This window comes from Squalius cephalus, assembly GCF_949319135.1.
Source record: "Squalius cephalus genome assembly, chromosome: 1".
NCBI classification, from domain to species: Eukaryota; Metazoa; Chordata; class Actinopteri; order Cypriniformes; family Leuciscidae; genus Squalius; species Squalius cephalus.
In genome coordinates, this window is record NC_137122.1 from 40,569,143 (window position 1) to 40,713,321 (window position 144,179).

The 144,179-nt window shown below is 37.7% G+C and overlaps 8 protein-coding genes across 13 annotated transcripts in view; 6 read left to right on the plus strand and 2 right to left on the minus strand.

Moving 5' to 3' along the window:
- Positions 1-25,562: 25,562 nt before the first annotated feature.
- On the minus strand, positions 25,563-61,136 carry mybpc2a (myosin binding protein Ca). Of its 4 annotated transcripts, XM_079868822.1 has the most exons (31): positions 61,043-61,136; positions 48,810-48,842; positions 48,689-48,703; positions 46,862-46,879; positions 44,574-44,588; positions 43,933-44,016; positions 42,165-42,313; positions 41,969-42,086; positions 41,558-41,606; positions 41,000-41,056; positions 38,689-38,861; positions 37,478-37,610; positions 37,160-37,284; positions 36,618-36,723; positions 35,567-35,727; positions 35,285-35,450; positions 34,968-35,074; positions 34,858-34,887; positions 34,620-34,762; positions 34,089-34,248; positions 33,869-33,973; positions 33,078-33,266; positions 32,834-32,968; positions 32,514-32,681; positions 31,979-32,067; positions 31,666-31,861; positions 28,871-29,010; positions 27,815-27,974; positions 27,545-27,681; positions 27,240-27,426; positions 25,563-26,935 (listed from the first exon to the last, which is right to left on the minus strand). In XM_079868822.1, exons 1-31 carry the CDS (start codon positions 61,062-61,064, stop codon positions 26,904-26,906), a joined length of 3,402 nt encoding a protein of 1,133 aa, XP_079724948.1. In that variant the 5' UTR covers positions 61,065-61,136; the 3' UTR covers positions 25,563-26,903. The 4 variants fall into 4 exon arrangements, with proteins under 4 accessions (XP_079724948.1, XP_079724949.1, XP_079724950.1 ...); XM_079868823.1 differs by lacking the exon at positions 46,862-46,879; XM_079868824.1 differs by lacking the exons at positions 44,574-44,588; positions 46,862-46,879.
- A 5,507-nt stretch (positions 61,137-66,643) lies between these two features.
- Positions 66,644-72,735, plus strand: emc10 (ER membrane protein complex subunit 10). 2 transcript variants are annotated; one of them, XM_079868852.1, is made up of 8 exons: positions 66,644-66,791; positions 66,952-67,018; positions 67,104-67,216; positions 67,335-67,448; positions 68,003-68,187; positions 68,571-68,664; positions 70,694-70,796; positions 71,345-71,667. In XM_079868852.1, exons 1-7 carry the CDS (start codon positions 66,696-66,698, stop codon positions 70,778-70,780), a joined length of 756 nt encoding a protein of 251 aa, XP_079724978.1. In that variant the 5' UTR covers positions 66,644-66,695; the 3' UTR covers positions 70,781-70,796; positions 71,345-71,667. The 2 variants fall into 2 exon arrangements, with proteins under 2 accessions (XP_079724978.1, XP_079724977.1); XM_079868851.1 differs by lacking the exon at positions 70,694-70,796 and having other exon boundaries at positions 71,345-72,735.
- Positions 72,736-78,256: 5,521 nt separating this feature from the next.
- LOC307170218 (tripartite motif-containing protein 16) lies at positions 78,257-92,241 on the plus strand. Its single transcript, XM_079891285.1, has 5 exons — positions 78,257-78,377; positions 89,044-89,079; positions 89,670-89,732; positions 89,821-89,960; positions 91,464-92,241. The coding sequence occupies exons 1-5, from the start codon at positions 78,323-78,325 to the stop codon at positions 91,872-91,874; spliced, it is 705 nt and encodes a 234-aa protein (XP_079747411.1). The 5' UTR covers positions 78,257-78,322; the 3' UTR covers positions 91,875-92,241.
- Positions 92,242-93,214: 973 nt separating this feature from the next.
- akt1s1 (AKT1 substrate 1 (proline-rich)) lies at positions 93,215-100,805 on the minus strand. Of its 2 annotated transcripts, none has more exons than XM_079864105.1 (7): positions 100,730-100,805; positions 99,072-99,714; positions 98,319-98,957; positions 97,937-98,225; positions 97,767-97,850; positions 96,653-96,822; positions 93,215-94,325 (listed from the first exon to the last, which is right to left on the minus strand). In XM_079864105.1, exons 3-7 carry the CDS (start codon positions 98,703-98,705, stop codon positions 94,188-94,190), a joined length of 1,068 nt encoding a protein of 355 aa, XP_079720231.1. In that variant the 5' UTR covers positions 98,706-98,957; positions 99,072-99,714; positions 100,730-100,805; the 3' UTR covers positions 93,215-94,187. The 2 variants fall into 2 exon arrangements, with proteins under 2 accessions (XP_079720231.1, XP_079720230.1); XM_079864104.1 differs by having other exon boundaries at positions 99,511-99,714; positions 100,730-100,803.
- Positions 100,806-106,157: 5,352 nt separating this feature from the next.
- On the plus strand, positions 106,158-118,134 carry tbc1d17 (TBC1 domain family, member 17). Its single transcript, XM_079885708.1, has 17 exons — positions 106,158-106,255; positions 106,909-107,004; positions 107,188-107,265; positions 112,173-112,290; positions 112,379-112,565; positions 112,660-112,771; positions 112,858-113,028; positions 113,117-113,242; positions 113,338-113,441; positions 114,215-114,309; positions 114,396-114,512; positions 114,610-114,710; positions 114,781-114,880; positions 114,977-115,074; positions 116,876-116,992; positions 117,099-117,185; positions 117,281-118,134. The coding sequence occupies exons 1-17, from the start codon at positions 106,229-106,231 to the stop codon at positions 117,464-117,466; spliced, it is 1,920 nt and encodes a 639-aa protein (XP_079741834.1). The 5' UTR covers positions 106,158-106,228; the 3' UTR covers positions 117,467-118,134.
- Positions 118,135-121,368: 3,234 nt separating this feature from the next.
- ccndx (cyclin Dx) lies at positions 121,369-124,605 on the plus strand. The gene is made up of 4 exons (XM_079891931.1): positions 121,369-121,883; positions 122,802-123,017; positions 123,638-123,958; positions 124,037-124,605. The coding sequence occupies exons 1-4, from the start codon at positions 121,674-121,676 to the stop codon at positions 124,178-124,180; spliced, it is 891 nt and encodes a 296-aa protein (XP_079748057.1). The 5' UTR covers positions 121,369-121,673; the 3' UTR covers positions 124,181-124,605.
- A 449-nt stretch (positions 124,606-125,054) lies between these two features.
- nucb1 (nucleobindin 1) lies at positions 125,055-131,065 on the plus strand. The gene is made up of 13 exons (XM_079871504.1): positions 125,055-125,161; positions 125,476-125,599; positions 125,697-125,804; positions 126,468-126,600; positions 126,709-126,812; positions 128,448-128,633; positions 128,762-128,852; positions 128,932-128,990; positions 129,253-129,345; positions 129,924-130,013; positions 130,121-130,294; positions 130,551-130,677; positions 130,820-131,065. Exons 2-13 carry the CDS (start codon positions 125,486-125,488, stop codon positions 130,906-130,908), a joined length of 1,368 nt encoding a protein of 455 aa, XP_079727630.1. The 5' UTR covers positions 125,055-125,161; positions 125,476-125,485; the 3' UTR covers positions 130,909-131,065.
- A 10,912-nt stretch (positions 131,066-141,977) lies between these two features.
- The window catches only part of ppfia3 (PTPRF interacting protein alpha 3), a 38,900-nt gene continuing 36,698 nt past the window's right edge, over positions 141,978-144,179 (plus strand). Inside the window, exon 1 of the mRNA XM_079863420.1 lies at positions 141,978-142,169. The gene's annotated coding sequence lies outside the window, so the exon portion shown is untranslated. The remainder of the gene's footprint in view (positions 142,170-144,179) is intronic.

Genomic DNA, 144,179 nt, shown 5'->3' on the forward strand with positions numbered 1-144,179 from the left:
GATTATCGTCCTGTTTTGTGTGTGTTTCCTGGAAACATCAGAAAGACAAGTTTTGAGATATTGACTCCTTTAAAACAAATAGCTAGGTTTCGCAAAGGCTATGAAGATAAAGTTAAAGTTGAGTGTGTTTGCTAATGGGAATGAATTACATTGCTAAATTCAGTTCACATAGATTATTTCATAGGACAAATCCCTTACAATATTGCTTTTTCAATCCTGTGTTTACTCCCACAATGCTCTGTGGTTTAGAGACACTGTGATGTGTTCTGATCCTCTGGTTTAGAAATCTTGCAACTTTTGACTGCAAAATATCACTTTCTTTATCAGTATTTTTTTGTTGTTTTCACTTTAGAAGCAAGGTTGCTTAAAACATGGGGTTTTGATGGCAAGGATCATCAAATACAGCCACTTTCCGAAAAGAAAAAATAAATAAAGGCATTTTCTGTCTGAGAAAAATATTAAGTGTGATATTATAAAGACATCAAAATTAAATAATTAGCTTTTATATGAAAAAAAAAATAGTATCTGGAAAACTGCTGTCAATGAATGAAATTAAAAATCTGAATAATCTGTAATCTTGAAAAAATATATATTTCATTATTTCTGACTAGTCTTTAAAAAACAGAATCAAACAGTGTTACGATCGTGAATGTAAAAATAATAACATTGATAGTAATGTTAAACATATTTCATTGTATTTCATATATTCAGTGCATGGACCCCAGTTTAAACCCCCTTGCATAAAATATTAAGATTTGTGTTCAAAGAATATACATGAATAAAGTTTATTTTTTATTTTTTTAGGCATAAATATAACAAATGAGGTTTAGGTTTAAACAAACAAAAAATGCCAACGGGGTAAGAAAAATAAACTTTAATTAATTCAAGGTATATTCTCTTAAAAATCTTGATACCTTAAGCAATTTTGCTGCTGAAGTAGCAAAGTCCCCTTGTTTTTCATTATAAATATCTAAACACCCTTACAACAAGACAAAAATACTAGATTATTTTGCAGTGTAGGGTTGTGTAAATGCGTGACAGCGTCCTGAATGAGTCGGCCCTGTTAAAACCGCTGAAGCAGCATCTTGGTTCCTCTCTGAGGATAAACTCTCAGTTGAGTTTCAGACCGTGGCTTTTGCTGCTCTTCAGCCTCCAACACAGTTACTGTTTATGGTTTTTGGGCATCGTAATGGCTGTGTGATGTTTGTTTGAATGAAGTTGGAAAGTGAGGGTGAATATTAGAGAGGCAGTCCACTGGAAAAACGTTGAAGTGGACAGTGTCCAGCCAGGCTGTGACGGAGCAATGAGCTGTGACCCCATCACCTTATGATGAACCTGCTCATGCTGTGACGCCATGAAGCTAAAGCTGCAAGAGAACCTGGTCTGGGTTCTCGGGGTCAGAGCGCTCGTGCTTTCTGAGACTGAGTGAACTGAGGGATCTGAATGTGACCCAGTTACAGTGTAGCGCGGCGGAACGCAGAACAAGATTTGCAGAAGAGGCGAAACAAAAGTGTGCCATTATCTCAGCACATTAAATCTCACACACACACTGATTTTGGAGCAATAACTTTAAAAGGCACAGAGCGGCATAACAGTAAACATTTATCAATATGAAATAAAGCTTAACTAGAATTATTGATTTCACTTTAAACTTCTCCCCCCTTTTGTTAGCTTTCAAGCTTTTGATTTATGTTCACGGAGCAGTCATTTTTGTTAAACAATTTCCTTTCTAGCCTTCCCCAGTGGGGTTTTCCCAAAACCCAGTACACTGAAGATGATTAGACAACATTCGTGTTCTAGCCCAGAGATTTGTATACTTTGGATGTACTTTGTATATTTGTACTTTGTACTTTGGAACCCTCAAATATGAAGATCACTTTCATACAATATAAAGGCAGCTATTCGTTTTAACCCATTTTTATTGTGTTTCCAAAAATAAATAATTGCTATTTTATTATTCATCACAAAAGCAAGCCATTTCCCGACATTATACGCTATAGAAGTATTTGGGCTACAAACTAGTGTATTTATGATTACGATAATACATTAAAATAACATGTTAACAAACACCACTTTGCAATATCAAGCTGCGTAACGGACTGTTTTTGTACAGATAAAAACCACGAAAAAATGACACCCAATGCTAATTGACTTCTTAAAAGTTTTGAACTTGTGAGCTCTTTCACCGTAGTCAAAAATCATTCCACTGGAACTAAGGCTAAAATCAAGGTTGAAGTTATAAACTCACACTTATTTGCTAATTCTGCTGATAAATCTATGACAAAGAACAAGATCAGGAGAGAAAATAGAGGGAGCGATGAGATGAGGCTGGCTGTCATAGGACGTTCTGACATGTCTTGTCACTAGTCATCATGTCTTATTTGAGCGTTTGTGCGTGTAGGCATGTCTGCGCCAATGACTTTGTGAACTAAGTAAGAAAGGTGTTCGCACATCTACCAAACAATGAGTGTGTGGGCATATAGGAGTCTGCGTTTGTATGACGTGTGTGAATGTGTGTATACTCATACTGTATGTTGTAGGTGTCTGCGTGAACATTCTGTGTGTTTGCTCAATGACAGCCAGCATGTGGACGTTCATCCGTCTGCCAGATTGAGTCATGTGTGTGTCTCGGTGCAAGCGTTTGTCTATGGGACATTGTATGTCAAGTGTTGCTGTGGGCTGTGATGACCTCACTGTTATAACCTGCAGGAATGAGAGGCGCACAGCTGACATCACTACGCTCTCTCCTTTTCTCACCCTCTTCCTCCTTCCCTACATCTATATCTCCTGACATGCGGAGAACACATCAGACCTTTTTGTTCTGAGTCACTGACTTACAGAGAGTAAAAGGAGACGTTCATTCAGCCCTTTAAAGGGATAATTTACCCAGAAATGTAAGTTCTGTCATCAGTTATTTAACCTCAGGTTGTTCCAAACCTGTATGACTTTCTTTCTTCTGCTGAACACAAAAGGTGAATTTTCGAGACATTCTTTTGGATTGAATGAAACTGAGGCTGTAAAGGGGGCTGTAAAGCTTCCAAAAAGATGCAAAAGCACCATAAAAGTGGTCCATTTGACTCGTGCGCTGCAATCCAAGTCTTCTGAAACCATATGATACAGTAGTTGTGTGTGACGAGCAGTTTGAAATTTAAGTTGCTATTCACTGATAATGTTCCTCCAGTGAGCCGTTAACCGTTACGACCGGGTCATCAAGTCAGTGAGCTGAACTAAAGCACCGAAACAGTCTGAACCATTGAGAAAGAAAAGAACTGAATCAGTCTGAATCATTCCGAGTGGTTTTGTGAACTGGAGCAAATAATTCATTGAAAAGATCTTGCACATGAATGATTCAAATTGAATAATGTTTTAAATTTCAGCCAATTTCTAACACAAAGCTTCAGAAGATGAAACATACCACGAGCGTCATAAGGACCACTGTGCTTTTTCACATTTTGGAGCTCGAATCCTGATTCACTTGTGAAAATATGGCCAGAAAATTCTTCAAAAATTCGCCTTTTGGGAATCGATTCATATTGGTTTGGGACGTCAGTGTAATTTATAACATTATTTAACGATCGCTTAATTCCTTTGCCGTTTTACCTTAGTTTCCCAGATTCATCTCGTTTCTTTCTCTCTTTCTCACTCTTTCTCCCATCAGCCTCTCGTTTATCCTTTCTTCCTGTAGGACCAGAAATTCACGACTGTCTGGTGTCTAACACACAAACACATGCGCTGCAACCACAATCCTCTCTTGAGAGATTGGGGAGAAAAAACAGAAACACAACAGAGAAGCAAACTGATGCCTCAGATATTTCCTTCCCTCTGTTCAATTAAACATTCCCCCCATCTGCCACCTTGGGTTGTTTGAGTCCCTCTGAAATATTGAAGGTAGTTGTTAATGTGATTGTTTCTCCTGACTCTGTTTGAACCTGTTAGATAAATCGCTCTGGAATGTGTATTATTAACATCTGAAATGTGTCATGTGTGCGTGCGCGTGTGTGTGCGTGTGTGTGTGTGTGTGCGCGTGCGTGTGTGTGTGTGTGTGTGTGTGTGTGGAGGAGGGCAGATTCGTTCTGCTGTAATGGTTCTGTGCCAAATCTTTTTCAGACCATTCAATCTCTGTTCATGTGCCATACTGATAAATTTATGGAATAAAAGATGTTCTTTTTGCACAAAATGAGTATTGAACTGTGGGTGGTTATTTTGGATGTTTTTCGTGTCAAAAACAGGATCAAACAACCAACGGATGCAAAATGGGAGATGTGAGAACATCGCTGTGTGTTTTCTATGTCTACTTGTATAAATTTAGACATACATTTTCAAGTCGACATGAAACGACATTCGCAGCCAATTTTAATTTAGCAAATGTACATATTTTTCTCAGTGAAATATGATATACAGTGAGAAAAGATAGGGGAGTATTTGATTTTATCCATTGGGATTTGACTGGATTGTGAAAAGGGGAGGGGCTTAGAAATAAGTCAAGTCATTAGCCAAAGTCATCAGCCAAAAAAAAAAAAAGTCTCATAAGTGCTGGAGCAAGTAATTTCATTTTTATAAAAGAATATACATACTTTTCCCCCCTAATGCAACAACATGCACTGATGTAACACACAATAAGACCATTAAGACATGCAGTTAATTGTTCATTTTGATGTCATGTTGACATTTAACATCTGACTCAGTGATTTGTGTGAGTTTATGGGTGTGTCTTAAAATGGATTCGGTGTATGTGCGTTTAGCAGCCATTATGTCAATGTGTTACTGCTGCTTTGACACTAGAGCTGTGACTTGCTTGCTGCAGGGTGTTTAGGTTGACCCCGATGGCTGACCTCCGCCTGCGCTGTGCGGGTGAGCGTGTGTGTGTGTGTGTGGGTCTCTCTGGGCTGATGTTTAGCCTGCAGTCTACACGCCTCCTGTGCATGGCTGAGGGTTAGCTATGGGGTCAGCATCTGAATACAACTGACTCAGGGTTACAATTATTGGCTAACCTAAGGGTGTGCATGCTAGTCTGTATATGAGGGTGACATTGTGATTGTGTTCCTTCATGTCCATTTGCGTTTTGCAAATTAGATACAAAAACAGGAGACAGGCAGAACGTTCAAGAGAAGTGCTCTGCATGCTTCTGCGTAAAAGGTTTCGGCTGACGTTTTATTCCACCCCAGTGAAGGAGTGTTCTCAATGCATGAATAAAAGTATGCATATGTTTATGAGTATCTGTGTCTTTATGAAGGGATAGCGTCACACAGATGAATAAGGTCAACTCAAACTTAATTAAAAAAATATGTATTAATCAGTATTTTTGTCTTACTTTCCAGAAAAAAATATTTAAACTGCCTTAAAACAAGATGTGGTTACATAAAATAAGGGGGCTTAACATCTCAGAGAATAATACCTTTTTTCTTATCACATTTGCAAAAAAATAAAGTATATATATATATATATATATATATATATATATATATATATATATATATATGCTTAAGAATGAAAAAACAATAACTTAATTATATATAATTATACACAATTTATTTATTGCATTTTTTTTTTCATTTATAAATATATGTAATTTTACTTTATTAAATGTATCTTGTTGTAAGCAATTAAATATATATTTTACTGCTAAAACTGAAGAAATAAATACTCGTTTATTGCATTTTTTCACCCCATATGTAGTATTATGGTAATTTCACAAATTTTTTGGACAGGGTTTCTTTAAAGTTTCTTGAATCATGATTTTCCATGAAAATTACACTTGAATATGCTAATAGTATCATGGTACAATGTATTCTTGTACTCCCAAAATAATGTTTGTATTGGTGGTTTCAAATATAAATTTGAATTCGACCATACAAGCTGCAATTTGATCCAAAACAGATGTACGGATCTTAAAATCACAAAGCTCTGACATCCATCCTAAGTTCTTGTTACGGAGTTCGTCGTCGGAGATCAGCTGAAGGCAGCCTATAGTGCGTGAGCGTGCTCTTCACAATGCTGATGTGACACACCTCACCCAGGGTGCCCGATCCACACTCGCACTGAATAAATTATGTAAGCAGCTTAACAATCCTCATTCTCACCTCATGGCACACATACATACGTTCGCTAGTGTTAACACAGCCTCGGCTGGGCTCCATCTTCACACCTCATCTGAACATGCAGAATGCTTCTAATGCGCGCAAATGACACAGCACTGCATCCCTGAACCCTGGATCATTGCTAATATCCCACCAAACTGTGTTTGAAACGGTCAAGGTCTGGTCATATCAACAAAATTCCAGTCAAAACCAAAACATTCAAACAGTCATGGAGTATCAGTTCAGAGATGCTTTCGTTTTTTATTCACTAAATGTTCGTTCCATCTTTGGTGTTGTGAAATTATGTCTCTCTTTGCCAGTCTTTAATTTTCCTTTTGAATTCAATCCTGTCACCTTTTCGAAGGGTTTGTGTTTTGTATTGACCCTGTTTCCACCCTTGAACTACATCCTACATCTGTTGAGCTCTATTATTAATAAATGTTCCAGATGTTCTATGTAGTGTTGAGGTTAAAGGAAGAGTTCAAACAAAAAAAAAAAGTATTTTTTTCACCCTGAGATCATTCAAAAATCCCTTTCTTTCAACCTCTCAGACATAATAAAAGATATCAGGCAACATGTTTGCCCTGCTCTTATACTGTAAAGAAATGATTCATGTGCTATATTCCAAATCTTTTGAAGTCATACAATATATCTTATGCATGGATAAGCAACTTCATTTGTGCAAATTTGGTCACAATCCGTTATGCGACACAAAAAATAATGACTTTTAACGTTCGCATTTAAAAAATATGCATTGCCGTTCAAAAGTTTGGGATCGGTAAGATTTTTTTTTTAAGAAGTCTCTTCTGCTCACCCAGGCTGCATTTATTTTGTCCAAAATAAAAATTGTGAAATATTATTATGATTTTAGACTTTTTAAAAAGTTTTTAAACTTTTGTCATTCCTGTGATGCAAAGCTGAATTTTCAGCATCATTACTCCAGTCTTCAGTGTCACATGATCCTTCAGAAAGCATTCTGATATGATGATTTGCTGCTCAAGTAACATTATTGATTATCAATGTTGAAAACAGTCGTGTACAGTTTTCTTAAGGATTCTAAGATGAATAGTATGTTCAAAAGAACAGCATTGATCTGAAATATTTTGCAGCATTATAAATGTCTTTACTGTAACTTTTGATCACTTTAATGCATCCTTGTTGAATAAAAGTATTGACTTCTTTCAAAGAAAAAAAATATATTGCTGACCCCAACTTTTAAACGGTAGTGTATAATGTTACAAAATGTTTCTTTTTCAGATAAATGCTGTTTGTTTGAACTTTCTATTCATCAAATAATCCTGGGAAAAAAAATGTACACAACTGTTTTTAACATTGATAATAATCAGAATGTTTCTTGAGCAGTAAATTGTCATATCAGAATGATTTCTGAAGGATCATGTGACACTGAAGACAGGAGTAATGATGCTGAAAATTCAGCTTTGCATCACAGGAATAAACTACATTTTAAAATATATTCAAACAGAAAACAATTATCTTAAATTGTAATAATATTTCACAATATAACTGTTTTTTTATTTATTTTTTATTAAATAAATGCAGCCTTGGTGAGAAAAACAGACTTCTTTCAAAAACATTAAAACAAATCTTACCAATCCCAAACTTTTGAACGGCAGTGTTTATATTCTGTACCTTTTCAAAGTTAGGTCACATGTCTTATGAACCACTGTTATGGTACTTTCATGTTGCCTTTTTTTTTTGTCATTTTTGGAGCTTGACAGCCCCTGGTTCACTTTTAGTATGGAAAAGAACAGACTAAAACTCTCCTTTTTTATTCCATGGACAAAAAAAAAGTCATACATTCTTGGAACTAGATATGTTTTTGGGTGAACTATCCCTTTAAGAAGACTCCTAGTCATAAACTCAGTATTACAGTCTTGAGCTGAGTATAATTTTCACTCTGCGAGCCTTAAAACCTGTCTATCTTTCGCAGCCCAAGTTATAAGAAATGAATGCAGCTGTACCGTAGGTCAATACGGGTCTTTGATCTCTGTGCTGACTTAAGCTCCATCCCTTCCATATGCCGTCCCCCCAAACAACCCCTCGTCTCTCCCAATCCGCTTTGCGCTAATACTGTTGTAAAGGGTAACCTTGGAGACGAAGGCAAATCATCCATCCCATAACTACCCTTTCAATCTCCCCCCAGCACCCCCTGGCCCACATTTCCCTTCCTCTTAAATGACAGTACAGTATGTGTGTCTTTCAGTATATTCTGTAATTTTCCAATGATCCTGTCCTCTCTTTCTGGTGTGTCATCATCTCTTTCCCCCTCTCTCCTCTTTGTTTGTCCTGTAGAAGGACGTTTGTTTTCCTGTGGGGAAGAGGAAAATCGACGCTGAAAGATGAGTTATTGATTGCAAAGCAGGGGTGCATGAGTGAGTGAGTGAAGGAAAGAAAGACAGGATGAGTGAGTACAATGACACAACAACAACAACAATCTAACTTCAGATGCACCATATTGCTCAAATCCATGCTTACACTCTAATGAAATATTATTAATAGTGCCTTTCAGCACTAATGTTAACATAAAAAGCATCCTGTGACTAGTGTTGCCAACGGCTTGACTAAAAATACTAGCAGAATATGTGTGAGACAGCTGAATTTACAGGTCTTTTGGTTCACACCTCTGTCAGATAAAAGATCATTTGAGGCGATGAGAAGATACAGCTGATCCTGCTTCAATATCTGATTTTAATAGACTATGTATCTTTTTTTTTTTTTTTTTGAAAAACAATAACAACCCTTTCTTTCTTCCAAATTATCTGGAATTAGGGGCGTCGAGAAACACGGTGAAAAAAGAATTAAAAACACTCCACTGCAGAAAAGACAGAACATCAGGTTACATCACAAATGTCACCACGGTCACTGTTGCTATCGGAGATAAGCTGTTTCCATGGCACTGAGGGGCTTGAGGATCTGTGTGCTCAGAGTTCAAAATCATTTTTCCGGGTATAGGCGTACAGAAATGCAGGGCGCGCATCAAAAACATTCTGTTCTTACCAACTCCATATACAGTACATGTGTTAAACCATCACAGATTGTCGAAATCATGTGCGCGTTTACACATGTTTACACACGTTCTCACGTAGGAGATCAGTTCTGTTCACATTTAAGATAGCGGCGCATTGTGGACATAGCCGACTCCTGTACAGATTGGCTGGGAATTAATTCAAGAAACATGAAAAATAAATGCACCTACAAATGGAGCCTTCATGCTCTGCTTTAATGGACTGCAGTCTTTAAAGAATAATTCAGACAAAAATGACAATTCTGTCATTACTTACTCACCCTTATGTCGTTCTAATACACAATACAAGAAAAATAAAGGTTCCCTTTTGGTGAAAAGTTCTTAACCATTTTTTTATAGTGCAAATTTTTAAAAAATATATTATGTAATATATTTTCTCTCCATGTTTCTTGACATCCATAATCTTAATAATTATTGTACTTATTATTAACAAGCTAAATTTCTAACGACTCCATTTGTGTTCCACGGGAAAAAAAGGATTCCAAAAATCGATGAAGACTTATTTATAGTAGTAATAACAACATATTTTATATTAACTATCACAATATTAATATTCATTTATTATTATTATTAATATTATACATAGGGTTTGATAGGTAATATTCTTTTTACCATGGGACGCATTATCATTTTTAATTCTTTTATTACAAAAATACATGAAATCAGGGTTTAGCCTAACCTTGGTACTTTTTCATAAACAAAAATGATACCAGACTAAAAAAAACTTAGGTGCATGGATGGTGTCCTTGTGTGCGACACAAAAAGAGGTTTTTGAAGAATCTAGTCTCTATTTCAGTGCACTTCTAATGAATAGAGACTGAAGCTTTCAAGCTTTAAAAATATCCCCTGTACTCAATGTGATAGTTTTGATTGATAAAAGAACTGAAATTCCCCGCTCCCCTTCACTCCATGCAAAAGCGTTACCAAACATTCATCAACATATCAGTAAACCATGACCATTTTAATTTCTGGGTAAACTTATCCTCCATTTAAACAGGCCATTTCAACAGGCTTCAGGAGATAAGTTGTGTTCAATTAAATTAGTGATATCAAAGCATATCTATTTATGGATTAAACCAAGAAAAGCCTTTAGGATGAGAGACACGCTGTGGAGCGGAAGAAGACGAATTCTGCATGTAAAAATACAGGTGATACCAGCAGCAGACACTAGTGCTGCCTTCATGTGCTCTGGAAAAGATGATATTTTCCACTTGTGAACTGGTATTTACCAGTGTGTTGTGTTCAAGTGCTTTTGTTGTCGTAATGTAGAACCCGCAAGGTCTGTGTCAGTATCTTTTTTATCTTTACAAAAAAAAACAAGAAACCGGAAATGTGGTGCTATTCTGATTATTAAAACATAATTAATCATTTTTAAAAAAATAAAACGACATAAAATTATTAAATATGAACCAAGGAATTTGCGGCGAAGTTGAAAATTGAGTGTTAACGCATTATATTATAATTGTTAAAGGGTTAGTTCACCCAAAAATGAAAATTCTGTCAGTAATTACTCACCCTCATGTTGTTCCAACCCCGTAAGACCTTCGTTCATCTTCGGAACACAAATTAAGATATTTTTGATTAAATCTGAGAGCTGATCACTCCTCCATGGGCTTCTAAGGGACTGAAACTTGCTGGCCCAGAAAAGTTATTAAAGAGATCGTTAATATAGTCCAAGTGACTCCAGTGGATCAATCTTAAGTTTATCAAGCGACGAGAATACTTTTTGTGCGCAAAAACAAACAAAAATAACGACTTTATTCCACTTTTCATTTCCTTCTCTCTGGGCCTCGTAGTGTTTTTGCGCAGCGCGTCTGTGTTACACGTCACCACGTAGGCTCACTATTGGTCGACGCTGATCATGTGTGTGATGCATGTGACGTACAACACTGACGCACTGCGCAAAAACACTACGTTAACTCACTCGAGGCCCAGAGAGAAGGAAATGAATAGTGGAATAAAGTCGTTATTTTTGTTTGTTTTTGCGCACAAAAAGTATTCTCGTCGCTTGATAAATTTAAGATTGAGCCACTGGAGTCACTTGGACTATATTAACGATCTCTTTAATAACTTTTCTGGGCCAGCAAGTTTCAGTCCCTTAGAAGCCTATGGAGGAGTGAGACAACTCTCAGATTTCATCAAAAATATCTTAATTTGTGTTCCGAAGATGAACGAAGGTCTTACGGGGTTGGAACAACATGAGGGTGAGTAATTACTGACAGAATTTTCATTTTTGGGTGAACTAACCCTTTAATGACACAACATTGTATAGGCTACAAAAACTATCCGCTAACAGTATTCACGACTCTCGCGTTGCTCTCCGCCATTTTGAAAAGGTCAAAGGTTATCTCATCTCGGCAACTCGTGCATCAAAATATTCTACGAGCTGCCCAGTGGAAAATACCACATGAGGGGGTGTTCATGTGCATTTTCCACGTCGGCTTTTGGTATTTACCATAATTACCATAGCACGTGAAGGCACCATAACACACACACACACACACACACCAGGACCTAAAATGAACAGTCGCCAAGTGCCAAATGTGGCCAGTACTGCATCGTCACGAAAGTTTAAGACTTGCCAATTTAAATATTCAAGAAGACGTGAACTCAGTTCGTTACTCATGCGCTGTGTGGGACGTTTTGTGTAGACACACATCCAAAGCACGCGCCCAGTAATCCACATCTCAGATAGCGCGAGAATACTGAATTGAGTCCTCTTCCACGTCCTCTTACGCTTGAACAGACATATTCAAACAAAATCACATCAAAATCCCCATCTTGGCAAGTGTCCTTGTCTTAACTGAACGTAAACACTTGAGAAATAAAACGCATGTAGGCAGTTCTGGATCAAGCCCAATCTCCTGGTCCTGCGAATCTCTTGCACGAGTTCACGCTTTCATTTTACGTGCTCTTTATACGCAGAAATGACCTTTTACATGCATCCGATACGCACTTTTTGCGTGCATATGATACGAAATACACCAACCAATTCTACCCAATGGGTAAATTCTGCGTACCAGATGCACATAAAAGATTACTTTTGCGTAGAGCACGCCAAATATATAAATACGCAGTGCCAGGAGATCGTGTTGATTGGAACCGTGCATTAAAGGGACAGTATCCTGATATTTCTGCTGCTGTCTGTGTTTTTAATGTTAATCAAAGAACAAAAGACAAAGAACAATTACTCACTGCTCTTGACTGAATAACTTTTGTAACTTTAATAAGGATTAATCTATGTTTCATGGATGGTAAAATATATATATATATATATATATATATATATATATATATATATATATATATTAGGCCCTGTACACACCTGTTGATGCCAGATCCAGTACCTGAGTTGGTTTACTGACATGGTTTTATTTACTGAGTGTTACACATCTCTCTCTCTCTCTCTCTCACACACACACACACACACACACACACGCGCGCACACACACACACACACACACACACACACACACACACACAGAGAGAGAGAGAGAGAGAGAGAGAGAGAGAGAGAGGGAGGTTAAGTCAATCAGGTTCAAATGAAGTCTGGTGGACATGCGGCGGGATTCTAATGAAACTGCATTATTTATAGAGTGATCTGACAGGGATGCCTCAGCCATTACACCCATAATGGCTCTTTTAGATATTGATGAATACTTGTCTATATTTGTATTCACGTGGGGAACCAATGTCACATCTCTCCGGTTACCCTGGATACCGGCGTCTCAAAATGGCCCAACAATAACACAGATAACAATGGCAGCACTGTTTAAAGGAAAGCAGACAGGAGGAGGAGGAGGAGGACTGAGGAGAGGAAGATCAACAGTGAGAGAAGAGATCGGAGGAGGAGGTGGAGGAGGAGTAAATACACAATTGGTGATCAGTGAAGTAGCATTAGCATTGTTCACACATCCCCAGCCAGCCTCATCTCTCCTTCTCCCCTCCCCTCCTCCCTCTCGCGGCCTCTCTTCCTTTCTTGCTGCAGCGTTACCATGGCGACCGAGAAATGTGGGAATACCTCTGTCCTTCAGAGAGAGGGAGCAAGAGGGAACGCGAGGCTCGGGAGAAAAGCGCGTGGGGGGTGAGAAACGGTTGAGGGGACCGTGAGCGAGAGAGATGCAAATAGACGCGGTCAGAGAAACGAGACCTGCCAACAGGCCGAAGAAGAACAGACGAAGTTGCGGGTCTCATCGCTCGCGCGCACGCAGATTCGCAGAAAGAGAGTTGGAAGCGATGACATTTTGAGGAGAGTCATCGGCGTGACTCACGTAGGACACATTTTCTGAGCCCCAAAGCGCTGCTGCTATTTGTTTATCTCCCGTCACATTTCTCACACTACCTCCTCATGCTATGGCGAGGCTGTCGTTACTATGACGACTGGCGGCCTAAAATAGTTAGCGCTCACCCCCTGCTTTCTCTGTGGCGCTGTTTTCTTCTCAGACATTCCCACCCCTCCAAACCTTCGCCGTACTGCTCACTTTACTGTGGGACGCAATTCCGGAGGGGCGCGCGCTTTCTCTCCCGTTCAGCCTCACTTTACCTTTCTCCTCCCTTCATCCCGTCTCTCCCTGCAAATATTGCGTTCAGATTCATTTTATTGGCAGCTTGAGTTTCCATGGCAACATCTTGAAACCATGGAAACTATTTGAACCGAGCCAAACGCTCTTTCAAAACTGCTGCATTCACCCCCCCCCCCCCCCATCCTCCCTCTCTCTCTCTCTCTCTCTCTCTCTCTCTCTCTCTCTCTCTCTCTCTCTCTCTCTCTCTGCACGTCTAGTCAGCCAGTGAATGTGTATGCATGATGCGAGTGAGGGTATAAATGAGCATGCGACTTGCATGTGAACGCTTGTTTCATCTACCTTGTACGTGCAAGCACATGCATGCAGAATCCACAGGTGCCACAATCGCGTCCCATGTGAACATACGCATGATAGGCTACAAGTGGAATTAGATTTAATATCATCAGGTGGGAAATGAGCAGTCATCCTTCTCTGAATGTGAACATTATCATCTAACAACATATGGCAGACATCGCACAGGTCAGAGTGGAAATTCAGTAGCTTCCTGCTTTAAAAAAAGAAAAAAGAAAGACATTTCTAGGGTGGTTTATGCTGGTAGAACAAGTTTCCGCTCTGCACTTGGGTGGACATTTATTCCAGGTTTAAATAGTTTCCAGGTTAAAGGCATGTGCATTTATCAGAACGATTAGGACGGTGATTAAGCAATCAATTATTATTATTTTTATTTTAATATAATTTTATTAAAACCGCATCATATTTCCCACAAAAAATAGTACCTACAATAATACAGTAACAAAAGCATTACTGTATTTATAATGATATTAATATTTTTATTTTATTTTTACTACTCTAACACTTTTCTAAAGCCAACAGATGTTCAGTAAACAGCACAGATGTAATTAGGTTCTCAGGCACTTTCCACCATTTTGAGCATCACTGTTATATTTTGTATTTTCCCCCTTTTTTTTGTACTATTAAATACTTTATATTGTTGTTTCAAACAAATATTTTCTTCATTTTTGAAGTCTCCCTGAAGAAGCCACCGTAGGATTTACACGCATGTGTTTACCAGTTCTCATTTTAACAATGTCCCAAAAGCCTGCAGCATGCATGAATGCAACCCTGTTTTTTTTGTGTGTGTGTGTGTGTGTGTGTGTGTGTGGACATCCCGCTCACTCCTGTTGTTAATTACCAATAAGTTCTGCTTGTGTTTCTGTTTCAGCTCAGTCTGGATGTCTAGCGTTCATACATTGTACAGTCTCTGGAAAGATGAGAGATCCAGTAATGACCTTTCCACCTCTCTGCTAATTAACATGTATGAACTCTTGCTCTTCAGCACTAATGATTAAGCATGAATGTGTACTTGCTCACACTGTCCCAGAGCAGCAGGATAATGGATGGGGAACAAGAATGTCCCAAGAGCAATGTGTTTTGTTCTAGGACGATTACACAACCGTGTCTGAACTAACTAAATTTGGATTTTATAACTTCAAATATGTTGGAATGAAATGCACAGTTTGGTAAAGATCTCAGTTTCAGATTCATTTCAGGAATACATGGCCTCTCGGCCCATAGTTACACAGGATCACAATAGCATGGCACATGCTCTTTTCTTCATTCCATGGTATATATACAGTGCCAATCTCCATGCATACTCCAAATCACAAACATGTGACACATCAATATAAACATCACCAACAAGAGCGAGATCACCCAAATATTTCTTACGCAGATCCACATACAAAGAACAATCATACAAGAAATGCTTCTCGTCTTCAATCACAGAGGTATTCTTAGTTAACTTACAAGTTACAGATTCTCTCTGCCACTTGTATATTACTCCATCTGCTTGTTTCTAGCTAAATGATGACCTGCTGAGCATCTGAACAGGAACAACGATCATACCAGCTGTATGTTATACACAGACGCAATGTAGCTCTCTTGTACCATCAAGGACTTGCATTGTGAATATATATTCAACTTATTGTTTTCTAGAACTGATGTGTACCATGCATTATGTGCTTTTTCTCTAAATCGCTGATTCAGAATAGATGTGAACGTTCTTAAATCAATGACACTTTGAGCCTCCTAGACACTTGAAAACCCATACAAATACAACAGAACTGTAATGCAGGAACATTTTCAATACACTTCACTAGCTGGTAAAGATCTCATTGAGTAATGAAGTGAAAAGTTGATTTGTGAATCTTGTCTTTTGTTAATAGGCTCACACCACTAATGGACTGCGCGCTGAGAAGATTCAGTGCAGATAAGCAGCTATATTTATTACTTCTTTTAAGAGAGAAATTGCAAATATAGATTTCTTTTTAACATCCCCGCATAGTATTTACTCGGTGGGATAGTGTTGAATGTTAAATAAATTTGTTTTGCTGTGAAAGACTGCCCAGTCATTCCAGATTAGCTTCAAAAGAGCATTAATAAATATTCTTAAATTATTTCCAAATAAGAAATAATCCAATTGCAGTAACTGATTAAAGGGTCGAGCAAACCATATGGCTGCATCCGAAATCTTAAAGGAAGGCATCGAGGCTCGTCCGAATCCAATGTTAGCTTCACTTCCTGTCTCCTGGTGGGATACTTTCATCTGATCGATTTTTGAAGGCAGCATAGATGTATCCTTCACTGCCTTAGAATGGAAAGCACAGGATTGTGGGATATCAGTTTGCTAAAAAAAATAAAGATGGCGTCTGAAAGTTGCAGTCAGCAGAGAATGTCTAATATGGCGTAGACGGGCTCTGCAGTCAGTTTGTGTGTAAATGTAAATTTTTTACCATCGTTTTCACTTCTGATGTCATTTCTAGTGAGAAATTAATTAAACATTCGCTTAGTGGTCACCAAAGATCATGCTATTTTGCTGTAGATCATTAAACCGTTACGTGGGCTCAGAAGTCTGTTCGAAATCAGTTTCATGAGGTACCTTTGTGCGCAAACAAGTCAGCTGCCTAAGCTTTCGGACGCAGCCCCTGTTAATCTAGAAGTGTAACAAGCAAGTGACAAACTTGTATACATTTGTTAATGTTTTTAATTTGAGAAGATCCAAATAAATCAATCTTTTAAATCAATTTTTTGAAAATAATGAATTCACCCTATTGAAATGTTTTAATGCTTTTTTGAGCTATGTCTATTTTGGATTATGTTGTATTTTATTTTCAGGGCTCAACAGACCCTCTATACTGTCAGCATAAAGAGATGTAATCAATCTATTATAATGTTTAATTCAACTATGATGCCAGGCTGAGGGTCTCCATAGTCCTTTTTAATCTAAAGCAGTGATGGAAGTAGTGCAACAGACACATCTTCATCTGACATGTAATGACACATTTGTTTGTGAGTGAGTGGAATTGCTAAAACCAAAATAGACTCTCACAGCTGTAGTTGGTCTTTTTAAAAGGGGTAACCAATCATAGTCTTCAAAACAGCCATGAGATAATGCATGAGTGGAAAGATGCACATGCTTCTCTTTCTAACACACTGCCAGCATTTACAGCACAGTCCACATTTATAAATGGTCCATGAGAGCTGAAGAAATGTATTGCTCAGTGTAACGTGCTGAGATCAGTGAATGTTTGATCAAGAAAGCCAACCGTGTTTACTGGGACAAAAGTGAGCCAGAGACACTCATAAAGGATGTTAACTTGATGTTCTCTGTTTTCAGAGGTGGGGCCTCGGATTGGTAGCACACTGCAAGTTTGCTGATCATGGCTGCATTCAAAACGGGAAAGCACTGGGAATATCTATTCTAATTGGCTGAATTGACAGACTTTCCAGGAGTCAAGACACACAGGCTATTTCATCGTCTTTATTAAAACGAAATCATGTTTACAGGTACCGGCTTGAGCACTTTTGAAAATCAATTAGTGGATCAGTGGATTTGCCAAAGTGTCTTTTGTTTGTAGCACATTAACTAGATCAGCAGTTCCCAACACTGGTCCTGCGATGTGTTCCACTCCAAATTTGTATGCCCTTCACTCGCAAACTTCCCTCCGTCTCGTTCACTCGGATGTGTGTCATTTCTTACGTTGCATGAGTTCCCACAACTGGCAGTACTCGTGCATAAGGTTTAAATGGAACGCACTAAGCCCTTGATCACTTGGAATTCACTATGGAGCTAAACCCCTTTTTTACTTGTGAATTTGTTTTATGCACCATTCTATATGCATATAAGTTGTTGGAGAAAATATATAAAATCCTATAGGTATATGAGCTGTCAGAGAAAAATAAAATGACACAAATGGGAAAAAAAAATTCAATAGTATAAACTTTGACTGCAACATAACGTAGCTACAAGTATTATGCGATTAAATCTCAACATAATGAATATATTATGCACTATTATGCGATTGATTCTCAAAATAATGAATATATCATACACTTCAGTTAAGCGCGGTCTGCTGTGACGTCACAATCAAGTTGAATTGTGGGATATAGAGCTGCTTGAAGTGTATATCATAGTAGTCAGTTTTGAATTTTGTTAGGTTATATATATACAGTGCCCTCCACAATTATTGAAACCCCTGGTAAATATGATCAAAATTGGCTGTAAAAAATAAATCTGCATCGATTATCCTTGTGATCTTTCATTCAAAAAATGTGCAAAATTCTAACCTTTCATTGAAGTAAAAGAATTGAAAGTGGGGGGAAAATCACATTATGAAATAATGTTTTTCTCCAAAACACGTTGGCCACAATTATTGAAACCCTTTTATTAAATACTTTCTGCAACCTCCATTTGCCAAGATAACAGCTCTGAGTCTTCTCCTATAATGCCTGATGAGTTTGGAGAATAACTGACAAGAGATCAGAGACCATTCCTCCACACAGAATCTCTCCAGATCCTTCAGATTCCCAGATCCATGTTTGTGCTTCTTCTCTTCAGTTCAGCCCACTCATCAGGTCAGGGAACTGGGATGGTCATGGCAGAAGCTTCATTTTGTGCTCCACAACAAATTTTTGTTTTGATTTTGATGTTTGTTTTGGATCGTTGTCCTGATGGAAGATCCAACCACGGCCCATTATAAGATTTCTAGCAGAAGGCGTCAGGTTTTGATTTTTTATCTGTTGATATTTGATAGAATCCACAATGCCATGTATCTGAACAAGAAGTCCAGGACCTCCAGCAGAAAAATATGCCCACAACATTAAAGATCCAATGGTATATTAAATTGTACACATGGGGTACTTTTTATCCTTGTGTTCACCAAACCCATCTACTGTGTTTGCTGCCAAAAAGCTCTGTTTTAGTCTCATCTGACCACAGAACCCTGTGTTGTTTGAAGATCCAGTCGTGTCTGACAATTAAATTTGCTGGAATTTGTTTTTGGATGAGCGAGGAGGTTTTTTTTTAAACCCTCCCAAACAACATGTGGGGATGTAGGGGTTGTTTGATAATTTTTTTTTTAGGCTTTCTGACCCTAAGACTCAACTAATCTCTGCAATTCTCCATCTGTGATCCTTGGAGAGTCTTTGGCCACTCAAACTTTCATCCTCGCCGTGCATTAAGACAGTATAGACACACGTCCTCTTCCTGGCAGATTCATAACATCTTTAGTTGGTTATAACTTCTTAATTATTGCCCTGATGGTCAAAATGGGGATTTTCAATTCTTTAGCGATTGTCTTACAGCCACTTTCTAGTTTGTGATGCTCAACAATCTTTTGCTTCGCATCAGAACTGTATTCTGTGGTTTTACTCATTGTGATGGATGATTAAGGGGATTTGGCCTTTGTGTTTCCTCATATTTAAACTCCTGTGAAACAAGAAGTCATAGCTGGACAGTTTCATGTTCCTAGTCACCCTGGTGTGCTAAAAAAGGTAAATATTAATGGGAATATACTTCAGAGATATTTTACTCGTAAAAAATTCTAGGGGTTTCAATAATTGTGGCCAACGTGTTTTGGAGAAAAACATTTATTTCATAATGTGATTTCCCCCCACTTTCAATTCTTTTACTTCAATGAAAGGTTAGAATTTTGCACATTTTTTGAATGAAAGATCACAAGGATAATCGATGCAGATTTATTTTTTACAGCCAATTTTGATCATATTTACCAGGGGTTTCAATAATTGTGGAGGGCACTGTATTTCTATCATGACAACTCTGACAAGATTTTTAGCATGGTAATGGATATGGCAATGTTAATGTATTTGGTCTTGGCGGAAAGGATCTGCTACTCTGCTGCTGAATTGCTGCTGTTGATTATTTCTGCTGCTGCAGAGCAAGTACAGAAACTTGCTACTGCCAACACATACGCCAGTACGCTGCTGCAAGTAAGACATAGTGCTGCTGCACAAATACCATATTTCAGTAACCCATAGCAGATCTATACAGGTGGAGATGGGGAAGGTGGAGGGTTTTAGAGGAACTCTGAAGCACTGCAACTGCTATAGTGAATGTAACCAGCCATTTAAATGTGTTGATCAAGAAGCTCATTGGCTGCAGATGCAACATGGATCAATCAGCTTGTGCCAAGTAGTTAACGCTGTAATTATCATTAGCTTGCATTAATGACCCATCAGTCTGTGCCATCTACAGTTTCATGACAGAACTATGTATTTCTAGGAAGAGTTGTATTGATTTTTGTTTGTTTACTTCTACCTTTTGGTAGTAAGTTATCCACTAAGTAAGTTATCCAATGCTGACAGAATTAAATATTGTTTAAATATAAGTTTACAAGTTTTCTAAGTTTATTATAAGTAAACTTATATTTATAAGATATAAGATAATAATGTAATATAGAAGCAACATTAAGTTTCTTCTTAAATATGTGTTATTCATTATTCAGAAAGTTCATAATTCCTGGAGGGAAATAAATAAATAAGTAATTATAAACAACTACTGGTTACTTTTTGGCACTTTACTTCTTAGAGCACTAGACTTGCTTGAGGTGACCGTGAGCCACTGACTTGACTTGTCTTGCTGGATTGATTGTGTTCCCTGCAAACCTAAGGACTTGAGACTTGCTTGTGACTTGCATATGTGCGACTCACTCCCACCTCTGTTTTCCCCACTGTGCCTGTGAGTGTGGATCTAAATTGGGTTCTGAGTCCCAGCATGATGCCGGCTGAAAATGAGGATGTGTTTGCCTGTCTCAGAGACATTCAAAGTTTTCTTTTTGTCTCTTAAAGCTGAGATAACAGAAGTTATTTTATGATTGTTCTGTTAAGACCAAGTCAGTGTACAATGCTGCCATCTCAAGAAAACAGAAATATAGATGATCCTCAGTGCATAAACAAACTTTTAGGTTGTAGAATTTGATCTTCCTTATAATCTATGGGGTAAATTAACCGTAAATTGGATGTCAAGTCACTTGAGAGTAAAAATGTGCTTATGTGGTTATCTATTATCTTACAAAATAAAGAGTTATTTCAGTGAGCTCTGGGGTCCAAAGGATGTCAATGGATAACCATCAACAGCATATTTTCCCAACACACCTCTCTGTCTTAAGGCTTCCAGAGTTTGTTGTCTTTGTTCTCTACCATTTTCATCCAGAAATAAAAGGCTTTTTCCATCTTTCCCACAGCCACTAAACTGTAATTAGCGTAATTCTTTTAATTAAAAGACCTCAGAGCCTTTTTAGACAGTCTGTGATAGCAGATGAGCCCACACACCTACAGCAGAAGTGTCACTGACAATTAGCCAAACAGGGCAAAACCATGCAGTCTCCACAATTTGACGGCACTCAGATGGAAATTAAGAGGAATTTCATACAGCGGGTTGGCGAAGCCTTTTCAATGGACCGATAAAAAATGACAGCCTTGCTCTATGTTAAATTTTAGATGTCTATAAGCTTAAAGTAACATTTCATGTATACCCAGTCAGTCTGTATTACTCTGAAATTAAAGGTGCCGTTCTTCGTGATCCCATGTTTCAAACTTTAGTTAGTGTGTAATGTTGCTGTTAGAGCATAAATAATATCTGTAAAATTATAAAGCTCAAAGTTCAATGCCAAGCGAGATATTTTATTTAACAGAAGTCGCCTACAGTGAACGGCTTGTTTGGACTACATCCCTCTACTTCCTTCTTTAATGACGTCAGTAGAACAGTTTTTTGACTAACCTCCGCCCACAGGAATGCTCCCTCAACTCTACCGAAATTCGTGTATGTACTTGCGCACTTCAAGAACTTACTGTGTTTACTCAGCTCTTACGGTGATTTTCTGAAGTAAAACTGACGCTTCATCTTTTGTGTGATGTACAATAAACTTTATTAAACTCATCAGTATATGTTTGATCATCATTCAGACAGCAGACTTGTAGGCTATTAATAAATAATGGATACATACAAGCAAATACGTTATAATAACCGTAATTAAACTACTAAACTATACCTGTTTCATCTCTATACAGCACTCTGACTCTGTAGGCATTATTGTCCGACTCGAAATGAACACTGTTACTGAGAGTTTCTGATATTATCATCCTTCCGTGAGATGAAATTGTCCTGACAGACTGAGCGCGAGCTCATGAAGCTCCGCCCCCTGGGTCGTCCAGCAGCAGCTTATTTGCATTTAAAGGGCACACACTAAAACAGCGTGTTTTTCTGTGACCCAAAAAATGACAATTTAAACATGCTGTAAAAAATGATCTGTTGGGTATTTTGAGCTGAAACTTCACATACACACTCTGGGGACATCAGAGACTTATTTTACATCTTGTGAAAAGGGGCATAATACGGGACCTTTAAATGAAGACTTATTTATGAGTACACTCAATCTGATAAAGTTTGCTCATTACACTGGTCATGAACAGAACAGCAGAGAGGATACAACATCACCACGCAGCAACCATCAAATATGTGGAAATTGTGTATTTACGCGTGTCGTAAATACAATCGTAACTATTTAATACTTTGTTGAATTGGTGGCTAAAGATGCAGTCATATTTACAGTTGCTGTACAAAATTTCACAGGCGAAAGTCATTCGAATAGGAATCTGCACATTTGGAAGCTTTGAGTGAAGGCGAAAAAATTCCCCTCACAGATTTCGCTGAAATTTTTTATGCGAATTCGCCGCCGTGACCACCGGAAAGCTGCTTGGTTTGAAAGTGAATTCTGTATTAGCTGTGCTTCATACATCTCTACACTATTGACAATGGACATTTTTTAATTTCACTCATGTGAATGTAACTTTAATTCGTATGATTTTCGTTTTCGTATGATACTGTATGCTTTATGCCCTACTGATTAGGTTCAGGAAAGGTGTGAAGGGTGAAGCTTTATCCTTACTTTTTTTTCGAAAATATCACACATTTCTGAACAAATCACAGTATGAATTCACAGGAAAACACAGTTTTCTTATAAGATTGAGTTGGTGTGTCCATATTTGACTACAGCTCGCGTGAGACCGTTAAGAACAATTCGGTACATGCAAATGCAACACTCAAAAATTATTGTGATTTTAACTGTAAAATACTGTAAAAATGCTATGGTAAAAAAACAGTTAATTGGTTAAGATTAAGTTTCCTTACATACAGTGAATAACTATAATTGATCTAATATTACATTTAATGTAATTTTACAGAAAAATACTGTTAAATTGAGTTTTTGGATTGTATATTTAGTCATTGTATCATGTACAGTGAAAAAAACGTAAATTGCCATTCCCAGAATTCCCTGCGTGACACTTATTTTGCTTTATTTTCGTTGAAATAACATTCTTATTTTTTTCTTATCAGTTATGTACAACAAGGTTTTATGTTACATATAATGTTGTTAAATTAATATTTATTGCTTTACTTTAGTGTCATGTGTGTTACCATGATGGTGTTTTGTGTTTGTGTGAATGACACTGTGCGTGTTTTATAGCCTATTTACCTTCTCAGTTTGTGGAAAAGCTATGCTTGTGATGATCTTTGATTCATCGGGTAACTTTCTCATCACCACCTGTTTTTGGTGGTTGTCTGTGTATTAAAACATATAGCACTTCAGTAGGTAGGTTTATTAATATTATATCAGTTAAATACGCTTTTTTTACTGTAAATCTAAGATAAATCTGTAAATGTTACTACCATATTTTTTACGGTAAAGTTCTGGCAACCACAGCTGCCGGGTTTTTTTACTGTAAATTTCACTGAATTTTTACAGTGAAGAATATCTGTCTGTGTGCGATTGTTTGCCATAAATGAGGTTATGAGGTGGATAATGTTACAGTTTCACTCCTCTGCCTTCCCAAGTTTCTATACTGTAATTACATGCATGAAAATCTCCCTCTGTTCTCTCTCTCTCTCTCTCTCTCTCTCTCTCTCTCTCTCTCTCTCTCTCTCTCTCTCATGGAATGCATGCATAATTACTTGCATAATTATAGTTCTATCCATTCTGCCATTATGGTTTTGTCTTGCTCACCGTAGCTCTCTCTTTCTCTATTTCGCTCAGACTAAGAAACATATCGTATAGGCTGTTGTATCGCTATGGTTATCGAGCGGCTCACAGTGCCTCTCCTGAGCACTGTCGAAATGGAGTATGTAAGAGGCCCTGCTGAGAAAAAGTGGCACACACTGCCTACTTGTACACACTTGTACACAGTCCTTGTGCTCTGAAGTTAACAGAGCTTGGTAAGATAGACACAACTTTGTCAACTTTCCCCATTTAATTTTTATGGAGAGAATGTGAATGTGACGTCCCAGCAGGTACAATCAGCAAGACTGATTAGAATGTCACTGATGAGGGAGTAACAGAACATGGAAAATATAGTTGGCCAATATAGTGTTGGAGGTTTCACGCTTATGCGCGGCCTGGTGGCCAATCTTCACTGATTTCATATTCCATCAGTAAAAGCGGAGTGTGCAGGTTGAATTAGCAGAGCAATAGCACACGCTGTACATAAAATATTGCAATCCACACAACATAATGGGAGACATATCAGAATTCAGAAGAGGACAAATTGTTGGTGCTCGTCTCGCTGGCTCATCTGTGATTTGTGGTGTATCGAGAGCTATGGTATTCAGGGTAATGTCGGCATACCACCATGTAGGATGAACCCCATCCAACAGGAGTGACTGTCGACACAAGAGGAAGCTGTCTGAAAGGGATGTCCAGGTACTAACTCGGATTGTATAAAAAAAACACAGCTGGGCCACAACTCAATGCAGAATTAAATGCGCACATCAGCTCTCCCGTTTCCACCAAAACTGTAAGTCGGGAGTCAGTATTCATGCTCAGGCTGCTATAGCCAAAACTTTGGTTACTCGTGCCGAGGTCAAATGTCGGTTTCAATGGTGCCAACAGTGCAAGTCTTGGGATGTGGACAATGTGAAACATGTATTGTTCTCTGATGAGTCCACCTTTACTGTCTTTCCCACATCCATGGGAGTTACACAGTGTGGCGAAGCCCCAAAAAGGCTTAACACTCGGACTGCAGAGTGAAGCACGGCGGTGAAAATCGAGTATCAGCATTATTATGCACCAATACACACAACAAGACGTGAAGTTGAACATCTCCCAGCGAGACAGAAAACGTTTTCCTCCACCTGAATCACATAGTTATCTGCACTGTTCTGGAAGAGGAATGGCTCAAAGTCCCACTGGCCACTGTGCAGGACTTGTATCTCTCATTCCCTAGAGACGAATTGCTGCTGTATGTTGGCCACAAAAGGAGGCCCTACACCATACTGACAAATTGTGGTCTAAAACCAGGTGTTTCAGTTTCATTGACCAACAGTGTATGTTTACACTGAAAAATACCCAAAATTATGCACTTTATTGGAGGCTATCAGACTCCAATGGATGACAAAATAATCTTTAAAAAAATCATAAACTAGATGGTTTAGTACATAGTTCATAACTTGTATGTAATTTGGGACACAAGAAGCTAAAAGATCATTTAGATAGAAAAGGGAGCAAAATATCTAAACAAAAAGATTAAAAATGCAACAAAAACAATTTTTTAAAAATTATTTTAGTAGAATAGATGTGTTTATTAGGAGGAACAGTCAACATAAATGGCTTAATAAACACTAAATAATGTCTTCTTGATGGAAACCTAAAAATGCAAAAAATATGTGTGAGAGGGTTAAGTAGCCTAATAGCAATGTAATAGAAAATATTAAAACAGTATCCTCTTAAATTCAATGCGTTTTCATTTCGACTTTCCTCGCTTTATGTGATCACTGACTGTACGTATTTTCACATGTGAAAGATTGCGCATGTCTGTTGATGCTCAGTCTTATCATCACATCACACATTCTCAGCAAAGAGAAAGGCATGTAACACAGCGAGTGAGCCTTTAGTTGTAGAACCCCAAATGCTGTAGACTACTGTCAGCAAATTATTACAGCAAATCATTTGAATGTCCAGAAGCGATAGAGTAAGTTAGGTGCGCTATCTGCTGGTCACTTCGAGAAGATTTAGTTAGTTTCGGTTGTTAGTTCAAAAACTTTCAAACTCAACGGTCTCCGCTTGTGTCCTCCTATAATAACGTGCGTGTTGTTTTCCTTACAAAATTCATTTAATGTCTTTATGTTGCTGTTGAATACTGTTAAATTCTAATAGTTATTTTCTCAATTATTAAGCCTACCTTCTGCCGCACGGGTCATGGATTCAGAAACATTGTCCTGGATCGAGTGAACATCGGCGGACAGCAGATTCTCCCAGCGGAGCTGCGGTGGTGTTTGTTTTACTGGTGTGTAAATTAGCCATAATTCGTTTGCTCAGTAATGACGTGGGAGAGAGCTAATTGGGGCAGTGTTGATGGGTGCGTAAATGAGTCTCTAGTGTGATATGCTAATGAGACCCTGATTCTCCAACTCTTCTGGATCAGCCAGCAGACATAGGGTATGAATGATATAATTGTCACAAACCTATAAACAAACATTAATATGGTGTCTTTTACTTTAAATTTACTATAAAAGCATTAACATTTTTTAAGTTGTTTTCATATGCTTTTATTTCAAGCAATTTAACTTGACATACAGACAAAGCATACTTGGAGAAGGAAAAAAACCCTACTTTATCACACTATATTAGTCTGATTACACTAACACAAAACAGTACAGGGATTACCATAGTTGTTTGGTGTTTTTAAGTGGCATGTAAATACCAAGGTAAATGAGTAAGGGATATCCTTGAGTAGGCCTAACATCACAGTAGTTTTTGTTAGTCATAATGAAAAAGGCAGAGAAAGGACAACATTGTAACAATTTTGTTCTAATTTTAGTTCAAATTTTGATTGCTTTTCGACACTCTCATGGTGTCTATATCCCTCTTTTACAGCCATCTTTAGGGTATCTTCATGCTTGTGCGTTCACTTCTTCACTTCCTCCTTTTCTGTTACAACTAAACAGGAAAAACAGAAAGTATTACATTTGGAAATAATTTTTATCTACTAACTAAATTGAGTTGTTTTAAATAGTGAGAGTGAGTTTAGGCATCTCAACATTATAATCTACAGTATGACAAAATTGGGATTTGTTAAAAATTACATCTATCAGTGTTATTAAATTATAAGTGTTTTAGGACAGGCAAAGGTAATTGAAATGTAAAAATAGGGGAAATAATATCCACCATCAACATCATGCTTTCTAAAACATTGTTATAGTCAGTGTTGCACACTGGATAGGCTGGAGGCTTTTGGCCGTACCTCGAACTTCCAGCTTGCACTCCACTTCATCTGTTCCTAGGTCATTGATAGCTCTGCATGTATACTTCCCTCCATCAAACAAGCTGGGTTTACGGATGTTTAAAGTCAGCACACCCTGATTATTCTGCATGATAAACTTTGGATCCTCTCCAATAATCATCTTATTTTTCATCCATATAATCTTTGGCTGGGAGGAGAACAACAGAGAATGAGAAAGAGAGAACAATGTTGCTTAAAATGGCTCAAAACAACTGCACGGGTAATTGCCATTGGTTTATATAGTCACGCAATACACTAACACATACTTTCGGGAACCCACGGACAGCACAGCTGATGGCAGCGCTGTAACCTGCGACGACGGACCTGTCCACGAGAGGTGTGATGAATTTAGGAGAGCTGGTCATATCTTTTTCCTTGTAGGGTTGTGCTTTATTCTTAAGACCTAAGAGAAAGAGGCAGGAAGAGGATTACACATTACATATATCGCTTCAGCAGAGACACTCGTGCACTAATCGTCATGTAATGCAACATTCAGTGTTTCGAGATTAATTTTTAAACCGCCAGTATGCAGGTACCTGTTTTGCAGATGACAGCTGTGTTTTTGCTGATGCCAGCATCATCGCTCATGCCACAAATGTTCTCGCTGAACACACGGAAGGAGTACTCATTCCCCATCACCAGATCAGACACGGTGCAACTAGGTCTGCGATTGTGTTCAAGAACCGTGAACCACTCCTAAAACAAGTAAGAGACAGATTTGTCGAGAAACAGCCATGCCAATTAAAGAACCTCTGAATTGAGAAACACTGAAGAGACATTTATACACCAAAAGTATTGTTGACAAACGAACAGTACATTTGTACGCTTGCTCTGTGCATTGCTTTCATGCTGTCATTGGCCTTGTGGGTACATACAGACCTCCATTTCTCTATCCACCATCGGCTAGGATATCCCCTAAGTTTCCTGTGCTACTTCTTGTCAAAAGTTCTAAATATACAATTGAATTTTTTAATTTTTAGAATTAGAACACAAATGTTGCTTTATATATTTAATATAAACACTTTTTGCAAGATATTCCCCCGGTTTCACAGACAAGGCCTAGTCTCAGACTAAAATGCATGTTTGAGCTGTTCTATCTGAAAGCAACTTGCACTGATATATCTTAAAATATGTGAGTGCCATTGTTTTGTCTCAAGATGCACACCAGTAATGTTTTTTTCTAAGGCCCGTTTATAAAAGCTACTTAAAAATCCTAATTGAACTAAAACCTAATCCTGGCCAAATATAAGCCCTGTCTGTGAAACCAGGCCATAGGGTATTCTTTTTTTTAAATCCATACTCTAGGCTACCTACAACCATTCAGGTGTGTTTATTTATTGATTTGAAACTTCTAACAGCCAAAAATATTTGGTGCAGGCTGGTCAAGTTCTTACACCAGACTCTATAAGCTCATTAAACCATTTCCTCATGGAGAAATGGGTCCTCTCTTAAACGATTGGAAATACACAATTCTCTATAATGTCACTGCATGCAATAGCATTAAGGTTTAGGGGCCTAATCAAACCTGCTAATTAGAAAGGAGTGTCCTCATATATTTGGCCAAAACTTTCCTGTTGCTGGTCCAGGTTTACCTTGGTTTTCATGTCGGCCTTTTGAATGGTATAGCCAGTGATCTCCGCGTTGCCATTGTCTTTTGGAGGCTTCCATTCCAAAGCAGCATTGAAACCCCAAACATCTGTTACAGTGACAGCCATCGGTGGCCCAGGCTTGTCTGTGAGTATGGGAATGAAAAGAAAAAAATGACTGTAGGTATTACTGTAGAGCTTGACACCGATACACTGTCCTAATTTTAACCATGAGACTAATTAATGTATGCTAATTGGAGAAGAAGCTACAAGTGAGTGAGCAGAGGAATGATAAAAATGAAAGAGGGATAAAATTAAATGGGGAAGAGGGTGAAAACATGAGCGTGAGGTAGAGATAGTGAGATCATGCTACAAAAAAAAAAGAGAAAAAAAGATTGAGAGCGGGAGAGTTCGAGTTTGCGGCTGGGAGCGGTTGGCATTAATCCTGGCCAAGCTGCTGGGATGCTGGCAGCAAACTGTGACTAAATGGCTGTCTGGCTCATCTGAAGGGTTTTTTCACTCTCATTAGCTTACCTCCCAGCGGGAACACCGAGTGAGTGTCCCCTAATCCTATCCTAATCCCGTTCAACACCAGGAATAATCCAAACAAAACCCTGCAGAATAATCCCTGCAACTGAACTGACCTATGACATCCTCAATTTTGATGAAAGTGTAAGTGTTTAATATGAAACCTTTCTGGCAGTTTAAGAGTTTGAAATTCAGCGTCACTTTTGAAAGTGATCCTCAAACAGTTTCCATGGGTTAACAAAATGAACCTGACTCACACTTCACTTCCAAAATGAACCTGACTCACACTTTGTAGGGAACTTAACTTTTTGAACAGTGCAGTTTAATCCTTTAATCTTATGTCATCACTGAATTTGTGGCCAACTATGATGTTGATGTAAGTGATCTACAAATGAATTTGCAACTTCTTCAACATCCTAAATAGTCAAGTAACCTATTTATATAGTGCTTTATTCAATACAGATTGCCTGCTTTATAGCAGCTTCACAGTAATAAACAAGAAAATAACAATGAATTTAATTAAATTTTGCTGTAAAGCAGCTATACAGTCGTTATTCAGCTCGAGTTCAATGTTGATTCAATTCAGTTCAATAGTGTCAATGTTGCAAAATTCGTCAATTATGAAACAAAGACGATTTAGCGATAAAGCAGCTCTGCAAGAGTCAGTGGTATCATAAACCAGCTCAATTCAGTTTTATTCTCATCTGATAGTGTCAGTGCAGTCAAATCGACAATATAACTGAATATTAAGGGCCCTATTTTAACGATCTGAAGTTTCAAACAAACGCGAAACGCAAGTAACTTTGTGGGCGGATCTCGATGCAAATCTAAAATGGGTTGGTCTGAAGTAGCTACATTACTCATAGGTGTGGTTTGGGCGTAACGTGCAATAAACCAATCAGAGCGTCATCTCACATTCCCTTTAAAAGCAGACGCGCTTGTTCCATGGTGGATTAATGGATCCATGGCTATTATAACGGCGGATTTGCCAGGCGCATGCCAGGAGCGGTTCACAGCCGAGGAGACCGACGTTCTCATCAGGGCTGTAAAAGACAGAGAAGTGACATTGTATGGGGATGGGAGAAACCACTTTGTCAGGTGTCCTTATGTACCTATGTGTCTTGCCACTATTGGTCAAACAGGTTTGATCTGTCATTACTACAATTAGCCTGAATAATTTGGGTAAATGTGTAAGCTAGATTTATGCCTTTTTTTTACATCTCCATGGACACCACAATGATTCGCCTCGTGTGGTAATATTTTTCCTTGTAATTATGTATGGTTTGCAAAAATGGGAACTACTGCATCTGTGTAGATGAGAGAAGCAAAGTGTGTGCGTGTTGTGCACATGCTACATTATGGCCAAGCATGCGCCCTTAAAATAGCATCTGAATAACGTGCCACTGACTTTAGACTAGGTTTTTCCTGGTCTGTGGTGGAATTGTTTTCTGAAACTGCAAAATAGCACCAGGGAACGTTTGCGCCGGAACACGCCTCCTCTTTTCGCTGAACCGTCCCCGTGAGTGCAAGTTCATTCCCTAATTTACCGACATGCGTCTGTGGAGGGAAAAGTCGGGTGCAAAACAGGAATGATATGCGTCGGTGTACAAAGTCAGTTGTGCTGGGTGCAAGATAGGGCCCTAAGTGTCTTTTAAACCCCAGCTAAGCAAGCCAAAGGCAACAGTGGCAAGGACCCCAAACTCCATTAAGGTGTCAGAAATGGACAAAAATCCGTGGGAGAAACCAGCCTCAATACAACGTAAAAGCAGGAATGGCTCACCCAGATTTTTTTCTCATCTATTTTTGTATCTAAACTGTTGGCAAGGTAAAACACTCTGTGTCTTTAAATTCACCTCAATGTCACCTTTAAACCATCACCACTACTGCTATATACATTGTGACGGATGTCTTTAGCCATCGCATCACATCTCATGCTGTTTTTTGAGCATCGTGCCAAGAGCATTGCATCTTCATGACGGCATGTCAAGTTGAAAAAACTCAGAGAGAAGGCTGGGTATCACTCAACATAGCTTTGGGAAGCTTGAGGTCATATCCCGATCCCATTCCACTTTCCCATCTCCTGCTGATTTTTCTCCTCATGTGCTCTTATCAACTCAACTCAAAATTATCACAAATATAAAATTAATATTCATGTCTTTCAATTAAGACCAATTATTCAGGCAACCCACAACTCTCTAACTCTTGAATTTGAAATTATGTTGTTGTGCACATCCCTATTAAAACATTAACCAAATCACTTTGTTGGCACTAACCGACAATCTGGATTTCAATGGTGGCTTTCTCCTCCATGTTCTCAATCTGCACGGACAGGGTGTACTGGCCGGAGTGCTCTCTGACCGCCTGCCTGATAAACAGGATGGTGTCGACACCAGTTGTGCGGATATTCACAAGCCCTGTGTCAAGAGGTCCGCCATCCTTGGACCAGGTCACCGTTGGACGTGGTTTGCCCTGATAACAGTTAACATGGTCTAAGTTAATAATTTGAACTGTTGTAAAGACCAGTATCTGAATAGAAAAGTAGCACTACACAAGTACAGAGCAGAACAATGTACGTGCATGACTGACCTGGAAGGGAATGACAAGGTTGACCTTCTCACCCACTCGTTTGATGTACTTAGTCCTAAGCTGCCGAGGGAGGCGGATTTTAGGACGCTCTGAGAGAGGAGATTGAGAGGGGGAAAAGACAGAAGAAAACGTGCTGAAAATGACAACACACACAGTGGGGTGTTTATATACTTCATGTTCAGTGTGTCACAGACAAGTGTGTTGTGTCTGTGTTAAATCTGTATTTGAGTAGTTAAAGGGATAGTTCACCCAAAACTTAATATTCTCTCATCACTTACTCAAGAAGATCTTTTGAAAAATGTCTTTTTTTTGTCCACACAATGAAAGTCAGTGAGATCCTATGTTGTTTTGAGCAAAATTTAGCTCTATTTTTTCCGAAAGAAAGGAACTGTATATTTTAAATGCATACAGTATATTTGGTACATGAACTAAAAGCTACAAACTCCCATTGTGATTTCATTGAGAAATCTAGAGATCCTCCTGAGAGTGTGTTGTATGTTGTTTGTGTATGTATGAATGTACGTGAGAGTCTCACCAACAATCTCCCGAATGGTGACAGCTTGCGCCAACACAGCTGGAGGGCTACGGCCAGCGATGTTCACAGCTGTCACCCTGAACAGCATCTTCTCTCCAACAGGCAGCCCTCTGACCCTGTAACTATTCTTCTCAACAGGGGTCTCGTTTGCCTGCACCCACTCAGTGGCTGTGAGTTCCACCAGGGGCAAAGTAAGCGGAAAACCAGCAAGATATGTAAACATGTCAAAAAATGATCAAAAAAGATTACTTCACTGTGATGGTTTGAAACTGAGATGGCACTCAATGTCAGCTCTATAGCAAAGTTGCGTTGTGCCTCACCTCCCTCAATGCAATATTCAATGATGTACCCATCAATGCCACCAGCTCCAATCCTCTCAGGGGGAAGCCACTTTAAAGCACAAGTACCATCTGTAATGTCGTCCACCATCAGTCGTGTTGGTTCACTAGTTGGAGCTATGAAGGAGTAGGAAAACAAAGAGAATGAATGCTGATTGAAATACGTTTGTTGAGAAAGCAGTACAATAAATCCAAAGTTGCAGCAGACAGTCGGATGAGAACTAACCAATGGGCATGAAAGGTTTGGAGTTGGCGCTGGGCTGGGAGATGCCAATGCCATTAACTGCAAACACCCTCATCTCATATAGCACACCCTCAATCATCTTCTTAGCCTCATATGTTGTGGACTCGTGAATGTCAAAGTTCAGCTTTGTCCATCTAGAAGAGCCCTTTTTCTTTCTCTCCATTAGGTAACCTGGAAGTACAACTAAATTAGTAAGTGGTATCCTACACATGTGAGAAGATTTATAACCTACTTAAATATTTTCTTATGTATTTCCAAGAAGCAAGACTGACAACATAGTCAAAATATTACAAATATGTAATGTTGGTAGGGATGCACGATATATATGCCACCATATCGGCATCGGCCGATATACGTTCATTTAACTAATTAATTTAATATGAGCGTTTCGGCCCGATAAGAAAATTTGGCCGATATCTTAAAGCCGATAGATAATGGATTATTTCCTTCAGCCGAGACACATCAGATGTGCACTGTTCACCATAATGGTTTTGAATAGCTTGAAATATGATTGGAATCACTTCAAAAAGGAAAATACAGTTAAGTGCAACATTTACAGCGCAAGTCTGTCATATAGGTTACATGAAATTATAATGATAACTTGGGACATGGCTTTTAATGGTGAGGCTCTCAAAAACTATATAAAAATTTGGATTTAGATTTATCAGGCAATATATCAGTTATCGGCTTTCAAATATAAAGAATTATCAGTGCATCCCTAAATATTGCCTGTCAAGTTCGAAAGAAACATAAATGGTAAAGATCGGTTTTACCTTTCACTGGAACTCCACCATCAAATTTGGGTGGATCCCACTGGATTGCAGCAGTGTCCTCACCCACTCCAGAGCATTTCACATTCTCAGGTGGATCAGGCACATCTGAACACAGCACAGAATAAATACAGGGATGAAGAGCCGTATGGAACAGATGGGACATAGCAGATAGTGAGGATAGAAAGAAGAAGTTGCAGATGGTTAACATGTATGAACTCACCAACTACCTTAACCATGACATCAGCCTTGTCCTCTCCTGCTGGGTTGATTACAGTGATATGATAAAGGCCTTCATCGGATCTCTCTGCCCCTTCAATCACAAAGCAGCTTATGGTCTTCCTGGTCTCCACTCTCACACGGCCTTCAGCCTCAGAGATCTCCTGCATCAAACAAACGTCATGTTTTCAAGCATGTGTAATATATTAGAGATGTTACATTTCAAAGTTGATTTCCATATCCTATGTGATGTAAGAAAATGAGAGAGAATGTGTTCCTGCTGGAAAGATCAGCCTGGATTTTGCTGGTTTATTTGAGTGAATGGGGTCATCCAGGATGGTCCTAATTAGATAAACTGGTTGACTATGGAAGTCTCGATGGTTAAGGTAGGCTAGTAGAGACTCAATTCGAAAAAACATGCTGCTAGTCTTTTCAGCAGGGTTTTATCACTGAATCTGATATGAAAACAAGCCCATATGTGTTCTTGGCATTGCTTCAGATGAGAGAATGTGACAGTTTGCCAGCAAGCTCTCACAGTATCTCCTTTTTTCCAGCAGACAGTGGGAGGTGGCTCCCCTGAAATGTCAACATCAAACCGGAGCTTGTTTCCTGCAACGACGATAATGGTGTTTTTGTTGACCATGCTGCCAGTAGTGTCCAGGTGGATTTTGGGTGGTTCTAGATGATAATAGAAAGAATTTTAAATAACATAACAAAAATGTCACCTTACAAAACTTGAATGTTAAATTTGTTGATGCAGGTAAGACATTTACCTTGACGAGGAACATAATCAATCTTGATCTCTGGGAACGAAAATATAGATCTAGGTCAACATTGAAATTTAAAGCCTGATTTAAAAAAAAAATCAGATTCTCTCTCTTACCCAAAAAGTTGAGTTTGGCTGAAAGGGAAAGAGCGTATCCATCTGGTACGAAGGTGTAATCTCCTGCATCCTCAGGCTTCACGTCATCTATCAACAGCTTGTGAGTCCTGAGATATCAAGATCAAAAATGTTACCACGACATAAGAAGTGTATGCCACATTTTTGTCCCCCGAAAAAGCAATGATGGAGCAAAATGGACATTTCGATGACTAATCTGTTTTTGTGTCCAAACATAAAACAATATTAGTGAGGTCAGGGACAAGGTGAGCTTGCTTATGCATGAATCGATAAGGGTGACTGTCAGTGGACCGATATACCTGCCGATGTGTGTCATTTTGATGCGGTCACTGGGAATGACCTCCACCCCATCCTTGTACCACTTGCCAGTCACTTTCTCATCAGACACTTCACACTTGAAGACAGCCTGCTCTGCTGCCTTCACTGTTAGATCAGCTATACTCTGCAAAACCTCCAGTTCCTTCTCTATAATAGAGAAAAAGGGGCCATGAGGCAATTAATACTAAAAATAAATAATGAAATATCAGCCAAACGGGGGAAGGGCTGAGAAGGGAGAGTTTTTACTTTTTCAAAAGAAGTACCTTCCACATCCAGCTCTCCCTTGGACTCCCCTCCGCTAGTGTGCACATAGTATGTTCCTATGTCCTCTGTGGTCGCCTCATTGATGATGAGCCAGTGCTTTGTCCCATCTTTCTTAAAGCGATACTTTCCATCTCGGCTCAGTTCCACTCCATCCTTCATCCTGAGAGAGATGAAGAGAGACAGAGGAAGAGCAAGACAGAGTGAGGCAAAGATGGAAATAATGTTCATAAGGAGAAACTGAGGAAGGAAATCTATGCCAAGATGACTGAAGATAAAATGGGAAAGATTGGGATGAGTACAAAGGAAACATGGATGGACAAAATGGGACATGACGGAAAGATGTACAGCAAGAAAAAAGAAACTTGACAGTCCAGGCCTTTGGATACAGCAGAAGACAGTAGTGATAAGAGGATCAATATTGAAATTTACTTATGATACTCATATTGTATGAAGAGGATTGATCATTTTAGAGCTTTTATCATTTATTTAGCATGAGAACTTATTTACTCTTAAACTTTAAAGTGGAGAAATTAATGTAGTGAAGAGTACAAGACTGGAAACCTTCCATCTGCTTGTCTGAACACGAACAGAAATGTTGAAAAGCACAAGCAGTCACAGACAGCGCTCAACCACATTGCTCATTTAAACAGAGAGAGGTAATGACAGAGAAAAATGCATCATCTAAAACTAAATGTGCCATTTATTATAGGCTAATAGGTTTTTGTGGGGTTTGACATGACTATAATCATTGTTTAATTGTTCATTGTGTTCTATAATTGTTGGTAATAAACTAAAAAACAAACAAAAAAACAGTCAGATAATTTGCCGTTTAGTCCTATTTAATGTTAATAATAGCTCGTTAATATTAAATGGCTATAATTAGCGATATTGACCTTGATAGTACTGGAATTAATTTAGTCAGCTAGTCATTTATTGAGCATTTCAATTTGTGCAGCTGGCCAGTTTATTTGTAGGCCTGTTGACTGAACAAAATAAGCTGGTCACCGATTAACCAGGTCAGTGTGTCACCAGTTTGGTCCAGTATCTCACCATTTCACACTGGCTGATTCTTCAGACACTTCAACTTCAAACTCCACCTTCTCCCCAACCACCACATGGATGTCATCCAACATCTTAGTGATGGTGACAGGGGGTTCTGGTCATATAAACACACAAATAAGTGGTTAATATATTCAAACACACAGTAGAACAAAACACTTTTACAGCAGAATGAATATGAACCACATTACAGTTCTATATCTGTATATTCTGTACAAGATGACAACAGGGGCAGATGGCAACTACAATCCATGAAGAAATAAAACAAAAATTATACCTTACATGAAGTAAAATAGACAGAAGAAGCAGAGACCTGGCTCAAAACAAATGGCTCAGTAAAAAAGGTAAGGACTGACAGAATAGACAGAGTTTTAAAATAATCAATAGGGCAGATGGCTACCACTCAAGGACAGACGGGACACAGGACGGCGACAGATAAGACAGAACAAGTGAGACAGCTGAATTTACATAGAGGGGGTCTGCTAATGATCCCAGTGATGATGATGAAGATGATGATTTTAATGACTGTGTACCTTGGACAAAGACCTCAGTGAAACTCTTCTCCTCTCCAACCACACATTCATACGCGGCATCATCAGCGAGGGTGCACTTGTTAATAGTGAGCTTACGGATACCACCCACACTCTCAAAGATATATCTAACAGGGAGAGAAATTCAACACAAACCTCATGTAAGGCATGGAGCATCAACCTTCCCATCATGCCCTGCTGTGACATTGTCTTTTCCCCATCCTTACAATCATCATCAATGATGACCAGTGCTCATTTCGGTCTCTCTAAGTGTTATACAAAATAGTATTTTTTTAAACACACAAACACACAGGATCATACTTGGCTGAAGGTTTGATCTCCTGTCCATTTTTCAGCCATTTGACTTGAGCGTTGGGGTCAGACAGCTCAACACTAAGCAGTATTCTCTTTCCTTTTTCCACAGAGTAAGCAGGTTCCATCTTCTTTAGGAAAGCTGAAACAGAAATAGCACTAACATAATACAATCCTTACAATCCTCAACCACCAATTCCAAAACTTTTTTCCTTGGTTTGCCAACAAAATTATATATTAGGGTTAGACTTGAACCCAGGGACCTTCGTATGTACAGTACAGGCCAAAAGTTTGGACACATTACTATTTTTAATGTTTTTGAAAGAAGTTTCTTCTGCTCATCAAGCCTGCATTTATTTGATCAAAAATACAGAAAAAAATGTAATATTGTGATATATTATTACAATTTAAAATAATTGGTTTTCAATTTATTATACTTTAAATTATCATTTATTTCGGTGATGCAAAGCTGAATTTTCAGGATCATTACTCCAGTCTTCAGTGTCACATGTGACATCCAGTCAATCACATGATCCTTTAGAAATCATTCTAATATTCTGATTTATTATGAGTGTTGGAAACAGTTCTGCTGCCTAATATATTTGATGAATAAAAGGTTAAAAAGAACTGCATTTATTCAAAATAAAAACAATTTTTTTTTTTATATATAAATCTTCTTTATTGTCACTTTTTATCAATTTAACACATCCTTGCTGAATAAAATTATTGATTTATTTAAAAAAAAATAAAGAAAAAATTACTGACCCCAAATTACTGACCAGTAGTGTATATTGTTGTTATAAAAGATTTCTATCTTGAAAACATTTGCTTCTTTTTTTTCTTTTCTTTTTTCTTTTTCTTTTTTTTATTCATCAAAGTATCCTAAAAATGTATCACAGGTTATGAAAAAATAATCATATTAATCATATTAGAATGATTTCTAAAGGATCATTTGATAGACTGGAGTAATGATCCTGAAAATTCAGCTTTGCATCACCGAAATAAATGATAATTTAAAGTATAATAAATTGAAAACCAATTATTTTAAATTGTAATAATATATCACAATATTGCATTTTTTTCTGTATTTTTGATCAAATAAATGCAGGCTTGATGAGCAGAAGAAACTTCTTTCAAAAACATTAAAAATAGTAATGTGTCCAAACTTTTGGCCTGTACTGTATGTATGCATGTCTGTGTGCATCCATCGGGTGTCTCACCATCACTCTTTTTGGGCTCCACCTTCCTCATCTTCTTAAGTCTTTTGAGCATGCCCCTGAGATCAGTGATGCCGTATTCAAAGGCGATCTTCTCATAGTCACATGGTTTGGCATTTTTCAGGATATCCCAGACATCCACATCCACCTCAGGCTCCTCCTTTTGCTTCCTCTCTCTAAGGTACATATGAATCAAAAATATGGTTAATCTTCACATTTGGTTGAGATTGACTGTTTGTATATTTGGAGTCCTAGTGACCCCAGTGATGCTGTTTCCTTCTTTAATTCTATTAATAAGTTCCTGTGAAATTTTGTTAATAATCTGTTCTCATAAGATTAGGAATATTATTAAACCCCCATTGCAAATCAGAGGCCGTATTCACAAAGAATTTTAAGGCTAAAAGTAGCTCCTAACTGGCGAATTTAGGAGCAACTCCTAAAAATAATGGGCGTGTCACTCGTAACTTTAGGATTCCTAATTTTTTTGACTAAGAGTAATTCACGAAGCATTTTAGCCCTAAAAGTAGCACCTAAGCCTGGGACAGCTTAAAAGAATTCGAGAGGACTCCTAACTCACTAAGACCTATTCACAAACCGCTTTTTGTGGCATTTCACGTTGCGATGTTTTGAAATGCGTATGCGGCGGCTACAGGAGCTTCCAATCATGAGGGAACAATTTTGCATTGTAGGCATAACTAGGGATGCAATAACGCCACCAACAACAACCAAAACTAGACTACTCATTGCATGTAAACTATTTGTAACGTTTCATTGTGAATCAAATTAAAATGTTCTTCTCTTTGCAAACGTAGGCAGAGGCATAATAGTGACAGATTAATTCAATAATGTTGCAAAGATATTGCATCAATCCATATGTTTCATTAGGCTACTAGGCTATTTGTTTGGCCTTACTCTTTATTCCTTTAGGCTATTTATTCAGTTATTCATCATCTTCCGTCCTTCGCACTACTTGTGTAGCGCACGCATTCTCAGACCTGTCACTCATCATCGTAGGGGAGGTGTTTGGAATCATTCCCGCGTTACAATCATCAGCCAATCAAGGTGGTCACTTCAGTCAAGCTCGTGCATGAGTAATGACGTCATCCATAGCAACGAAGACTCACTCTTAGTTTAGGAGTTGTCATTTTTCTTTACTAAGAGTAGGTCTGAAAGGCATTGTGAATAACTTTTAAGAGAAAACTCCTAGCTAAAATCTTTTAGTGCGATTTAGGAGTACTCCTAGTGGTAAGATAAAATGCTTTGTGAATACGGCCCTAGGTTTATTGGCAAAATTTACAGACTTTCAGCTGTTTGCAATGAACAAATCAAACAATAGTAATTGAAATAGCTCAACGAAAACTGGTTGCAGCCGTTGATAGCTTTCTTTTTCTGCCCCGTCCAGGTAGTATAACCACTGTTCCTTTAACTTTGAACGTGCAAACTATGCTTCCAATGGTGTCTCTAGGAACACTTAGTGCCTTCACTATCTTTTTGCATCCAGTTCCTTGTTTGTGAAGGGTGATGATATCTTCTCTTAACTTTTTTGACTTAGCCATGCAGTCAAACGTGACACTCAACAAACCTAGTCAGATCAGATATTAGATGTGTTCTAGCCCAAGCGCACCTGGTGCAACTAATGAAGCCCTTGATTAGTTGCATCAGGTGTGCTTGAGATAACACCTGTTTTGCAGATTTGTGCTGTTGTGAGGGATTCTATTCAGCGGGTTGAATAATTTTGAGACTGCAGAAGTCAGTTGCATTTTAAGTTGAATTTGGGGTAACCAAATTGAAACATTTGTTGTGTTGAGCTATTTCAATTACTTTGTTCGATTTATATATGTGTGTGTGTGTGTGTGTGTGTACTTGTACAACTATCTTTGTGAGGACCAGTTTGAGTTTTAGACCACTGGAGTGAGGACAAAGAGAGTAAAGTGAGAACATTTTGGCCACTCACAGTTTTAGGGATAAGGTTATAATTAGGTTAAGGGTAGGTTTAGGGTAAGGGTTCGGGTTAGGCACTTAGTTGTGATGGGTAAGGTTAGGGTTAGTGGCTAGAGATTGCATTGTGTCAATGAATGTCCTCATAAAGACAGATGTACAAGAATGTGTGTGTGGTCTTACGTGGTCTTATAAGTTCTCTTACGACCTCAGACAGAACATAATGATTAAAGTTAAAATCTAAATCAGATTTCAACAGTGAATAAATGACACCATGCATCATGATGGTTAAAGTGAAAATTAATAACTTAATCTGAACATAAAGTAAACAGATTAAGATGAAAAAAACATAGAGGGTCTAGAACATCGTACAAACCTTTTTTTGAGTAAACCACTGAAGTCCAGTTCACCTGCATCCTCTCCTGCATCTCCCCTAGAGATTAACAAGATGCATACAGCATCTTAACCAACATTTACATTTATGAATTTGGCAGACAGTTTTATCCAAAACAACTTTAAATTTTATCAGTTGATCCCTGGGAGTCGAACCTATGACCTTGGTATTGCTAGCACCATGCTCAAATAGTAGATCAAGAAGTCTGGCTCAGGCCTAGGGCTAAACCTTTAACTCCTGGAGCTGGGACCTGGAACCAAACTCTCAGACATGAGGTAAAACACCTCTTAATCCATCTGTGAGATTATTACTGCTTAGAAGAGCAGCTTCTGGCAGCAGACTGCTCCCTCAATCATATGCAAGAGCATATTATATTGCATGTATTAACATAAGGTGCATAAACCACTAAAGCTGTAAGTACACTTACAGTAAGCTGACAATATGAACAAATATATGATAACAGTACATTGAAACAATGTGAAATCAAGACATCTACAAGTTACAAATGAGTAAGAGACACATACATACAAACAAACTTACGATCGTTTGAATGCCTCCAAAATGTTTGTTTGCTTTGTCTCTTCAGCAGCTGAAGGAGGAGATGAAATTCATAATGATGATTAAAAACCGTGTTTGATTTGCTCCACAATCTGATTACTGTCAAAGCCAATAAATGTGTAGAGGTGATTTACTAAGTGCTGCAAAACTAACAGGAGGATCTAATCAGCTAAATACCTACTGAATAATGAATCAGCTGTATAGACTTGACGTAAAGTCTGCTCACACACACCAGGTGTGTATAAACTGACTTTATTCATCTGAAAAAAGTATTATATGCTTTATAAATGTCCAATGATGTACATGAGGATCTCCAACTCTCATTACCAAGAGGTACTAGACAGATTCAGTGATAACTTGGGATTTTGTACCCATAACTGCGCAATATCCTACCGTCAACGGTGACTTCAAACGTGCAGACTTCACACTTGTCTTTAGATGTGACCTCACAACGATAACCTCCAGCATCCCCATCCACAGCCTTAACAATGGTCATCTCATAGGTGTATATCTGGTATCACAAAATGTAAATAGTAACTCTGTGCTCTAGTAAACAAATCTAAAATAAAACACACTGTCCCTCACACACTTTAGTGTTCCTATCATAGGTTTCCTTGAACTGTAGGTGTTTTCCAGCCTTGCTGCCCAGATCCAACCATTTTCCCTTCAGCCACTTCATAGCTGGCTTCCTTAGCAGCTGAGAGGAGTCCACCTTAGCCACAAATGTGACATTTTTCCCTGTTACCAATAAAATGAAGACATGAGTAACATTGCTGAACTAAATTATTCATTATTTATTATTAAATTATACATTAGTCATTATTACATGAATCTATATACAGTATGTATATAGTATATATGGTGTATGTGGACCATATATGTGACCATTTATGTTAATATATTAAGCAATATCACACAAGAAAGAGTGCCACTGTTCTCAATATTGGTCATTTCAGCAAGATTGCATGTGATATTGATTGTATATGACAGCTGAGTAATTAATAGTCTAAGACTAGTCTAGACATTAGACTACAGATACATATTGCCAGTTACTTTGTGTAATTTTGCTCCATCAACAGAAATAGTTTCATAATAACTAAAAGCTGATCAACTGTTGGCAATCTCTGAGCAACACATAGTAGTAGCATTTTTTTCCAGAAGGAATGTTTATGAATGAATCGGTTGAGTGAATGATTACCTGATTTACCTGGACTGTGCCCTGCCTAACTCAACCCAAGCTGCTGAGTCTTTAGCCATTTTCAAGAAACTGCTGAAGACGCATTTCTTTTGGCAACACATGACCCATCAATACTAACACTTACTATTCTATATATATAAAAAAACGTGTACTGTGCTAGACTAACTGGGACTTATCACAGCACTTGCATATTGCTGCCCTATTGTTAGTTTGATTGCTTCTATTGCTCTCATTTGTAAGTCGCTTTGGATAAATGTAAATGTAAAATGTAAATGATTAAATGACTCAATCATAATTAAAAGCTGGTTTCGTTCTCTAAAGCCCGGGACACAAAGCCGACATCAAAGAACAAGCGCTGACGAAAGCTGACTGTGTTGTTGCCTCTCGTTGGCTTCGTCTCGGCCAAAAAACTGCGCTTGAACACATCAAAAGGACTAAAGGCTATACCATCAACTAGCACGTGCATAGAGTCACGTGCATTTCGTCTGCATGTAAGTAAATATCTGTCTATATCAGCCGGTATCAATAGTACATTTTTGTCATTCAAAAAGGGAAACCGAAACTAGGACTGCAGATACACAAACCGTAAACAATGCAATCCCTGTTCATAATTTTGAATATCAATCACGCTGATTACTTTCTTCATTCCAATCGGCTCATGTTATTATGAAAATATCTGTGCATTGAATGTTCATGTAAGATGAGAAAATCATAACAGCATTCTGTCTGTATCGTCTTGACTTCTTTGCTCTCTATCATCACTTTCGCTTATTCTCGTGCACTCATTCTCTGAACGGCCAGAGTTTTCTCTCTCTCTCACAGACGGCGATTCAACATCCAGAAACGGCCCAAAAAACCCAGATGGTGTCCGACTAGAGCCAACGTGCGGAACACACCGAAAGACCTAAGCCGACCGATGCTCAAAAATGGCCTGACATTGTCTGACGGCTGACCGTCGGCTTGGTGTGTCCCGGCCTTAAAAAATCAGTTTTTTAAACAAAAAAAATGAGTGAATGATTCAATGACACATTACCTATTGGCGTAACTGTTTAACCTGCAGAACAATTGACAAAAAAAAATAAAATACCACTAATTTTCTATTTAAATTATAGACACAGCAGAGTGAATTCACCGGTGCAGATGTGGTTCAGAATCTCACCTTTATTGACAGTGACACTCTGAGGCTTCTCCACAAACAGGCCACTTGTCTCAGACATCTGAGGCTCTTCTCCTGGGACATGTTCTACCGACAGAGTCAGAGAAACAGTGTAAACTGATATGAACTGCTGAAAGCTCACAGTAATGGACACTAAGACTGGCTAGTCAACGATGACTGACAAGAGGCTGAAAAGAGTAAATAAATTATGATATTTACTGTTCATATTGATGTGTAAGCAGCCTGGGGTAAAGCTTCCCTAAAACATTTAGCACCATCTAGCAAACCTATACCCATAATTACAAAACAAAAACAAAACAGCTATTGATTATTGACTCTCACCTTTCAACCTTCCCAGATCCTTAAACCGATAGTTCACCCAAAAGTAAAACTTCTGTCATCATTTGTTCACCATCATGTCTTTCCAAACTTTATGACTCTCTTTCTTTTGTGGAACAGTTTTTTTAGTAGGGTGAGTAAAAAAGGACAGAATTTGAATTGTTGTGTGAACTACAATTTTAGGATCTGCTCTGGGATGTGAAAGACACTTACAAAATTTCCTTTTGCATGAAAAATGAAGCAATTTTTTTTTTCCTCATGTATATGTCATTGACAATACATGCTAAAGGATTTGTGTGTCTTACCATCCTCAGGCAATTCTGTATTAAAGAAAAAGAGAGAGAAAGAGTGGGGGAAACCATTAGGAAGTTATATAGGGGACAACATTAGGGCTCTTCTAAGACATTCATATACACATAATAACACAAATACATGTTGAAACTGACATCCCTTTGTCCTTCAGTTTTTCAGAACGAAAAGGTGCATAGCTGTTATTTAAGTTATTTTCTCTACAAACCAGTCATTCCAATCCAAACAATTTAAGTGTCCTGAAACCCATTTTGATCGTAGTGGCACTGTTTTTTGGTCGGTTGATGCTGGTTGAACTCAAGTTATTTAGATTTGATGGCTGGTTATTTAAAACATATTTTGACATTCTTTTCCATCTCAACATCAGAATCAGATAACATCTCTACAGAAAAGGCTGACATGAAATAGCAAATGGCTACATAAACTATCCATGGTGGGATCAGGCCCGGATGATGCATTTCCATTTCCATATATTCCATAAAACCAGAGAACAAAACCATCACTCTCTGTTTTATGTTTATGCAAGTTAACGTGATATACCGAACAAGGATAAAAAGTCACAGTTCAATGCATAGTTTGGCTTATATTTCAAAACAGCTTTGCATAAGGCTCTTACTGGAACTCTGGTTATATAGTTTAGACCCAACCATCCTTATAAAGATGATTTACCCATATACACTTAACCCAGATTAGATAGATGTAGAAATAGTTTAACACCAATGTCAGTCACTAAACATATACACAGTGGAAATGCTAGTCCAGCTCTGGGTGTCCTTACCTCATGTTGCTAAATGTCCTGATAATCACACTATCACACCCTAATGCTGGATCTCATACACAGATCCAGATATTTCCAATTGTGAAACTTTTAGAGGGACAACCACTTCAGAGTATCAGTATACTGCATAACCTTGGCTTCTTGAACGGTCACCGAATTTCTATTCCAAGAGGTTAAATTAAAACAAGGTCGAAGACATCGAAGCAATGTCTGTCATGATAAATGATCCATAAAAGTAACACCAACCAAATTAGTCTGAATGAAATAGTATTACATTTCTTAAAATATAATGTAAAATGGTGGTCAGAGATTGAAATGAAATATCTTTTGGTTTATGCACTCAAGCACACATACACTGATATATACTCACTCTAATAAACAAAGTATATATCCAAATTTTTTCAAATTAAACAAATTCCATCTAAACTACAACTAAGGGATATAGTTTAAGGTGCTGTAAACAATTTTAGCCACTCTTGGACTTTTTATGGACCTAACCTTTATGGAATTAGACGTTCCAAAACCCAAAGCCAGCCACCCTCAGGTTGAGTCATCGCTGTCATTCCATGCGGTATGTGGGCCAGAAGAATGTGGGAGATGTGGGCCACAACTGGGCCAGATGTCATTTGCTATCTGTGTAATACCTAAAGAAGCTATTCGCTAGCTTTTCCCCTTCAGTAGTGACCACCATCCTGAGCTGTGACATCAAGTCGATATCACACTTTTAAAAGACCTCCTAAAATGATGTGGCACTGGTAAAACATCTAAATTTACAACAATTAAATATTTTATTAAATATTTTTGAATGGTGGTCAATGCAGGAAGATGCTATTTGTAGCCAGATGGCTGCAGGGCCATGCTAACTATAGGTAAATCCTGACCGTTGTTGATGGTGTTTACTAAAATTAGAACTATTAAAAATCTGCAATTTCAGTAATTGAAATAAAGCTGAAATAAAATACAAATATTTCATGAAAAACTTACACTGAACTGAAATTAGAAATATTGCTTTCCTACTTCCACTGGTTTGCCCAAAATGTTTGACGTGAAGAAAGTATCTTCTGTTTGGCTAAAAAAAAGAACTTAAGTGATATCTGTCAGGTAATAGAGATTTATTTCCATTTGCCTAAAATTATTTACAGCACCTGTAGACGCTAAAATATTTATAACAAATTCTGGATGCTTTGGCGAAACAGACAACGGAGATTGTTTTCTGTTATTGTGAGTCTCAAAACACAATTTGTTCGCTAAAGACCACTGACCAATGAATTAAAATGAATGAAAATTACTCTTGCTGGCATTCGCCAAAGCAATCTCAGATTCAAACCATTTGTTTGCTTGTTGGTCTTATTTTGGCCAGTCAGAACCCCTGTGACAGGCCTGTGGACCACCGACAGAGACAGTGACTGACATTTAGTCATATGCGCAGTCACAGATAAGCAACTAGCACATTGACAAATTTTCACACACACATAGCGAGCCAAGAGGAGTGTTTCTTTCCCTTACCGTCGCGGCCCTCATCATCTGAATTAAAAGAAACAATGGAAGCATAATGAGGTTAAGGCAGCACATACAAAGAGACGGGTTAAAACACCAACATTACTACAAACTACATCCGATGTCTTGTCCCTGGAGTCTAGAGCTGGAGAGAAAGTTTAAACCAAACTGGACAAATAAAAAAACAGCACCTGTCAAACACTGCCAACAATTAATAAATGTCACTTGTTTTGATATTTAGTTGTATAAAGCAATGACATTTTAAGAGTCCACATACTCTTTGGGGTCATTGTGGGCTGTTTGCACTGAAATATAAAATACATTTGAATAAAAAAGTGCCCTAATGACCACACATGTTAACACCATTACACTGTGTACAGATCACACCTTTCAGCCAAAGCTTTTGCTCTCTTCCAGAGGGAACGATTTGTACCCCAGTGCGGGTGTTAATTTTAAGACGTCAAATGCACAATAACATGAACTGAGAAATGGAAATATGTACCATATATGCACATGTGCGCTCTGGTAATGGTCTGTATTATAATAATAGCTCACAATCAGATTCAGTGTTCAAAGGAATGCATACATTACATACACCAATAAATGCGCGCGTGTGCGCGCACACACACACAAAATGCAATCACACTTTTATCATAATGTATTTTTGATCATAAATTAAATTCACTAACCAGTATAAATTATTTTATCTTCTGTCTTGTTTTCAAACTCACACTACAATTGTAAAAATAATAATAATTTTCCTAATATTTTTAATAATAAAAAAAAAATAAAAAAAACTTGCACTATTGTCAAGTAGTATTACTTATATTTAAAGCAAATAGGAACCAGTTACAACACTAACACATTTCATGGTTATGTAGTTAGTGGTCAGTATAAAGGAAATAACTAAATGTTTATCATTGATATGAAGCATAATTCATAATTACTATCAAAAGTAGAATGACTGTAAATATTAATTCTAATATGTACTCTACTTACAGTTAAAAAGTGTTTTAAAACATTATTTTCCAGAGAAAACTGTTTACTGCATTCCCACATTCTGCCATCTAAACAGTAGTGACGGCATCTCCCACTCCCATTGGAAAAAGAGTCATATACTGTATATTTTCAAATAAATTGGCTTACATGTTTACTTTAAAAAAATGTACATGTTTTTAAAATGCATGCAGCAAAAAGCGATAAGAAATTGTCTTCTACAGCACAGCAAGCTCGGCTTTTGTTTATAATGTATTTTCAGCAGTTAAGTATGCTATAATGTTATTTATGTATGTAGAAACAATATACTGTAATTTATGTAAATTGTATCATGTAGATACATAACAGTAAATAAATATGGTTCTGCATGTGAACATAGTTAGTTAAATTCACATTTATTAAAGCCGGCTGTGCTTCTACTTATAAAGGCAGGAGATCAAGTCAACCATATTAGTATGTCTTTATGCATGATGATGAATAATTATATTGTTGTTCGACTAAGCAATGCACTAGATATATGTGCCAATATGTAAGCAGAATGTTAAGTTAGAGCACTGCTAGTTGGTTTTAGGTATGATTCATTGGCGTATGCTGTATCTAAAGATGAATTGGAACACATTCAATTGATGTGTAAATCAGCACACCTCTTACTTAATCCTAATCCTAACCCCCTGCAGCACACACACACACAGACACACACACACACACACACACACACACACACACACACACACACAGTCTGAGCAAAGCTCATCTGTAGAAGCAAAGCTACCCCTTGTACTCTTGGCAGACCGAATGAAGACATGGCGTTCATGACAAGATTCAGAGCAGTTCACCCACCTTCTGCAGGCTTATCTGTAAAATCAAAGATACAGAGAGTGAGCCCGACTGCTTTAAAATGATTCATTACATCAAACAGATTATGAATATTTAGTAGAGTCAATGAAATGCATGTACAAACCAGCAGGGGGAGCTTCCTTCTCTCCCTTGGCACCTGAAAGAAATTAAATTTATAATCACAGTATTCAATTGGGGTCATGTTAAAGTACAAGTTAAAACTCTTAAACTCATATTAGTTTTTTTAGAATGTAAATCATGAAACTGTCCGAGCAGGTTAACACCAAAAAATTCTACTTGACTTGAAATACATAGATTAGATATGCGCATACATCCTCATAACAAAACATTTTTTAAGTTGGCCAAACCTATTCTCAAGTCTGCAAGTATATATATAAAAAAAAAAACTTTTTTTTTTTTTTTTTTTTTTACAGTTTATTGAGTGAAGGTAGAAGGTATTTTGGAATACAGGCATCTGAGCCTCTCTGTCCGTTCCTCTGGTCAACGGTAGGTGTAAACAGCTTTGCTACATGGTACCACCGTCACCCTCCAAGTCACAATCTTGGCCTCGGATTGACTCTGAGTCTGGAGGGTCTCTTCACTCTTTAGTGTTAAGGATATGAGACACCGAACTTGGCCTTGGTACTGAGGGTCAGATTGCGTGATCTGCTTGCATACTGAAGTTTTGACACGTCTATTTTTGATTAGGTTTGTCTTTCAGAGCACAGTATGTTAATGGATCTCAAGCACTTCTGGTATATCTCCTCATCCCAGAGGAGTTCGGTGGGGTACGGTGATCTGGCAAGTTATAAATGCTTTCCTTGCCTCAGGATCTAAGGAGCTGGCTGAGATGTCCTCCCAAAAAAGAACAGAGCACCGGGATCATCAGACAGCTGAAGGTCACGTCTATACACAAACAGGGACCTGTAACAACTCCACAGGGAAATGCTCAAATGCTCAGAGCAGCTCTCACCTTACCCATGATGAATTGGTCTGACGGCGTTAATTTGTTCAGCTGAAATGTAGTTAAAAATCTTTGCTGAGGTGAAGGACCCAGTCAGCTTTTTATTAAAATGGCTCCATCCTCTTAAATCCATTGCTGAGACAACTGCAATGCCGTGCAGGCAGTTTGCTGTCGCTATATGAAAACCAACATAATTCTCTTGCTCTCATCTTGAACTCAAGTAAATATCTAATAATCATTGGTAAAATTCAGCTGATTAAGACAGTCTTGCTGGTTATGCTGGACATTCACTCACACATTTACATTTAGCAAAAACAGCATCCTAAAACATGTCCCAAAATTTGACTGAAGCTATATCATTTGTATTATTGATAAACAAAACTAAAACTATTAAAGTAGTTTTCATTAAACGAAAGATAAAAAACTGAAATGTAAAATGAAAATGTTGCCTTGGCAGCTAAGTGAAAAAAGTACTAAAACTGAAATAAAAATAAAACAAAGCTAAATAGAAAAAGAAAAAAAACTGATACACATGACATGACAAAAGCATGTAACATAAAATTACTAAAATGAAAATGAAAACCGAACTTATAAAAATAAAAGCTAACACAAAATATTAATAGATACTATAATAGTATGATCCTGATCTGTTCGGGTGTTCTCTGGTTTCCAGTCGTCAGCACTCTCTCCGTCTTGCTAGTCTTGCTAGTCTTGGTCCCTGTCACTGCTACATACAGCCACAGCGCAAAAAACTAACAGACACTCACTCACTCACAATCAACACACAAACACACGCGTTCTAAAAGTGTAGGTGTCATAAGAAGTCAAATGGAGGCCAGTGTAGCTCATGCTAAAACGCTAATGCACAGAGATGTAACTAAACCGCCTTCACTGCCACAGTGTTATTATTGTTAAACCAAAACGTATTAACTTGTATTTGGTAGCTGAAATAAAGCTGAAATAGAATATTATGAAAAAGTACAAGTAAAAAGTACAAGTACAAATTGAAGTACACACTTTTTTAATATATAAATTAATTTTTAAATATATATAAAAAAATCTAATAATAATGACAAAATTACTAAAACTTAAACTAAAATTAAAATGAAAACTGAAAATATAAAAATAAAAGCTAATTCAAAATATTAATAAATATTATAATAGTGTATAAATAATACTAAAATAACACTGCACATAACATCCCTTTTTTTAGTATTATTTTTCTCTTTAAAAGGGATGTCGATAATGATATATACACTGTAAAATCCAACAGTGATTCTAACTAACACTTTTTAGTTAACTTTACTTAATGTCTTAACTTAATTGTAAAAATCTAGTAATCTGTACTATTCACATACTATGCTTTGTTTACTAAGAAAACCCAAGTTAAGATTAATTGATTGGTTTGAGTGTGTGGTTTTTGAAATCTTAATGGACGTTTCACTCATTTCCTCCATTTCCGCAGTTATTTTTCTCTGTTTGCATTCACTCATTTCCCAAAGTCATCTTGAATGTTGAAATTTTAATACAACTGAAAAATTTGAGAGAACATCACATAAGCTGACTTCATCATAAATTGATGTTGATTTTCCTAAAATGTTTTTAGTTACCATTATGGCGATTAGTGATCCCTTTGGTTGGGCACTTGGAACTTCATTTATACTATCGTAATTCTCTTTCCATTGATGCAGCGATTGCAACAAGAAATCAGTTATTCGGTTTCAAAGGAAGAGAAGTAATATATTATATATTACTTATATGTATGTATGTATGTATGTATGCTAACACTTATGTCCTAAACACTTTGTGAAACTTTTAATTGGGTTTATATAATCCCTCTATATTTGTGACAATCTTGCAATTGATCATACTTGAGTCACACAGACTTCAACATTCAGCCTGCAAAACACAACAATGGTAACAATTATATTTTATTTAAAGTAAATCATCAAGTACTCTCTACAGTTATTTTTTAGTTACTAGAACTCTTGTGTAAGTGAACTATACTAACTAAGCATTTGTCAGTACCACATACTATTCCTATTTCACTTTACTTGTTTTTTTTTAAGGCAATCGGTTTGCATGCTTTTTTTAAGTAAGTCCAACTAATTAGATTTTACAGTGTTGATGCCCATTTGGCAGCATATCAAAAATTATTTTTATAATAAAATAAGTACAACTTTAGAAAAGTAAAATCTCACAATCTGACTGTATTTATTGCAGCCGCAACTTTATATCTCACAATTTGACTTTACTGATTATTTAAAACTTTTTATTTTTTTACTCTGAGGGAGGCAGAAATGGGCTTGCATAGAAGAGAGAAAGACAGCCAGACCAAGATCATGAGGTCAGTAAGAAGGACCCAGTTTAATGCGGTCATGTTAAATTAGCACGGAGAAGTCTCGGATATCTAAAAGTGCGTTACATAAACATCATATGAGAAAAGTGTAAACGAGCGGTTTAATGCCCTCTCGTCTCCTATGCCTCTCTCTCTGTCGATAATGTGAATCCATTTCCATAAATACAACATCTATGATTACATATCTACACCATATATAGGCTGGAGAATATTTCAGTTTTTACGTCCGTAATAGTTTCTGTCTGAAGGTCCTATTTTGCTAATCCATAGTTGTTTCAGATACGCCATCCCGCCCCCGGCGCCTGGGTCATGCAGCTATTCTGAAACCTAGAAAAAACAACCACACGATGCCCTGAAATTGAGTGCAGGCTGAAATGCCAGCATCAGCATTTGAAACTATATCATATACATGGCTGCACTCAGAATTTGCTCACTTTAGTTACATTAGCCTTCAGCTCTAGTACTCTCACGTTCACTTTGCTGACAAATCTCTTTCTACTCTCTGTTCCTCTCGCTTCGCTCCCTCACTCTGTTTGGCCGAGTAACTGCAGTCGAATGTTCACAAAATTAATCTCTCATGACATTTACTCCACTACTTCTCTACATCTCTTTCATGTCAGTTACATGTCAGTTAATTTCCTCCATTTTGACAGGCCAGTGGGGGAAGATTGTGAAGTCTCTCAGACACATCTCGGGATGTGATAACTGAAAGCAGGGGCCTCACTGCGTGTGGCCTTGGGTTAACATGTCTACCCACACCGCTATGCGTTAATGCCCTTCGCATATCACCACACATATGCTTCCAATGCACTCTGACTTGGCACATACAGTGTTGTACAAACAAAACCTGAAAGGATGTCAAGCTCAAATGTGTTTCGAGTGTGACAAAAAAAAACCTATGATCTCTGCCCTTCGTGTGGCATACTGTTATGTCTGTCATGACAACTCGCAGAGAGATTGACATGGTAATGGATGTGGCAATGTTAATGTATATGGTCTTGCTACTATCAATACATTCACAGACATTGCTGTGAGCATGTAAGACATTCTGCTGCTGTACATATACATTAAATAACCTCCCGTAGCAGATCTATACAGGTGGAGCTGGGGAAGGTGGAGGGTTTCTGAAAGTGCGCTGCAGACTGCTAACAGCAAACAAAGTTTGAAATGTTCATATTTGAAATGTTGAGCAGCAGCTCATTGGCCGCTGATGCCGGAGCAACCAATCAGCTGCGCTATGTAGATACAGCCCGTTCTCATCCTAGGGCGTCATACACTCACCTAAAGGATTATTAGGAACACCATACTAATACTCTGTTTGACCCCCTTTCGCCTTCAGAACTGCCTTAATTCTACGTGGCATTGATTCAACAAGGTGCTGAAAGCATTCTTTAGAAATGTTGGCCCATATTGATAGGATAGCATCTTGCAGTTGATGGAGATTTGTGGGATGCACATCCAGGGCACGAAGCTCCCGTTCCACCACATCCCAAAGATGCTCTATTGGGTTGAGATCTGGTGACTGTGGGGGCCATTTTAGTACAGTGAACTCATTGTCATGTTCAAGAAACCAATTTGAAATGATTCGAGCTTTGTGACATGGTGCATTATCCTGCTGGAAGTAGCCATCAGAGGATGGGTACATGGTGGTCATAAAGGGATGAACATGGTCAGAAACAATGCTCAGGTAGGCCGTGGCATTTAAACGATGCCCAATTGGCACTAAGGGGCCTAAAGTGTGCCAAGAAAACATCCCCCACACCATTACACCACCACCACCAGCCTGCACAGTGGTAACAAGGCATGATGGATCCATGTTCTCATTCTGTTCACGCCAAATTCTGACTCTACCATCTGAATGTCTCAACAGAAATCGAGACTCATCAGACCAGGCAACATTTTTCTGTCCAATTTTGGTGAGCTCGTGCAAATTGTAGCCTCTTTTTCCTATTTGTAGTGGAGATGAGTGGTACCCGGTGGGGTCTTCTGCTGTTGTAGCCCATCCGCCTCAAGGTTGTGCGTGTTGTGGCTTCACAAATGCTTTGCTGCATACCTCGGTTGTAACGAGTGGTTATTTCAGTCAAAGTTGCTCTTCTATCAGCTTGAATCAGTCGGCCCATTCTCCTCTGACCTCTAGCATCAACAAGGCATTTTCACCCACAGGACTGCCGCATACTGGATGTTTTTCCCTTTTCACACTATTCTTTGTAAACCCTAGAAATGGTTGTGCGTGAAAATCCCAGTAACTGAGCAGATTGTGAAATACTCAGACCTGTCTGACTCAGTCTGGCACCAACAACCATGCCACGCTCAAAATTGCTTAAATCACCTTTCTTTCCCATTCTGACATTCAGTTTGGAGTTCAGGAGATTGTCTTGACCAGGACCACACCCCTAAATGCATTGAAGCAACTGCCATGTGATTGGTTGATTAGATAATTGCATTAATGAGAAATTGAACAGGTGTTCCTAATAATCCTTTAGGTGAGTGTATATTGACGCTCTTGACATTTCGTCGACATTGAACGCACATGGCACCCTTTAGCGTCAATATGAGACGCAGATAGAAATGGGCCAGAAGGCGCCTCCTAGCGGTCTAACCCTAACCCTACACTAGACCTAAACCTACCCATAACCGAACAAAGCTCTGTGCGTCTCATATTGACGCTAAAGGGTGCCATGTGCGTTCGATGTAGACGAAATGTCAAAAGCGTCAGTATTATGACGCACAAGGATGAGAATGCGTTGCAGCGTTGGTAGATAAGGATGTGATTGCTAACAGATTGAGTTAAGGAACTATCAGCCTGTGTCATCTACAGTTTCATGACAGAACTTTGTATTCATTGTATACTGCCAATCCAGTATAATATTAATCAATACAAATAAGATGCATAATATTCAAAATGTATTGGTCTTGGGTCTGGGTCTCGGTTAATGTTATCAGGCAAGAACAATTCTTCAACAATGCTAAATCTGACAGTGCAGTCGTATTTACGCAGAAATTACTCTTCCAGTTCCTTTTAGTGAATCACAAATAGAAAAGCACAACCAGTGCAGTTCCAGTGACAAAAACTGTATATGCGCTTTCATGGGAGTTTATAACTGAAGTGAGTTTATCATTTTATTTATTTTTAGAGTATAATTTTTGACATTAGCTGAGAGATTAGCTGAGTGGACATTATAACCGAAATTTTCCACAATTAATTGATCAAAGTGAAACGGAATTGAATCAATTGGTTCGGAAAATCGTAAACAAACTGAGTCTGGAAATCTGTATCGATACCCAGTCCTACACTTTTCTGGGTCTTGCAGGGTCTGTGGTCCAGTTGCAACAAATGCGTTAAGTTAAGAAAACCTTCATTGTATTAATAACAAGGGTTTTTCTAATGTAAGGGGTCTGTTGCAACTGGCTGGTGGCCTTGACTTCAACTCTGATGTCTAATGAATTCCATTTTAAATATTTCAATTTTCAAAATAAACAGACACGGATGGGAACAGCCAAGTGATATATGTAGTGTTTCTAAGGATATCACACACAAAAAAAAGACAGAAAAAAAGAGATGTGTTTTCCCCTCAGGCTTCATTCAGCTCCTCAGATCCGGATTGAAAGCAGCTATTTTTACAAGCTGTGTGTGTGATGGACTGACTTTGGCATTAGAAGCATTTGGAGTGGATACAAGTGCAGGGAGGGTCGGCCACACATGATGAAGTTTCCCCATTTTATGAGGATGGAGAGAGTGATTCTTTTGGCAGCAAGAGGAAACACTTAAGAGAAACGTTACAATATCTATCAGTCTCACGCGTGACAGTACTGATGATTTGAGTTATGGATACAGATCGTAAATATCTCTTTCCTACATATATGGAAAGATGAGGGGGTGAGGATAAAAATGAAGATTAGGGAGATGGTGACTATGCATAAACAGTTTGATCATGATCATCTGATCTGAGAATAAAAATAAACTGGTTGCTATGGGTCATGCTGTGAATGTAATTACAACCTTTATAGTTTTATAAGAATAGTTATAGTTTTACATGAATTAAAATTCGTTTTAATCTGAATATCACTTCAGCTTATTCAACAAAAATGATTTACATAAGCTGAAGTTCAAAACATGATTTAAAATGAAACATTTAATTAAAATGATTCTCTCTCCCAGTTTTTATTACGTAAAGACAGGGTATCATATATAATAACTGTCAAAAGGGGTGGTTTATGGTGTGATGATGTTGAGATTAATTATGGCCTCTTTACTTTCTGACAGTGATCTCTTTCTCTCTTCCACTCTCAGGATAGCACATTGCATATTTAATAAACCAAGCTAAATTTTAACTAATCTTGACAGGCAGTGATGACCATGAATTCTCCTTAAAAAATAGTATTAGTAATTAGTAGTGCTGGGAAAAAATTAATCGCGATTAATCGCATCCAAAATAAAAGTTTGTGTTTGCATAATATATATGTGTGTACTGTGTATAATTATGTTGTATATATATAAATACACACATATGCATGTATTTATTTAAGAAATATTTGCATGTATATACTGTATATACATTTCTACATAATTTATATTATATATAAATAATTTATATATAAATAAATACAAATCTTAAATATATACATGCATATGTGTGTATTTATATATACAAAATAATTATACACAGTACACACATATATATTATGCAAACACAAACTTTTATTTTGGATGCGATTAATCGCAATTAATTTTTTCCCAGCACTAGTAATTAGTAATTTTTTTGTGTGTTTTTTTAATTTTTAATAGTTTTTGATTTTTTTATATATATATAGTCTCTTTCAAACTGGTCCCGGGCCAGTGGGCCATCCTTTTTGTTGAGCCATGCAAACACTTTCTTTATTACTTACAATACTTGCACATTTTAATTATTAAAGATAGATGTTTTTTTAAGTTGCATGGGGGGGGGGGGGGGGGGGGGCTTTACAATGTCAAGGTTATAAACACAATTTTACACTGGTTTTCCCCAGTATTTTCCCCACCTTGTTTAAATGGACATGCCGCTTCTACATGAATGGAAATGATTTATACTGCGGGTGCAGAGGAAGCAGGAGAAAAGGTTGACGTTTTAACACAGTTAAATAAATACACATTAGCACAGTGGTTTTGACGGTGCGCTCGAGTAGATTTACCATCCTGCAGAATTTAGTTAAAATCTAATCAAATACTCATGAACCAGCTAATCAAGGTCATTGGGTTCACTTGAATATTTCATGTCTCCAGATCTCCAGGAGGAGGACTGAGCGCAGCTGAGGTGTGCAATATGCAACAGCGGTTCATGAATACAGTCATAAAGCGATTTCAGGTCATGCAGTACATATCCCATTACGGTTAAGTTGGAGGACATATTCAGAAACACACCAAAAGTGAGCGCTCACACATCTGCGTGTAATCCATCATGAAGGAGATGCATGCCAAGGAGCGCGTTGTGATGTTAACGGTTATGAGGTAATGCTACACTATCCCAGCTGGAAATGAGACGTTGAATGTTAAGACACTGTCACTGTGTGTGTGTGTGTGTGTGTGTGTGTGTGTGTGTCTGTGAGTGAGTGAGGGGATTACTTACTTTGAGCTATGCAAAACCTCCCTTTGGGAATGTCCAAGGATGCCCTCAGTTGGAAAAATAATTTATAGGCTACGTAAAATAAAGACTCTACACTATTATTTTTCATCGGATTATTCATTTTCTTTACCTGTATACCACGGTTAGACCTACCTGAAGAACTTAAAGCACTGTTTATTTCATTTGTATTTGTTATATTGTATTTTGCTTTAACCACTGGCCCAATTGGGCCAACAGAAAAAAATCTTTAACCATGTATGGTAAAGTCTACTTTTGTGTACTTGTATGTGTTGCTCACATACAAACAAAATGGTTAAAAAAAAAGAGGATAGAGCAAGAATCTGTCCATCCTGGACCGCAGAGTTCAAAGAGAGTGTCTTCGTCATGATTTCTGTGCTCTGTTGTGGTGAAAATAGGGGAATTTGGGAAAAGGGGGCATCATGGTAATGACATTTCAGATGCCAAGTAAGAGGCTTAATCTTCACTAATACTCAATACTCTGGGTGTTTCATTAGTAGTGTTACAGGGAACCAAACTCTTGTTGCCCTGCCAGGACAGAAATGTCATTATTACAGCATGGCAGGACATGCTTATAAAGAAGGAAAAGGAATCACAACATTGTCACAGAAGATGTTTAAACCACAACCAAATAATCAAAGAGCCATTTCAAAACATTTTAGGCCATTTTTAGAAATCCCAAGAAATCCTTCACCCATCTCAAACTGTCACAGGCCCGACATTTCCCTATTATGGTAAAGCTTGGATATTATATTAGACTCTTCGTAAAGTGATTTATATTAATGTGACATATCTCATAGGCTTTATTTCAGCCCCAATCCAATATTAATGCAAATGCACAATTTATAGCGCACAGCCTTGACTCACTATTACAGTACTATCATTACAGAGTATGCATAATCATGGAGCAATATGCACAGACACACACTTCTCTGAACACTTTTCCACTGTCACCATGCCTGTTTGTAAAATTGCACACCCTTCCTAAAAGCTGCTCGGGGTTATTCTGGAAGCTGTTTATTAAGGAATCGTGCTCTTTGCCAGTAACTAAGGCTTCAGGAGATCCAGACAGACTTTGTCCTGTAAAACGCAACACAAAAGTGGCCCGTGTATGTGACTGGGGGACTTGAGTGGAGGGTGGTAAATCTGATCTTTAAGAAGCAATAAACTAAAAGAGGGGCTTTGTGTGTGGTCTGAAGTGTGAAGCTGGGATGAATGAGAAAACGAAAGGATAGACAAGAGAGGGAGCAACAGATTACGCTCCAATAAAACGATCCAGTTATTTGACACTCGTGATGACATGCTCTCAGACTGGGTTTAACACCAAGTCATGGGCCTGAGTTACAAGGAAAAACTGAATCATAACAGAGACCAGGCAGATCTCGAGAAGGCATGGTGACACTGATCTGACCTTGTGGTTTTTTTAAAAGGGTCGTTCCTTAGGAGACAGATTTGTTTGCTAAATGCGTTCCCGTGACAAACAAACGATGTACCGAACGGAATACTGAACTTAGTCACATTGTACAATGGTTTTAAATCTGTTTAATGTATATAATAAAAATAAAACCTCTGTACATTTTAATGGGTTAGGCTATATACATATAAAATTAAAATTGTTTACTGCTATTGAAATCTCCATTTAAAATGCTCATGCAGACTTTTTATTTGTGTCAGTGCAATTAAACATGGTCGAATTGTTTGTACAAATTAGTTTTTAGTCAGTTTAACAAATAATTAAAATTAAAATAATATTTTATTTGTTAATTATTTTTATATTTTTAGCATAAATGGTTCCATTTCCTGAGAATGGTTGTGGATTATTCCATCTTCCTACTTCTAAATATCTGTAATTTCCAGTTCCATTTCCAGTAATTACAAACATCCTGATCTGTTTTCCTTAACAGCGTCCACCGTTAAGCAGCTTAGCGCCACAATTACTTCCCTGTACATTAAATGCATTTTGAGACTATTACAGCATAAGTTTTGCTTATTATCCTGCTGTTGCTGGAGTAATGCCATTTCTGTGAGGATGACTTAGACTTCATCAGAGAAATTCAGCAGCAGCTCAAAACACTGCACAACCTTTAGTTTATTCTGCCATCCAAACCCTGAACAGCACTTCCTCTTTCACCTGGAGATTTTTCAGGGTCTGTCAAATCTTTCAGATTTCTTTCTGTCTCAAGGCTGTGGACTGACTCAACGATGAAAATGAAGAAGGTCGTATTTTAGAACCCCAGTCAGACACGCAAGTTCACAACATCACTACATAGATGAACATGGCTATCTTTTGACATCAACTTCTGATATTTGATGCTAATTCAATCTGACGGTTATAATCCAATGCCTGCAATTCACTCCTTAAAAGCTCCATAAAAAGGTGTGGTAGCTAAAGCTTTTAGCTCTGTATCAGTGCCAGCAACTTAAATCACACTGTGTGTTCAGAACTAACCCACTCCAAATATCAGCACTAATACTTTAAAGGACCACACACTTGATATGCTATTGATTTTAAATTGTGCACTACTTAAATCAATAGATTCATTTTCATAATGATCAGAATTTCACTTACAGGGTCCATTGAGCATTGAGTATTTGAATGAAGGTCTTTAAGAAAACATTCCTGCAGGCGAAACACCATATTCATGCAGTATTATGTGATATCCTCAGAGTATTCGCATATAATGAGATTTGAACTTGATCATTTTTCCCTCTTGGAATGTGATTCTACCTCTCAGATGTTTACGTTTTGTTATAGGTGTATTGTCCACTGGTTGATGATTTGTGATAAAAGGCTGGAATACACTACACAACTATTTAATTTACAGTCTGGACGAGTGAATGCTAGATGTCGAAAGTCAGTCAGTCTGTCGATTTTGGGCAGTCAGAGTATTCCAGCCTTAGCAATCATCACCAAGACACATATATAATTCACACTGATGGGCATCAAGCTATAGACTAGAGTGTTTTCTCAGTCTACTCGTCTATAATGCCAACCCCCAAACTGAAAATTGACCTCTCACTCCTGCTGCTGCCAACCCAACCTCGAAAATTCATCTTTCAACACCTGTCACAGCCGAGGCGGTCTAAACGGCTCCTTACAATAATACATTCAGGCCCATGATTTACGTTTTAAGCAAAGAAAGCAATTTTTCTCCGCTTCAGCAGGTAGTTAGCTAACAAAAAGTGTGAGCCAATGATCAAGATTTATCTACTGACTGTCTTACACAGCTCGCTGAATGAAATGATCAACAAGTGGATGTTATTATGAATGTTAAGTGTGGGCCAGACACTGATGCATCCTGCCAGTCATCATTTACATTAACGTGACATATGAAATGACAAATTGCGATGATTAAAATATACACTGTAGTTTTAAATGTAAAATCGATGCTGAAAATTAACTTAAAGAGGCTTACCTGGCTTCTTCGGTTCAGGCATGGTGGTTTGTCATATGTCGGTCACCCTGACTTTTCTTTCTCCCACACTTTACTCATCTTTCATGCCTTTTATTCCCTCCTCCATTGGCATGTCCTCCCATCCTTGAGTAAGATAGAGAAGGGCGGGTGAGCAGAGAAAAAAGCGATACATGGAGAGAGAGCAACAGGACGAGTGTCACTTGAGACAACTTGGACAGGAGGAGCAGACGAAAGACAGCGACAAGGGTGAAAAAAGTTTAACATTATAACAAACATGGTGTCTCTATGGCAAACCTGTTAATTGGTAAACTTGTTAAAGCGTGTTGTAAACCAAGCTATTTGCTAATGGCATGATATGTTTGTAGATTGACAGCCTGTTTGAAGCATATTAAAGCGGAGCTGCTTGACATCTGTGATCATCTATGAAGTGATGGTTACCTCAGAAAATTAAAGAGAGACCTGGAAAGAACAGAATCAAGCCTGCTGATAGGCTGTCAGAGGTTAAGTACATTTGACACGCTGACCTTTGACCTAACATCTCTCTAACCACCCCTATCTTTTCATCAAGTAAATGTGCTGACAATTCTGCTCATTCATTAGGCCAGTCATAAATCCTCACAAGTCACACACTGAGTGTCAAAAAAAGTGTGACGTTTTACGAATAACAAGGTTAAACTGTGAATGAAAGCGGTTAAACTTGAGCTAGTGGGTTAATTAACTCACCCAAACCCATTCGATACATGAGATAATTAGAACATAACTTAATATCATAACTGCATCTGCACAAGTGCATGCTAATCAGAATTTGCAAGCCACACTCTTTCTGCAACAATGTGCTAAAACATGAACAGTGAACAACTAAAACTTCAAGAATTTACAACATTGAGAGTTTTTGCATGTTTTGCATAAGGGTGATGCATGTTTAAATTAATACGATAACATTCAAACGTTTGATGTCAGTAAGATTTCTTTAAATACTTTTATTCAGCAAGAATACATTAAATGGATCAAAATGTTTCAATTGTTAGGGTCAAATAAATTTTATTCATCAAAGAATCCTGAAAAATGTATCATTGTTTCCACAAAAATATTAAGCAGCACAACTGTTTGTTTTTTTAAATAGAGTTAGAAAACAGTTGTAATAATATTTCACAATATTACTGATTTTACTGTAGCCATGGTGACTAAAAGAGATTCTTCTCAACTTTTGAATGGTAGCGTTTATAAAATGTTTGCATATCTGGCTTAAAATGACATTTTCCTCAACTAAACTTGCATGACATGTATGACAGTTTAATTAATATGACACGACATGACATGACAAAACACTGAGTTAATAGGATATTTTGTTAAAAAAGACAACTAAAACAATAAAACTGCAAAATGTAACACTTCAGTAATGGTGTAAGACGCTGAACTCAAGATGTCCTGTGTACGGTCTCTCGACAAATGTCTTTAACAGCAAAACAGCAGAGATCAGAGTTTAGTCACGTCCCTGGTGTGAATGCTTGAAGTGTACCGTTCAATGACGCTCCGTTAAGCTTGACACACCAATAAACGCTCTTTTGAACTTTAATTTGGGGGAGAGAAGACTGGCCAGAGACTGGGCTATTTATAGAAAGTGCAACTTGAGAGGCAGGTGTCAAGGAGAAAAATTACACAATATTACGAAGGAGAGGATCGAGACAGAAGAGACTCACGTACAAGCACAAGACATATGCAGCAGAAGGGAAAGTGATATATTGAAGACAACAGCCAGGAAACAAGATACTTCATGCTTCACAGAGTGCTAATTTAATTTATTTGATTCAATTAAACGTAATATGGACTTGGTAAAGAAAATATAAATCATATGTCACAATATAACAACTCTCATCATGAAATGTAAGCAGAAAATGTTATACTGCTTTATAATAAAATGTCACCCCTCGAGTTTAATGCCACATAGATGCCTTCACGGTGATGAGATGGCCAGGCTAATTATAGTTCTGCAGGAGTGTGGGGCTTCACTATTGTCTGGGGGCGTGACGACAGACAGCAATGACTAGATGGAAGAGATATATATTCATTTCAAAGTAGGAATGTCTTGGAAATCACATGGCAAGGGTGCATGGAAAACCCAAGCCCTCCTGCTGAAACAGTCCATTACTCATTCAGGCTCTCTTAGCGATGTGTTCGGTTATGGAAATGCCAATACGCCACGCTGTATCACTTACCTCAGTGTCATCTGATTGATGTAATTGAAAGGGCGTGCGTCTGTTTGTTTTTTCTCATGCCTTGGATCTTAATGGCAGTCCGTGGGTCCCCGTACTGAGTTGCGCAAATAGGTACACTATTGATTGGGGGGAAAGATAATCAGTAACTTTGATTTACAGAACAAAATGAGGTTCTGGAACACAAACACTGCGTGCTACTGTAATTGACTGTAATCGGTCTAAGCTAAATTTGATTAACCTGTGGCCCTGATGGCCCATTCTGTTGTCGATGCGGTTATTATCTTATAGGCTCACTACAATGACAGATATTGAGGAAAAGGAGTAAGTTCTCAGGTGGTTGGGGAACATTGCAATATTTGCGTAGACATAACTTTGGTCATGTCTGTAACAGCTTAAACAGGAAAACATTTGATTGCATTATATGTCAGACCCAAGGACAACATCACAAATGATTACATTACACAGCAGGGTGTTTCTTTAATGGCCATTTCTGGCCCTGTGGACTTTTAGAAAATAAACTCTTTAAACATTTCCCACACTGTGACTAGTTTATTAAATTTGTCATTTTCCGCACTGCGACTGGTTTATTATATTTATCATGTAAATATGCATCACTGAAGACTTCTTGTCATTTTTTCCCTGAAAGTTATGAACATTTTCACCACTCTGTGATTACTAACGCATCTCAAATTATGTAACGTGTTTAGCATCGAGTGGAGAAAATGACATTTTTTGGACTAAATTAGACAGACTTCTTTTTCTTGCTAACGTTTTTTTTAACACTTTCAGAGCTAGAATTGTATAAATACACACAATAAAATGTTTCACAATTTCTGCATGTTATTCCCTGCAATTGTCTTTGTTGTCTTCGCACATTACTTATAATAATCCTCATTATATCCCAAACATGCTCTTCACTGACACACATCGCTGCCTGTAGGTTCACTTTTGGTGCCAAGTTGTTGGTTGGTTGTGATGGAATGCCATCATAACAGAGGGACAGTTATAATTTAGTAAAAAAACAAACATATAATGCATATAAACAATACAAATTTATTTTTACTCTTTGTTAAGATTATTATAGTAATTGTTTTTGCCTATTTAAGATGGATTTTAATAGTTTAAGCCAATCTGGGTCTGGTACAAGTATAAGAAAAGAAAATATATACCAAAAAAAAAAAAAAAAAAAAAAAAAAAGCATTTGAAAAGACGGGTGGAAAAGAGCGAGGTAAAACTTTTTAATGGAAAAAAGTTGAAATCTGCGGTAAAATAAAAAGCTTTGGACATTAGGTGCCTCTGCTATTGAGGAAACACCGCATAGGCCTTACGCAAAATTGACATGCGTTTCAACATCTGAATATTGAAAATAAGGTAGTAGAATAAAATATTAGGCTATACTAATAATGGTAACTCGTTATTGTAAGGTTTCATTAGTTGACATTAGTTAACTACTTAAGATAACATGAACTATGAATGAACAATACTACCACAGTCAAGTCAAGTCACCTTCATTTTTAAAGCGCTTTTTACAATACAGACTGTTTCAAAGGAGCTTTACAGTGATAATAGGAAGGTAATTGAATTGAACAGAGATTGTTTTGGCTGTACAGCAGCTCTAGAATAATTTATTAATCTTTGTTAATGTTAATTTTAACATTTACTAATACATTATTAAAATCAAAAGTTGTTTTTGTTAACATTGGTTAATGCACCGTGAACTCACATGAAGAAACCATGAACAACTGTATTTTTATTAGTTTAACATTAACAAAGATTAGGCTAATAAATGTGGTAACAATTACATTGCTCAATGCAAGTTCATGTTATTAACTAATGTTAACAAATTAGATATTATTGTAAAGTGTTACCATAATAATACTATGATTGGAGGCAGTTATTTGAGGTGAATATAAAGGTCTTGTTATCAATCAATTTAGCATGTGACTTGTCTTGAGCCATGTTAGTGGGCACATTTTCCTGTTACTAAACTACTCTCTAGTGTCCAACTCCTGTCATTGCATTTTCTCTACTTGTGACAGCAGGTATAATGAAGATAATTAACCACAGACTTGTACACTGGCGCACACATTTACTGAACGTTAAGAGCTCTATGTCTTTCAAGCATGTGTCTTTGTCCAGTTTACCCGTTAATGTATTTTGGAAATCCGTCTTGGTCTCACAGTGAACCCTGTTGGTTGCAGACTCAATGTGATGAGTCAATCATACAGCGACATCTTTCCTAAAACACACAACAACAAAAACACTCAATTTGCAGAAAATTGGACCACTGAGTATGGATTAATCGTGGAGGGAAATCTCTGTCGTGAAATGAATTACAAAAACAAGCTGAAGATTGCGAACAGCGACTCCTATTGATTCAGTGATTCGTGTTGCACCAAATGCAGGTGTAATTCAGATTTGTAAACAGAGGGGGCAGTACATCATATATTTTCTGGACACTATAATGGTACTAAAATGAACCAATTTTTGTGAAAAAATTAAATTAATAGCATCCGTGAACATATTTTTTTATTTTGGAGGTAGCAAATGTTGACTTCTGTACCCCCCCAAAAAATTAAAAGTAAAAAATGTACAGCTATTCAATTAATTCAATTCAAATTTAAAACGAGAATCTGCTAAAACACACAAAAGACTGAGTCCCGCTGTATTACTCAGGCTGCACTGCAGTGTCTATTCACAGGCGCGATCCCACTACTGATCGGCACGGGGGCTTTGACCTGCTCCGTCTCCGACCTGGGCCGGTTCACCCCTCCTTAGACGACCTGGTAGTCCCGGGCTCCCCCAGGAGCACCATATCGATACCGAACTTAGTGCGGACACCCGATCGGCATAGTCCACAGCAGCCCAGAACCCCTGAGCTCAAGCGGTCCGCCAGCCTCAGCCTCCCAGTAGCTTGGATTACAGGCGCACGCCACTGCACCCGGCGAGAGAAGAGCCGATTCTAGCAATACTTCAACCTGACTGCGCTCCAGTGTGCAGCGCGCCCTCTAGTGGCTGCAAGGAGGAACTCACTCCAACGGCTAACGGAAACATAGCAAAAGTATCAGTTTTAGACATATATAGACATAATGATTTTAGTGACTACATAAGACCGAGATAAATGAGGATAAAAAAAATGTTTTAGTAAAGCAAGTAAAGCAATAAAAAATAAATAAAATAAAAACTCTGAAGACTTTTAATGTGTTATCCAGTTGTATATTGTGAGAGACATATTAATGCTTTACAAAAAAATACCACATAATGTTTTTATATATTATATATAATAAAAAATATATATAATATATATACATATATAAATGAATATACATTTCATAAGTGAATGGAGGAGTATCTTTAATGTCTTTACGACTTTTGTTTTGAAACGCCGTATTTCCGTTACACAGAGAGGAAGTCTCTCTCTCAAGGCTTGCGACAAAATGTCCACGAAAAGAGGCTTGTCGCTTATTTTGTCCGTCCTGTCAACTATTACGCTGTTATGGACACAGTTTGGCGAATGCAATAATGGTCGAAGGGTAAGTTGAATATGTCCGTTAAACATCAATCCCGTCATGTGTATTCTGTGCGGATTTGCTGATTTCTTGCATGTGGAGCTTGTTAGCATGTTAGGCTGCTGTCTGATGTGTCTGTATGCGGGGTGAATGTAACGTTTGGCTAAATGGTTTTGTTTGACAGTTAGGAGATGCGGTGGAAACCGATTTCAGCGGATTCTCTGTGCCACTAGAGCACTCATTTGAAATAGGTGAGTATTAAGGTAAATATTTAATAGTTAGCCTGTCTATTAATGTGTCTCTTTGTAGTGTCGTGACTGCTTGTTTTTGTTTCAGATGATGTTCCCAGATTTCGCCTTCGTGGTGCTCTACAGTTCAGGGGTGGAAGGGAAAACGGTGTGTATCTCGCACAAAACCAGCTCTCTGAGAAAGACAGGAGTGCAATGAAGGTGAGAACCTGCTTTATTTTTAGGAAAGCCAGGATATTTGTCATAAAGGATGAAATGTCGTAACCTTGTCTGCTGTCTCTCTGGTCTAAATGTGTATTTCTCTGCCTGTGTCCTTCAGGATGTGGCAGCAGTTGATGGTCTGTACAGGGTCCGGGTGCCTAGAGTCTCTCTACAGGTGGACCGGCAGACAGAGAGACAGTCTGAAGGTTACATTACAGGGTTTGTTAGAGCTGTAAGTCAACCTCCTGCAAATATCAACATTAGATATATTTGAATTTAAATATCAGTATATACATGTTTAAAAGTTTGGGGTCTGTAAGAATTTTATTTAAAGAAGTTCATTTATAATATTCGTTAAACTGATCAAAGTTATAAATGCTGTTCTTGTGCACTTATTATTCATCAAAGAATCCTGAAAATCATGTATCATGGTTTCTACAAAAATATCAAGGACAGCTGTTTTCAACATTGATAATATTAATAAATGTCTCTTGAGCGAATCAGCATATTAGAATGATTTCTGAAGGATCATGTGACACTGAAGACTGAAAATTCAGCTTTGCCATCCTAGGAATAAATTACATTTTATAATATATAAAAATAGAAAAAAAGTAATTTTAAAGTGTACTATTTCACAGAATTATATTATATAAATTAATATTTATATTAATTATAATATAAATTATATTTATATAATATTTTTATTTAATATAAACTTTTATTAAAAATTAAATTTTTATAGATATTTTAGCTATAAATCTTGTCTCTGTCTTTCTTTTTTTGCAGTGCTCGTTAGTGGAGTCCCACCTCAGTGACGTCATCACCCTTCACACTGATGTCAGCGGAAATGTCATCGGCATTTCCATAGTGACAATCCCCGGTTCATGTCGTGGAATAGAGGTGGAGGATGAGGTTGACCTGGAAGTTTTTAACACAACAATAAGTGTTGTGGCACCTGTCACTGCACCCGTGTGAGTACACACACACACACACACACACACACTTATGCTTTTACGCTCAGACTGCTATTTCTGTTACCAGTGATTCTCAACATTTTTGACTCCAAAGTACCTCTTTTTTCCAAGATATTCAAATGCCCTTCTGTCTAACCAGATATGTATCTCTGGTAAATCTGTATTAATATAATTAAATGATCTCAAAAATATGATAGCAGTTTAATGTTATACGCTGAAATAATTGTAAGACATATTGGGCCCCTCTTGGAAGTCTGCAGGCCGACACATTTACTTTATTATTTGAAGAGTATACAAACAGTGCACCCACAAATTGCACTGTCTGTATATGTTATTATCAGCTCCTTTGGAAATTAGTTTGTCTTGTGCCTCTTATTTAGACCCGAAACAGCACCCTACATTGAGAGGATGGAACAGGAAATGGAAAAGAAAGGCAAAAACCCACAAGAGCAGAAATCCTTCTTTGCCAAATATGTGAGTATTTTTATTATATGTGAGACTGAAGACTCGTTACTGGTTTGAGTTGTGCCAGTTTTTTCTTGACTTTTCTGTGAAAGTTAAGTTCACTGAAGTAATTGTGTTTGCATTTTGACTAATTATTTATGTGACAATTTTTCCCAACTATCTAGGTCAGCGTTTCCCAACCGGGGTGCTGCGAGCACACTGGGGTGCCGTTTGGCGAGAGCAGGGGTGTCCTGTAAAAACTCCATCAAACTTTTTAAGTATTAAAAAGTATTATGTACCATCATTCTCGGATGTCTCTAATAACAACAAATAACGCACACAAATTTATAATAAAAATGCAAATCGTAAGTTTCCGACGGTCATTTGCGGGGGTAGCGCATGATTTCATTCCCAGTGCGTACACATAAAACGCCCTCTTTTTCATGGCTTGTTGCGCGTACGGTCAAATACACACGAAAATATTGTCACAACGTCCGCCTTGCCGCTTAGCCTATTCACATAAACACATCGGTTATGTCCGTGCTGTCAACAGTAACGCATACGATGAATGTTTTTCAGTTTAACACGTTAAAAATATTTAACGCGATTAACGCCGCATCTGTTTTTTTCTGTCATCCTTTGGCTGGCGTAACATTATATGATCACGTTCCTCTTCATGCAAAAGCTTTTAAACCATTCAAGCGCGACATGACAAAATAGAACTTGAAAAAGTGTCTGTGAATGACACACACGACACACAGAACGACGCGCGCCAGAATAGACTTCTCTTTCGCGCTTGAGCCATTAATTACACACAATTATGCCAAAATTTCCGTTTTGTTGAGTATCCTCATAAGAGCAGTCTTAAATTAGTTAAATAAAGTCTTAAATGAATGTAAAGAGTTGTGAGAAAAAAGGCACAGGTAAATATAACATTTATTATGGGCTTATGTGAAGATTGTTTTAACTTCACTTTAAAGTTATTTTTTTTGGAGCCTAATAAATGTTAAAATTGATAGCTTTCAATTATACTGTAATGTTGAATGGCGATAATTAATGTTTAAAATAGAAAATAAATAAATAATTGAAGACATTTGGTATCAGTGATACCGGCCTTCATTCATTAAAAAGATGCCATTAAACAATTATTGAAAATATACTGTCTTTATGTTGTTTCTGCATTAATTTGGAGATTAACTGTGAAATGATTACAAAATAAAATATATTAAAAACTTATATTAAAAACAAGCTTGTGCAAACAAAAACATATTGTGCAATTACAACAACATTATCCCAATATAAAAACACAAATACACTGAGTGAGCAAACATTTAGGTGAGATTTGCAGTGGTAATTGAGTAATGTTTATATATATGAATAAAAGCCTTAATTAAATATGAGTGATCTCTTCAGAAGAAATTACTGATTCCTTGACTTTCAATGGATGGACAAAAATATTTGATAATATTAGAAATATCTATATGACAGTAGACGGTTCTGCCCTGTGGTATTGAAAATCGATACATTTCAAGGTATCGTATCAAAGTAGTTTCATAACAACACTAGTGTAGGGTGCCACACATTTTTGACAAATTTCAAAGGGTGCCGTGGCTGAAATAAGGTTTGGAAACACTGATCCAGGTAGTAAAAATGTGGAACCTTATGCACTATCATCACATTAATATTTTCTCATCTTTTATTTTACCTCCTTTTGTGTAATAACTCCTTTCCGAATGGCCTCTATTCCTGCTAATAGTTTTCTTTTTTTGTTGTTCTACTGTGTCTCTTTAGAATTAGTTTGTGTATCAGTGGACTGCAGTGCCCAAGATGACCGTTACTGTATTTTTTTGCTGTATTGTGAGCTTACAGTCATTTCATGACTGAAGTTGCTGGTCTGTTCTGTCCTTTCCTAAATACAGCTACCAGTATTAATGTCCCTCCTTGTAACCAACCTCTAAACTCTCCTGCAGCGTGTGTCGTGGTTGGCTGTTCTGCATTCACTATGCTGTGACTGTGCTGTGTCTGTGTTGACTTTGTGCTGGTCTGTGCTGTGTTCCAGTGGTATTTGATTCTGGGAGGTGCAGTGTTCCTCATGGCCACCAGTTCAGCACAGACCCCACCAGGGGGCGCCAGAGAGCAGAGCTGATTTCCATTCATTTCAAGTACTGAAACTCATTTAAGCCTATTTGGTTACTCTGTCACTCCCGCTGCATTTCTCATTGTGTGTGTATATGGGTCTGAACAAGCACCCACATGCACACAAACTCAAATCCTCTGATCCTTCCTCTGTTTCAGCTTGGTGTTCAGTTGTTTGATGTGCTTTTTTCGTGTACGTTTCTTGCTGGGTCATGACCAAATCAGTGGTGTTTTGATCAAATAGGGTCTTTTGGCCAGTAATATTAGCAGGTGATGATAGTCTCAAGCTCAGAGATGTTCATGACCCACTCTGCTTGCTTCACTCTGTTCTTTCAGTCTCATTTCTCCCTCATAGTGGAAAGTCATTTGTAAGAAGCAGTAAGTGGTGGAGGTTGGACAAAAAGAGAGCAAGGAAGGATGAAACTGAAAATGATTTGCTTAACTTGCCAATTAATCCAAAAGCCTGTGCACCTAGTCATTGACTCCGGAGAGGAACCGTCATGTTGCATTTCAAACCGCTAACAGATATGTTGAAAACCTTCTTGTGTGTTTTTCTTTTCTCTTTCATCACCAGTGGATGTATATTGTCCCTCTTGTTCTTTTCCTGATGATGTCTGGAGCTCAGGATCAGTCTGGAGGCGGAGCCGGAGGAGGGGCGGGCAACGGAGGAGGACGATGATCCCCGTGGCAGCAACAACTCCTGTGTTGTACATAATATTTTAAAGCCGATTTTGAGTTCACTGACACACATCATGACACGTACACATTTACAAACGAAGGATTGTTCTGGAGAAATAATAATTGAAAAGCTTAACTTATAACTGCATTCTTGGATTATGTTTTTACTACTGATTTAATAAAATAATTTGATGACCATTCGAAGTTGTCAGAGCATGGATGTTTTCAAGAAGTATTGTCATTCATATTTATAATACAAGCACTTCGAAAACTAAAGCCGCGTCACACTGGACTTTGAGCATGCTAAATTTCCTACGGACACTGCAACAGGCGCAAAATAACTTCTCATTCTGTGTTTTTTTTTTAAAGAAAGTACAACAAAAATGTCAAAATATGCAATCTACTCCACTTTACTGCAATCTGCAGATTTAAAGTTTGCATCTTTTTGCTGCAGCTAAAAAAATCACGTTATGGCATATCATTCTTCTGTTAGTCACACGTCTTCACGTAAAAGGAATTCGCTGGGCAGAGTTTCCCGAACTTGAACTTTGGAACACAGCGACATGCAAAAATGATTGGCTTGAGCTTGAGTTTCCTGTCTCCCTCATTCGCATGCGTATGAATGGAATTCAGTGGAATGAAGAGTGTAGTTTGTTCTCTCCTTAACAGGTGACCAGAGGATGGAGATCTTTACAACTCCATCTATAATGCTCTCGTCTTTACCTCCTTGCCTTGTTTTCTGACCCAGTGCCATTTGGGTTTATTTTACATGTTGATGTTGGAAATACCACTTCTCTTTGCACATTGATGCCATAAATAACTGAGCATAAGCCTGAGAAGTTTACTGGTAAAAAGTGAAGTGCACTATGGGTTACAATGTATTTACAGTGTATATTACAGCTTCTTTATATTTTTTTAAACGATATTAAATTAACTTTTATTCAGCAAAGACACATTCAATTGAAATTAAAAAGACATTTATAATATTGCAAGATATTTCTATTTTAAATAAATGCTGTTCTTTTGAACTTCATATTTATTTATCCATCAGAGGTATTCCTTAAGCAGCACAACTGTTTTCCACATTGATAATAAATGTTTCTTGGGCACCAAATCATCATATCAAAATAATTTCTGAAGGATCATGTGACTCTGAAGACTGGAATAATGATGCTGAAAATTCAGCTTTACCATCACAGGAATAAATTACACTTTAAAGTATATTAAAAATATTTCACATTATTCCTGCTTGTACTGTATGTGTATTCAAATAAATGTAGCAGTGGTAAACATAAGAAACTTCTCTCAAAAGCTTGAAAAATTCCTTACTTTTGAATTATAATGTAGGTGACATGAAAGGGACTTTTTCCCCCAGTTATATTCAGAAAAAGGCAGCTCATGGCAACAGTTGCTTGAGATTAATCATCAAAGCTTGACTTTCAACAGACATGGCTCTTCTCTGAGATTTTATCCATCCTCTAGACGTTGCCAATCATGCGGCTGGTAGTTTGTTTGCTGTAAACAGAAGTGAACTTGGGGATAGAATGTTCTTGATCGACTCCCGCGGACCATATGCTCATGTCCCCTTTCTGTGGCTATCTTTGTCAGCTGTCAGTCATTCTCAGCTTGTGGGCCTGTTTGTCTTGGGTCCGTTCATGTATAACTTTGGCAGTGTGTGGTAAATCTGGATCTTACGAGGCTCAGCACAGACAACACTCTATCGTGTTCCCCTAAACCCTTGACCACACCACCCACCCATGTTCTCTGAAAGGTTTTGTAGTCCCATGGAGCAGGACAAGTCAATGACCTTAATCAATCACTGTCAGTCTCTTTGTGTCCAGGCCAAAGTCAAAGTCATGCTTAAACTCTGAAGCGAGCGAAACAGAGCTTGAATGAATTTTAAAGTCATTTGCAAGTAAAGGGATCTGCTGGTATGCCAAGGTCTGACATCTTTGCGCTTACTGGCCTCTGTAAACAGCCCTGGTGGGCTAAAATGTACCAGGTCAAACGACCAAGCAGGAGACCGTCATTTGTTTCCCCGGCTTTAACTGTTAAACCAATGAGAAGTAAAACATTGTACATTTGACTTTACAAATCTCAAGCGTTTGGCCCACTCTAAATGTTTGGTATTAGGTAACTTGTAAATTTCTCTACAAATAGATCATTCAGTGAAGAACTATCATCACAGCCCTGATGAATGTGTGGATACCAAGAAGCACATGCTTGAAACTGAGACAGAACAGTGGTGTGTGTGGCGTCATAAGGGCATTTCTCTCTGGCTCACTCTTTTGCTCTCCGCCTGCCACTGTATTTGTCTGAACACAGAGAAAGACACAAAAAAGCCCAAAAAGAGAATAACAAACACAATTTGACATGCTAGTTTTAGTCAGTTAGTATTGCATTTAGGTCACAAAATATTTGCAAGTTATTTAGACTGAAATGTTGTTGTTGTTTATTCAGGGAATAAACATTTTGTTCATTTTTTTCCCAGGAGAAATGTATCGTGGTATGCGACTTGCTCAACTTTTGCTAATATAAAGTCTGATTCTGAACTCAGTCCCACTTCAAATATGTCCACAAGAAGAACTGGCATATGAGAATAGAGCACATAAACATGGCAGGAAAAGGAAACAGAAACCTCTGTTTAGAAGAGGCCTCTGTCAGTGGACAGTCATAAATCTCACATCCTGTCACTGTCTGATCAGCTGTCGCCATGACTACCCATTACTCAGAGCGCCAGGGATGCCACTGGGATTTTTAAGTATTCTGAGCTTGTGTTTACTGCAAAGGTTTAGTGAGGTCTCACGGTTTTGATTTTGCTATTGACACATTAACATGTTTATTTATATATATATATAAAGGTGACATTTAATCTGTGTATTTTACTTTATATTATATTATTTTAAATTATATTAATCACAAATGGAATATTAAATGATATAAAATATTATAGTAATATATTCATAACTATTGAATAATATGTAATCATATATTTTGTATATATATTTTTATATTGTATATAACAATACACACACCTATATAATATGATTATAATATAATATGATATTATCTCATACTTAATATTGCATTTGTGCTACTAGTTTTATTAGTTCTGTTGTTATTGTTGTTAATTTATCTGTTCTGCTTAAACCACAAGTGTGTGTATGTATATATATATATATATATATATACATATATACATATATATATATATATATATATATATACATATATATATATATATATATATATATATATATATATATATATATATATATATATACATATTTATATAGGCTATATATATATATATATATATATATATATATATATATATATATATATATACATATATATATATATATATATATATATATACATATATATATATATATATATATATACATATATATATTGTCACGCCTATTCAGTTGTGTTTGTTTTTAGTTTTGTTACATAGACTTTTACTTTGTTTTCATTCATCACGTGTTCCCTTGTTTGAATTTCCCGCCACTCATCAGTTTCCATGGACAATATTCTTCACAGCTGTTTGTCATTTAGTTCATCACCATGTGTATTTAAGTTCCTATCCTTCAGCCTGTGTTTGTTGGTTGCTATTTATGTTTGCATTTGTTTAAAATTTTGTTTTGCATTATGTTGAATTTGTTTAAAAACTCTGTATTTGACCAGAGTTTACATTATTAAGGACTTTTTGTATTGGAACCTGTGGAATCGTCTCCATCTTGTGACAGATCGACCAACCCAAAAGATGGATTATGCAGCTAAGTTTTCTGTGATTGGCCAGGAGGGCGTTGATTTATTTATTTTATTTTTTTGCTGAAAACGTGTCGTCTTGTAGTGATGGGAAGTCTCTTACGGCTCCCAAATGGCTCTTCATTTAGTATGATTCAGACTTCTATTTTAGCCTAATTTAGCAATTGTGAATTATTTTTATGTTGGTAAGCAATTTTTTATTCAGTGTTTTCATAAAAGCCTTTTTTATAAAAAAAATGTATTTAAAAAAAAATAGTTCCTATTATTTAACATTTCAATAAAACTTCAATATCAGATGCCTCCGCTTGGATGGGCTGATGCGATTTCTCCTCTCTGACTATTTGTCCTGTTTTTGAGAAGTCTCCAATATCATTGAAGTGCAGCCAGATGCTGCTGCTTTTTCGGTTTTCGCTCATTTCTTCACTTTCTCCCAACGCGCTTGCATTTAAATCCGGCTCCCCTGCCTCTTTCTGTCGCTCTATGTACCTGGCCTGTACCACTACACTCGCTATCTTCGGAGCGTGTGTCCCCCTTCCTTCTTTCACATAATGGTATGATCCTAGTCTATCCTCCCATGTGATTGGCCATCCAAAAAAAGTTGCGCTCCTGCCTGGGTCTGAAGATTCGGCTCTCCCCGAATGGGAGTCGGCTCTTCTCGTTTGCTACAAAGAATTGGCTCTTAGTGCCGACTCGTTCACGAATGACACATCACTGTCGTCTTGCCATCACCAGCTCCTTCGACGACAAGACCCTGAAGTCTTTGTTCTGGATCTGGGCTAACTATCTCTATACCATAGACCTCCCAGACACCTCTGGAATAAACTGGAGGGATGTCATCATCTGGTTTCTGGAGACTGTCTACCCCCTGTCCAGAACACATCTGGATCCAGATGTTTCCCCCTTAGACAGAGCTACCACCCGCTGCGATGCGTCAGCCAGAGCCTGATGATAAGTGGACAATGCTGACCCTTGCAAGAAAAAGGACCCTCCATCTGCTCAGCCAGTCCTCCAGCCCCGGCTCTGCTGGAAGTTTGCAGTCCTTCGCCTTCTGTAAGGCAAAGCTGTGACGTCAAGCCTCAGGTCGAGCAAACTCCATCAGCGCCTGAGCGAGTAGAATCTATGGGTCCACCTTTCGACCTTTCGACTCCACTGGGTTCCCTCGTCCCATCAGCTCCCCCTTGGTCAGTCGTCACTCTACCTCTGCCACGGACTTGCGGATCTTCCACTTCGCTCCGTTCCTCCACCCCTATGGCTGCAGCTGGCTCCTGCTTCCCTTCGGATACGCTTCAGTCCTCCATCACACCGGCATCGCCTCAGTCCTCTCCACCTCAGATGCTCGTTGGCTATGCCTCCTGTGCCAGTGATGTCGCTCTGCTCCATCGGCTCTCCTTCTGCGCCCTTCTTCCTCCAGTTGACGTCAGTCTCTACTCCACCTTGGCTCCTCCCTCCTTCGACTCCGCCGTGGGCTGTTGTGTCTCTAGGCTCTGGGTCTGTGCCATCAGATGTCCACCATCGCTGCCGGGGTCTCATCGCCGTCCTTCCATCACCATCCCTTCACCTCCTCCTTGTCCGCCTCCACTCCACGCCACGAGGTTGAGCCTTCCAGGATGGGGCGTTCTGTCATGCTTATTCAGTTGCGTTTGTTCTTGGTTTTATTTTCGTGGACTTAGTTTGTTTTCATTCATCACATGTTCCTTTGTTTGAATTTCCCGCCACTAATCAGTTTCCATGGACGCTAATCTTCACAGCTGTTTGTCATTTAGTTCATGTGTATTTAAGTTCCTATCCTTCACTTTGTTGGTCTGTTTGCGTTTAACGCACACCCTGTTACACCCTTTGTATTTTACCACAGTTTACTATAATAATAAAAGACTTTTCGTATTGGAAACTGGAATCTTTATCTTGTGGACAATATCTTTTGATAATAGTCACTTCTGATTTATGCAGAACAGACAAACATTGTGCTGGTTAACCTGCAAACATTGTCATTCCACCGATGCTATTTCGGCGGGAGGTATGGTTAGGGTGTCTCTTAAAGTGTCTTATACATTCACCTACCCACACAATGTACTGTGTTTTAGCTAAACATAGCTTACAGTTGCCACCTATTAAAATTCCACCGACTAACTTGCAGGTCTTCAAAGTGGAAGGGAAGCCGTTTCTCATTACCGTGTTAAAGAGAACCGAGGTGCTAAGAGTGAAAAGAATGAGAGAGGAGGAATACACCTGTCTCATTTATCAGGAATGAAGATGGGCTAGATGCTTACATAATCGACAGTCTGCTTTCAAGCATTAAAGTCGAAGATGAAGAAATGTCTCATTACGAAGCGATAATGTGCTGTAATATGGTTCAGTGGATCCACCTTATTAGTACATATTTGTTGTTTTTTATGATCCTTTTGTTCCATTAAGGATATTATAATTTTTGGAGGCCTTATGAGGTGTGACATGTTCTGCAGCCAAGTGTCAGCTATATCAGTAAATCATTTATTTCAAACCGCATTGCTTCGAGGTGGTTTAGAGGTAAGATTAGTCTAAATCTTCGGCTTCTTATGACACCCTCCAGGTCCATTTGCAAGTCCAAAATCTCAGTATTGGCAAAGTTGCTGTGGATACATAACATTTCCCACAACATTTCGGGTTGCGTGTGAAGATGTCCTTCAGGCGTGACAGTAATGTGAGTGCAATGTCAGACGCCCAGCTGAACGCTGCGGTCAGAAAACTTTTTCTTTTCTTTTTGTATAAACAAAAAAAGTAAACACTTTTTGCACAAAACACTTTCAGTGAAATAAACTAAAATACCCTACTATTTTCTTGAAACTTTTGCACTCTTTTTTTTCTCTCTCTCATCAGATCTGCTTCATATTCACAACTGTGTGTATGTGTGCGGTACTATATCCTTATATTGGCTCATTTCATGGTACACATGAACTACACATGGTTTAAGTGACAGGATCAACCTCGTGTTCACCACCTCGGCCACCTACAGACCCCCTCCCCATAGGCAGTGTCTTTTCCTCCCCCCTTTTTTCAGAGTGAATAAGAAGGGAACCCAGAGACTGAGAGACTCGGAGTCAAAAGACGCTCATCCACCCCTGCAATGCCCAGTAGTACCCCAAGCACCAACGGAATCATGCCTGAAGCAAAGAAAGCAGGTAAGGACTGCTCTCATTGCCTCACCTATATCAATGTACTATTTTCCAAACAGGCTCACCTGTCTGCCAGGACACCTTGTTGTCACTTTCTGCCTAAATTAAGCTAAGAACTGTAACTTGCTACAAATGCACAATTGGATGTTGCTTGATATTTTTAATAATCTGGCACTCTAGAAGTAAATAAGTAAAACTTGTGCTTTAAATAAGTGAGGACAGAAGAAAATTAAGTTGCCTGAGGAAAAGCCCTAGTAAACAGTCTATATTTGTGGTTATGGTATAATTATATTTAGATTAAAAATAATATTTTTTACGTTATTTAATTTATAAATATTTGATTTTTTTAATATATATATATAAAACATATATATATATATATATATATATATATATATATATACATATATATATACATATACATATACATATACATATACATATACATATATATATATATATATATATATATATATATATATATATATATATATATATATATATATACTTACATACTTATTAAATATATTTTAAGTTTTTGATATAAAAAAAATGTGATATGCCATGATATACGAGAATATAAATTATATTCTCATTTATCGTGGTATATCACAAAATTTAAAACATAAAATAACCTAACTGACAGGTATGATTGGAACAGAAGGGGAAAATAGTGTGTGTGTCTTAACCATTTTTGTAGTGAGCTAAATCTGACAACCTCCTTTTAGGGTGTCCTCATTTGTTGAAAAAAAAAAAATCTGTATATAAAAACAATAGTGGTCCATGGAATGTCCCCATTGAGATAGCTAAGTAAATATGTGTGCATGTGTGTGTGTGTGTGTGGCCGTAGTCTGAAATGTAAAGATAATAATTTATCTCAGACTATGGAATGCACCTGGTCATGCAAACACACATCATTCTAGACACTTCAAACCGAGTCCGCATGCCTAGGACCTGCAGTATTTACAGCTCTGGTGACAGTACCCAAACTAAAAGTGTCACCACAATGCTGACTTGATGGAAGGTTATTCTGACAGTTTGTGTGAGTTGCATATACTCTGAGAAAGCCGAGATCATAGGCACACAAGAAAGACTAACGGTCGACAGCATGAGGAGAGGGCACCTTGGACATTATTGTCATACTGTTACTCTCCAGGCTCTTGTGCACAGCTTAACATCTCATAGTAAAATAATAATAGTCTTTACAGAGACAAAGAGTTTAGCAGCTGCTCTACTCAATCTTTCCACAACAAATTATAATAAGAGGAAAGATGCTCATACAAGACCACTCTCTCATGGCCCCGCATATATTTTAAGATAAGCATGTTGTTAAAAATCCTCTAGACTCAAGCAGTCTTATCACTTACATACTATTTAAAGTGCTTTAAAGAGGTCAAATGCGACATGTACACATAAACAAGGCTTTTACTCAGCATTTACAAATACTGTAAAGGTATACTGTGTGTATGCCCAACACAAAGTAAATCATTGCATATTTAAAATGTTTCCAAATTCAATATCAGACAGTGAGACTGATGTAGGCTGTATGTACAAAATTAACCCGATCTGCATTCATCAGATGAATCTTCTTTCAGGTGTTAATATAGTTGCACAGTACCTCTTTCACCCTTCTACTTTTAACACATCGTCCTCATCTGTCATCTCAACAATTCTATCTCTTTCTCTTCAATCTTGCTCTTAATTCCATTTCGATTTTAATGTTTTGCTCATTTTAATTTTTAATATTTATATTGTATTAAAATTTAAAAATCTTATTCATCATTTTCAATTAAAACAATATAAAATAAGTAAACGTGTCAAATTAAATAACATAATATAATTTTTAGTATTGCCTTTCACCTTGTTAACACCTTATTAAAAGTTGAAAAGAGGCTCCCACTGACTGCTTATGAAGTTCTCAATGATGACATGCCGCCTTCTTGATCACAGGCATAATGAAGTGTAAAACCCTGCACAGTAACTCATCTCCACCGCTCTACTGTCCTTGTATGCCTTCTGTGATTTAGTCAAGTTGGGTCTGACTTACCGGGGCAGTATTCGGCAAGATTAGTCACCACAAGCTCATGAGACGCCATGAGTGCATAATTCTCAGGAATCTAAGTCAGCATGGAAACCACCTCAATCAATGTTAAGAGAGATCTGATCTAACCAATACCCGAGAACGTCTCTTACCCAAGCGGGTAGAATGTCGTTCTCAGGACTGTAATGTGTCACACCTCCAAAATCTCCCTTTACAGACATTAATCCCTCTATTTGTGCATCTGTCTGTTCATGTTATTTTCCATCGGGCCCGTTTCAAGTAAGCAATCAACAGAAGGCCGACACTCAGCATGTGGTTTTCAACACTCGGGGGGCCACAAGATCATATCCATCGCCTTCCCTCTCAAATCATCATGCATAGCATCTCCTTGATCCATCCATCAAATATGAACCATCCCAGCATGCCCATAGTGGCTGGATGCATGGCAGGGGTTGGCAAGACACTCTACGGACGTGTCCAACACAAACAACTCGCTTTCTGCACTGTCATCACCAACAAAAGACACCAAAGCCTAGCAAAGACCCTGAGGTCAACAATAGCTGATGATGCTAAAAAGAGCAAAGTTCAAACTTACTCAACAGTAGAAGGTTGTTCCAGTTTATATGATGCCAGTTTTATTGTAAAGATTTAATAAAAGGACAAGGTTTCATGTAGTTTATAAATTATGCTGAAACTATAACATGGATGATATAACAGGTTTTACCATGATGCCATGCTCATGGTGTCCACAAGTGTGAATGACACAACCTTATCAGTCTTTCCAGTTTTACAAAAAAAATTGTGATTTTTCAAGTAAATGTATTATATTTTAAGAATATATATAAGTATATATATATACATTTACTTTAGAAGCACTATTTTTGTAAGACTGTTTAAACTATTTTAGATAATATATCTTGAATTATGTATGTACAAATGAAAAAAAAAGTGTATTCATTATTTTTTAAGCTTAAAGCTCATTAAATTATTAATATTTTACTATATTATATATATTACATATATTACAGATGAATATATTGCAATATATTGTTTAATAAATGTAATAAAAAATATATATATATAAAAACATGTAATATTACCATGTTAATATGAAGGAATTGTAGATTCAGGGTGATATGGCTGATGGCCAGCCCTGGATGGGAGACCTCCTGCTGCTGGAAGAGGTGTTAGTGAGGCCAGCTCACCCTGTGGTCTGTGTGGGCCCTAACGCCACAGTATAGTGATGGGCACTATACTGTCAAAAAGCAGCGTCCGTCGGATGAGACGTTAACACTAGAACGGCCATGGCGGTCATTTTGACCGTTTTGAATTTTATATCTGCAATAACTTTGTTGAAAATATAAATACAATCCTGCTGGTACCTGACTTTTCCTAAAAGTGTCTGTATTTTCATTTAAAATGTTTTTCATATAAATTACACATAAGGCAGAAAAACAAATGAACATATTTACCTATTTCGGCCATAGACGGTCATATTGACCGCACGGAATTTCGCGGTATTATTATAGGCTATACCAATATACACAACAATAAAATGTGGTTAAAAATACACTAAACATATTCAACAACAAATCATTTAAATGTAATGATATTCAGAACAGAACAAGAATGAAAAAATAACTATAAACAAGCCAAAATGAAATGCGTTATAAGCGAAAGTGAAAGTAAGCGGCGTTAGGCTCACGTAACTTTCTAATTAGAATCAAAATGTTTCAACATTTGCGATGTATTTGGATGGTAAACTATTTCTTTATTATAGGCTTTGTACTTCACTCACGTTCCAATATCGACGGAAAAAATCATCCTCTTCACATGCGCAAAATGGTACGAATTGTAGGCTACTGACAAACAGAGCAGTGGAATTTTTATATGTTAGGTTGACTATTTTATTATTATATTTTATTGTGGCTATAATGAACAGGCTGCAATGTCAAGATTGCAATACTGGAATATGGTTGGTGTGTGTGTGTGTGTGTGTGTGTGTGTGTCGGCGGGCGCGACGCGATCGAACTGTGTAAACAAATATGGGCTACTCCGTCATTTTGTTCAGGACATCTACGGATATTATTTATTTATAAATGTATAATTAAACTTGTTTAAATGTACAGTTTGGTGTTGTTTTGTTTTTTAAAGACATATTAATACAATAAATGCATTAATCTCTCAATTGGGTATTTATCATTTAAGATATAGAGTTTGGAATATAGCGGTCAAAATGACCGCTTGCGGCAGTTCTAGTAGTTATGGAATTCTGGCACTTCTAGTGTTAAACCGAGGTCCTGACTCTCTAGTCTCTGTGGTCATTAAGGATGCTTTCACACTGGCAGTTTAGTTCGGAACGGGGCACGGTTTGCATGAGAAATGGCTAATGTGAACGCTGTCATGCGCACTGGGGTACCGAACCCGAGACTACCTGGAAGAGGTGGTCTGAGTTCGGTTGCATTCGAACCGTGCCGCGGTTCGCGTGAATGTGTAAGCAACACGGACTCGGGTGCGCACTTGTTCAGAAAGTAAAGTAACCCTGCGCATGCGTTTTAGCTGATCATGATGTATTTAGTTAAATAAAACACATGTAAGGGGTGATAGTGTTGATGATTTACCTTGGATACACTGCAAAAAGAGATGTGTCAAAAAACAACACATGTGACTGTGTAGATAGCAGTTTGACACATGTTGTGTAGATTTTAGCACACAATGTGTGTTAAAATGTAACTCTGGATAGAATAGCACTGGGTGGAGGGCAGTTTGTGTTTATGAAAAAAATTATAGGTATATTTTATATAGTATCCCATAAAATGCTCTAAAATAAATAAAGCAATACATTCAAATAAATAAATGAAATCTTAATTCATGAAAACTAAAGAAAATAAAGACCAACGGGTGTTTTTTTGCAGCCAATCACATCATGCCTCTTTTTCAATGTCTTTTTCAAATGCTGCTTTCACTTGTTATTAATAACCAGATTAACTTTATTTCTGTCAGACTCTACAGAAGCTCTTTTTGAGAATTAACAGGTTTTGGTGTTGATGATTCATTGAATGTTTCATTTAAAGTCACCAGAATCGTGATTAGTGTCAGCTTTATTTGGGCTCTTGACCCTTGACTCTTTAACATTAGTTTTCTCTGATTGCTGTAAATGTGTATTTATTTTAGCACATTTGAAACAGCAGAAATAATCATGAGGAAAATATGCTCAGATGATAATATTATCATCATGGACATGTAAGATTGTTAAGCTCAGCAAGAGTTTAATATTTTAAAGATGAGTATAATATATGAAAGATCATATTTAAACAGATTAGCATATTGCAATTAACTTAAAATTTAATTTTTAAATACACAGTTTGTACAGAACCTTACAGACTATGGTATCAAACAGACATCAAGAATCAGCACATGAATCTCAACAATGGTGACAAACAAAAAGCTTCATGCCGCAATGCATGCTGGGTGCCACCATAGTACAAATCTCATCCATGACTCCCAGCACGCATTGGGGCATGAAGCTTTTCGTTTGTCACCACTGTTGAGATTCATACGCTGATTCTTGATGTCTGTGTTTGACTAGTTTCTGCCGCAGATTCAAATTTTCCGAAAACATTTTTTTTTATTATTCTGCACTGCTGGACAGCATGATGTAGTGTCACAAGATTGTTATACCTAATAGCACATAAATAAATTAAATGCGCACCATCCATATACTCATAAACTTGATCAGATCAGCACTTGCTGATTATGACATCATCAAGAAACATCTGATCATATTTTCTCTCACCATATCAAATGTATTTTATTAAAATACAGTTAAAGCAGCCAGAGAAAAAAAGAAGAGTAAAGCGTCAAGAGCTCAAATAAAGGAGCCATTAATCACGATTCTGGTGACTTCAAATAAAACATTCACTGAAACCTCAACATCTAAACCTCAGTTAATTCTCAATAAAAGCTTGTCTATGTAGATTCATGGTGTCTAAAACATCCAAATGTTCAAACAAACTCTTTATTAAACGTCACTGCATCTAAGCATTGCATTCTGACGTAGGAAGTGGATCTTATCATCATAATATTACCGCCCCCACTCATTTGGTTTTCGCAAGCGACAACATTGTAACCAGTACTAAGGCAATGGCAAAAGTTCGAGCAAAGCATGCAAACTGTTCTGTTGGCTGCACAGATGAGCACAGAACACATTTGACCAAAACATTTCACAGCTGTCTTATAAAGACCTCAGGGAACTGTGTCAATTTGTGTAAAAGTTGAACATGACAGTACATGCAAGTCAATGAGATTAATCAATTTAACTCCACAACAACTACATAAATTAGGCTATACACTAACCATTCAGAAACGTCCAGAGGGCTGTTTCATAAAAGACGCTATAAGAAAAGCGAGGATTAACTCCAACACCTGATTTGAATGAACATAACAAATAAATTTGGGCAAAAGCGGTTTCATAAAAGGGAATTGAAGTTCACCAATCCCACTAATTTGATCCAGGTTAATCTAGTCTAGATAATTGTGTGTGCACGCATTTCTTAAAGGGATATTTCACCGCTGGAAAGATGAATGTGCATTTAAATTGGGTCATTTATGTAGTAGAAATGTGAAATTATATTTAGAAGTTGGTGCCTTCTAGACTGAGAAAAGCCAGAAAATGCATTTTTGGCTCATGTGGATGAAAGACAACAACTCCCAGAATGCACTGTATATACAGGTGCTGGTCATAAAATTAGAATATCATCAAAAAGTTGATTTATTTCAAGAATTCAACTTAACAGGTGAAACTAATATATTATATAGACTCATTACATGCAAAGTGAGATATTTCAAGCCTTTATTTGTTATCATTTTGATGATTATGGCTTACAGCTTATGAAACCCATGAAATCAAAATCCCAGAAAATTAGAATATGATATTCTAATTTTATGACCAGCACCTGTATGTGTATATATATATATATATATATATATATATATATATATATATATATATATATATATATATATATATATATATATATATATATATATATATATATATATATATATTTATTTATTTATTTATTTATTTATTTATTTATTTATTTATTTATAAGTCAAATATTGGTATGAGAGTGTCAGTGGCAATATCATTGTGTTCCTGGTTGTCAGTGTTAGAGGAACAGTGTAACTACTCAGGCTTAGCCTGACAGTTATTAAGGTGATGATACACAGGGCAATTTTTTTAGCAATATTCCTGGGCAATGTTGCCGTCAACGGGCAACCGGATGAGAGACAGGGCCCACGACCGATCTAAATTATCCAGATAGAAATGTATTGCCCATTTTAAATGGGAAAGTGCCCAAGCAACAATTGCTCGGCAAGATTGCCCAGCAACATTGCTCAAAAAGTTGCTTTATAGCCTGCCCTGGACCAGGTTAGTTTCCCAGCATAAGTTGCCAGAGTAACTGAGTTTGAACTATTTTAAGTTTTCTTTATGAAACAGAATCAAACGACAATAAGTCTGACTAACCAAAATAAGCCTGGCTTGTATTCTAATCTTGTTTTATGGAACAGCCTTCAGGTTAGTTCCCCAGCATAAGTTGCCATATAACAACTTACTAATAACAATAACAAAACATGTGAATCTCACTCATCCAAAATCTCAGAAATAACCAGTAGCGGAGTGCAGCCTTACGAAGAGTTTCCGGAAGAGATTGCAACTTTTAGACGCACCAGAGGGCTGTTCCACAAAACAAGATTAGAATACAAGCCAGGCTTATTTTGGTTAGTCAGACTTATTGTCGTTTGATTCTGTTTCATAAAGCAAACTTATGGCGCGTTTTTGTGTGGGCAAATTTGACAAGCTATAATAAATGATCTGGGAGGTATTTTGACACATTCTTGGGACACTAAAGATCCATATTATATCTTGTGAAAAGGGCATCATTTGTCACCTTTAATGGAAATGCCCGTAAACTTGATGTCCAGGAAGAAAATTATCTTTTCCGGGGTTTTGTTGTTTATGTCTTCTGATCTGTGCCAAACCTTTCACAGCTGTGTGTTGATCTGGTGAAAGATGTGAATGAACGAATCTTTCTGGATGACCCCTCATTGGAAATAAGGGATTTTGAAAGAAGGTTGTCCCCCAGACTCCCTTAATGTACCTCTTGTTTACATCATTTTTCCACTCATGGTCGTTCTCCACCGAGTTACCACTCACAAAACACCAGGGTTGAATCTCACACCAGGGAGAAAACCCTAACTTGAAGAGCTGTCAGTGCGTCTTTAAATCGCGTAAACAGAGACTCACCGAGATCTTTCTGACTTGTTTTATTTTGGAGCTCTGCTTCATGACCATGGTTATAGTATAGTATGCTGGCTGTTCTGCTCGACCCCTCCCTCTTGTTCTTTCTGAGTCCCTCCATACCAGCCCCTATAAGGGAGAGGTCCCGAAGAGAGGGTGAAACAGGCTATGACTGATGGAGTGAACTGTCAGCAGCAGTTGCTAATCTCTTGCCTTGATCCCTTTCCACCTCTGTTCCCTTCGTTCCTCTGCCATCCATTCCTCTATAACTGCCTCTTTAAGCCCAAAGTCATTGATGGAATTTATATGTGCACCTGGATTATTTCTAAGGTTTCATTTCATGTGCTTAACATTAATAAGGATTAATGACTGCACCGCCATTTTTCATTATCCTCCATTTGTTCGAGCTTGTATCTCATAATTACTTGATGGCCTCAAGGGCCTGCTTGTCATAATGTGCATAGAGCATGTGTGTCTTCGAGATGTATAACATATAAAAGAATTGAAGATTGATAAAAGATGATAATGTTGGCGATGATGGTGAACTGATCTGTTTTCAGTGATTGTCAGCAAGATCACAAACAGTGGTGGGGGTCTTGAACAGGTGTACAGAAGTCCCTGACATGCATTGGAACACAGCTGACCCGATCATTTAGGGCTGCACGCTGTCACGAAGATCCATTATAGTGATGCCAGTCACCTCTGATGGGGATATCTGATGGTATCTGGTTTCACTGAAAGTGAGACAAAAATTCTGCAAGGTGTCACTTTCAGGCCTTTTTTTTAATCAGCCGACTGCAGAACCCTACACTGAAAGTATGACATGGTTACATTTTATTTTAAGGTGTCCGTGTTACAGTGTAATTATACATTTAAATACTGAGTAATAATAATTAACTACATGTACTTACTATAGGGTTAGGATTAGGGTTTGGTTGTAATCATATATAGTTATTATTACAGTTACTACATGTAATGTGTAACAGTAAAATAAAGTGTTAAAGTGTTAGTCTTTTGATCTAACGATATCTAAAAAATAAAGCAATAAAATATTTAAAAACATTAAAAAAAATCTAAAATGAAATGGCTAAAAATATACCTCAAAATAAGATTCATTTATCTGAGAAGCAACACTGCAAAATGCATTCATATTTAAGTCAAAATCCAAGTGTATAGACGTTTTCGCTTGTTTTGAACATTTTTATTCTTAAAAATGTATGTCAATGCAGTAAAACAAAGCACATTTGTATTTTGCCCAAATATTTTGACCAATGTTTTTTTGTGGTAAAAGTGCAATTCTATAAAGATACATTCTCTGAAAACATAATTCGCAGTCTTGCTTGTTAAGTAAATTTATCTTCTCTTAAGAATTTGTAGATATTTAACTGAGGTCAGTTGAGGTCAGCGCTCTGACATACAACACAACTGCGACTCCGCAGACCCGAGTTTGATTCCCAGCTCAAGGTCCTTTGCTGAACATGTGCCTCTTGCTCCACTATGTGGTTTCCTCTCTAATCTCTACTCTGTCCAGTCCAATAAAGCCATAAAAAGCCAAAATATAACCATATATATATATAGTCATGTAACTTTTTTTAAAAAAAGAGAGAGAGAGAATTGCAACTTGCAGGCCTCAAACCAGCAACCTTTCTGTTTTAACCACTACCACGCTCTTTTTCAGGACACTATGTGGAAGTCTAGTTGTACATTTCCTTGTTACAGTGACCTTCTGCCCCTCTGGCACTTAACACTTAAACTGACAAACAAGTTGAACTAATACACTTAATGCCACTGAGCATTATGATAACCGGGAGGGAGCAACTAATGTTAATGTCCAAGAAGGCAAACATGAGGGAGCACTATTGTATGAGCCAGAAGACCGCAAATGGTTTTCTGAGAAGGTGCTTGTGAAAATCAACAATAGAGAGAAAAGTGTTAAACCTGCAAGCCCAGTGCTGGACATAAACATGCCAACACCACTAACACCATGGAAATGAAGTATTCTTAGAAACTGCTGTCAGAGCCTATGATGTGTGTCTATGGTGAATGTAAGTTTAGGCCTAGCATGCTTCTTAGATGTAACCTAAACCCTGACAGGTATGGGTAAACTATATGTTTCAGTGCTAACAACAGTGGGGGAAGATGAATGGCATACCATAGGGTGATACATTGCACACGAGAGGTAAGGAAGGGGGATCAGAAAAGCAATGGATAGAAATGGAAGACTGCTTGTGTAGCGTCAGTGTAATCCTAAAACTGCCCATTGCTTCATTTAAAGTGGTTTGAGGTTAACCCCTGATGTTAATTGTTGTACATTTTCACTCCTACAGGAGGAAAAGGATCAAAAGCAGAAGCAAATCCTGCAGGTATGTGAACCATGCAATCCTACATTACTGTACTGTTTACTGTTAACTTCCACCACTTCATCAGAGCGCCCCCTATAGACCTTAGCCATGACAGGTATGAAAGCGAGGCTGAGTGTGAGGGATAGACTCACAGGGTTTTCAATGGCATCTGCTGTAAAAATATGTGTGATGCTCCTATCACTTATAATTTTCCACAGCACATGTTGTTTGGATTTTTTTTGTCTACTGAAATTTCTTAAAGATATTTTTGCAGTGCATGATGTTCACAGACACGGAGGTGTAGTTAGATTTCACAAACAGATTGTTATTTCAGGTCTTTTAAAGTTTGGAGAACATTGTTTTCTTATAATCGAACAGATCTGGACACTCAGATCAAAATAGCATGTAAATCTGACAATATGGTTATGTGATCATTATCGTGACCTCTTTACACCTCTCTGTCTTAATTGTGTTAATGGGAGTGGATCATAATACAATGGAGATCACCTGAAGCCTGAGCATCCATTAGACAGCTGACATTTAAGTAGGATTGTGCAGTCGTGGTAAATAATATAATGACCTCTTGCTCTTTCTTCTCCCTTCCATCACAGCAAAGGCACCACCGTATGAGCCCAACATCACCGAACCCAATACTAGAGCTGAGCTGATGAAGTGTATGCATCAGCATGGGACAGTCCTTTTATATATTCTTTACTGCAAGTTTATAGCCGCTTGTCCTCTGAAATGTTATTTCTCTCTCAGATTGGATAAATCTTTCTCTGGATGACAGAACTGCTCAGAAAATGTTGTGGCTCTCAGAAGGTGGGGCCAAAGTGTCACGTATGTCAGAGGAAGTGTGTCCTGTTCTGGACAGACCAGAGAGATATGAACATTCACCACAGGTATGTAAGTCAGTCTCCTCTATCTGTCTCTATGTTTTGTTGTTGTTGTTGTTGTTCAGATCTGTAGTATAATATAAAAATCAATTTTCTATCCACTCATGTAACTGTCTTTTAGTACTGTCTTTTTTATTTATGCTGTAAAAGGGTTTGGTCACACAAAACTGTAAATTTTGTCATCATTTAAGCCTCATGTCTTTCCAAACCTTTCATTCATCTTCAGAACAAAATGAACGTTCTCTCATTTGTTTTGTCCATCCGTTATGTAGTCAAAATTGTCAAGCTTCACATAGTACAGAAAGACATTGTAAAAGTAATTTATATGAATTTAGTGGTTTAATCCATTTCTTCATTCTCCATTCAAGTGCTTATTCACATATAAACATTGATTAACGAAAAAACATGACTTAAAGTCATAATTATGACAGAAAAGTTGAAATTATGAGGTACTAAGTCATGATTATGAGAAAACTAGTCAGAATTATGACATGTGAAATAATGTCTCATAATGATTTATGTTATAATTATTCTTTTTATTTCATAATTTTCATTTATTACTGAAATTACTATTTAAACTTTATTATTATTATTATCATTATTATTCTGAGACTAAAATTTTCAACTCTAACTCCTCCAAACATTCAGAGTGTTCTGACTTACTGTGCTTCTTTATATCTTTTCTAACTGATCAAAACTAGGAAAAGTCCCATAGACTTTCATTCAGGGGGGCAACTCTAATAGAGTATTTAAGCTTCATCCACCAAATATCTATCACTAGCAAAAGCTAGCAACTACCTTAGAACATGCTAGTGACATGCTAATTCCTGCTAGCAATGTGCTAAAACATGCTAATTCGTGCTAGCAGTGTGTTAAAATATGCTAGCAACATTAAACATTAAGCAGTAAGTCTGTCATCTATCTATCTATCTATCTGTCTGTCTGTCTGTCTGTCTGTCTGTCTGTCTGTCTGTTTTCTGTATTGCCTACAAAACCTTCAACTTTAAGCTTTAAAATTACTTTAAACTTCGAAGTACTTCAAATTGAAAACTCTCAAAATCCAAGCTTTTAACACTTTTTCAAACTTTCAGGCTTTCTCAAGCCAACTTCAAAGTTCGTCTTGTTGTCAACTGTTTTTGTCATAATTATGACTTTTTATCTCTCTTTTTTTAAACTTTTTTTTCTTACACATAATTACAATTTACCAATCTTTGTGTGTGGGATGGAAATGGACTTCCATAATTCGGTATATGTGATTGTATTGTGATTGTGAGTCTTATCTTTTCAATGAATCGGTCGATTTGCTTTACAAGACGAATTTGAATGATCCGTTTGCAAATCAAACTGATCCAGTTCTCAAGTTCAACTCACAGTTCCACAGAAGAAAGAAAGTCATACGGGCTTGAAATGACATGAGGGTAACTAAATGATGACAGAATGTAATCTGTAAGACTGTCATGGTCAACATGTAGTAAGCATATAACTGACTTTGACAATATCCTCCTGAAGGTGCTGTGTAAGGAGGGTCTTCTGGGCAATCGTGGATACTGGGAGGTGGATTGTGAGGGCTGGGTGGTGATCGGGGCAGCGTGTGAAAGCGCGGGGAGAAAAGCTAAGGATGGCCCGTGTGGCCTGGGAGAGAATGACCTGTCATGGGGTGTTGGCTGGGCCGGATCCTGCTACCATGTCTGGCACAATGGAGCGAACACAGAATTCCAGGCTCCTCTCAGCCCCGTCATCGGCATCTACGCTGACCAGCCAGCTGGCATCATCAAGTTTTACCTTGTTGAAGAGGGAGAGAACGGCTCCAAGGAGGTCAAACTGGTTCATCGATTTACAGCCAAATTAAATGAGAAGCTCTTCCCTGGTTTCTGGGTAGGCAGGAACTCCTACTGCTGTATCCGAAAGAAGGACCAGTAAAGGGGGATACATGAAAAGAAGGAGGGGTTGGAAGAAAACAGGGTAAGGAAAAGAAGAGGATAGCTATGCAGGAAAATTTTATTGGTAGGGAGTAAGAAGCAAAAAAAAAAGGTCTCTAACTACAATAACGAAATAAAACTGTAAATGGAGATTTGCATTCTAAACCTGAATCTGCCTTTGTTACATTAGGTTGGTTTAAAAGTGTTTATCCTTATAATATATAACTTTAACCAGTAATTTAATTGGTGTAGCATTAATCTTTATACTAATGATTTTGAATAGTCACTGTTTTCATTTTATATTCCATGTGATGAAAAATGCAGATTCTGTAGTGAATATTTATTTCTGTGCTCTAATAAACCAGTTCAAAATAATACTCATTTGTGTTTTATATGAGTGGTGTGTTGTTTTTATTGCTGACATGTCATTAAAACCAGGTACTGCCATTCAAATTTTTTTTTTTTTTTTTTTTTGCTAGAAAAACAAACATTTTTCTATGTATGTGTTCTTGTGGTACCACCAGCCAGAGTAATTTACGCATTTATGTCTAACATTTGTTTTTACATTTGTTAAAGAAACTGTCAAGCAACTACCATTGAGATGAATGGGACTGACATTTGAAGTGGTAATGGGACTGCCTAAATAAAAGCCTAAATTGAATCTGTTCATCATATAAAGCGATCGAGTCTCTGCAGAAAATGTTGGACTAAACCGCTCAATTCATATGGATTCGTTTTAAGATCTCTTTATGAACTTTTTGAAGTGTCAATGTGGTAGTTGTGTAGCTGTCAATACAGGGACAGAAATCTCTCAAGATTTCGTCAAAAAGATCTTCATTTGTGTTCCAAAGATGAACAAAAGTCTTATGGGTTTGGAACAGCATGAGGGTGAGTAATTAATGAACTTTATTTTTTTTTTTTTTTTTTTGTGAATTGTCCCTTTTAAGATGAATGGCTTTGTTGTATTTGTCTAAACCAGGGATGTCCAATCCTGCTCCCGGAGGGCCACTGTCCTGCAGAGTTTAGCTCCAACCCCTGAACACACACCTGAACCAGATAATCAAGGTCTTACTAGGCATTCTAGAAACTTAAAGAAACTGAAAGACAGTGGACCTCCAGGACTGAGTTTGGACACCCCTGGTCTAAACTCATAAACGAATGCTAAGGCTAGCTCGGAGTAACTGTACACAAAAAATTATATGAAAAAGTCAACACCGCCCTCTGCTGTACACCGGAAGCATACCTTCCTCAGAGAGTTAGACATTCAGACTTCAGCTTACTCAACCACACCAAAACAAAAACTGAACTTTTAGAGGAAAATAAGACAAAAAAGGCAACAGGTTTCGACAACAAACAACTTTTATTCAAAACGGATTTACTTAACCATTGAACAGTTGTGAAATGTTTAAGATGAACACAGCTGGTTGACATCTGTAGTGTTATAAACCCTCATTTTTGACATCCTTCAGTCTAGCAAAATTTTTTAGAGAAGTTATCAAACTAATCAACAATTATACAACACACATTCCTGCATTCATAGCCATTATCAGCACATTAATCAGTTATAATGCAGAAACAAGTCATTTGTCGGTGAAAAATCCCAAACATTGGTGTTTTTTCAAAGCTTTGTCCTCTCATTGTCCTTTTGCTTTACAAAGCATTGATTTATAGAAAGTCTTCAGGACAGTATCGGAAATAAAAGTGAGCCCACACAGGCAGAGAATGACATCATTTGCAAGCATTCACATTAACATCTAGTCAGCTTTGGCAATCCTGCCATGGAATAGACATTACTGAATTCACAGTAGTCTATATTTCCAAGAACATGTAGTGTTTGCTAATGTACAATGATCCTCTGGTGATGGATGTGCGAGTGTCTCAGTGTGTAAATAGGCTCAAATACTATCAGTAAATCCCACACTGCAGAGGACAGTTACAGGGCACGATTAGTAATGTAATGCAGTTATGACATTTGCTCTGTTAGTGTTTCTCAATGAAATGCACAAAAGTCTGCCACAACCATCATTCAAAGCTAGAAGAAACTCTTCAATTAAGACATGCTAATTAAATCCTCCTCCTTCTGCTGCAGATGTGAAGGTTTGGTAAAGGTTTTGCCACTTTCAACGCCATAGAAATACGAATGATATGCAGGAAAAGCTTCAGATTTGGCAACATCTTTGCTAAAAACATCCATCAAATCTTGTGTCTTTTAAACTCTCCAGTTCTGTTCAAATCACTTTCACACACAAACAAGCTCACGGCTCGCTCTCAAGCACGCTCAAACGCTCATACATACGCACACATTGGTCTTCTCTCAATGCTTAAGAGAGAAGTCGCCCGTGTTAAGGCGAGGTCGCGGCAGTGCTCCAAACATCTCCGTTCCATCTGTCGCCCCTGGAACCAGCAGGGCTTTCATACTGGCAGCTATGTGGTCCAGGTCGGCACAGCCCACCTAAAATAAAAGAGTCCTTTTAATCACGCTGAACACAAATGTAAAAGTAATTATATATGACAAAATGACAAAAAGAAGTGTAATAAACATTTTCTACAAAAGAAACCAAATATCTAGGTGGATTTAATAACAATGTCAGCAAGGGTGGTAGTCAGAAAGGACTTGGCAACAAAATAGGGCTGGGCGATATATCGCATGACATTGTTATGCGTATCTCGTCAGTAAAGCCGGTTCCTTGATTAGTAGTAAATCGCCATCACCTGCTTTCATATGGAGCGGCGTTTACAACACAGAGCTGACAAGCTGAGCCATATCGCATTAATATCGCGGACGTATCGTCCGCGATAATTAATACGATATGGCTCAGCTTGTCAATGAACTACGGCTCTTTGTTGTAAACGCCGCTCCATCTGAAAGCAGGTAATGGGCGATTTACTACTAATCAAGGAACTGGCTTTACTGACGAGATACGCATGACAATGTCATGCGATATATCGCCCAGCCCTACAACAAAACATTGTATCCATAACTAGGTCAATAATACAGTCCAATAATATTGCACCCGTTTATGTTTAGTACATAGATTCACCCACCAAAATGCATTTAAATACAGCTTTAGTGAAAATTTTCCAGCGGGAAAATAAGTTTTCTGGACGTTTTTTTTTTTAAAGGTAAAATTATAATACTACATAATAATATCCCTTCACCCCAAATGGGAAGTTGTCTAAATAAAATGGAGCCTAATAAGTGACTGATTTGCGACACTAAATAAAATGTTAGCATGTGGCAAAGCTAATGAGTCAATGCAAAAATTTGTGGCACTGAAAATATTGGTTTACTATTGAAACAAACAAAACTATACTTATACTACCATTCAAAAGTTTAGGTCAGATTAAAAAAAAAAAAAAAAAAGGCAAGGAGGCATTCAATTTATCAATAGTAACAGTAAAGACTTTTACATAGAGAAATCTTTTGTAACATTCAAATAAATGCTGTTTCCAGAAAAATGAAAATGAAAATTCTGTCAGTAATTACTCACCCTCACCCATAAGACTTTCGTTCATCTTCAGAACACAAATTAAGATATTTTTGTTGAAATCTGAGAGCTGTCTCACTCCTTCATAGGTTTCTAGGTAATTGCACCTGCCGGCCCAGAAAGTTAGTAAAGACATCGTTAAAATAGTCCAAGTGACTACAATGGCTCAACCATAAGTTTATCAAGCGACGAGAATACTTTTTGTGCGCAAAAAACAAACAAAAATAACGACTTTATTTAACGTTCATTTTCTTCCGTGTGGGCCTCTGACGTGAGTTCATGAGAGCGCCACGACGCATGCGCGAGAACTGAGAAGATGACGCAGATGGGTCTCGATGTAGTGTTTAAAATGGTTCTAAAGTGCATTTCCTGGATATCCGAATCATGAGAAACCAATGAGAAAATGTAAAACAAAGTGCCTTACCAGTGCAGCAAAATGAATGGCTTACCTATCACACTTTCCCATCAAATGATCGTGAGCGTCATCTATTCAGTTCTTGCGCATGCATCGTGGCGCTCTCGTGAACTCACGTCAGAGGCCCACACGGAAGAAAATAAATAGTTAAATAAAGTCGTTATTTTTTGGGGGTTTTGCGCACAAAAAGTATTCTTGTCGCTTGATAAACTTATGGTTGAGCCACTTGGACTATTTTAACGATGTCTTTACTAACTTTCTAAGCCGGCAAGTTTCGATCCCTTAGAAGCCTATGAAGGAGTGAGACAGCTCTCAGATTTCAACAAAAATATCTTAATTTGTGTTCCCAAGATGAACGAAAGTCTTACGGGGTTGGAACAACATGAGGGTGAGTGATTGCTGATGGAATTTTCATTTTTGGGTGAATTAACCCTTTAAGCAGCACAACTGTTTTCAACATTTCATATAAAACATATTAAAATAGAAGTTATTTTAAATTCTAATAATATTTCACAATATTACTGTTTTCACTGTATTCTTGATTAAATAAATGCAGTCTTGATACATATACGATATTTCTTTCAAAAACATTAAAAGAATCTTACCAATCCCCAACCTTTGAAAGGTAGTGTATATTGGCAATATACATTTTTCCTTCTGCATCATTTTCCATTTTATATGAAATTGTTCAAAAATGGTGCATCGCAGCACATACCATATTGGCCAAACGAGTTAGTTGGTGGCATAATTTTGCTACCTACAATTTAACACATATTTTGTACTAAAAGTGCATAAATCATCTGCAAAAAAAAAAAAAAAAGCTGTAGAAGAAGGGTATGTAGATGAGGGCATGTATGAAGCGGATGTGTAACTGACCCGTTCTCCACTATGGGAGTCACCCTGATGGGCATGGTTGTTCCTGTAGCCCCACACAGGTACAGACACGGGCAGTGAACGAGCCATTGCCATGGGGTTAGACGAGCGAGATGCCAGGTGACCCATTGCCAAGCCACGGGGAGGGGGAGGGGCTTCTTCACTCAGAGAGCCTGACAGCAATAAAAACAGATATAAATACATGAACAGCAATAAAAACACATTTATGTTCCAGTGTCAGACACAACTCAGATAATGATCACTTTGAACAGCACTTAAAACATGGAGAATCATTATATTTACTCAGGGTTTCCATACTTTCAATGATATTACCAATCGCTTGTGATCACAGAATAAGGATTTTAAACTATGAATACATGTTATATTGGTAACATAGCCGGTTTTAGAGATTATAGGTCTCCTATGCTCAAGACTGCATTTATTTGATCAAAAATACAATAAAAACAGTAATATTGTGAAATATTACAATTTAAAATAAGTGTTTTCTATTTTAATATATTTTAAAAAGTAATTTATTCCTGTGATGGTAAAGCTGAATTTTCAGCATCTGAACTCCAGACTTCAGTCACATGATCCTTCAGAAATCATTATAAAATGCGGATTTGCTGCTTAAAAAAAACTTTTCTTGTTCTTATTTAATGTTGAAAACAGTTGTGATGCTTAATATTTTTCTGTGAAAACTGTGATAAATTTGTATTCAGGATTCTTCAATGACATTTTCTGTAACATTATAAATGTCTTTATTGTTAAAAGTATTATTTTCTTTTAAAAACTAAATGAGTACTGACACCAAACTTTTGAACAGTAGAGTTCCTGTATGAGCTGAAGATATTTTTGTGTATGCTCATTTCCCCTATCTTTGCATTTAGATGACATTCTAACACCCACTTAAAGTTAATCTTTTAAAACACCAATAATTAAATAACAAATCTATATGTAATGCTGCATATTATAATGCTGTAATGTCTAAACATGAAGAAATGTGCCATAACATGAAAGTTATTTTTGGCTTTTGTCAGAATTTGGTACATTCCCATTAAAAAAAAAATAAAAAAAAATAATAATAATAATAATAATAATAATAATAATAATTCACCATCAGTGCTCTCCTCCTCCCCATCAGACTCAAAGAAGGGCTCACAGTCCCGGGACAGAGAATCCTCATCCATTGAGAAGACACCTATGAAATAGAGAGAGTTGAATTTGAATTCACAAATGACCTAAAGAAGGAATGACAAACACCATCTCATCAACAGGTGAACTTACCTGCTGATTCATTCAGGTTACGTCTCCTTCCATCCAAATCTTCTTCCTCCTCCTCCTCCTCCTCCTCTTCATCATCATCATCATCCTCCTCCTCCTCCTCTAAGTCCACAATTTCCGTTCTCTCTCTTGCCTTCTCACGTTCCTCCACCGCCGCTTTCTCCCTTTCACGCTCTCCATGCTGACCGCCTGGCTGGCCAATGGCAGCAGCTGAGCTGTAGATGGACGGGTAGCTCTGAGAATAGAGCCTCATGTTGGGACTAACTGTCCCGACTCCATCTCCAGTCAAGCTCTTTGGAAAGAAGACACAGAAAGTCATGAGGTGTTGCGATCAAGGTGCCCCCCCCCCCACATCCTCCCCCAGCAGTAACGAATCACCACTCACCAGCCTGTCAGACGGCACATCCACGCCCAGTTTGGCTCCTACCTCCACTGTATTCAGGCGTTTGTGTCTCTGTGCCGTCAGTACAGTGGTGGAGTGCAGAACGGCGATATCGTCCATGTATCGCCGTGACGACTCAGCCAGTGCCCCTTGTCCCCAAACGTGATAGGCATAATCAAACGTTCTGCTTCCGGAAGTTCCGCCCCCGCCGTTATTCCTTGTTCCTTCCACTTCGATCCCGGATGGACGGAACTTTTTATACGCGGTCAAAATAGCCAAATCACAACCGGACGTCTGGCTGTAAGCCTCAGCGGCAGCAAGCAGCGCCAGCCAGCTCTCCTTGTGATTATCAGGGATCTCGGGGTGAGAGGATTTGGTGACAGAGGCCATGATGCGTTTATGCAACAACCTATGGCTCTATTGAACGCTTTTTGGAATTCGTTGTTTTGGAATGCTGAAATGCTGGTGTGTGTGTGTTTATGAAATGTGTTTTTGTGGTAACAACTCTTTGGTAATGAGAACTTGGTTTAGTTGATGCTGACTGGACTGTTAGAAGAGGCACATTTGAAATGGGTGACAGTGTCTGCAAGCATGAGAGAACTAGGGGAGAGATGGAAGGACGCCACCACTTGCTGATGTTACCTAGAAAAGGAAAGATAATATGCATTAATCAAACATGCAATAAATATATATAATTATGCTTATTTAGGCAAAATAGACATGCATTTTTGCTGTGCCACAAACCCCCCCACTCACTTTAAAGGGTACGCCTCCATTCACTCGCACGTGTAGCACACGTACACGTCTGTTTGGGACGTTCTCGTTTAAACGAGGAACAGTCTTCGTGAAATGCTAAAAATCATTTTCGAGGCCTGTTGTGCAGCGGACTTGTCTGTCTCTCGCATTTTCTGGACAACCTGACGTACAGCCAACCATTATTTCTGCTGCTTTCGTTTGTTTGTTTGTCACTGTAATATGTAACTGCCAAAATCTATGGCTAAAGAGCGGGGTATTTGCATTACGACATTAACTGATTTAGAGCTTGTTGATTAGTTCACTGGTAAGTGGCCAAGTGAAATACACAGACAGGCCAATGCGCTCCTCCAGCGTTAGCAATGCAGCTAAAAATCTATTTAAACGTTCTGCATAATCAATCGGGTTGCTTCGAGGAAAGAAATAAAATTAGTTGACTTACCCTCTTAATATCCTCCAGCCTCTGTCACAATCGTCCTTTACTTCCAACTTTATTCAGCCCTCTTTGTTCGGAGCCTATTACCCCTGTGCCTGCCTGTCTCTCTCTCTCTCTCCCCTAGACTCCAGTGCAGCGTCGCGCACAGCGCTGTTTACAGTAGGAGCAGAACCGTGTTGCCAGATTGCGCATGAGAAACAAACAAATGGTCTGAAAAAATATGCACAAAATAAGCGACCTATTTATTTTTACATGCGTTCTTTTCTTTGTCAATTAGCATAGAAAAATCAAAAAGTTTCTATTACATGACAATGACATTATTACATTTTTTTACTCACTAGGCCTACTATATGTATTATTTAAACTATTTATTCATCTTAATTTTTTTTATTGTATTCATTATTCAATTTTTCTCTAGACTTTTCGACGGACCTTCTGGGAATAAGCCCCCCAAAACGCAATCCTCTACTTAATTTATCTGCAATCGCAAAGAACAAGCCCCAGAATACGCGGTGTGAGTGGACATGGCAACATTCGGAGCGAGATCATGCGTCAACACATTTGTAACGTGCAGAATGTACAAATAAGAGAGCAGGTGTGACATTGAAGGAAGCTGATAACGAACGATGTATAATGATTTACCTGACTCAATGTGCAGTAATGCTTTTGGCGCAGACTAAAACGACAACAGAGTTTATATAACGTTAGCCTACTTATTTAAAATTCATAGTGGCACCCAGTATACAAAAAATAGTTAGTGTGTCATATCGCATAATCAACTTACAATTTTCATCAAAGAGATTTTTTTTATTGCAATTCTGTCATTACTCACTGACAACACTTACATGACTGACTGTCTTTCTTAAAGATCATCCAGGACCTTAGACCTTATTCAGAGCAGCGCCATGACAGGTGAGAGCGAGGCTGTGAGAGGGTGCTTTCAAGCTAAGATCCTAGATCACTTATGATTTTCCACTGCTCACAGCTTTTTTTTCTACTGAAATTACTTGGAAAGATATTTTTTTGCAGTGTTTCATAAGTAGAACAATACAAAAACACGTTAAATAGCTGAAGAGAGGCATGTCTATCACTCAGCCTCGCTTTCATTCCCGTTAAGTTTGCACTGCCGTGAATAAGGTCTACCGTCTATGGATCACAAAATTGATTGAGACTGCTATCGGAGATTGCCTTATTATAGGGAGATAAGAGGGTCTGTATCTCTTACCATTGGAAAAAGCGTAAACAACACCTGTTAACTTGGATCTTGTGAGGCACCTCAGCCTGGCCCATCAAATAATGGCAGTGACCAGAGTTGTATGACAGTCAGTTACAGTTTACGTTACACACCGTTTCTTGAGGATTAGCGCGTTCGTCTTGTGAATGATGTTCTGTATTTTGTTAAATCGCTAGTAAACGTACAGCAGTAGTCGCCTACTGCAATGTTTGTGGAATATGTGCTTGACTGAAAAGAGCGCGAATTGCTCTGTTAGCTGCAGATTAGGCTACTTGGTCAATATAAAAACACATTTAAGATTATATTATTATTAGATTATAGGCTACGCAAAAAGTGTCATTTAGTTTGTTGAAATCTGGAAAAACCATAGAAAAAAATACATTTTTTCATTAAAATCTTTCTATTTTTGTTTGTTTGTTACTACCTTCATTCGTTAAAAAGCGTTATATTTTTTATTAGGCATAGGCCTATAGCAGACATAAAAAATCATTAATTAAAGTCTAATTTATTTGTTAAAACTTGGAAGCCATTAATTATTTTGTAAAATTATTTTGGAGATAATTCTATTCATTAATTCATTATTCAACAACATAATACAATATTTATAATTAAATTATTTTCTATTTATTAATTAAAATGCACTATATCAGCAACATAGTGCATGGCAGTCGTAGTCATAGTCCACTGAGGAGTCCACAGAGTTGCAACTAAACCGAAGTGCAGTTATTAAACATAATACAGATAAACAAAACAAGAAGATGACTAGAATTGGGCTTGACCAACATGAGCATAAACCCATGCAGGGGCAGTTGCATAAACTGAAGACTAGTCTTACATGTTAGTCATCCAATTATTTTTCTTAAGACTGTTATCCCTTTTTTTTTATGATAGCCTACCGGACAGAAAGACTGATTACTAGTGATGGCAATTTCAAAACTGCTTCATGAAGCAAAGGTGTTTTTATGCATGTTTGGCCTGGGTTTTGTTGCATTTACTCTGTTCTGACCACTAGGAGTCACCGTGGCGACGGGTGTCGGATTGTTTCGAAGTCTACGGCACATTTGCTTCAACTGTTTCAGTGTTCCACGAAGCCTCGATCTGCCCACCACTGATTACCCCTAACTAATTGCTAGTTGGTCATACTTGTTCTTAAGACTCAGTTTTAACATAATGGCTATGTTTCTTCTTCTTCTTCTTCTTCTTCTTCTTCTTCTTCTTCTTCTTCTTCTTCTTCTTCTTCTTCTTCTTCTTCTTCTTCTTCTTCTTCTTCTTCTTCTTCTTCTTCTTCTTCTTCTTCTTCTTCTTCTTCTTCTTCTTCTTCTTCTTCTTCTTCTTCTTCTTCTTCTTCTTCTTCTTCTTCTTCTTCTTCTTCTTCTTCTTCTTCTTCTTCTTCTTGCTTGTTAATGGCAGTTGGCATATGGCTATGTTTATGCAACTGGCCCCTGAACATGACTCGATCTGACTCACCAAAAGCAGGCTGCAACAAATACAAAACTAGACAAGAGGTGATGGTAACATGAGGGCTATACACAAGGACCAATGACTAACAAGAAACACCTGTGAACAATCAAACAATGAACCAATAAGAACATGACACATGAAACAAGGGAACCAATGAAAACAAGACACATGAACAGGGGAAGCACATGACACGAACATGATCACATGAAGGGCAAGGAACTAGGAAACATAACTATGAGGATTACAAAATAAAAGATATGAAAACGAAAAGTGTGTTCAACATCGGCTGCGGCTGGATGTAAGTTGTAACCGATCAGTGAGAGTTGCCGCTTGCAGTCGGGGAGGAGCTGAAAACAGAGATCTGAAGTCGGACACTTTCTGCTTCCCGTAGTGACGCTCACATGGTGTTCGCAATATTTGTCAAGTACACTACGTTTCAGAGACGTTTTAATTTTACTGCTTAACAGCGTCTGTTTGTACAAGAATAAATTTCAACATAAGCCCATACTATTTAAATACCAGTGTAGCGGGGTCAACATTTTTTTATCAGTTTTATTTCGATATACATGACCAGATATAATATCGCAACTACATGAAAAGTAAAAGCTATACTGTTATAAAAATGCAGATTTGTGAGCGTTAGTGGAAGTGTTCGAATCTTAGACTGTAAAAGCTGTTTATTCAGCGCAGTGAAGCCTCTCCTCCATTTATATAAAAAACCTGCCTCTTGTCTCCATACTGCCACTGCTAGAGCGTTAGCTTGCTTTTTTGGCTTAAGGTTGCAGGCTTGCTTTCTAGTGGTTTTGCTCATAGACTGTTTTGCTGTTATATGGCAAGCCGTTTTAGCTTAAATTGTACCCAGCGTTACTCGTCGTAATTGCATTTTTACTAGTAAGAATTACAGTTAGAGAGCTCTACAATTCAATTCTTACTAGTAGCAATTACAATTAGAGAGCTCTACAAATTAATTTTTACTAGTCATATGTCTCCATTGACTTCCATTCATTTTCAATTATGGAGCTCTACAATTGAATTGTTACTAGTAAGAATTACAATTGGAGAGCTCTATATTTCAATTATTATTAGTAACAATTACAATTAGAGAGCTCTCTAATTGAATTTTTACTAGAAAAAAAAACTAATTAAAGATATGTATAATTGCAGGGCTCTGTAATTGAATTAAAGAGCTCTGTAATTGCATTCTTACTAGTAACAACTGAATTAGAGAGCTCTCCAATTGGAATTGTTACTAAGAATTGAATTAGAGATCTCTCTAATTGTAAAATTTACTAGTAATAATTGAATAAGAGAGCTCTCTAATTGTAATTGCTACTAGTAAGAATTGAATTGTAGAGCTCTCTAATTGAATTCTTACTAGTAAAAATGCAATTACGACGAGTAACGCTGGGTACAATTTAAGCTAAAACAGCTTGCCATAGTTACCTCCAGAATAGCAGCCTCAGTTACCACTTTAATTTTTTTTTAACCCATACTGTTATTTATTTATGTATTATTTATTTATTTTAAATTCCAATGGTGACAGTTTAGGGTACTTTTAACAACGATAATTTTATTCCATTTTATCCTCTCCACGATTTTAATATATGATTTGCATTACATATCATTATATTGTAAAATCAATATGCTATGAACATTATACTCATCCCAGTCTTCAAAATAAGCACAACTAAACAATACAACATACAATTTGGAGCCAGGGGAGCAAAAAAAACACAGGAAATTTAAAAAAAAAAAAAAAAAAACTCAATAAAAAAATACAAGACCTTTGTATCATTCAAAGATTTTGAAGACAGTACACAAATGAACAGTCTAAATAGCTTTTCCAAATTCATTAGTCATTTTCAAATTCTTTAAGGACTACTTACTTATTCTTTAATTACACTTACACTTATGAATGTGAAATTTGACTAATAAAATAAACAAATGAATTACAAAAGCCTCCTTATTCACACTGTTATAAATATCCAAAAATTAAGGAGTACCTTTTCCTTAATAAACACCATAACTATTTCACATGACTACAATGCCAGAAAATGTGGGGTATGTTTCCAAGTGCAAAGAGCAAAAGAGCAGCTAGCATCAATGTCTTTCTTAAACTTACTAAGGAAATGTTTGACAGGGTAGAATTTGTGCATTATCTTGTAAGAAATTTCTTTCACCTTGTTTGTAACAAAAAACTTATGAGGTAATAACCAAACACTTTCCCAATCAAGGTCATTAACAAATTTAGTCCAATAAGCAGAGCAAGATTTGGTGACAACCTTCTTTAAAAATAGAGAACGAATAGATTTGTTATTGTTTTTGGACTGTACAAAACAAATTTGACCACATACTGTATCAGTTTAATTATGTGCATATCAACCGATGACAACACATCTCTACATAAGGACATTATTCCAGAATTGATTGCAGAAAATACAATAGAAAATTCCTTGGCAGTCACAAGAAAATGAAAGTGCAAAAGAAACTCGTCATACGTCATAAGGTATCATTGAGTGTTAAACAAATGACAAACTAAATCAATACCCTTATCAAACCAGCTTTTAAAAAAATACTTTTGTGTTTATACAACTATACAATTATATATTCCAAATAAAATAATGTTGCGGAGAAAAGTTGTGCTTGTAGATCAGTTTCCAAGCCAATAAAGTGTAAGCATGAAAGGCAGAAAGTTTCACTGGCAGTTTGTCAGTTTTATAATCACACGTGACATTAGGAAAGGCCCCCAAGTCGGTCAAAAATTAATTTAGGAAAAAAATTCCACAAAGAAGGTTTTTTTCAAACAAAAATTTGACCAATTCATTTTGAGGGTTTTATTTAAAGTAGAGAAATCTAGAAAATCAAGGTCACCATTTTTAAGCGAATTTTAAAAAAACAGAATGTAGTGCACACGATTCTTCCATTATTAAATACAATATGATCGCACAAATAAACAAGTTTTTATTTTTTTATTTTATTTGCAGATGAACAACCAAATAACAAATAAGGAAAAATTTAACAATTACAACAATTAATGACATTGGACGACAAAACAAAGGAAAAAAGGAAGACAGTAATTACATAAGTATTAAAATGATGGATAAAGAAAAAAGGAGGTATTAAATGATGGATAAAAAAAAAGGAGGTATTAAATCAAATTACATTTCACACAACAAAGTATCATACAGTTTCAAAAGTTTGACACTTTTTTTGTTGTTAATTCTTTTCAGTGTCTTAATTAAGTAGTCACACAGAAAATTATTTAATTTGGGTACTTTTAGAGCAAATTTGCAATTATGGATAAAATATTTTGCCAATAAGATAAATATGTTTCCAATATATTCTATTTTATGATTACAATGAGAAAAATAACAAATTACATCTCCCAGTACAAAATCAATATCTAATTTTAGTTTGGAAATAAGAAGTTCTGACAATTCCAACCAAAATTCTTTAACAAGGGAGCAATTCAAGAAAAGATGATCAATTGACTCTTTTACAGAAATTACAATTCAAATTAATATTACCAAATTTAGATGTGATTTCGTTAGTGGGATATATATTATGCAAAATTCTTAAGTGTAGTTCTTTCACCTTATTGGGGATACACAATTTGTAAGGTAAGAGCCATGCTTTCTTCCAATTAATATTTTCTATCAAAGAATTCCAAAAAAATTTCCCCCTCGGGGTAATTCGTTTTCTTGACTGAAACACACTTCTTATCATTTTATTGCTACATTTTGGGTCGTAAATACTCTTGTCTTCAATCAGAAATTTCTGATCACTCTTTACAATCTCTTCAAATGATAAGTGACATTTCATTAGATGAACAAGTCCATTTGGTATAGCTTTTACCATTGTAAGAAATTCCTTATGACAAATAAACAAGTGGCTGTCACTGCAGCGCCAAAGAGACGTCATGATTTCTGAGCCTCTGATTGGCTGATGAGGAGGTGGGCGGTGTCATCCAGGAAAAAAAACGGAAGTGCGATTGTTTTGGTCAATCTACTTGAACACACAGGGGGAGGAATGGAGGCGAAGCAAGAGAGTCACAAGGTAAGTAGTGATAGTGTTTGTCAATAATCTCAAGTTTAGATCGACGATGTCACATGTGACATTATACTACCCAAAACTATATATAATGTTGCTGATTTAACCTTTTCACGCATCTATTGTCACTGGATAAGACAGTTTTCCACAGCTGGAGCTAGTTAGCGATAGCTCTGGCTGGTGACTGACTGACGCTGTTCAAGCCTGACGGTTTAGTCACTGTCATGTCTTTATGATGGACTGATTTCAAATACCACAGTCGCTCATTGGGTAACACGTTCAGCAAGGCAAATATTTTGAAGGACGTTACTGGTTAAACCAGTTAACTGGAGATATGCTCATAACGAAAAACAATATTATAGATAGCTGAATTGACACTACCGCTTTCTCCCTGTGTTTATTATCTGTTGCTGATCTGACTTCTGAAATAGGCTAAATCATGTGTAACATGCTGAATTATCAATCCATTTAAGTATATTAGAAAATGTACTCTCTCTATATATATTTTTGTGGTATTAGGGGGGGAAAAGCCAACATTTAAATGATTTAAATCTGTTTAGTGTTGTTGATATGATCAACACTGTAGGATCGTATCTTAACATCTTGCTTTGGTTGGCATTCCTACTGTAAAAGTGTGATTATATTATGTCATTCATCAGCTGATCTTTGAGAAGGAGGGAGTTTACCTCCACACCAATGCCAAGAGGAGCAATCAGGACACAACCATCCCCGGCTTTATCCGGATAGTTGAGCGGGTATGACCAACAAGACAGTATCAGGATTATCAAATGTTATTATTAAACGCATTTATTATTGTATAATATATTATTAATGTTGTTATATATTAATAAATACTTTTGTCTTTAGGAATATCTATTAACAACATTTACAAAACCTGAGAGTATTTAAAGGCTGTTGTGACGGTTAAACTCTTACAGGATGGAGAGCCGGCACTAGAATGGAGCCCTGTTGAGGATGATGGGAGAAATGCTCCCGCTGTCTTCTACACCAAAAAGGTTGGTAAGAAAATGACTAGGTGTTCTTCAAGCACAGGAACACTCACGCTGTGTCTCAAATCGTATACTGTCTGAGTAGGTACTACATTTGAATTTGAACTTGGCGAATGGCGACCATTAAAAAGTATGTTCTATATATGAATGTGGGTAGTATGAATGAAATGCGGTGAATGAAATGCTGCCACGTTACTGTCACGTGACCTACCAGCATCAATTGAGTTGCTTCGCTTCCATTCTTAAATCCTCTCCTGTGGCCTCATGGGATATTAAAGTATCTATCGAATGCGCACTTTAGTATCTCGCCGAAAGTAGTAGGTCATCCTTTTCTCCTACTGGTTTTCGAATATGTTGCATTTGGACATACTATTCTGACTGTTTTTCACATATTGTATAGTAGGGAAGTTTGCTCTTCAAAGTTCAAAGATCACTTGTCACATGCTCAGTTAAGGTCAATATTGAACTTCATGTTCAAAGAAAAAAAACAAATGGGGAAATTTTAAAATCGTGATTTGCAGGCCTGGAAAAGTCATGGAAATAAAATTCTAAAGGGCATGAAAAACCCTTTCGTGGAATATTTAACCACGAAAGTGGTGAAAGCCCTGAGAAATGATTAAAGTCCCCCTGTGGTGAAAATCAAGATTTTAATGTTGTTTATATGTTTGTGTGGTGTTTTTAATGTGCTATGAGACAAACCATGTACAAATGCATAAGTCAACACCATTGCTAAGTATTTTCTCCTTGAAACTGCAGTGAACCAAAGAAATGGTTTAAAATCGCTGGTGTTTCTGCCGTCACAAACTACCTTGTAACCAATCGCGTCAGTCGTGATCGTCAACGAGTGGATCTCAGCTGGTGTGAGTGAGTGGAGACGGGGCTAATTTACATATTCATAGAACTGCCTATACTAAATGAGGCAAGGGTGTGGAGTTGCAATTTAGCTATTTTAAAGGGGTGGTTGATTATGATTTCATTTTTCTAACTTTAGTTAGTGTGTAATGTTGCTGTTTGAGCAAAAACAACGTCTGCAAAGTTACAAAGCTCAAAGTTCAAAGCAAAGGAAGATATTCGCTTTTAAAGAATTTTTTTAAGGACTACAACAAAAGGCTGGTACGGCACGACATTCCTTCTGGGTTAGTGACATCACCAACCCCAAAATTTACATAAACCCCGCCACTGGGAACATTGTTGTAGAATGTTGAAGAATTGTTGTAGTCGAGCACATTTGAGAGTCTGCTCAAGCTGTCGCATCCGTCTTTTCACATGCAATACAGTACGTAACACAAATGCAATAGCATGTCACTCTGTAGGCACAACAATTCCCACATGAGCGATTTTATAGATTATCATGACAGAATACGCTAATTGAAGATAGGTAACTCCACACCAGCAGCATAAATTAATCAACTAAGGGACCGTTCGGTATTTATGGAAAGGACCACCGGAGGAAAATAGGGGAGGGTCATGTCTTTTTATTCTTTGTTGAGGGGAGGGTCATCCAACTTTTTTTAGTCTAGGGGAAGGGTCACCCAACTTTTATATTCATGAAAACAGCAACATTTCAGAGTGGCTTGTTTGCTTCATATCTTTTACATGTAGCTCCATGTTGCTCTCGCGGTATCAGCCCCCCATCTATATCAGATGGGTCTGACCCAACAAAAATCCAGTTTGGGGCTGTTTGACAATGCGCGCGCACTTCTGTACGCGCTCAGAAAAAGTGCATCATGTCAGAACAGAACGCCAATGAAATGTTTACCCGGCAAAGCTTTAAAGCACGAGCAAATAATGAACTTTTGTGATTGCAAATAAGTGCACAGTGTCCTGTGAGTGTAACTCTACCGCTGCATTAACATGTGTGACGTGAATGTACATCGAGTTTTACAGTATTGGGACTGAGGCGCCAGAACTGCAGCTGAGAATGTGTGCTGTTGCACTGTAAAAAATTTCTAATCTCTCCAAGTCAAAATTTTCTAGTGACTGGTCACATCTAAATTTTTAAATTGGCCCAAGTGCAATTCTTGTTGCAATAGTCTGTTAACATTGGCTCAATGAGAAATAATACGTCAGACTAATTGAAAAATTTAGATGTGATCAGTCACTAGAAATTTTTGACTTGGGGATGTAATTTTTTTTACAGTGTGCGCGATACTACCATATTTTAGTTTCCATCCTTATTTTGTTTCCACAATAATGTTAGTGAGTAAATCTACTGAAATTGCCACCATAACAGTGGAGTGTGATGTGTAAGATGTAGGGCTACCACATCTTTAAATTACTATTAGTATTATTGCTACCACATCTTTAAATTACTATTAGTATTATTTAAGTTAACATAATAAAATACGTAGACCTACACCACAAAACTATTTGAGGATAAATTCGTTAAAATTGGGCAATTCCAGCGTTATGGACGTGACATTTGCAGTCAAAACTTGAAATATAATTTCTCAGAAAATGCATTTAATACCAATATATTGAAACGTCTGTTAATATATCCATACTCCCTTAATAAAGGAGTCAAGACATTAGAAAAATATCAGTCTACACATGCGTTTTATATTTAATATGAGGAAAATACACATTTGACGTGACACAAAAAATCTTTAACTTTTAGGTGGCAAAATATTTTTTAGTAATTCTATGAATTACACTGCGCAAACCAAAAGATGTATACCCACCGGATGAAGAAGGGTCGGCCTCCACAGAACATAAAATATTCGTTTTATTTTATTTTTTGTGTTCGCATTTATGTGAAAAAAAACAAAACAATGTTAAGGGCGTGACATGACTTCTCCAGTTCTCCATTACGGACATGACTGCTCTGAAAGCAACTTTTAAAAAATCACAGAGACGTCAAACAGAAAGCACAAAGCCTGTCTTAAAAGTGAATTTCGTTTTTTATTAATTGTATCTTAATTTTAATCAATGTTTCATCAACCAATTGCCTGGATTTAATAAATAAGAAGTAAATAGTAGAAAATAGATAATCATGACACGGAGGCGCCGGCGAGTGAACTGGACTCTCGTCTCATAAAAACTCAGCGTAAGGTATAGGCTACTTGCCTCACAGACCTGAGAAATATATAGAAAGCTTGAAATGTCTACTTTTAAACAGAACAATTCAAAACGAAAGAAAACAGACTGCTCTCTTATGTAATCCGTATGAAATGTGCATTTCTCTCTGGCGCGTCCTGCGAAGATCACGACGCATCGTCAACTTCATCTTTGCAGTCGACACAGAAAACACTTGTTTATTAATAAACAATTAAAATGTCTCCTTGCTATATTTGACATATTCATAATCATTGCTTTTGCTGGTTCTTTGTGACAGCTTTTAGATGCTTTATTGGCAGCGCCACCCACATGTTGAACGCGTCACACCGCATCAGCACCGAAAACATGATTTTTTTCAAAAATCGTGATACGAACCGAATCGTAGGTTTGGTCTATCGTTACAGCCCTAGTAAGATTAGAAAGCAAGAGTTTATGGTTGTAAAAAAAAAACAATGGCTATCTGAACATCTTTGCCAAGAGCAAACCAGTACAGAAGTAGGCTAATCAATAAATTATCGGGGAGGGTCATGCCTTTTTTCACAATCATTTTGGAGGGTCATAGAAAAATTTATTGCTGGCGAAGGGAGGGTCATGTATTTTTTGACTACAGATCTCAAAACTCCTCCGGTGGCCCCTTAAATAAAAAACGAACAGTCCCTAACCATTCAGAAACGTCCTGTTGCATTCTACATGTCACTTCTTCTTGAGTCTCTCATCATTATCTGACTCCAGTTTAAACATAAAAGGCAGAACAGTTTGACATTTTAGTGGTTGTCTGCTTGAGGTAATCGGAGCTACACACACACACGCTCACACACACACACACACACACACACACACACACACACACACACACACACACACACACACACACACACACACACACACACACACACACACACACACACACACACACACACACACACACAAAGCTCTTGAAGCTCCGCCCTCTGTGCCGGGAGCAGCAGGTCATTTGCATTTAAAGGGACACACACGAAACAACTGTTTTTACTGACCCTCAAAAAGGGACAGTTTTAACATGCTGTAAAAAAATATCTGTGGGGTATTTTGAGCTAAAACTTCACATACACACTCTGGGGACAACAGAGACTTATTTTACATATTGTAAAAAGGGGCATAATACCACCCCTTTAAGGCATGAATAATTTTTTTTCAAGGAAAATGGGTTGAAATATGTCATTTTGGTGATCAGAGGTGAGTTTTAAGGGATACAATGATTGACTACAGGGGGTCTTTAACATGTACATTATCATTCAAAAGTTCGGGGTCAGTAAGGTTTTTTTTGGGGGGCTGAAAGAAATCAATACTTTATTTTAGCACATTAACATATTAAATTGATTAAAAAAATGTGACCGTAACAAAAGATTTCAATTTAAAATAAAGGCTGTTCTTTTGATCTTTCTATTCATCAAAGAATATTGAAAAATTGCATCACGGTTTCTACAAAAATATTAAGCAGCACAACTGTTTTTAACATTGATAATAATAAGAAATGTTTCTTGAGTTTCAAATCATCAGATTAGAATGATTTCTGAAGGATCATGTGACACTGAAGACTAGAGTAATGATGCTGAAATTCAGCTTATAAATTACATGTAAATTCCATTTGAAAAAATATTCAAATAGAAAAGTTCTTTTAAATTGTAATATTTCACAGTATTACTGTTCCTTTACAGTATTTTGAATAAATAAAAAAATGCAGCCATGGTGAGCATAAGACACTTCTCTCAAAAACATGGAAAAATCTTACTAACCCAAAACTTTTCAATGGTATTCTAAGCCACCTAAACCTCTGTTTTTCTCTTAATCTCTCATTACATTCTGTTTCTTGAAAGGATGGCGAAGGAGGGGAAGAGGAAACTAAGTTTGACCCAGGCTATGAGCCAGACTGGGCTGTCATCAGTAGAGTCAAGCCGGACAGACGGCAGGAACTTCCACCGGTCAGAGAAACAGGTGCTGTGCTAAACTGGTACTTGTCCGATGATGTACACTTGCATTTTAAACATGCTTTCAAAAGTTGATGTCCTCCATCTTTTGGCAGGTCAGTGGGGCTCATTCTCTCTGCCCCTGTCGGAGCTGTACTCCCTTCGGCGGGCTCGCTTCTCTCTGGGAAGAAACTTCTTGGTTCTGACCAGCAGAGGGGGCGATCCTCTCCCACCCCTGCATTTCCGTCGAGGGGGCACTAGAGAGCTGTTAAAAGCCATGCAGCGTTACATCAGACTGGCCCCGTGAGTGGCATGCTAATATATCTTTTTGCAACCATCCCTTTTGCATTTTAGTACCTATGTATTTACATACTCATTTGACACATTCTGCTCTAAGGTCCCCGATGGACGGTAGGCTCTTCCTGGCGTACCCACATGACTCTGGGGCTCTGTCGCAGTCGTTTGATGAGCTGCACCTATTTGATGATACCAGTGCAGACCTTGTGTCTGTAAGTCATATTTATTGTGTTTTTAGTGTGGCTAAAGCCATAAGCACGGGCCTGTAAACATGCCATCTGATTGGTTGTATCTACAGAGGTTCATTCAGGACCCTTATGCGACCACATTCGGGGGCTTCTCCAAAGTGACTAACTTCTTCCGGGGAACACTTAGACATCCAGAGTCGCCCCACAGAAACCGTTCACCTCAGGACGCCCATTTCCCACATCTAGCTGATGAGGAGCCAGGCTTTGAGCTCATTACCTGCGTGAGTCTCAGTGGGTTCTGGCTGTCTATCTATAAATGTTGATTTAGTGTGTAAACATGAAAAACTATATATATATATATTCCATCAGGGAGCGGAGCTCGGTCCCAGACCAGAGGTCAAAAGAGGAAAGCCTCTGGATGATTGGGATCAGTTTTTGGATCCAGAGGGCCGTGTCACAGATCCACAGAAGGTCAAGGAGCTAGTGTTTAGAGGGGTGTGTCTATGTTTCACTGATCTTTTCTTAATCCTGCTTACATGCCACAAACCAGTGGAGTTTCCATTAAATAAAAACTTTTCTGCTTTTTCTAGGGCATTGTTCCATCTCTGCGGAAGGAGGTATGGAAGTTCTTACTGGGGTTCTACCCATGGAACAGCACAAGCAAAGAGAGAGAGGACATCCTTAGGGTCAAAACGTAAGCTGAACATGTTTTGTTTTTTTGTCTCAAACCACAAAGATGTCCAAATTTACATGCTGTATTTGTTGTCTCAACCCAGTGTGAGCTATTTGCAGCTTTTGTGGTTTCCTGTGTCCTTTTTCTTTAGTATTCTCGTGATCACTTTAGACCTAAGCTTAGCACAGGATATGCACACTGCTGCTCAAAAGTTTGGGGTTGGTAATATTTTTTAAAATGTTTTTGAAGGAAGGCTGTGCTCACTGCTCACTTGATCAAAATTTAAATTTTGAACAATTTAATATAACTGTTTTATATTTTAATGTTTCAATATGTAATTTTGACAAAGCTGAATTTTCAGCAGCATTACTCCAGTCTTCAGTGTCACATGATCCTTCAGAAAATCATTCTAATATGCTGATTTGCTGCTGAAGAAACATTTCTTATTATAAATGACAGAAAACAGTCTTTCTGCTTAATATTTTTGTAGAAACTGTTTATTTATTTATTAATTTTTTCAGAATAAAAAGAACAGCATTTATTTGAATGTTTTTTTTTTAACATTATAAATGTCTGCACTGTCACTTTAATGCATCTTTTCTTAATAAAAGTATTAATTTATTTTAAAAAAAAAATCTTACTAACCCCAATCATTTGAACAATGGTGTATATGCATATTTTTACCACTTTGAACTTGTACCCTCTTTTCAAATATTTCTAACACCTCTAAAAATCAATGCAAATTATTCTATTAACTTTTATGAGATGTTTCCATTCGTTCTTTTCCTCTTCAGGGATGAATATTTCAGGATGAAGGTTCAGTGGAAATCAGTTAGTGAAGAGCAGGAGATGAGGAACTCTCTCTTCCGAGGATACCGAAGCCTCATAGGTACGTTCAGCTGTGTCATAAATCATACAGCAAGTCTAACTGGTGACTTTCTACATCTGATTTGCTCCTACTCTCTGATATGACAGAACGGGATGTGAATCGAACAGACAGACAGAATTCCTTCTTTTCTGGGAACGAGAACCCAGGGCTTGCTCTGCTCAATGATGTACTGATGACGTACTGCATGTATAACTTTGATCTAGGTATGTGCAATTCACTCATGTCGTTTTAATTCCACCTACCGACCACTAGAGGATGCTGCTATCTCACTTCATCACTCTCTCTTACTTTGCCCTGTAGGTTATGTCCAGGGGATGAGCGACCTTCTGTCTCCTCTCCTCTTTGTTACCCTGAATGAGGTGGAGTCCTTCTGGTGTTTGACAGGCTTCATGGATCTACTGGTCAGTAAACGCTCTTGTTTTTCATTTGTGTGTTATTCAATTCATGCATTAAGTCTTTCTCCGACTTCAGCACCAAAACTTTGAAGAGTCTCAGGAGGCCATGAAACAGCAGCTCCTTCAGCTCAGCCTCCTACTGAGGGCACTCGATCCAGAGCTGTGTGACTACCTGGGTAAATACAAACACACATTCTCTATAAATGTAAAAAAAAAAAAAAATTGTAAAAAAAATTCATGGTGGCATGATCTGTTGTGGTTTTCTCTCCCAGACTCTCAGGACAGTGGTTCACTTTGTTTCTGTTTCCGATGGTTACTGATTTGGTTTAAGAGAGAATTCTCTTTTGAAGACATCTTGAGTCTTTGGGAGGTAAGATGAGATAAATGAGTTAATTGTATTTCTATGAATTAGTAATTTACATAAAAAAGTTATAGTAAAGGTATAAAGGTGTTTTTCTACTGAGGTGTATGTTACAAAATAAATCTTGTCATGCACAAAAAACACCACCACATTATTAATGTTAAATTAGGGTAAAATTGCTCTTTTGTAAACTCAGATGATTTCACTTTCTCTTAAAGGTGCAATAGGTGATTCTCTACAGATTTTTTTTTTGTTATGCTGGTTGAAAATCTCCTCATATCCTGATACCAATCGCTATGTTAAACGGTCTAAATGTATTTTTATAAATGTATATCATCTAAGGAAGGCGTAGGACCATATAATGTAAATCCAATTATTATATTTGGTCTGAAATGAAACGATACGATGTCCTACCTGCCGGTCAAAGTTCGTTTTTACATACCCTCACACAGCCTGTTCGCGCAGACATCATACGTCATCAGCGCGCTTCATGCTATGCAGAATACAGGCAGCATCGGACATGGAGCACCACAAACAAACAGCAGCCACCGGTAGTTTCTCCAAAACAACAAGCTTATGCTGCGTTCACGCCATAACTACCGTAATTAGAGGGATTGTTCACCCAAAAATTTAAATTAGCCCATGATTTTCTCACCCTCAAGTCATCCTATATGACATTCTTCTTTCAGACGAGCACAATCGGAGTTATATTACAAAATCTCCTGGCTCTTCCAAGCTTTATAATGGCAGTGAATGGCCGTTTATGTTTTGAAGTCCATCGAAGTGCATCTATCCATCATAAAAGTAATCAACACGGCTCTTGCAGGGGTTAATAAAGGCCTTCTGAAGCGAAGCGAAGCGATGCATTCGTGTAAGAAAAATATCCATATTTAAAACTTTATCGACTAAAATAACTAGCTTCCGGAAGACGGCCGAACGCATACTATGATGTACGAGTAGCGTAAGTTTAGACGCCTCTCGCGGTTCAACCAAACAGGGCTGGGCAACAAATTCAAGCTCCTCCGACATTTCTCTTTAAAAATTGTTGTGTAGACTTCTAATTCGTGAGTGGTGTTTTGTTTTGCTCTATGCTCTGCGCTTCTGCGTTGGTCATTACGTTATGCATCAAGGTCAAGTGTTAGAGAAAAAGAGAAAAAGGTGTGTTTCAGACCGCGCTCGAACACCGAATTGATTCCTCTTTCGCGTTTACTTGCGCTTGAACGGACATACACACAAAATTATGTCAAAATACCCATCTCTGCAAGTATTCTCTCGTTTATGTCATAAGTGAACAGTTGAGAAAGAAAGTTAATGTGTGTCAGTATATTCGGTCTTAAAGTGACAGCAGCCTAGTATTCCTGCTGTTATCTGTGTCATTAATGTTAATAAAATAAAAAATACGGCTTTAACAAAGATGAACCTATATTTAATTTCTACAGTGAACAAATAGTGTTATAGTAAGGAGAGCAGACAGGAGGAAAGTAATGACGACAGCTTGTAGGATAAGTGTGCCGCGTGAAGTGTGAGAACCAAGCAGCATCTCCAGGTGCTCTCTTGAGTACCAGACAATACCTTAGTCCAAATATTGTATATATCAATATTTTAAATTAGCTTTTAATTTGTAAGTATCATAATTGATCATAGTTTATTTTTTGCAATAATTCAAAAGCCTATGAAAAAATCCTATTGGGTTTCTGTCGAGGGAACCAGTGTAATGCTAACTTCCGGGTTGGCCTATAAAAATACGTCATCACTGCAGCACTCTATAGTTTCAGTTAACAATAATGAGACTGTTTCCCATGTTTTGCAGGTCCTGTGGACTCGTCTGCCTTGTGAAAACTTCCACTTACTTATGGCCTGCTCCATTCTCGAGTCACAAAAAGGGGAGCTGATTGGTTCAAATCATGATTTTAACTCTATACTTAAGGTGTGTATGAAAGCATTTTAGCCCGTTGAGACGTAAAGCGGAATCAGGAAAATGACATATAGAGTAAGCTTGTTGGTTTATTCTAAGTGTGTGTGTGTGTTTACAGCACATTAATGAGCTCACCATGAAGCTGGATCTGCAGTCTGTACTCTGTGGAGCAGAGGCTATTTATTTGCAGCTGGCACACTGCAAGGTGAGATGGGACAGATATGACTGCTGCTGAAATGATATGAAAAATAACCATTGTCATGGATGCTACATAATGCTTACTAACTGCTCTATTCTCAGGAGCTGCCTTCAAAGGTGCAAGAAGTTATTGGGCTGCGTGTCCCATCAAGCTCAGCAGAAGAGAGTCCCGACTCAGAGACCAGAGCACAGGACACCCTTGTCGCTCATTCAGAGGCCAGAGGAGCCGCTTCCTGCCAGCCGTTTAACGGGCAGACACCACAGCGCCCGCCTCCTACGTACCCCTAATTCCACAAGTGGATCGGCAGAAGGGGAACAGATGATTTTAGCTGAGATATAATGATGAATATTCCAAAAATGATGATTGTATTTATGAAAGATGGTGGATGTAATTCAGAGATTGAAGTCTAGATCTGTAGCAACCTAATAAAAAGGAGATCAGCTGACTGTTTCAAACTGTACTTTCCTAAGAAGGGCCGAGTATTTTCGACATGCTGTTCAAAGTGATGTGTGGATGACTTTGGGCATTGCAGACAAAGTCACAGAACAGAGAAATCTGCTTATAGTGTGCCTATTATAGTCACAGCTCATATTTTATCGGTTAATATTTTATGCATTTATGAGCATTTGATATCTAATTGTTTGATCCACTACTTGCAGTCCTGAATTCCATGTTATTCCTTATGTGTTGTATGATAATGTATATTTGTTCCTTTCTTGTAATGTTTTTTTTGTCTCTCCCTCACTCACTTTTTCCTTTCTTTACTATTACTGTACGCTCAGTGACAGCTAGAATATAATGCTTTGCACTACTAGTTTGCATGCAGTGTTGCAAGAGCTGTCATATTACTTATTTTGTTAGTTTTTAACATTACCCATTTTCATACAGCTAAAGCATCTATAAAATAAAATAAAACATTGAAATTGAGTTCATGATATTTTGAATTTGAAGTATTGTTCTTTGCCAATTCCCAGTTTATTCTTATTCCTTGCCACATTATATTGGTTCAATATAAAATAGATTAAAAACTCTTGATAAAAAAAATGGGGGGGAAATCAACATCCTATATATATATATATAGGATGTTGATTTTTTTTCCCATTTTATTTATTCGAATAAAAAATAAAATTTCCAAGAGATGTTTTTTTTATCGTAATCACATATGTATTACATTTATTTCAAATATTTATTATTATGTATCTTAATACCAATGTTTATAACCCCTTATGTTTTTACCCACCTCTCTCTTTCAGATTCTCACCCGAATAAGCGGATAGATCACACTTCATTATTTAGAGGATTACAACAGATCATCCAGTTTAAAAAAAAAAAAGTCTTAAGAGAGAAATTAACTGAGAGACAAGAACTTGGAGCGTTTGTATTTAGAATTTATTAATACAAGAATTTATTAATAAACAAAAATTAATTAATTTTGTTTAGTTAGTAAACCAAAAAAATCAATGTTTAGAGTAAAACGATGAATTAATGAACCAGAAAATCTTTTATTTCAGCATATGTTTTTTTTAAACCATTTAAATTATGTCTGGCACAGAACGGCATGGCTCACCACCAGTGCTGTCGTCCCACAAACAAACACATTCACACACTCCATCAGCAGGTGTCTGACTGGGGTTAAAAGATCAGGGTAAATGGGGTCACTGTTGCCCACTGTCCTACCAAATGAGCTGGAAAATGAGGGGTGGAGAACCACGCCTCCTTCTCGCCGTCCTGCTCACTGCTCTTTCTGCTGGTCGTCCTCCTCTTTTCTCTGTCTGTCTCTCTCTCACCCTCCCTCCATTTTCCCACTGTGTTTGTTTGAATACAGCTGCAACATATGAATTTAGCATGGCACTTAAACAGCCCTGCGATCTGCCACCCTTCTTTGTCTTGTACACAAACACACTTTTACTCCTGAGACTCATCTTGTCCCTTTTACGGCCGGCATGACCTCGCTTTATGGGGAACAGAAAAAAAGAAGAGTGCCTCATTCAAAATCAATCCGCTCTGAGTTAAGCTCTAGTTAGTTTTCAAGGACTAAAGCAGCTCTATGGTGTCTGAGTGAAGTCACTCTTTGTACATTTGAGAACTTCATCAGTTTTTAGAGGGTTATTGTTGTGTGATTGTGCCAGTTTGGCCAATATCATTGGACTGAGTTATATTGGACTCCTGAAGTTTCCACATTGTTCTGTCCTCTTTTCACACAAATGAAGGTAGAGATGAATATGTTCTTGAGAAGTGAACTTGTGCTATTACTTTTCCAAATGTCTTGACTTTATAAAACAGCCAAAATAAGTCATATTTAGGAATCTGAAAATGATTTTTTTTTTAAACCCAAGGGGGTAAGTTCATTTGACTTGGCCCAAGCTCATGTATACTCATGTTTAGAAAACCTCAACTTTTGTCATTTGAAATGTTCAGCCACCTGTAGACACGATGACAAATTCAGTCCACTTAAACGTGTCCTGCTGTGACTGTGAGGGCCATCCAGGAGTCGAGTGCGAGCGTGTGAAGTGTGTGTGAGTGAGTGGGAGCAGAAGGCCAGGCACTGGTGTCTGACAGTGATTTGTATAGAGAGACAATACGGCTCATTGACCTGCCGGCTCCACTGTCTGTTGCACATACCTCGCCCAGCCCTCCCATGAGGACTCACCGCTCTTTAAACAGGACACCAGATTGCCACAGGCCCAGGGAGGGGCCGAGTGTGTGTGTGTGTGTGTGCGCTGTGAGATGGAGAGACATAATGGGAGACTAGTTGCTTTGACAATGAGATTCCACAGAAAACAGGGGGGTGACAGGGTGATTAGGTGGCACGTGAGTAAGTGTGACTTCAGTTCGACGAAAACAAAAGTTGTACACTCTCCAGTTCTAGCCATCAGTCTCAGTCTCTGTATCAGATTTCAAAAAGCTTCTCCATCTGCTCTGAGCCTAATGTCATTTCAGACCTGGAAAATCAGGTGTTCTGGGTTATCAGTTTCACTGTTTCTTCAGTTTTGAGGCTTCATTACATATTCTAGACAAGACAAAGTAAGTCTTCACATGATACCAAAATCCATGTTTTTTATGTTTTTAATGTCAGCACTTCTGACATATAGGGTACAAAATAGGGCCTGAAACTCTTAAACCAGAGTTTCCCAAATTGAGGTTTGCAAACCCATGGGGGTTCATGAGTTGATGTAAAGTTAATAATTAATTGAATCATATAAATGTGCAGTTACATACAAAATCTGAAATATTTTGCTTTTTTTTTACCTGCATGTCATGTGACCAGCATCTGAGAACCGTGAACATGTGAATGTGTTGTTAAATTATTAAAATATTAAATGAAAATCTCAAAATTATTTTTAGTAAATATTTTAGCTCAAAGGGGTATTGCAGACAAAAAGTTTTGGAATCCTATTAATATTATATAAGTTCTATTTTCTATTAACTTGTTTGCAAATGTTTAACCCTTCAATATACTATTTTTAATAATATAATATAGGCTAATAATGTTATAAAAATCAAAAAGACAATTTATAAAACTAAAAAATAAATATTACTATAAGGTGGTTTGTAGTTATTGATAAACTTATATTTTCCAAATTGTTTTATGATGTTTTTTTTTTTACAACATGGGTAACTGGGTTGAATGGTTGAGCTTTGAGTTAATCGTTCAAAATGGTGTTTTATTATAATTAACTTAATATCAATTCAATACATTAAGTCAAAATTATGTGATGTGGGACACATTTCCCAAGAGATACAGACACATACAGATACATTTGATGTATTTCAAACTCTTCTTTACGCTAGGTTAACTTTATGGTAGACAATATTTTGTGCCTCTAATGCTAAAGTTATGAGACACTTAAGAATGTACCATATTTGTGGCTTGAGAATTCTTTAAAAACCATGACCTTCAACAACTAGCAGGAGTTTTTAGGAGTCAAATACATCAAAGTTCATGAATTACTGCATATGTTTATTCAATATAAAAATGTGTAAATTTAATCTTTATCTGATACCCTTCACTGTCACCAACATCACGTCTTATTGTTATTCATTCCCATTGTCACAGCATGGTGATGACCTCTTTCTCTCCCCTCTCTCTCGCTCTCTCTTTTCTTCGCTCACTGACGGTGACAAGCTGTTGCCGTGTCCCTCTGGGCGACTCCCTCTCTCTCTCTCTCTCTCTCTCTCTCCACCTGTTGATGCCATTGTTGCTCAGCCAGCATTGTGGTCGTTTAATTTTTTACTCCACTCATTTTACACACCCCTTTTATTCTTCACTTTATTCATCGCCAGTCACCCTTTCACTCAGGGGATATATAAGCAGACTGAAGAGAGAAGGCGGCTGAGAACAACACGAGAAACAGACACTCACCAGCACACATTTAAACTTAAGCACTTTAAAGAGCACAAGGAAGTTGGCACTTACTCTTCTACTCGGGACCAAGACTGGTGAGACACACTTTGGACAACTTCAGTATTGGACCACAACTGCTGGCAGGAGTGATGTCGGTGTCTCTGTGGTGTGAGGAGGAAGAGGGCCAGGACAGGACTCAATCTTCAGTCCGAGCCCCATGGGACCCCAGCGCCTCCGGGCTGAGGGTTATTCAGAGACTTCTGCAGTCAGAGGAGAGATACCTGCCGTCTCCTCTCTACACCTCTCTCATCCAGAGGGAACCACAGCGCAGAGAGGAATTGGCCAAGTGGACCATGGAGGTAGTTCTTGCATGCTAAATACCAAAATCCAGTTCTTAAAACACTAGATATAGAACCTTAAAGGGTTCTGTTAGGCGCTTCAGAACCTTTTATGGATTTAGCTTTAATTAATGTTAAAACTGTTAAACATGAAAGCAACATGCAATCATTTAAGATATTTCTCCTTATTTAGAACCTTTTTGGCATAAAGGGTTCTTTAAAATTGAGTCAAGAACTCTGATCCTTTTTTTACTAAGTGTGTATTTAATACCAGTCATTTTATATTCTAAGCACTTTTCACAAGAAGGGTATAAAAGAGGGTCAGAAGCTCCAGGGTTTTCCAAATTGTGGTAAGGGTTAGGTGAGTAAAAAGCTAATAATTAAATAACCAAACATGTCAAATTAAAATAAAAAAATAAATAAAAATAAAACACTTTTGAAACTGGCCAAGTGGAACATGAAGGTAGATTTGGGGTTTTATGAAGATCTGTAAACTATTTAAAATGGTTTGAAATATATATATATATATAAAAAATTATTTTTTTATTTTTTTTTTTTTTTTTACAATTAAAGGGATGGCTCACCTAACAAATAAGTAGAAAAATATATATTTTTGAATAATGTTTCAAATGTTTTTGTCCAAATAATTATAGTGATGTGGACAAAAAACCCTGCAACAGTTTTAGGAATATCTTCTAATAAAGAAAGTCATACAGGTTTGAAACGACATGTGTAAAAGATGCGTCATTTTTGTGTGATTCATCCCTTTAAGAAGAAATTATTTAGTTCTTCAGATCAAGATGAATGATACTAACAATAATGACAGGGACAAAGTTCTACGGTCCAAATGTTTTTTCAAGTCCGGGACCTGTTTTGCTCTGACTGAGGGTTTTTTTATGTTGCTGTTGTTGTTTAAATCATCCATCCCTCTTTTAATAGGTGTGCTGTGAGTGTGACTGCGATGAGTCTGTATTTCCTCTGGCTGTCTCCCTGTTGGATCGATATCTGTCGGCCACTCTATCTCTGCCCGTCTCTCCATCCTGCCTGGCAGCGGCGTGTGTCCTGGTGGCCTCAAAACTGACAGAAAGTGACACAGTTAGTGCAGATACCCTCTGTGCAGCAGCAGAGTATGACTTTCTCTTATCAAATCTGCGGGTGAGTGTTTTCACCATTTTAAACTTTTATTTAAATCAATCAAAAGTCACTAATGCTCAATATTATGCACAATGTCTCTAAAGTATGAAACAACAAAACAAAATATGTGAACCTGGACCACAAAACCAGTCACAAGTAGCACTGGTATATTTGTGGCAATAGCCAACAAAACATTGTATGGGTCAAAATGATAACTTTTTCTTTTATGCCAAAAATCATTAGGATATTAAGTAAAGATCATGTTCCATGAAGATATTTAGTAAATTTCCTACCGCAAATATATCACATTTATTTTTGTGAGTGGATGCAGCACAGTCGCCAACAGAAATGGACAACTTTAAAGGCGATTTCTCAATGTTTCGATTTTTTTGCACCCTCAGATTCCAGATTTTCAGATAGTTGTATCTCTGGCAAATCTATCTTAACAAACATGGAAAGCTTATTTAGCCTATTCAGCTTTCAGGTGATGTATAAATCTTAATTTAAAAAAATTGACCCATAAGACTGGTTTTGTGGTCCAGGGTCACATATAATAAAATAAATACTTTATATAGTATTATACTATTACTATAAAGAGAGAGAGACAGTATAAGTCAGTATATACATGCTTATTCCAACAGGAAATGGAGCGTGTTGTCCTGGCGACTTTGCGATGGGATGTGGCAGCAGTGACCCCTCAGGACTTTATCCCACACTTCCTGCGCACTCTTGGGGAACTCAAGGATGGCGACGTGCGCACGGGAGACTTTCTCGCAACGCTGCGACGCCACAGCGATACACTCGTTGCCATGTGTGTGTGTGACTCGCGTTTTCTGGGAACACCTCCGTCACTGGTTGCCGCGGCTGCACTGAACTCTGCCCTTCGGGGTTTAAGGGCCAACAGTCCGGGAGAGTTGAGTGTCATGACCTCTGCCCTGGCCACACTCTGTCAGACTGATGTGGTAAGCAAAGATCTGCCCGTGTTGGTGTGTGTGTGTCTGTCTGTGACTGTTGTTGACCGTCTGCGCTTCTGCCAACAGGCGGTGCTGCAGTGCTGCACTGAGCTGATAGAAGGAGCTCTCAGGGAGAGACTGAGAAACGGCGCACAGGGAGAGAAAGATGCGGCTGATAGCGAAGATGAGAGAGCCAGCACCCCCACAGACCTAAGAGAAATAGACTTTTAATACAGGGTTCATTTATGAGTCATATTTATTGCGTCTCGCTTCTATTTATCAGTAAAACTGATTTAAACACAATGTGACGTTTAGCCAAGGCTATATCTTTTGTAACTTCTGAAGTGATCTAATTTATAATGATTTTTTTATTTATTTGTTTAAGGGATTACGATTTACTTGTGCCATATTTATTACTTCTATTGCCATAACTGTAATTTTGACTTTTTATGTATTTCAGGTTTATCCTTTTCACTTTATGTATTACATTTTTTACATTTTATAGTTGATTTATCATATTATTTATTGTGTGCACATTTTTATATTTAATTTATTTTGTTTGTCAGTGTTTCAGCCTGTATGTAATCAAAGTGTTGGATAAAAATGTATATCTATTTTTCGAAGTTATTGAAATAAAGTGTCTATGTTTGCACACTGTGGTGCATTTCTCAAAGTCCATTTAACATGCAAGATGAAAAGAATCAAAGAAAACGTGCAAGATCTTGGTCCTTGCTCTTTTAGAAAGTTACTGGCATAATAATAAAATAATAGACACTATTATAGTAATATACACTATTGTTGTTATTAGATATTATAAATAAAAAATAATATAAGAAATAACTTTTTTTATTAATTATTATTATTATTTTATTTTTTACAAACGAATAACATTTGTTACGCGATACTTACATTACATGGATGTCATGATTTTCCGAAAGGTTTAAATTAGCCTTTTTGGTAAACTGGCTTAATGGAATTATAGAAAAATGTGTTAAATTTATAATTTTAATAACAAACGGTGTTACTATACAAACAGCTACGGCGAATTCATGTTTGCACCTTTTTTAGTCTATGGTTTGCACGCAAATAGCGTCGCGTTTGGATTGCGTCATAATCCATAGCCGCAGTTTTTCAAAGCAGCAGTGCTGAGTAATTTGTTGGCGTCATCATAGCATAGGATCACTCGCCGCTCAAACAGGATCTGACCCTGTGGTAAGATAACTCGCTGTTTATTGGATTAAATAGGACCAAACGACACTACAGACAGCTGTAGATGTCTGTGGCGGGGTTTTTTACACAAGTTGGTTCTGTTGTCAAACGTATTCAGTGTGTTTTCGCGAACTGCCATAGAGACTTCCCTTATTTGGCTATTCTCTCTCGTCGTGATCGATGTGTACTTAAACATGTGTGCTTAAAGGGACAGTTCTCGCAACAAAAATATAAGCTAACGATTCTGCAGTGTCGAGGTGTTCCTTTAGGGTGAAAGTGAAGGCTGTCTAATAAATGTCCATCTGTGCATTTTCAAGATCTCCAAGGATGACAGGCGGGTTTAAAGGGTTGATTCTTCTGTCTCTCTGTCTGGTGGTGTGGACAGTGCCAATAGATCGCAAACAAGACCCCCCTCAGGAGGAGAAACCAGAAGAGAATGCGGTAAGACTGGTCTCAGATCAAGAGCATGTCATGTGCGTTTATCATTTAGTTCAGTACTGACATGCACTCTTGTTTATGCTGTATGTGTATGTTTCAGGACACTGGTCTGTACTATGACCGTTACCTCAGAGAGGTAATTGAGGTGTTGGAAACAGACCCTCACTTCAGAGAAAAACTCCAGACGGCCAACACAGAAGACATCAAGGTAAACCAGTACACTCTCTGTGGAGCACAGCAGTAAAAAGCCCATTCGTCCTCTCCATAGAGTTATACAATGTATTGTACTTTTATTATACAAGGGACAGTTCACCCAAAAATAATTTACTTACCCTCAAATTGTTTCAATCCTGTATGATTGGATAAGAAGATATTTTGAAAAATGTCAGTAACCAAACAGGTGAATGGCCCCATTTACTTTTTCATACAATGGAAATCAATGAGGACCGTCAACTGTCTGGTTACCCACATTCTTCAAAATATCATCTTATGCGTCCAGCAGAAGAAAGAAATTCATACAGGTTTGAAACAATGAGTAAATGATGACAGAATTACAATTTTTGGCTGAACTATCCCTTAAAGTCAGTCATTTTAAATTTTTATTCAATTTGAAATGTGTAGGTCGTCATTACCTATAGTACAGTCTTGTAACTTGTCTTTTTCTTAGATTTTCATACTTTTTTTACTTGCTACAAACAATACACTTTTACACTTGATGTGATTCATCTCAGCACTGAAAAATCCCTCTGGAAAAAATGAATAGGGAAAATACCAATGTAGCAAATGTGTTGCGCTCTATTACCTTTGTGCTTTGAAGTTTTATAATTTCATCTGTAGTTCAAGTCTTTAATGGAAAGATACTCAATTTTAGAATGGACGCCTCAGTAAGGAGTTGGATTTGGTGGGCCATCATGTGAGGACTCGACTGGATGAGCTGAAGAGGCAAGAGGTCTCGCGTCTCAGGATGTTGCTGAAGGCAAAATTGGACAGCACCAATACGCAGAGTATGTTTATGTATTACTCAAGTGATACTGATGAGCAAGAAAATCGGTTGATTCTGTTGATGTGACTCCCACGCTTATGTACACACAAATATTTTATTGTGATTGCAGGTGTTCAGATGGATCACGCCTCTTTGTTGAAGCAGTTTGAACATCTGGATCCTCATAATCAGAACACATTTGAGGCCAAAGACCTGGAGCTGCTTATCGCCACAGTAATGCCCATTACTTAACGCTATAATGTGAAACTGCAAAAGAACATTATGCTACAGTTGCACAGATAACAGACCCATTTGCCTCAAATTAATATTCCACAGTAAATGAGCAAAACCCTTACAAATTACATAAATTAAAACTGTAAAATAAAATACCTAGGAATAAAATAAAATTAGAATAAAATAATACATAACAATTAATAAAAAAATAAACAATAAACACAAATACTGTATTATTGTTCCAAATATAATATGACCCTGATTATAATACCCCCCCTTTTTCAAGATGTACCTTCAAAAAGGCTGTTTGATAAAGAAAATGCTTTTATTTGAAAATAATGTTCATACTGCATGTGTTTCGTATTTAATTTTTTGTATTAAAAGTATGGTGAATACTGGTAAAACGTGCCAATGATCACATTTAAAAAATAAACACTTTTTGGCATACCATAAAAATCACCTGTAGCCCATCTGAATTATAACAATTAGGCTATCCGTCTCATAGTGAAAACCATGTAGCCTACCAAAAATTTCATCAAGAGTAGAAGTGAAATCTTATTGTAGGTTTGAAATCTGGGTACCATTTCACATTTCAGTTTGGTCGCGCAAACATGAGTCACGCGGTTCTTAGACGATAAGCTTTTCTTAGATTGTTTGCGTTTTTTATGTATTTATGCACTCATGATCTTCTAGCAGTACACTCTGACACACCGTATTTCTGGGCACACTTATTTTATGTGTATTTGGTGCCACCTATTGTTGTGGGTGTATTACTGACATGTAAATCCGTTCAGAGTTATTAAACACTCCAAAATACAATTGAAAAAAATAATAACATTCTGAATGTGTGGAAACTCAGAGATATGAAGGCGGGTCGATGTTATCAATGAACAGTTCCTCTGTCAGAACAAGCAATCGTGTCTATGTTTGTAGCGTCTGATGGTCATGTGTACATAAACACCACTGATCCTTCGGTGAGCATCCATTATAAAACACTCACAGTACATTAATTTTGACAACTACTACGCGAATATATGAACTCATGCAGAAATACAATGTTATAGTGATCAGTGACCCGAGAGCACACATACACGGTTTGTTTGCGCATCAATAATAATGGGCTTGTGTATGCCTAATGTACGACTCCTGTGTCATTGTAATCGTCTTTACCTTCATTACAATCGTCATCCATTAAAACTTTTTTTAGCGACACTGGTTTTCTATATCCAACTGAAAGATGTATCCTAACGCCGTTCAGTCTGTATTTCACACAGCGAGATGGGAAACTGCTTGGGCTACTCTGAAACAATCATAATACATATGAGAGATGTGGTGCTTTGTTTAAAAAATGTATTTAACGTATTAACATTTCAATTAATTAATTCTAATAACTTAAAATCACTGAGGCCCCCTAGTCCACAATTTGAAAACCACTGGTCTAGAATATAAGACGACAACTTTTTTTTTTCAGATTTATTTAGAAGAAAAAAACTTTGTCTTATATTTGGAACAATACGGTTATAAAATAAAATAAATAAAAACCTAAAATGGGGGGGGGGGGGGGGGGGGGGGGGGGGGGGGTGCTCAGCTTAACTGTCTATAGAATCATACGCATTTGTTTTGTGCTTTTGTCAGGCCACTAAAGATCTTGAGAATTACGATGCAGAGCGCCATGAGGAGTTTAAGCGCTACGAGATGCTGAAAGAACACGAGAGGAGGGAGTACCTGAAGAGTTTGGACCAAGAGAAGAGGGAGAAGGAGGAGAAGAGAATCGAAGAACTGAAAGAAAAGCACCGGAAACATCCGAAAGTTAACGCTCCGGTGAGAGGGATGAAGAATGGGAGATGTATGGATGGATAGACTGAGAAAAGTTGGATCTGTTTCTGCTTACTTCACATTTTCTATTAGTAAAGCTTTCTTCTTTTATTCTTTCCTCACCATCCATTCAGGGTAGCGTGGATCAGTTACGGGAGGTCTGGGAAGAGACAGATGGGCTGGATCCACAGGAGTTCAATCCCAAGACTTTCTTTAAGCTCCACGGTTAGTCTTTTTGTCCTCAGTTAGACCATAAGCAGCTGTTTTGCAGGCTCAATTGATTGAATAGCTTTTTCTCTCCTAGATTCAAATGGCGACGGTGTGTTGGATGAGCAAGAGCTGGAGGCCCTCTTTGCAAAAGAGGTAATGTTTGACATTTGAGGTTGGTGAGTCATGACAGTCTGTTATTGACAGTGACAGAAGCCTCTTTTATGCTGTAATCGAGTCAGCTGGTAAGGCTCTAGTGGCTGTCCTGAGTAAAACATCCTCGGCATTGGAATCCATGATGACAATTTTTTGATCAAGCCATAAAAGCATAACAAGCAAATATCAATCACTGAAAAAGTGCAAGTGGTTATTATCTCTTCAATGTGTCCATCTTTTCTTTTCTTTTTTGCTGTCTTAGCTGGAGAAAGTGTATGATCCCAAGAATGAAGAGGATGACATGATGGAGATGGAGGAGGAAAGGCTGAGGATGCGAGAACATGTCATGCAAAACGTAAAATATTCATTTTCTTTCTCAATCACTCTTGTTGAGTGTGTTTGCATGTACAACAAAACACTGAAAATGACCAAATTCAGCCATAAAAGCCTTAACGCTTATTTGGAAATTTGATACATTTCTTTGATTTTGCTGTTTAAAATGTAAACATTCAATAAGCCGCCAAAATGTCAGTGCAAAATTGATAATCTGCAAAAATTGTGTTTAAACTATTTATAACTTTTATCTGATAAAAGAAACACTGTTCAGAATTGCTTTATAGGTTGACAGTTTAAGCGTAACTGGTGTAATAGTATGTGTGTAAATGCACTCATTGCCTTTATCGGCCATTCTCAGACTCTCCTTCAGCTTTTTAACACTTTCCCAATGTGTGGAGCAGCAGTGACTCCATCTGTCCTGTTCCTTCAGGGTGCATGAGATGAAGAAATAGTCATTCTTTTATCTGGCTTAAAATACTCACTGCCCTAATGTCTTATTTTTTTTTTATTAGTTTCTTCAGTTGGCTTTTAAATACCTGACTATAACTGCTGAAATAGGCTTTTTTTCCCCACTCTCACTGCTTCCTCACACTGCAGGTAGATATCAATCATGATAGGCTGGTCAGCCTGGAAGAGTTCCTCAAATCTACAGAGAAGAAAGAGTTTAATGAGCAAAAGGAATGGGAGGTTAGAGCCAGATTTTGATGCATGTCTGGATTTATTATACTGTTTTTACATGGCAGTGTTTTGTGCCAACTCATTATCTTTCTACTCTCTTTATGACTCAATTTAAGACGCTGGATGATACAAAGCCAGTGTACACAGAAGAGGAGCTGCAGCGCTTCGAGGTAGAACTTCGGGATAAGGAGGTGGAGCTTGGCAGAAGGGCAGAGAAATTACGACAGGAGCAGGAACTTCTCAAAGAGAGAAGCAAAGCTCTAGAAGCACAGAAACGAGAATATCAGCAGGTAGGTAGTTTTATATGTCATTTAAGTTCATATTGTTAAATTCCTTGGGTTTTTTGTATGCGTTTGTGTAAAAAATACATTAAAAAATCATGTTGTAAGTGAAAGCCAAAAAACCTTACTGTTGAGCCATACCATACTAAACATTTTATTAAATGGATCTTAATACGTTTACAACATCTGTACTGCATATTATTGTATTTTTTGGCATATCTTTTTGGATGCCTGAGAGCTGAGAGCTTGTTTTACTTCTAATCAGGCAGTAATGGAGATGTCACAAAAACAAAAGGAGCAACAGGCAGTGAATAGACAGCCTCCCTCGGGTCCTAATGGAGAGCTCCAGTTTCAAAATGAAATCCAGAAACTAGCAAATGAAGACAGTCAAGGTGAGAAGAATAAAATTAATAGTCCATGATTCAGCCTTTGGTTATAACCTTAATATAATAATATTTAAAAAAAAGCTGATTATATTAACCCTTTCAGGGTAAATGTTTCATCACAGTAAACATGGCCTGTTTTGTCTTTTAGTGGTGAAAGTCCCAGTCGAACAGAATGGAGATGTTAAGAATAACCTGCCAGCTGAGCCACCACAGAATCTGCCTCAGCACACCTCCTAACACGCACACCTCCTAACACACACACACACACACACACACACACACACACACACACACACACACACACACACACACACACACACACACACACACACACACACACACACACACACACACACACACACACACACACACCTAACTGATTTGAACTTATCTAGAACTTGCCTTTTAATTGTCCATTGCACATACACAAACAAACCTACTGGCTTATCCTAATCTGAAACTCGTCATAACATAACCAGACCAGACCAACACATATGAACAGTATACACTCCTCAAATATATACTAATGGTGTTTGCTGTTTCATCCTCAACCAAATATGCTCAAATCCCTAATACACTGGCATCATAGAGCGTTTGCATGTTCCCTTCTAAAGAATGGCATATTAATTGGATGTGTGATTTAGTTTGGTGGTAGTCAGGGTTTTTTCCCCTTAAATATTGTTACGGTTGCCCTGGTTTCAAGGTTTACGGCCTTGTTTGCTTTTGGTATCTTTTTAGACTCTTTTGAAAAAATGTGGCTCTTTTCTGTGTCAGTAAAACAAGGCTTTCTGATTTTATGGTTTCTTTCAGACTGAGACGAGCGCAGACCTGTAAACCAAACATATTAAGAGACAGCAATGTGCAATGAATCTGCATTTTTGTTAATGTAATATAAAATCCCAATTATTTTATGACAGTGTTTTATTTCTTTCATTTAATAAAGAATATTTAAAAAATATGCCACTGCTGTCAGATTTTAAATCCTGCAATCTATTGCAAAGAAAATGTGGTTTTCTTAAAGGGATATTTCAGCCAAAAATGAAAATTCTGTCATTTACTCACACGAACATGTATGAACATTTTGTCGAACACACAAAAATATATTTTGAACAAATTGAATAGTTAAACAAGATTGGGCCCCTATTGACTTTCACTGTATAGCCAGAAAACATGGTGACATTTTTCAAAATAGTTTGGATTGACATGAGGGTGAGTAAATGACAGAATTGTATTTTTTTGGGCGGGGGTAAACTAACTCTTACTCAACAGATACTTCGAGATTGTAGTGTTGTGCTTTCCTTTATATCATGTTTAGATCACTGTGATCTCCAACAAATACCATCAAAAGCATTCATAGGATGACTCTACCCATATGTTTCCAAACTGAAACTGTCCAAATGTCAGTTTCAGCTGTTCTGCATTTCTTCTCCAGTAAATCAGTTAGCGCCTCTGTTGTTGTGACATCGGCATTGTTCTGAAGTATTCACTGATCTGCGTTGAATGCCGTTTGCTCGCACTCCTTGCCACATGGCACATACTTGCTGTAAATTCCATTCCAATTCTGTCAGACACTCTCTCTCTAACCCCAGTGACCCCGTTGCTCCGCCTCTTCTGCTGCAGCTGTCACCTTTCAGTTACACTCACTAGTGATGCTACATAGATATGTAAATAATGTCCTTCCACTCAAACATCACTACGGCGCTCTGAAACTTAAGTGCTGTCCACATATTTAAACTCTTCTCTTGTTTACTTGAGAGGTTTTGCGCCAAGAGATTTCCTCATTTATTCTCTGTCATGTTGTTCCAGACCTGTATGACTTACTTTCTGTGAAACATAAAAGATGACATGGTAACACTTTTTATATAAGGTTAACATTAGTTAACTACATAAATTAACACGAGCTAACAATAAAAAATCATTTATTATTCTTAGTTGATGTTAATTTGATACTTTATTCAAATCAAAAGTTGCATCTGTTAATATTTAATAGAACTGAGCTGTCACTAATAATTGTCATTTTCATAACGTATTGTTCATTCATTCTTAATGTAAGTAAATGCATTCATTAACGTTAAAATGGGACTTTATTGTGAGGTGTTACTAAAAATATTTTGAAAATGTTTTTTCTTCATAAAATATAAATCAATGGGCTTTATATGGATAGAAACATTCTAAAAATATATTATTCTATGATCTGCAGGAGAATTTAAGTCATACAGGTTTGGAATGAGTAAAGCAAGTCATTTATGATGAGTAAATTATCTCTTGAAGTCGACATGAAATTGTGTTAGGAACCCATTTTACATTTATAATGGGTTTTTCCATTGAAATAACATGCACTGATGAATCTAGCGAGATTATTGTTGTTATTGTTAACTAAAACTATTACCAATCGTTAATTGAAGCAAAGCATATCATAAAACATAAAGGTAATGTACTAAAATGACTAAGATAAAGGGTAGCCTAACTCAAAATATTAATAGGCCTAATATAATAAGTAATACTAGAATAACACTGATGGAGATTAATCAAATATAAGACTAGGAATGTGCGTTAAGAAAGTAAATGGAGTAGATTATGATTAGATTTTTTCTTTGGTTTGATGTCATTGCGCACGGACAGGGAACTCTGTGTTAACCAGCAAACAGAGGAAGGAATTATTTGTTGAATGCTGTAGCCTGTAAAAGACAAGAGGAATGAAATAAAGAGCCAAGAAAGATGACTCAAAGACTGTGGGAAGAGAGTCTGATGAAACGAGTACTTGCTTTGGATAGTGTGAAAGAGGGCTTCTGTTCGAGTCATTTGCATCACTGAGTGGGCTGACTGCTGCTGAATCATCCACTTTTCACAATGCCCCTCTTTTTTTAAATAATATCAACCCTCATGAAGTCAGTAGGTATTTTACAGAAGTCTCTGAAGTATTGACAGTCTGGTTTCCACATCCTGTCTCTCGCATTTGCTTATGTTAGGGGCAGATCAACTTTTGTTCTACTCTCAACATCTATATCTGCAAAAACCGGTAACGAAGTTTTTTTTGTTTGTTTTTTCTTGACAGGTTTCTTAAAGGATTAGTCCACCAAAAAAACAAAAAACAAAAAAAATTCTCTCCTATTCACTCACCCTTAGATCGTTTTTCATCGCCATACTTTGTAAGTGAATGGTGTATGAGGTACAGATTTGGAACAAAAACAGTGAGTAGGCTAAATGATGACAGACTTCTTATTTTTAGGTGAACTGTCCCTTTAAAATCGGAAGTTCTTGTGTATTAGTTTTTTTTTATATATATATATAGCAGAAACAGATCTGAGGCAGATGTATTGTTCCTTCTATAGGAAAGCGGCCACTAGAATGGCACAATAGCTGATTTCTTATTGGACAACCAGTTATTTGATACTCTCTCTTGACGTTCTCTCATTCACATTTCCTGTCTCTACCCTTGATCTTTCTCTCTCCCTGTCTTTTCTCAGCCTGTGAGGTTTGAGTGATGATAAGAGACAACTAAGCATTTAACACAGAGCACTATTATTCAACACTACAGCACCTCTTGTGTTTGTATCTGGGCCATATTGCAATAGCCTTGATGGACAGAAGAGGGAGCTATGAGCTAATAAAACTTCCCACTGCACTTCTAGACGTGTGCCAAACATAGTGTCATCTCCTATATCATGATATCCACATATGAGCCATTTCTGCTGCTTCTGCACTATTATGCAGTATCTATTGTTCTCTGTGCTGTATGGTCAGGCAGCAGTGAAAATGCAGACAATGGATTGCAGTCTGAGCGTGAAACATTGGTCCTGATGTACTTTCTGATAATGCTCGGGTGTTTTTTGGGTCATCACTTTGCTATTGACAGAAGCAAACTGTCCTGCACTTCAGGCCACCAGCACACACACACACACACACACACACACACACACACACACACACACACACACACACACACACACACACACACAATATAAATGTGCTGAGTTCACAGGGACAGACAACAGTCTCCCTCTGCGATTTTTATCTCTAGTCATTTGCAGGACATGGAGACAAGAGTAGGCTATAGTACGGCATGAATAATTTAACGTGCAAAAATTGTATAGATAGTTTAAATGCTACAAAAAGCACGTTGATTGTATGAATCTGCTGTTTGGGTCCTGGAGCAGCACATAAATTGACATCTGCACACTCATAAAAATAAAGGTTGCAAAAGAGGGTTTTTGCAGCGATGCCACAGAAGAACCATTTTGGGTCAACAGTCAACAGTTCTTAAAAGAACCATTTTTTTTCTTGGTGTGAAGAACATTTTAATCATCTAAGAAACTCTTTCCACTATAAAGAACTTTTTGCAGAATTGAAAGGTTCTATAGATGTTAAAGGTTCTTCAAGGAACCATGCCAATAAAGAACCTTTATAATTAAGAGTGTGTCAGTTGCAACAAACTTCTTAAAGGGATAGGCTAGTTTATTTCGGTCTTAATAAGTCTTAGCCTGGCTAACGTCAGACCACTTTCTCTTTGAGACGTGGTCTGGAAACCACATGTACATTTTCTCGTATTTGAGGCGTGGTTTACGAATGCCCAGAGCCGTTTATTGGGCGCTACGAATGTCTATCAAATGCGCCTGTACATAGCTCATAGCCAATCATTTCAAATTATACCAGATGACGTATGTAGAGCGACAGATATTCAACGAAGAAGACGACGATGGGTCAGAGATTTATGTGTACACCAGAGAGTCCTGCACGGGTCCGATTTTGTAAATCCGCACCCGACCCGTTTTCCAACAGCAGCACTAATAAAAATCTGCACCGACCCGCTTAAAATAGAACCGACACCCGACCCGCACCCGAAATAAAATCAGTTTAGACTATCACATTATAGACACACTTACAAACATTTTTATTGCCAGGTCATACAGAAGTTATTACACGACCATTATAGCCGAAGCTGTCAAAAGGCCGATACATGAAGAACATGGCTAACGTTACCACACAAATCGAACAGACGCGGCTACACCACTATATGCCACACAATTTCGTCTAGCCTACATCTGACAATTTTGGGTTCAAACACACCCTGCACACCACACATACTTAACAGTGTTAAATATGAAAAATACCGTTCGATAGAGCTGCTTTGTTACCAGTTATCTGCGTGCTTCCTCAGGGATGAAGTTCCACATTTGCGGCTATCCAACACGAAAATGTTTGCAGCAAAGCCTTTCACAATATTTTCTTCAGATAACTCCAAATTTCTCCCACACACTAGACTTGATTTTTGATGACGTATTGTCGACAACTTTACAATCTCCACTAGCTATTCTTTTCTTCAACTCCTCAGCATCCATCTCGACGACTGCAAGCAGAACGCGCGCGCGCGGTTGTGATGCATTTTTAAAAGTGGAAGTAGCCTTGGTAACGTTATAGATCCTGGGAGGGCGTGGCGCGTCGGCACAAATAAACTGATGTGGATTTTAAATTATTTTATCAACTTGAAATACAGGCATATTTTTGTAGATGTGTTCCTAAAAATATGCATATATTTTTACGTCTGTCATGTTGGATCCATAGATAAACAAACTGCTTCGGTGTGTCGCATATACTTCGTCATCGTCTTCCTGCTCCCTCCCCGTTCTGTGATTGGTTCCCTATTTCAGGGGGAAAATTAGTCCATGGTGTCCAGACTACCTTGCAGCGTGAATAAAATCGCGCTGCTCAAGGCAGTATGGGGAAACCCAGGCTAAATAAGTCTACTCCATCAGGATGCTGTTATAAGCACAAGCCCCGTCTGATTGGTCGTGGCGGCGGTGTTGCAACAATCTATAGAGATATTCTTAATGTTACCCAGAAAACAGGTGACAAGTTTAATTCGTTTGAATTACTTGTACTAAATGTTACACGCTCAGATGTAAGAAAAAAAATCCCTATTATCGCTAGCTTTGGCTACCGTATATAGACCGCCAGGGCCTTACGCTGATTTCCTAAAAGAGTTTGCAGATTTTCTCTCAGATCTATTGGTCAACGTCGATAAAGCATTAATTGTTGGAGATTTTAACATACACGTAGATAATTCAAATGATGCGTTAGGGGCTGCGTTTACAGATTTATTAAACTCCTTTGGGGTCAAACAAAACGTCACTGGTCCCACTCATCGTCTTAATCATACACTCGATTTAATTATATCATATGGAACCGATCCAACCGATATAGATATCATTCCACAAAGTGATGATGTTACTGACCATTACATGGTAACCTGCATATTACGTACTCCTGTAATATGTCATGCTGTGCCGCGTTTTCGACCAGGCAGAACAATCCTTCCATCCACCATAGATAATTTCTCAAACATCTGATCTGTCTCAGCTGCTGCCTGAACCCAAACAAACAGATGAACTAGAAGAACTAACTAGCACTATGAGCACCATTCTCTCCAGAACATTGGATATTGTTGCACCCATTAAATTAAAAAAGGTCAGAGAGAAAATTAAATCACCATGGTATAACAATACTACGCATGTTCTAAAGAGAGAAACCTGTAATTTAGAGCGTAAATGGAAACAAACTAATTTAGAGGTCTTTAGAATCGCGTGGAAAGACAGTATGTCACTTTATAAAAAGGCCCTAAAAGCGGCCAGGGCTGAGCACCTCCGCAAACTAATAGAAAATAACCAAAACAGCAGTTTTTATTTAATACCTTGGCTAGACTAACAAATAAACAAGCGTCACCTGAACAAAATATCCCGTTACAGTTTAGTATTAATGATTTCATGAACTTCTTCACTGAGAAAATAGAAAGCATCAGAACCACAATTGTAAACGTTCAATCTTCAATCGCGCCTTATAATTCAGCCTCAGTTATCACCCCGCATGAACAACTACAGTGCTTTACAACTATAGAACAAAAAGAGTTAAATAAACTTATCACTTCATCTAAAACAACAACATGTTTATTAGATCCTATACCAACTAAACTACTGAAAGAAGTGTTACCTATAGTGGAAGAGCCTCTCCTCAATATTATTAACTCATCTTTATCTTTAGGTCATGTTCCAAGAACATTTAAATTGGCAGTTATAAAACCACTCATTAAGAAACCACAATTAGATCATAATAACCTAGCAAATTATAGACCCATTTCAAATCTTCCATTTATGTCTAAAATATTAGAAAAAGTTGTGTCCGTTCAACTGGGCTCTTTCTTGCAAGAAAATGACATCTATGAAAAGTTTCAGTCTGGTTTCAGGCCGCACCATAACACTGAAACTGCGCTCGTTAAAATCACAAATGATTTACTTTTAGCTTCTGACCAAGGCTGTATCTCAATATTAGTTTTACTTGATCTTAGTGCTGCGTTCGATACTATTGATCACACAATACTCTTAGATCGACTACAAAATTATACTGGTGTTCAAGGACAAGCATTAAGCTGGTTCAGATCATACTTAACTGATCGCTATTCGCTACCATTTTGTCTATTTAAATGGAGAAAAATCGATCATAACTTCAGTAAACTATGGAGTGCCGCAGGGATCTGTGTTAGGCCCTCTGTTATTCTCAATATATATGCTGCCACTTGGAAATATTATAAGGAAACATGGAATTAGTCTCCATTGTTATGCTGATGACACTCAAATATATATTTCATCACGGCCGGATGAAAACGCTAAATTATCCAAATTGACAGAGTGTGTTAAAGATATAAAAGATTGGATGAAGCATAATTTTCTTTTATTAAATCCAGACAAGACAGAGGTAATACTTATCAGTTCAAAAAACCGCCCACAAAACCTCTCACACTACAACTTTAACATAGTAGGATGTCCTGTTACTTTATCCTCTACAGTAAAAGACCTGGGTGTTATACTAGATTGCAACCTGTCTTTTGAAAATCATATTTCATATGTTACAAAAACAGCCTTTTTCCACCTTAGAAATATTGCTAAGCTACGTAATATGCTATCTGTTTCTGATGCAGAAAAGTTAGTTCATGCATTCATGACCTTGAGACTAGATTACTGTAATGCTTTATTAGCTGGTTGTCCTGCATCCTCAATAAACAAGCTACAGTTAGTCCAAAATGCCGCCGCTAGAGTTCTTACTAGATCAAGAAAATATGATCATATAACACCGATTTTATCATCACTACATTGGTTACCTATAAGGTCCCGTATTAATTACAAGGTATTGCTACTGACTTATAAAGCCCTAAACGGCTTAGCTCCAGTCTATTTAACGGATCTTCTATCGCCCTATAATCCATCGCGCTCTTTAAGATCACTAAATTCGAGGCTTTTGGTCATACCTAGGATATCCAGATCCACCAAAGGAGGGAGAGCATTTTCACATTTAGCTCCAAAACTCTGGAATAGCCTTCCTGATACTGTTCATTGCTCAGACTCACTCTCCCAGTTTAAAACTAGATTAAAGACGCATCTCCTCAGCCAGGCATTCATATAATATTTTTATTATACAGTTAAATCCGGTCTCTAGTTCATAAACGCCAGAGGAGAACTGGCCCCCGACTGAGCCTGGGTTCTCCCAAGGTTTTTTTTTTCTCCATTAGGTCACCTGATGGAGATTCAGGTCACCATTAGGTCACTTGATGGAGTTTTTCGGTTCCTTGCCACTGTTGCCTTTGGCTTGCTCAGTTGGGGATATTTTGGGTATATTTAATTTTAATTTTATCAATCAATAAATTCCACTAGAAACAAACCTTGTTGTATTATTTTAATTTAATACTGTGAAGCTGCTTTGATACAATCTGTATTGTGAAAAGCGCTATTCAAATATACTTGACTTGACTTGACTAGTTTACCCCCAAAAAAGAAAATTCTGTCATCATTTCCATGTTCCATGGAATATAAAAGATGTTGTGAGAAATATATCTGGGTTTTCTTCTCCATTTGATGGAAATCAATGGTAAGTCTGTTTGGTTGCCAACTTTCTTCAAAATCTTCTTTTGTGTTCTGCAGAAGAAGGTAAAGTTACAAGTTCGGAACAACAAAATGGTGAGTAAATGATTACAGAATGCCCATTTTTGGGTGAACTTATCCTTTAAATAAAAGTAAACAAAACCCTCAGTTGTAATTGTAATAGTATCGCTCAAGGTTTTCTTCTTAGCTGAGGCTTTTTTTGTGACCTGCTGCTCATCCTGAACTTTTCCTGAACCTGTGAGGACTAGGGTTGGTTATATCCCAGTGTTCCTCAACAGTGTCCTCTCCTTTTCTCCTTTCCTAAGCGCTCACTGGCCTGGAAAGCTCTGATGCTGTAGCTCCAAAAGATACTCTGATAAACACCATGTTGCCTCTGTTGCCATGGTTACTGGCAGTGCATGGGTAGAGATGCTAGTACTACAAGCTATGCAAGTTACAGATACATGTAATGCATTAGAGTAGCGTGTTATGTTTAAGACTCACGTACATTTCGGCACCTTGTTATATTTGGGGGTGTTGTGTAAAATTGGCATATGATTTGGGGTTCTCAAAGTGAGAAGTGGAAAAACTGCTTAGAAAATATCACGTGAGGTTGTTTTATTTCGACTTATGTAAAGCTGACATCCAGCTTTACACGACTTATGTAAAGCTGACATCCACCACATTGTTCTCCTGCAGTACTTGCTCCAGCTGCAAGTTGTACCAAAGCACAGCTGTGTCTTTAAATCCTCTCCTTGTGCACAACGATGACATCATCCTCTAAAAACACATTACGTCATCCCTTTCGGGACTCTTCTCATAGCTCCACCCTATCCTACCATGGTTTTATTGGCGTTTATCAAAGCAGAAGCTCTCCTCGCCGTTTGTTTTATTGGTGGAGATGTCACCGGTGTCTATTTTATATTGGCTTATTGCATTCATGGCTGTTGCCTCCACCACTGAAAGTTGATTCTCGGCGCAAGACGTGTCGCGGGCAATTTAAAGGCAATTCTGACCTGCAAAAAGCATTTACATGACCGGAGAGCGCGTAATTACAAGACTCGTAATATCGTAGACTCGTAATATTCTGAGAGCTACGGTTTGTACCACGTGACCGCTGTACCACGCGACCACGCAGATTAATTTTGTAATTAATAGTGAGAAACGTGTAAAACCTTACCAGAGGACGCGAGCAGCTCCAAGTACAGCATCACTTGTTGTTGTCATCTCTTATTTACGGTAATTGTTGCGACATGTTGTGAACGCAGCATGATTTTCCGCAAGCGCTCGTCATACGGATAGCTTTTTATTATTTCATGGGTGGTTATAAAAATAGGCTATGTGATAGATAGGCTATATACATCACAAATTATTAGCTTTTTTTATGAGAAAGGTTGTGGGGAGTCTGAGGCGGCTAAGGAACTTTCTCAAATTAGGCTATGTCAAAGTAAGATTATGGGTGTTACAAACAGGCTTCTATTTTACTAAATAAAATATTTATGTTTTATCATAATAGAATATATATGTTTTAACAGCGTTTAAACCAACATAAGTTATATTGAGTTTATTGAAATTAAATTAAGGTGCGCTAAATATGAAAAGACGTTACGTTTGTCTGAGGAGGAAACCATAGCAACAGTAGGCAACTCAGCTCGTGCGCTTTCAGTTCGAAATCTGACGGGAAGATTTACAAAACTACCTCCTAAAAGTTTTAAATATAAATTAAACTTTAGTTTTATCAGGCGTTCAGTTCTAAAGTATTCAAATAGAATTCCAAATAGGTAAAACAAATAGAGGAGTTATTTTTAATGTAAAAAAAACTGCTTCATAGAGTGATTCGTGTTGCTGGAAAATATTTAGGACAGACACGTGGACTGCCGGATTTCGAAAAGGAAATGCAAAATATTATATATTATAAATAACACAGTTATAATAAAATGACAGTTTTAAACCCAATAAAACCCCCTCTTGAGTGACGATGCAATGAGAATCTGAAAAATGAGGTGATAATTGCTAACAAGTGCGGATGGTTTGAGAGGCGCAATACCGACAGTGACCGGTAGAGGGAGTGGATGTGGCGAGAGGACAGACTGCTCAAGTTTTCAGTGGTACCCTGAGCTGACCATTTGGACCTTTCGCCCATGAATGCTCAAGCATTGCTCTTAAAATAACACGTTTATCTTCTTATGTGAGGTGGCGGATCGTGTATTTCACAGACATGATATCATACAGTTACAGTAGCCCTAGCAACAGCTCGTGTCTGTGATTACTGTGGTGGTGAAGCAGGCGCGAGTGTTTCTTTAAGAGCCAGCACCTTTACATCGAGAAGGAGGGAGAGAGAGAGAGAGAGAGAGAGAGAGAGAGAGAGAGAGAGAGAGAGAGAGAGAGAGAGAGAGAGAGAGAGAGAGAGAGACTGTGGTTAGGTGTAACGTTTGCTTGCTCGGTGCCGTCGTTACATGTGTGAGGAAGAGGGAAGGGGGGAGGCTGATAACTGGGCAAATTCGGCACCCGAAAGCGCTGCGCTCCGATGGGGTCGACGGGGATGAAATGATGATGATGATGTCTAGCGTTTACTCTTCGACGATGACAACGGTGAGCGGTGCATATGTCAGCATCGCATGTATTTTCTTATATATGCATGTTTGTATGTGTGTGATATCGCCCAGCTGTGGAGATGAGGAGGGGGATGGAGGACTTGGGAGGAGGGGGCGAGGCGAAAGGATGGGAGGAAGAGAATAAAATAGCAACATTTGAAGAAATGACACGATGCGTTATTCATAAGACTATAGTTTAAATGTAATCATTTCCTTTCGACACGGCATGTCCAGTCGCGTATCTGCAGGAGAGAGACGGCATATATATATATATATATATATATATATATATATATATATATATATATACATCATGGTGGAGCGAGCGGCAGAGGAATACGTCAACACATACATTCAGCCTTTTACACTATGAAACTGAGCGTCGTTTGGGCGAAACGGAGCGGTGCTTATTTTTGATCATTCCCTTCATGTTAGTACGGAATAAACAAGATCAGCAGCTTCCAATCACGCACTGGTTCCCTTAAAACGACACCCGTTTCTTCCTTCCTGCGTTTCGACAACGTCCATGGACACACAAAAAGCGCTGCCCGGCTACATGATCGTTACACATCATGAATTTCATTTCCGTATATCATGCGCAACCATTAGCCTGATGACTAATAGGATCTACAAAGCCCATCTAGCAGATATACCAAAGGAATATATATATAGGAATATAACCGAACGGAAAATAAAAGCGGTGAGATGTGGTATTAGGAAACGGCTGCTGTCTATATTGAAGGGAATCTGAAATAGGTGTGTGTCGGAGGAAGAGAGAGAGAGAGAGGGAGGGAAGCAGAGAGACGGATGGACCGACAGACAGAGAGACAAAACAAATGGAATTGGGTGTTGATTTGAATGTTCTGCATGACAGTCGCGGAAACGAGGCTGATACATTGTCTTCATTCGCCTCGACGTCGTTAACATTTAAGACGGAGTATTTAACACGATTTGTGGCCTGTGCGAGGAATCACTGCTCTGTTGATTCTTCCAAATTCCTGTGTCCACATTCACTGGAACAGGACGCTCTTTCATGCTATTCCCAGATTTCTGTAATGGGGAAACCCGATGGTTACAATGTTATTTTTAGTTTGATGCTCCCCAATGTGTCTGCCACCATCTAGTGCTGACTCCTGTGTCGAAGAGCCGAGTGATTTCAGTCCATGTCTCTCACTCAGTGCGTTTACATGCACAAGAATATTCTGATGTTAAACAGAATTTGGTCATATTGTGATAAGGATACGGGTCATGCGAACACTGCCATAGCCAGAATAAGCCAGTTTTGATGGTATGTTTGTGTATTAATACGATTTTTGGGTTATATTAAGAATATCCACCGTTACCGGACATTCTTTATATGTGCATATGTCCAAGCAAAGGTAATTCGTGGGGATACTAGATATAAACAGCTAAAAAAATGCTGAGACACTGGAGACTCTATTTCTGTTCTTGCAAAGATTTTATGAAATTAAAAGCAACATCATGGCCTATATTTGTAAGAGTCTCATGACCTACATGTTGCAATTCATAGCCTGTGTGTTATTGTTAGGGATATGAATGATATTTCATGAGTTGTTTAAATTACTAAAATGTATGATGGACTATAAATGGCACAAGCGAACAAAAACATGTGCATATCTTATTCATTTCACCCATATGCTGATTACATATAAAAATGAGTAATATGTCAAAAGCTCTGGCACATATGAAAGTCTGTTTTCAGAATAAAGTCTTACACAGAATATGGACCGTAATCAGGAAGTTACAGTATGTGCATGTAAATGTTTTCACCATCAAGATTGGCAGATAACTTTTAAGCATTAGTGTTTTCCATTCAATGTTTTAATGGTGTCCATAATCACAATATGTTTTAAAGATTTAAATGACAGCTGATAGTAATCCAACAGCACAGATGCTGCCCTTTCCCACTGTTACCTGGCAGCTTGTATTGCAACATTTAATGCACTGAAAGCATGTTTTATCAGTAATTGCAAGAGTAAGATATCCT

Bases quoted from the DNA above. Each gene is read 5' to 3' on its own strand.
- LOC307170218 (XM_079891285.1), top strand. From the start codon at position 78,323: ATGCCCAGTAGTACCCCAAGCACCAACGGAATCATGCCTGAAGCAAAG. The intron at 89,733-89,820 runs GTATGCATCAGC...TTTCTCTCTCAG, and splicing joins TAGAGCTGAGCTGATGAAGT to ATTGGATAAATCTTTCTCTG. The intron at 89,961-91,463 runs GTATGTAAGTCA...ATCCTCCTGAAG, and splicing joins GATATGAACATTCACCACAG to GTGCTGTGTAAGGAGGGTCT.
- emc10 (XM_079868851.1), top strand. From the start codon at position 66,696: ATGTCCACGAAAAGAGGCTTGTCGCTTATTTTGTCCGTCCTGTCAACT. The intron at 68,188-68,570 runs GTGAGTACACAC...CCTCTTATTTAG, and splicing joins GCACCTGTCACTGCACCCGT to ACCCGAAACAGCACCCTACA. The intron at 68,665-71,344 runs GTGAGTATTTTT...TTTCATCACCAG, and splicing joins AATCCTTCTTTGCCAAATAT to TGGATGTATATTGTCCCTCT.
- ccndx (XM_079891931.1), top strand. From the start codon at position 121,674: ATGTCGGTGTCTCTGTGGTGTGAGGAGGAAGAGGGCCAGGACAGGACT. The intron at 121,884-122,801 runs GTAGTTCTTGCA...CTCTTTTAATAG, and splicing joins TGGCCAAGTGGACCATGGAG to GTGTGCTGTGAGTGTGACTG. The intron at 123,959-124,036 runs GTAAGCAAAGAT...TTCTGCCAACAG, and splicing joins CACTCTGTCAGACTGATGTG to GCGGTGCTGCAGTGCTGCAC.
- akt1s1 (XM_079864105.1), bottom strand. From the start codon at position 98,705: ATGGCCTCTGTCACCAAATCCTCTCACCCCGAGATCCCTGATAATCAC. The intron at 96,823-97,766 runs GTGAATTATTAT...TATTGCTGTCAG, and splicing joins GGAGGAGGAGAGCACTGATG to GCTCTCTGAGTGAAGAAGCC. The intron at 94,326-96,652 runs GTCAGTTACACA...CTTTTATTTTAG, and splicing joins ACTCCCATAGTGGAGAACGG to GTGGGCTGTGCCGACCTGGA.
- nucb1 (XM_079871504.1), top strand. From the start codon at position 125,486: ATGACAGGCGGGTTTAAAGGGTTGATTCTTCTGTCTCTCTGTCTGGTG. The intron at 129,346-129,923 runs GTAAAATATTCA...CTCACACTGCAG, and splicing joins GAGAACATGTCATGCAAAAC to GTAGATATCAATCATGATAG. The intron at 130,295-130,550 runs GTAGGTAGTTTT...ACTTCTAATCAG, and splicing joins AGAAACGAGAATATCAGCAG to GCAGTAATGGAGATGTCACA.
- tbc1d17 (XM_079885708.1), top strand. From the start codon at position 106,229: ATGGAGGCGAAGCAAGAGAGTCACAAG. The intron at 107,266-112,172 runs GTTGGTAAGAAA...GTTTCTTGAAAG, and splicing joins CTGTCTTCTACACCAAAAAG to GATGGCGAAGGAGGGGAAGA. The intron at 112,566-112,659 runs GTGAGTGGCATG...TTCTGCTCTAAG, and splicing joins CGTTACATCAGACTGGCCCC to GTCCCCGATGGACGGTAGGC.
- mybpc2a (XM_079868822.1), bottom strand. From the start codon at position 61,064: ATGCCTGAACCGAAGAAGCCAG. The intron at 33,267-33,868 runs GTAAAACCGATC...TTGTACTTCCAG, and splicing joins TGGTGGAGTTCCAGTGAAAG to GTTACCTAATGGAGAGAAAG. The intron at 32,682-32,833 runs GTGAGGCACAAC...TGGAACTCACAG, and splicing joins TGAATATTGCATTGAGGGAG to CCACTGAGTGGGTGCAGGCA.